Source organism: Leguminivora glycinivorella, chromosome 20 (assembly GCF_023078275.1).
Source record: "Leguminivora glycinivorella isolate SPB_JAAS2020 chromosome 20, LegGlyc_1.1, whole genome shotgun sequence".
Lineage (NCBI taxonomy): Eukaryota > Metazoa > Arthropoda > Insecta > Lepidoptera > Tortricidae > Leguminivora > Leguminivora glycinivorella.
Genome location: NC_062990.1, coordinates 13,657,629 through 13,801,807, shown reverse-complemented (window position 1 = coordinate 13,801,807; position 144,179 = coordinate 13,657,629). Strand labels below are relative to the sequence as shown.

General features: G+C 37.6%; 5 protein-coding genes and 2 long non-coding RNA genes across 7 annotated transcripts; 2 read left to right on the top strand and 5 right to left on the bottom strand.

The window, feature by feature from the left end:
* Nucleotides 1-76,114: 76,114 nt before the first annotated feature.
* On the bottom strand, nt 76,115-81,581 carry LOC125237014. The gene is made up of 7 exons (XR_007178271.1): nt 81,548-81,581; nt 80,747-80,773; nt 80,537-80,566; nt 79,988-79,993; nt 79,583-79,585; nt 78,989-79,015; nt 76,115-76,154 (listed from the first exon to the last, which is right to left on the bottom strand). It is a non-coding gene; the product is annotated as an uncharacterized LOC125237014 (long non-coding RNA).
* Nucleotides 81,582-89,399: 7,818 nt separating this feature from the next.
* Nucleotides 89,400-109,980, top strand: LOC125237122. The gene is made up of 20 exons (XM_048144093.1): nt 89,400-89,482; nt 90,224-90,253; nt 91,627-91,632; nt 92,122-92,151; nt 92,499-92,525; nt 93,109-93,138; nt 93,911-93,918; nt 95,049-95,076; nt 95,979-96,026; nt 96,474-96,500; nt 97,715-97,717; nt 98,657-98,668; nt 99,006-99,026; nt 99,866-99,916; nt 100,887-100,919; nt 103,423-103,425; nt 103,633-103,653; nt 104,711-104,758; nt 105,032-105,183; nt 109,751-109,980. The coding sequence occupies exons 1-20, from the start codon at nt 89,417-89,419 to the stop codon at nt 109,962-109,964; spliced, it is 858 nt and encodes a 285-aa protein (XP_048000050.1). The 5' UTR covers nt 89,400-89,416; the 3' UTR covers nt 109,965-109,980.
* Nucleotides 109,981-116,312: 6,332 nt separating this feature from the next.
* LOC125236949 lies at nt 116,313-117,383 on the bottom strand. The gene has a single exon (XM_048143868.1). It carries the CDS (start codon nt 117,381-117,383, stop codon nt 116,313-116,315), a length of 1,071 nt encoding a protein of 356 aa, XP_047999825.1.
* Nucleotides 117,384-120,685: 3,302 nt separating this feature from the next.
* On the top strand, nt 120,686-122,103 carry LOC125237210 (spherulin-2A-like). The gene is made up of 2 exons (XM_048144207.1): nt 120,686-120,758; nt 121,165-122,103. The coding sequence occupies exon 2, from the start codon at nt 121,169-121,171 to the stop codon at nt 122,063-122,065; it is 897 nt and encodes a 298-aa protein (XP_048000164.1). The 5' UTR covers nt 120,686-120,758; nt 121,165-121,168; the 3' UTR covers nt 122,066-122,103.
* A 1,174-nt stretch (nt 122,104-123,277) lies between these two features.
* LOC125237027 lies at nt 123,278-124,221 on the bottom strand. The gene is made up of 2 exons (XR_007178274.1): nt 124,094-124,221; nt 123,278-123,377 (listed from the first exon to the last, which is right to left on the bottom strand). It is a non-coding gene; the product is annotated as an uncharacterized LOC125237027 (long non-coding RNA).
* Nucleotides 124,222-129,305: 5,084 nt separating this feature from the next.
* Nucleotides 129,306-132,925, bottom strand: LOC125236983. Its single transcript, XM_048143896.1, has 5 exons — nt 132,745-132,925; nt 131,414-131,428; nt 131,250-131,324; nt 130,446-130,475; nt 129,306-129,451 (listed from the first exon to the last, which is right to left on the bottom strand). Exons 1-5 carry the CDS (start codon nt 132,820-132,822, stop codon nt 129,326-129,328), a joined length of 324 nt encoding a protein of 107 aa, XP_047999853.1. The 5' UTR covers nt 132,823-132,925; the 3' UTR covers nt 129,306-129,325.
* Nucleotides 132,926-135,090: 2,165 nt separating this feature from the next.
* Nucleotides 135,091-139,958, bottom strand: LOC125236948 (bromo and FHA domain-containing protein DDB_G0267958-like). Its single transcript, XM_048143867.1, has 5 exons — nt 139,951-139,958; nt 139,272-139,406; nt 137,291-137,590; nt 136,552-136,573; nt 135,091-135,285 (listed from the first exon to the last, which is right to left on the bottom strand). Exons 1-5 carry the CDS (start codon nt 139,956-139,958, stop codon nt 135,160-135,162), a joined length of 591 nt encoding a protein of 196 aa, XP_047999824.1. The 3' UTR covers nt 135,091-135,159.
* Between the last annotated feature and the right edge of the window lie 4,221 nt (nt 139,959-144,179).

Below are 144,179 nucleotides of genomic sequence, written 5' to 3'. Positions count from 1 at the left end.
TTTTCGGGTATTAAGTATCCGCGTGATAATATTGCTGCGTCATGCGTTATTGCGCTTAGACTGGCACCCGTGTCGATAAGCCATATGTGCGGTGTTCCGTTTATCGCAAACTTAACTGAATTGATGTGGTTATTGTGGTTATATGTTAGTATATAGTTATTCACGAAAAAATTGTGTGGGTGAATCGCAATCACCTTGCGTGTCTTCTACCGCGATATTAACCTGACGGCGCCTGTTGGGTGGATTTTGGCGGCGACCGCGGTTAGTATAAGTATGCGAGCGATATACGTTCGATGTTCGCATAGGTCGAGTATTGGTTGTCTGTCCGTGTATCCTTGTTGATGGATATCGTGGGTGTGTACCCCTAATCCTAGTATAATGTCCTCTATAAGATCTTCGTACATTGAAACCTTTGTTTCTGAAATGTAACACTTGTCCCGGACTTGGTGTGGGTGTTATGGACACCTCTTGGTCTTTTGCACCCTGTATGGCATCCTTTAAGGAGTCATAATTTCGGGACGCTATGATCGTACTAAGTTTTTCATTACGCAATCCTTCCGCAAATTTGGAAATTGCTGTTTTTTCGTTTAAGGGCTGTAACACTTTAAATGCTTCGGAGTTTCCGTGTGCTTGTGTTACCGTGAGGTTTACGAATAATTCCTCTAGTTCCTGGCCGAATCGTTCGATTGACCTATTACCCTGGCTTACTGTCATCATTTTGGTTTGTATTGCCGTAGCTGATTTTTTAGGTAGAAGCTGAAACTTCATTTCATCAACTAAGTCGCTCACCTTTGTGTGCTTATTTGATATTCTAAGTTTAGCACTTTGAGTTAACCTTGTCTTAATTACAAAGTTTATTAACAAGTGTGACTCTGATTCTTTTATCATCATAGAGTACAGTTCTATGGCATCTATGAGCTGTTTAGTGACGGTTTCCGATCCGTCCATGACTGGTAATAATGCTACTGCCGTTTTAAGGCTAAAGCTTTCATTAGACGCCATTTTGTTTTGATCGGAACTGTCTGTTTCGTAAGTTAATAAAATTTTATTGTAAATTTCTTTTATTCCTGTGAAATAAGAGTGGATTAACTCACTGTCTTTAACAGAGATTTCAGATTTTTTAAGTCTAGAACTGTACTTTTCTAAATAAACTTCGTACTGAGTATACAATGTTTTAGCTAGTTGGAGCTTGGTTTGTCCTAAAGGCTCTTTTCGTCGTTTAGGTCCTAATTTCCTAATATCTTCTTGTAAGGACTTTAACTGACTATACAATTCTTGCACATCGCTCATGACTCACGTAAGAGTCCATAGCTGACCAAAGTTATAAATTCATATTTAGCACGAGACTTAGTGAGTAGTACAAAAAAAAATTAATTAATTTAAGTCTACTTTTAACTGCTAAATATTGTACCTCTAGTCATCCTGTGTCGTGCTGTTGTACGCGTGGTGGCGGTTGGGGTGGCGGTTGTTGTGGTTGCAGTTGCTAGACGCTCTGCTCAGGTTTTCTGCGCATCACTGTTGCCGTTGCTTGTCGCTCAATTTTCTTCGTTAGACATTTGTGTATCTTCTTCCATAGGGCGTAGCCGAATATAATGCTTATTATTACGAGTACTGCCGAGGTGACGTAGATCGTAACTTTCCCGCTGTCTGCTTGGTTAGTGCTTGCGTTATTGGCGTGGTTGGGGTTGACTTTGCGGTGCTTGGCTTACTCATGGTCGGCTTGGGGCGGCGTTGTAGTCTTAGAGCGGGCGGCGTGGTGCTGGTTCGATGCGGGCCTTGATGTTGTGGTGCGGAGCCATGTTGCTGCGACGGGGCCCGTGATGATGGAGCGTTGGTGGAGTCTAAGCTGGGGCTGCCTGGTGCAGCCCGACTGGCAGGATCGCCATATAATGTAGGTAGTACCGGAGGTAAGTAATAAGACAAGACTGTGGTTAACTCTGTATGTTTGACTGAAGATACATCGTGTTTATATAGTAGGATATTATCTAATTATCTATTTATGTGGGAGTTATCATGGTATCTATTCCATGATACTATGTTCTCATATTTCAAAGGTTAATTGGTACTTGATACTTGATACTTTATTATCGTATTGTTAATCTAATGTTCTCTAAAGGTTATCTATTTAAGATGTGTGAGTGTATGACGCTGCTATGACTGTGACCTCACTACAGGGGTACCCTAATAAAACATTTTTTTCCACTTTTTATTTTTGCACTTTGTTGGCGTGATTGATATACATATTGGTACCAAATTTCAGCTTTCTAGTGCTAACGGTTACTGAGATTATCCGCGGACGGACGGACGGACGGACGGACAGACAGACATGGCGAAACTATAAGGGTTCCTAGTTGACTACGGAACCCTAAAAATGGCCCAAACCTGTCCAGCGAAATCATAAACCGAGTTGACTTGTCAACTCACTGACATAGTATTGGCATAGATTAATAATATTTTCCCCTCACTAGCTCGGAAACACGTGTTTTGTCCTTTAATACCAGCGGGTAAAAACGCATTTTATCCACTAGTGGGTAAAGTAATTTGACCTTAATTAAAGTCAAATTAACTGCTTTAAAATTGATAAAAGTAGGTGAATCTAGTAATAAAGATGATTTACCACCTGTGGAACTACTGGAAGCAGTGATAAACGCATTTTTTGCGTTGTAGTTTCCTCGCTATAGTGAGGGGAAAAGTTTTGTGTTACACTCGGGTGCAAATGTATTTTACTTCTCGTGTGTTAAAAAACTCGCAAGTTCAGGATTCTATTCTCGAACCACTCGCTTCGCTCGTGGTTCAACTGTAGAATCCTTTCACTTGCTCGTTTTTCAATTACACACTCGGCGTTAAAATACAACTTTGCCCCCTTGTATAACAAATAACTATTTCAATGGTCTTCTTCTTCTTAATTGTATACTCTTGTCAGAGTAGTCGTGGTCATTGGGGTCGTTGTGCTTTAAAATTGACAATTAAGTATGTTAACATCCTGCTAATAACCTCACGATCGTATCAGCTCGGGTGTAAAGGGTTGTGTGCGTGTGGATTAAGTGAGCACCTTCCGAAAATAAAAAAAAATATGCTGATCATTTAGTAAAAGTTCTAAAACAATTGTAAAACGAATCTCTGAATTTGTAAAAAGATAAATCAAAAGATACAGACATTAACATGTGCTCACTCAGTTCTCACAAACTACCAACGAAAACAGTGAATGTATTCATTTACCATATAATATTTGTATACTAACATTTAGTAAAAAATATGCCAACTTACCTCTATAAATTTTAGATCACCTAGTGACGTATTTAATTTTTTACAAATAGTTTCTTATGCTCACTCAATCCTCACACTTTTGAAAAGCCGAATTTTGATGAAAAACATAAGATTTAGACCGCTATAATATGTGTATAGTTTAGTAAAAGTGAAATGGGAATTTGTAAAATACAAAACGAACCACTAACGTGTCAGGTTTTTTTATAATATTTTTTTGTAAGTGCTCACTCAGTCCACACGTTTTGAGAAAGTTAAAAATGTAAATACTTATCTTAAGATTTGTAGCACCACAGACACTCGAAAGTACTTCAACATTTAGTAAAAATTTTTACTAAATATCCACCATCTAATATTTTATATTCGTTGCCTGGTTTTAAAGATATTCAGACATAACTTTTTTCATACAAATGTATCATGTAGGGTGACCACGCTATGTCGGCTCCTGATTTTCCCCGCCTTCCCATTGTCATATTGAGATTGGGGAGTTTCGTTCAATTTTGATAATAGTTTATATTAAACTAATACGTACCATATTAATTCTCCATCTGCAAACTGTTTTTAGGTTATGTTCTTGGCCTAGTGATGATGTGTATTGTGTAATTTTTATCGACGTCAGGATAATAACCATATTAACATTCATGCATTAAAAAGGACATGAATGATTTATTTAATCGTATGGCATGCATGTTCAGGCAATCAGAGTACAGCTTTGAGATCATTAAGCCAGGAAACTGCATCGGGTGTCAGGGCATTTAGATCCTCAGCTGGGCCAGGATAAGAGTGGAGGGGGCAGCGCCAGAATATGTGGTCAGTGGTTTGCTCTTCTTCGCCACACTCGCAGAGGGGAGAGTCCTTCCAGCCCCACTTATGTTGCCAGTAATTGCAGCGGCCATGCCCAGTTTTCAATCTATTCAGGCGACACCAGGTGTTACGCGGAAGATGAAACCCTCTTGGTTTTCTCGTCGGATCTGAAGGATAGAGGTTGTCTTTTTCTGCCGTAGCACTAGACCATTCAGCTTTCCACCTGTCGGAGATATTGAAGTTGCTTAGGCTTGGCGCTTTAGCATAGGGTGGGTTTCGAGAAGCCAAACGCTGTTGAGGGGGGTGGCAGAATTCTCTGTGGACGGGTAAGTTTGGGTTTTTATTTATTTTGTCCACTTCTCTCTTCAAAGCCTGCGTGCGTCGGAGGTGAGGCGGGGCTACGTGGCTTAAAACTGGCAGCCAGTGAACCGGAGTGGATTTGACAGTGCCGGAGATGCAGCGCATGGTCTCGTGCAGCTTGACATCAACTTTGTTGGTATGTGCACTACCAAGCCACACCGGAGCACAGTACTCCGCCGCAGAGTACACAAGCGCGATGCCTGATGTGCGCAAGCAATCCGCCGAAGCTCCCCAACTGGTCCCACAGAGTTTATGGAGAAGGTTGTTAGTGACCCTTAGAGACCTTTACATCTCTAAGTCACGTTGAGCATGTAATTAGTTATGTATAGCTATACTAGGCATTGTTGCCCTCTTTAATGTCACCTACAAGCTTAATGTCGTGTTTCACTGTGTCGATTTTTCTTTTGTCAATTTGCTGTTAGCTTGAACATGTCATGCTCGCTTAAAAGTCTTTGCTTACGGTGGCGTGTTGATCGGGTCGCCACCTTCCCGAATGGAGGTTGAGGGAGGCGATGGCTGAGATACGCGTCATACTCGTGAACGGGTGCTGTTTGTGGAGACTGGTCTGTTCAAGCTTACCTGGGCCACATGTTTTGTTAGATTATTTAACTTTACTTTTGAGCGGATTGCGAGACACTACATTCGGTTCTTGTAAGAATTAAACTTAAGTAAGTAATGTCTTAAGGATGACACTAGAGACCATCACGTTGTCGTTTAATTTAGTTAATTTTAGCTTTTGGACACTTAGAGACTTTATACATCTCTGAGATTTTGATTATATTTTATTTTAAAATAGATTCCTTACTTTAATGACCTTGTTGTCGTTTGATTAAGTTAATGTTAGTTTTTTGGACACTTAGAGACCTTATACATCTCTGAGATTTTGATTATATTTTTAAACTTAATTTGTAACCTTGATTGGCCCTTATTTGTAAACTTGATTTGTTCTTTAATGATTGACAACTAGAGACTTGTACATCTCTTGAAATGTGTAATTTAGCTGTTCATTTTCTGTATTTTTTTTTGTATTATTTGACAAAGGTTTTTACTTTTAAATATTTTAATTTTATAAAATTTGACTCTTGGAGACGCTATACATCTCCATGGATTATTTGATTAAGTATAATATTTTTACTTGTAATATTCAGTCTTTTACAACTATTGAAGTATTATAGATTTCTTTTATCTTTGTATCTGTTTGCACTTTCTTTATGTATTGATTATAGTTAGTAATAATATGACATTTAGAGACTTTATACATCTCTAATTCTATATCAGTGTATAGCTACTTTGCTTATGATTAATATTTTTAGTTAATATTTCTATTAATTTAATTTGTTTAACTTTAATGAATACCTACTCTGTAATGTTGACATGTAAAAGTGCCCCCGTGGCCTATTTGCTGAATAAATGATTTTGTATTTTTTGTATTTTGTTTCTAGTTGAAACCTTTTGTGAAAGCTTGGTCAAATGTTCCCTATAGGTCAGGGACCTGTCCAACGTAACACCTAGGTATTTCGGGCAAGGGTTGTACTTCAGTACTTCGTTGTCCAGGTATACAGTTGGACGATATTTGGCCATCTGGTTGTAAAGATGAAAACAGGAAACTTCAGTCTTACTTTGGCTAGGTATAAGTCGCCATGCTCTAAAATATGCCGACAGAGATTTTAAGTCCGATGTCAGAGTTTGGGCTCCAGATTCAAAATCTTTACTCTGTGAAACGAGCGCGATGTCATCGGCGTATATAAACTTGGAAGCTTCTGTGTGCGGAAGGTCCGAGATGTACAAGTTGAACAGCATCGGCGCCAACACAGAGCCCTGGGGGAGGCCATTGTTCAGCTTACGTTTCCTGCTTCTATTGTTTCCCAAGAAAACTTCGAAAGTCCTTTCAGCCAGATGAGGTCCACCACTTCTCTACTGGGGATTGTAGACATCAGCTTTTTAATAAGACCGTGCCTCCAAACTGTGTCGTAGGCTGCCGTAAGGTCTATAAAAACCGCAGTTGATTTAAGGCGTTTTTGAAATCCGACTTCTAGGTGATTAGTGAGGGCTAAAACCTGATCAACACAGTTCCGGCCCTTCCTAAAGCCGGCTTGCTCGGGTGGAGTGACAGCTTCTATAAAAGGTTCAATGCGGCCTAGAAGAAGGCGTTCTAATAGCTTGTGGGAACAACTTAGAAGAGCAATAGGCCGATAGCTCTCAGCAAGGTTTTCAGGCTTTCCTGGTTTGGGCACGGCTATTACTTTTGCCAACTTAAACTGTTTAGGTAGGTCATTGTTTTTTAAGATATTGGAGAAGAAGGTTGAGAACCAGCCGACAGCGATGGGCCCCATGTGCTTCAAGAACTCATTAAATATGTTGTCAGGGCCAGCGGCTTTGTTATTTTTGAGCTGTTTAATAGCATTCGTAACTTCCTCGACAGTGAAAGGTCCAGCAAGCTCATGGTTTCTTGGGGAGTTTTGCTTGAGAGCTGTGAGTTCTTTCTTAACTTTCTTCGTGAAGGTTTTATCACTTTTGGCTCTAGTTAACTCAACCATTCTGGTGGCTATGGCATCTGGGTTAACACATGCACTGTCTCTGTTGTTACTGTGCTTTCCCGTTAGGCTGTTTATGATCCTCCAAGCTTTTCTGCTAGACTGTTTGAAGTCCATTTGGCCAACCGCAGTTTCCCACTTTGCTTTTCGGCTCTCATCCAGGGAGGCGAGAAGTTCAGCGCCAGTGCGATGGTTCCCCGTTTTTCGGTACTCTTTATATAGGGTTTCGCTTTCCCCACTCCATCCAGGTATGTATTCTTTTCGGTAACCCCGTGGTATAGACGCCTTTGCAGACTTGATGATTAGTTTGCAGATGTTACCATAGTTGGAGGCTACAGGGTCCAAGTTAGCAGAAGATATGCTAAGGTCTAAGTGCTCCTTGTATTTCTGCCAGTCCGCTCGGGCAAAGTTCCACCGTGGTAGCGGCATGGAGTTTTGGAGAGGGATTTTGAGACCAATCTCCAAACATACGGGTCTGTGTTGACTGTTCGGAAAGTTAGACAGTACCGAGCGACTACAAGGGAGTGGGTGATCGAGGTAGTCTTTGGACACAAATACGAGGTCAGGATTATAGTCCTTTCTCCATCTGGCAGAATGGAAGGTTCCTTTGTCTTTTGCGTCGAATACTAAGTGTAAGTTATTCATATCCACCCATTGGGCCAGTAGTTCACCATTTGCGTCAATCTCCGAGTATCTCCAGTTCGTATGGTGGCTATTGAAAGAATGTACATGAATGATAATTGGTAATAAACAAAGAATATAGGTAATACTTCACTAGTAAGAAACCAGAAATCAGGAGCCGACATTGTGTGGTCACCCTACAATCTATCATGTCATGATAGTGTTGAGTTCCTCACTCGTGAGGCACCTCATTTGTACCACTCATATTGTTAATTTGTCGCAGTACTTCACACGGCAAAAATGTATTGCATCACACTTCAACTCACCGCACCTCATTTTACTCGCTTGTGACAGTCGCAACACAAACACCTCACGCCTCACAAAGCATTCACGTACTTCAAATGTCACAAAAACGTCAAAACTCATCATCCACACGCGCGCCTCGCGGCCCTCAAATACTCGCTCGCAACAGTAGCAACACAAACACCTCATTCCTCACAGATCATGCACATACTTCAAATGTCACAAAACGTCAAAAACTCATCATCCACTCGCGCGCCTCGCGGCAGACGCGGCCCTCAAACTCCGTCGCGAGAGTCGACACCTCAAATGAAGTGATCAACCACACGTTCAGTTATCGAACTACAGACCTTATGGCCGGGACAAAAGGTCCACCGATAAAATAAAATGTATCGTTTGACTCGTTTGTACCGGAAATCGCTTTGTACCGGAAAGACAGAAGAGGCACTGTGACAACAACACTTCAAAAATCCTTTCAAAGTGAAACAGATAGTTACGCTTACCATAAGAGGGAGTGAGACAGACACACGCGGGCTTCAAATTTGCCTCACCAAAAATACGTTACACATGACTCGAAAGAAAACAATCTTATGCGCCGCAAGTTTTCATACATTTTACGCCTTTTTGATCCCAGGATAGTTAACTTGCTCGCAAAAATCGCGCGAAAAATCAGACGATTTCGCGTGAACCACATCTTTTGTCTCTGTCGCATTTGTGAAGTCATGAATAAATGCAGCTGAGATGCAAAATGTTGTTTTTCGCGGCAGGTCTTCATTTTTGAATTTTTTGATAGCTATTATTGTGCTAACACATTGACCAGTATAACGTGATCTACCGCAGCAATAGAGTTTGTATGGCTATTGTTATGTGTAATCAGGGAGCTCTCTTAGACTGGACGTTGAAATGGTAACTCAAGTGTTTTGAATATTCGGAATACCAAGCATACCAACACAGAGGGCCAACCACTGAGAAGATGCGTTTACGAAGCTTGCTTAAAAACAATTACAAGATTACTGACCGAAATATAATATAAATTATGTGAAGCATGGTAGTTTAATTAAGTATTTAATCAGTAATAGAAAGAATAATTCATTTCTTAATTCAATAGAATGATAAATAAATCCGACACGAAACGTAATTCACAGGCGGTTGACGTTGACAGTAATGACAGTTTACAGAAGAAAAGTTAGTTTGTACGTACTTAGTTGCATTAGCAATATTTGCATAAAGTTTAGTTTTGTCCTACAGTGATAATACTAATAAATGAGCCAAAATGTAATAATGGTGACAACTTTTACACAATCAAATATACCTGTGATTCTGCCTTAGTGTCATTTGTGTGCAAAAAAATAGTGAAACTGAACTGAAAAGACTTACCGGCGTCGCGAATGTTGATGGTGTTTTTAATTACTATCATATTGCTTTTAAAACACATGGAGTGGTAGGTTTGTTATTTTTATGTAAAAGTGGTACTAATTATAAAACAATACGAACTTTAGTTTGTTTTAAAACATGCAGTTTTATGGTAACTATGCTAATCAAAGTATGTTATTATTAAGCTGTTAATAATATGAAACCACTGTAATTTGTAGCAGTAATTTAAATGGAACAAACTGTAAATAATATTATTCAATGGCAAAATTAGACCCAGTTCCATAAAAACATCAAATTAAGTTGTTATGCAGGCCTCTATGACAGTCCTTGAAATATTTTTTAATTTTATCTATTTTCTCTTGTTAAATGTTCAAGTACTCATTATGACTAATGAAATTTAGTATGTATAAAGGATATTTACCTAGTACACAACTACACATACTAGTTTTTATTGCCGATGGATTTTGTCAAACAGCCGATGCTAGAAATTATATATATATACAGATCAGTACCTCACCTCATTTGAAGTAAGACATTGTAACACCTCATTTTTGGAAATGAGGTACTCATACAAACTCATTTGAAATTGATGTCCTACCCATCACTACTACATGATACATTTGTATGAGAAAAGTTATGTCTGAATATCTTTTAAACCAGACAACGAATATAAAATATTAGATGGTGGATATTTAGTAAACATTTTTACTAAATGTTGAAGTACTTTCGAGTGTCTGTGGTGCTACAAATCTTAAGATATTTACATTTTTAACTTTCTCAAAACGTGTGGACTGAGTGAGCACTTACAAAAATTTATTATAAAAAAACCTGACACGTTAGTGGTTCGTTTTGTATTTTACAAATTCCCATTTCACTTTTACTAAACTATACACATATAATAGCGGTCTAAATCTTATGTTTTTCATCAAAATTCGGCTTTTCAAAAGTGTGAGGATTGAGTGAGCATAAGAAACTATTTGTAAAAAATTAAATACGTCACTAGGTGATCTAAAATTTATAGAGGTAAGTTGGCATATTTTTACTAAATGTTAGTATATATAAATATTATATGGTAAATGAATACATTCACTGTTTTCGTACTGAGGGAGCTCCAAAAGCTTTTTAACGCTGTCCTATTCGAAGGGAGAACTCCGGAGGCATGGAGTAGAAGTGTGGTCGTCCTGTTCTTCAAAAAGGGAGACAAAACCTTGATGAAGAACTATCGACCCATTTCTCTTCTAAGCCATGTCTATAAGCTGTTCTCAAGAGTGATCACGAACCCCTCTTGCGCGAAGACTCGACGAATTCCAACCTCCGGAGCAGGCTGGATTTCGGAGTGGATACGGCACCATAGACCACATCCACACAGTGCGGCAGATTATACAGAAGACCGAGGAGTATAATCAGCCCCTGTGTCTAGCATTTGTGGACTATGAGAAGGCTTTTGACTCGATTGAGATCTGGTCCGTTCTGGAGTCCTTGCAGCGATGTCAAGTAGATTGGCGGTACATCCAAGTGATGAGATGTCTTTACGAGGCCGCCACCATGTCCGTCCAAGTACAGAATCAGCAAACAAGTCCTATACCATTGCATAGAGGTGTGAGACAAGGGGACGTCATCTCCCCGAAATTGTTCTCAAATGCAATGGAGGACATGTTTAAGACTCTGAGCTGGAAAGGACGTGGCATCAACATTAATGGCGAGTACATCTCTCACTTGCGATTCGCTGATGATATCGTCATCGTGTCAGAAACGCTGCAGGACCTACAACAGATGCTGAACGACCTGGCTGACTCTTCTGTACGCATCGGCCTACGGATGAACTTGGATAAAACCAAGGTCATGTTCAATGAACATGTACTACCGGAACCGATCGCGGTACACGGCGCCGTTCTCGAAGTTGTTCAAAGATATGTTTATCTCGGGCAAACATTGCAGATGGGTAGAAACAACTTCGAGGATGAGGTGAATAGAAGAATTCAGCTAGGTTGGGCAGCATTTGGGAAGCTACGTCGAGTTTTTACATCGTCAATCCCACAGTGCCTGAAGACAAAAGTCTTCAATCAGTGCGTCCTACCCGTCATGACGTACGGGGCCGAAACGTGGACACTGACGGTACGGCTGGTCCACAAGTTCAAAGTCGCTCAGCGGGCTATGGAAAGGGCTATGCTCGGCGTCTCTCTGCGGGATCGAATCAGAAATTAGGTTATCCGGCAGAGAACCAAAGTGATCGACATAGCCCACCGTATTAGCAAGCTGAAGTGGCAGTGGGCTGGCCATATTAGCCGTAGAACCGACAACCGTTGGAGTAAACGAGTTCTTGAGTGGAGACCGCGTCTCGGCAAGCGTAGTGTAGGACGGCCTCAGGCAAGGTGGAGCGACGATTTGCGCGGGATAGCTGGCAGCAGCTGGATGCGAGCAGCCGAAGATCGGAAACGGTGGCGTGAAATTGGGGAGGCCTATGTCCAGCAGTGGACTGCGATAGGCTGATGATGATGATGACTGTTTTCGTTGGTAGTTTGTGAGAACTGAGTGAGCACATGTTAATGACTGTATCTTTTGATTTATCTTTTTACAAATTCAGAGATTCGTTTTACAATTGTTTTAGAACTTTTACTAAATAATCAGCATATTTTTTTTTTCGGAAGGTGCTCTCTTAATCCACACGCACACAAAGGGTTTATCGTTACACGCCATATTGCTCTATTTGTAGCGTTCCACGCGCACAGAGTTAAGGGTGACCCAGTGAGAGCCCTCACTTGGTCTGTCCATCGCATTGTCGGGCGCAGTCTGGGTCTATGGCGGAGTCTTCCATACGTGTAACGTGACCGAAATAGCTAAGGTTGTCACTTGGTCAAACCAAACAGATTTGGTCAATGTCCACTTAGCCATTTCCCTAAATGAATACTTACAGCAAAATGTCGATCGGCAAACATTCCCTGAAAAATAAAAAGTGAGGTCTGTGAGCTTCGTGAGTAGATAAAGCATTAAATAACATTAAATTTTCTATGGTATGATATGTCGGCGAATGTCCACGATTCGCATGGTCATCGGATGTTAACACGTCCTCACCACCATCCATTATGATAAGAGGTGAGACACGGTAGAAGTAAACAGAAGATTCACTTTAAAAACTCACTTTTATTCACAAATAATGACAGCTCCTACACAGTACAGGCTTGGCATAAGAATGAATCAAACAAAGGCGTGCAACCACTTAAATAACCTTTCCAGGCCTACCCCTTCAGTTAGCTACCTGATATCGCGCCACCTGGGTGATCGTCAGGTCAGGTCAGGTGATGTCAATCACGTCACGCCACAGCACCTGGCTATTGGTTTGTCAATACAATTCCCAATAAAGCGGTTTATCAATACAATTCTAAGACTATCTAAAAATAACAATACAAATACATATAAATTGTAATTAAACAGTCGACTATGATACTAAAGTTATTTTACTTAATTTAATTATTTATTAGAATTATTTAAAAACATGCAAATAAACAATCATCAAGGATTGCCGCCCACACGGCCATTCTGCTCCAGCGCGCTCCCTGCGCTGACCCTGGCATCACCCATCCTGGGATCTAGCCCAAACTGGCATCACCCATCCTGGGATCTAGCCCAAACCGGCATCACTCAACAGAGATCTAGCCACCAAGACCGGGAAAAGGAAACGCGTGGTGGCCAGCCAGCGTTGTAAGGAAGGTGTTGTGGATAAGGTGGAACAATTCAAACACATAAACACAATAAAATAGAGTCAAATCTCATACCAAAATAAAATCACAATCATTGAGTCTTGGACCGAGAGGTCTGAGAGCTCATCTTCCGCCCACACGGCAGACTCGTCATCATCATTATGAAATGGATCTGTCTGTCCCATAGGAGCGAGTCTTAGGAAATCATGGCTAGCGATCTTTTCATTACCTAGGTACTTACATGTAAATATTTTAATTTGTAAAAATGTAAACTATTGTTTGGTAATATTTCCAATATTTCCACGGGGCCCTCAAATTTTGCCCCAAATGACGACGCAACAAAAGTATTAAAAAAAAATCTCCCACTTTGTAAAGTTTAACCTTACTTTACCTATATCAAAGAGGATAGAGTATTAAAGAGAGTTACTGTCAAAGTAAAATGTGTAATCACAGTGCATAGACTGCCACCTCTCGACACAGGCTTAAACTTTTGAACCTCAGTTTTGACAATTTGGCCCATATTCTTAGCTTGATATGTTTTAAAATGACAAATATTAATATTAGCGCCCAGGGACCGGCCCGCTATCCCTTATACGGGGTTTTGTATGGGTATTTCGTTAGGCTTAACTTACCCTACCCTTTTGACGCGATACCCTTTCATTTTGCTTTTAAAGCCCTAACGAAAGCGCTTACCTAAAATAGCCCAATACCCTTTCAAAACCCTTATCATCGGCTCAGCCTAACGCCATAAGGGTAAGCCTTATATTGGGTTTTATTTGCTTTCCCTTATAGCATATCGTGCGAGTTTAAATCCTGTACCTCGCTCATAAAGCACACATTACTCCGAACGAAATAACATACGATCGTTACCTACGGCGGCACTGTGTGTGATATTTGCGCGTTTCTGTTTGATGGAAACGGCTGTAGATAAAATAAGGTTCAATTTTCAATACCAAATACTTATAGTTATAATAGGCTCCTGCTTTGCTCAGGTGTAACACAGGCAAACGCTGCTTTTTAGGGTTCCGTAGTCAACTAGGAACCCTTATAGTTTCGCCATGTCTGTCTGTCCGTCCGTCCGTCCGTCCGCGGATAATTTCAGTAACCGTTAGCACTAGAAAGCTGAAATTTGGTCCCAATATGTATATCAATCACGCCAACAGAGTGCAAAAATAAAACATGGAAAAAAATGTTTTATTAGGGTACCGCCCCTACATGTAAAGTGGGGGCTGATAATATTTTTCATTCCAACCCCAACGTGTGATATATTGTTGAATAGGTATTTAAGAATGAATAAAAGGTTTACTAAGACTGCTTTTTGATAATATTAATATTTTCGGAAATAATCGCTCCTAAAGGAAAAAAAAGTGCGTCCCCCCCCTCCCTCTAACTTTTGAACCACAAGTTTAAAAAATATGAAAAAAATCTAGGGCTGCATCTAGGGGAACTCGGGTTTAGTGTAACACAGGCAAACGCTGTTTTCGTCATCGGACTTGTCTTGATTAGTACTCGAGTGAGCAGTATCCAAAGTCCAGCTGATGCTGAACCCTGGCTGCACCTATGGGAACTCGGGTTTAGTGTAACACAGGCAAACGCTGTTTTCGTCATCGGACTTGTCTTGATGAGTATTCGAGTGAGCAGTACCCGAAGTCCAGTTGATGCTGAACCCTGGCTGCACCTAGGGGAACTCGGGTTTAGTGTAACACAGGCAAACGCTGTTATCGTCATCGGACTTGTCTTGATGAGTACTCGAGTGAGCAGTACCCGAAGTCCAGTTGATGCTGAACCCTGGCTGCACCTAGGGGAACTCGGGTTTAGTGTAACACAGGCAAACGCTGTTTTCGTCATCGGACTTGTCTTGATGAGTACTCGAGTGAGCAGTACCCGAAGTCCAGCTGATGCTGAACCCTGGCCGCATCTAGGGGAACTCGGGTTTAGTGTAACACAGGCAAACGCTGTTTTCGTCATCGGACTTGTCTTGATGACTACTCGAGTGAGCAATACCCAAAGTCCAGCTGATGCTGAACCCTGGCTGCACCTAGGGGAACTCGGGTTTAGTGTAACACAGGCAAACGCTGTTTTCGTCATCGGACTTGTCTTGATGAGTACTCGAGTGAGCAGTACCCGAAATCCAGCTGATGCTGAACCCTGGCTGCACCTAGGGGAACTCGGGTTTAGTGTAACCCAGGCAAATGCTGTTTTCGTCATCGGACTTGTCTTGATGAGTACTCGAGCAAGCAGTACCCAAAGTCCAGCTGTTGCTGAACTCTGGCTGCACCTAGGGGAACTCGGGTTTAGTGCAGTAACACAGGCAAACGCTGTTTTCGTCATCGGACTTGTCTTGATGAGTACTCGAGTGAGCAGTACCCGAAGTGTAGCTGATGCTGAACTCTGTTTGCACCTAGGGGAACTCGGGTTTAGTGTAACACAGGCAAACGCTGTTTTCGTCATTGGCTTTGTCTTAATGAGTATTTGGGTGAGCTGTACCCGAGATAGAGCTGATGCTGAAACCTGGCTGTACCTAGGGGAACTCGGGTTTGGTGTAACATAGGCAAACTCTGTTTGCGTCATCGGACTTGTCTTGACGAGGACTTGGGTGCGCAATAGCCAAGACAGCGCTGTAGCTGAGCCCTGGCGGTATCTAGGGCAACTCTGGTTTCGGTGCATTATAATATAGAAATATTTCATGCAATGTCAAGTTAGGCATAAAACATAATATTAACTGAACAAAAATCCTACCAGAAGTGAATATTAACATCAAGTAGTTAGAACAAATTTATTAATTTGCCATACATAAAACACTTTATTTATGTCTAAAAAAATACGTATGTATATCCATTTGAATATCAAAATTAAGTACAGTCGATTTCACTAATAGTAACACAGGGAATAAAGAGAATACTGGAGTTCCAAGCGTCCATAGACTGCGGTAACTATTTACTATCAGACGGGCTGTATGCTTGATTGCCACCAGAAAAGTATTTCTGTTTCAAGCGATCTTCATAGAATTCACAACAATCAACAGAAATAGTTTGACAGATTCTATGGACTCAACTCAGCCAAGTACCAGTCATAAAGACGAGTCTAAGATATTTCACACGAAACATACTATGAACAGAAAACAGCTTTAGAAGTTATTTGTCCGCACTTCTATATTATAAGAGGTGATATATTGGTGTGGAATAATAAGCACTTTATAATTAACTCCGTATATTAAAATAACCAGTTAACGTTACAATGGTCGGAGTGAGACTGGCGTCTCGTTCTCACATTGAAAGGATATTGCTTTTGGCTAGTCAGCTCATATCGCGGTGCGCACGTACTTGAATATGAGCTGACATAGCTATACTGTTCCTACATTACTTCCCCCTTAGGGAAGAAAAAAAAAAAATTACATAAAAAATTACATACAATTGAATAGTATCTGATATTTGTTACACCCTGTATGTTTCGTATGTTGTGGCTATTCAGCTATCGGACAGGTGCGCGTTTCGCTGACATAGCGTGACGCGCAGCTGTGCGATATGAGTACAATGTTACACAATGGAGGTTGTATTATATGATTACGTTACACAACTATAATTAGATATTAGAACTAAGTTTATTACAAAAATGTTTGATTTTTTTTTACAAACATGTTCATTTATATACTGAATACACTTGATCATTTTGATAGCACTGAATTATTTGTTTTATTTATAACACTTCACTTAGTAAATCACAGGTTGTTGTTTCGGTTGGGGTTGGGCTGGTTCCCTGTGCACTACGACTGCTGTTGGCTGAACTCTAGCTACTGCTTTTAGTAACCAACTTCTTATACATTGTCTGCATTTGGACTGTATGAAATACAAGAGAAACAGTGCCAATATTACTGAGATAATTATGAGGATTATTCCAAAATAATTCAATTTCGTGTCTACTTGTCCAGTAACACTATGGACTTCAGCAATTGCAATACTGTTATGTGAACCATCCTCTTTGCTCTGTGCATAGCCCATTTTAATTATATTCAAAATTTACTTTTATTACACGATAAATATATGACACACGTTGTGTGTTGTTAGTACCAATATTTTACGACAATTGCTTATAGTTGACACAAATACATATTTATAAGACAATATATTAGTAACACATACATTGCAAAATTCATTTAAATTAGTACAAAAATAATTCTGTGATCAAAGTTCATACTTTCACAATACAATCTCTTCAGCATTTTATGCTGTTATACATAACGTAAACACTTACGACATCATGACTAACGCTACCCAGCCAGTACTGTAACCGCTATGCTTTGCTATAAAACAACATCACATCATTGCCTTACTATGATAAATAAGACGGATAATGTCTGTTTTGACCGTTCGTATGTAATATAAGTCCCGTTACTGACGTAAAGTTCAACTTGAAACTTAAAGTATCTGATTTCCTAACTAGGGTGCGGAACATCATGTTGCAGAGTCCGACTTGAAACTGATTATACCGGTGTAATGAGTTTGAACGTAGTCTTCCCTCTCGAGAGATAAACTACCGATGCTACTTTTCGGAAAACAGGAAAAAACTTCCTGCTCCCGGGGTCCAGGCTCCATCCAGGAGATGCTAAATTAAACACAGTAGCGGACCCGAATGTCACGTTCTCTTATTCATCGATTAAAAACCTTACAGGTTTATTTATAACCCTACCACTTTTAGTGGTCCGCGGTTTCGAGTTAGCTTCGCTTTCGCTCTGCGTTGTAGTGGAGTCGCTTACCTTACGTAGGTTCACGCTATCGTTGACGTCATCATTCCAAACGTGAGCTGGCTTCAACCTATCAATTGAAATGCGAGCTTGCCTATTTTGAAATTGGATGAGAAATACTTTATCGTCTCTTTCTAAAACTTTAAATGGTCCCATATACGGTGGTTGTAAAGATTTCCTCACGGTATCGTCTCGTACGAAAACATATTCACAAGTTTGCAACTCTTTGTGAACAAATAGAGTACGGTTATTGCGAGAACCAATAGTTATCGGTTTGTATTGAGCTATTGTATCGCGAATGTTGTCAACTAAACTACAAGGATCGCTAGGTTCGTTTGACTGTGTGCTGAAAAAGTCGCCGGGCAACCGTAGTGCCCGTCCGAACATCATTTCTGCGGCGCTTACGCCGTTATCGCTACGTCCTGCGGCACGCAGGCCAAGCATCACAGTAGACAATTCGTTTTCCCAAGAGCCGTTGTCCATTCTAGCCATAAGGGCTGCTTTAAGGGTGCGATGGAATCTTTCCACCTTAGCATTGCTCTGGGGATGGAACGGTGTGGTCCTAATTCTATCTATGCCTAACAGTTTCATAAGCTCGCGGAACAAGTTACTTTCAAACTGGCGTCCTTGGTCTGTCGTAAGTCTGGTCGGACAACCGTAACGTGCGATCCAACCGTCGAATATAGTTTTGGCTACAACCTCTGCTGTCATATCCTGTATGGGAAATGCTTCCGGCCAACATGTACGCCTATCTATTATTGTAACTAGGTAACGGTTTCCATGTGGAGATGTCGGAAGGGGTCCGACTAGGTCTACATGGATATGTGTCATACGGTCGGCATCTTCAAACGTTCCTAATTTAGACATCGTGTGACGATTAATTTTTGATTTCTGACAAGCGATGCAACATCTTGCCCAATTAACTACGTCTTTGTTCATGCTAGGCCAAAAGAATTTCTTTGTAACTAGCTTACGAGTAACACGCGTTCCAGGATGACTTAAGTTGTGCACACTTTCGAATGCTGTACGTCTAAACTTTTGTGGTAAATACGGTCTTGCTTCTTCTAAAGAAATTTCACAATAGACAGATTTACTACATGTAGGTATCGCTATTAGTTTTAATTTTATATTGCTATTTCCGTCGTGCTGATCCGATTGCGTCATGTTTTTTAACCATTCATCTTTTGCTTGCTCGTCGGCGAGTTCTGCGTAGTCAAGTGATGTGGCGCAAACAATGGTCTCTATGCGAGAGAGTGTGTCAGCAACAACGTTCTCTTTCCCACTTATGTGCCGGATGTCAGTGCTGAATTCGCTAATGAACAATAGTTGCCTTGTTCGTCTTGGTGTTTCGTTATTATTCTTGCCTATATTTTCGAATGCTCTACATAAGGGTTTATGGTCCGTGTAAATTATCAGCGGCCTACCTTCGAATGATTTACGAAAATGTTTCAGTGACATGTAAATAGCTGATAGTTCGAGATCATATGCAGAATAACTTTTTTGAGCTTTAGTCAATTTTTTTGAAAAGAAACCTAAGGGTTCCCATTTCCCGTCAACCAATTGATTCAAAGCTGATCCTACTGACGTAGTTGACGCGTCAGACATTAAGGCTAAGACTGCGTCGGACCGAGGGTGGGACAACGTAACGGCTTTTTTAAGGCCCATTTTACATTGCTCGAACGCCTCTTCGGTCTCGCTCGTCCAAATTATAGGGGTCTTGTCTCGCTTTTTCGCGTTAACTAAATATCGGTCGAGTTTAGCCTGCATGTTCGCTGCTCCAGGGACGTGAGAGCGATAAAAGTTTAGCATTCCTAAAAATCTACGTAATTGTTCTACGTTCTGTGGTTTTGGGTAGTCGACTATGGCTTGCACTTTCTCCTCTAACGGCCTAATGCCCGTGGTAGTTACCTCATGTCCTAGGAACTCCAGCTTCGATTGTCCAAAGCTACACTTGGCTAAATTGATCGTTATGCCGTACTTGTCGAAACGCTCGAAAACCAGTCTAAGATGGTCCCTATGCTGCGCCTCATTATCGCTCGCGATAAGAACATCATCTAAGTAATTGAACAAGAAGTCGAGACCTTCCAGAACTGAACTGTTCATGAAACGCTGAAACGTTTGAGCAGCACACCGAAGCCCAAATGACATTACTGGAAATTCAAATAACCCAAAAGGGGTAATTATGGCGGTTTTTTCAACATCCTGTTTAGCTACTGGAATGCAATGATACGCCCTATTTATGTCTAACTTGGAAAATATCTTTTTACCTGCCAATATGAACGTAAAATCATGTAATCTCGGTATTGGGTATCTATCAGGCTTAGTTTGTGCATTTAAGGCACGATAATCACCGCAAGGGCGAATTTCGCCGTTCTTTTTTGTTACAACCGTTAAAGGACTGGCCCATTGACTTTTGCTAGGCCTACAAATGCCTAACTCCTGCATACGACGAAATTCCTCCTTAACTTTTTTATACCTGTCAGGTGGTAATGGTCTAGCCCGCGCGAATGTTGGTGCACCCGTCGTTTCGATATGGTGTACCACATTGTGTGTGGGTGTTTCCTTGTATGTCGGTGGCTTTGTTATGCTAGGAAACTGCAATAACAAATCATGATACGGGTGGTTACCATTGACAGTATTAATAGTTGGTTGGTTGCTACGTACGGTCGGTGCGGTTATATTAAGAAAAGTCACCAGATCATGCAATTTGCGATCAGTTAAATTTACTACTAACTTGTGATGACTCAAAAAATCGGCTCCCAGTATTGGCTGTTTAACGTCGGCTATAACAAATTCCCATTTGTACGGTCTACGTAACCTTAAATCTAACGTTAAAACTTTAACACCGTATGTTTTGATTTCTGAGCCATTTGCTGCAAACAGTTTTAGATCAGAGCACTCACCCGCACGTTGTTTGTTCTGCACTGGTAATAAGGAAATGTCAGCACCTGTGTCCACTAAAAAATGCAGTCCAGTGTTTAAGTCTGTTACGCGTAAACGACGGCTTGGTTTGATAGTACAGATCTCCGTCCTAGTCGCACTCTGTACTATCTCCGCTAGTTTTCCTGTTGGTTGAGTACCCATGCGCAGGGTTGGCGACATTTGGTGGCGGCAGGACCGAATCGGAAATGGTAGTAACAAAGCCAATCTGGTCTCCTCTCGGCTTGGTTCCGGTGGCGTGACGTACTCCTTGGTCTGGACGCTGAACGACCTCCGCGTCCTCTCCTTCCGTAACTGCGATCTCTTGGCCTTGCCCGTTCCAAGTCCATCATTCTGACGCTTAACTTGGCAATCTCAGCGAGTATCACTGCTGTATCTGCGGTTCCTGAGGTGTTCGCTGCGGCTCTGTGCGCCTGACTCTGTGGTACTGCCGCTGCTGCTACGTTAGGGATTCTAGTGGCTTCCGATACGTCATCGGCGATGTTGGCCAGTGTGTCAAGATCGCTCTCCCTGGATGCTACCAAAACTGCGCGCACTGCCGTAGGTAGGTGATTCTGCCACATTATTCTCAGTGTGGCATCGGGGAAGCTGTCCTTAGCCAGGTTGCGCATCTTGGCCAATAGCTGGGACGGTTTTTGATCGCCCAGGTCCATTTCCCCGAGGACCTTCTCTACTTGCCTGTTTTTGGAATCTTCCAACATCTTCAAGAGCTTCGCCTTAAGCTCCTGATATCGGTTGGTGGCGGGCGGGTTTGTTAGAAAATCCGCCAGCCGCAGTATTACGTCCTTTGGCAGCTTCGACACCACCATGTCGAATTTGGCGTCGTCCCCTATCCGCTGTGGTGTTAATACTGCTTCCGTCCGGATGAACCAAACTCTGGGCTGGTCCACCCAGAAATCTGGTATCCGGCTCGACACTGAAATGGCTACCACATCGGTCGTTTCTGCTGCTGGTACATTGTCCGCGCCCGGTTGAGTCTCACTGCCCGAAGTTAATTTATTGGGATCCGGACTCATTTTTAATCACTTTAACTGTTTTTATTATTCACTGATCGTCCACTGATTCACGTCGGGAGGTCACCACTTTAGAAGTTATTTGTCCGCACTTCTATATTATAAGAGGTGATATATTGGTGTGGAATAATAAGCACTTTATAATTAACTCCGTATATTAAAATAACCAGTTAACGTTACAATGGTCGGAGTGAGACTGGCGTCTCGTTCTCACATTGAAAGGATATTGCTTTTGGCTAGTCAGCTCATATCGCGGTGCGCACGTACTTGAATATGAGCTGACATAGCTATACTGTTCCTACACAGCGTTTATTTATATTGCACCGAACCTGAGTTCCCCTAGGTACCACCAGGTCTCAGATACAGCACTGGCTTGGGTACTGCGCACCCAAGTCCTCATAAAGGCAGGGCCTATAACGAAAACCGGGTTTGTCTATGTTGCACCAAACCTAAGTTCCCCTAGGTACAGCCAGAGTTCAATATCAGCTTTACCAGTACTCATCAAGACAAGTCCGATGACAAAAACAGCGTTTACCTATGTTGCACGAAACCCGAGTTCCCCTAGGAATAGCCAGGGTTCAGCATCAGCTCTACCTTGGTTACTGCTCACTAAAGTACTCATCAAAACAAGTCCGATGACGAAAACAGTGCTTGCCTATGTTACACCAAACCCGATTTCCCCTGGGAAAAGCCAGGGTTCAGCATCAGCTCTACCTTGGTTACTGCTCACTCAAGTACTCATCAAGACAAGTCCGATGACGAAAACAGCGTTTGCCTATGTTGCACGAAACCCGAGTTCCCTTAGGAATAGCCAGGGTTCAGCATCAGTTCTACCTTGGTTACTGCTCACTCAAGTACTCATCAAGACAAGTCCGATGACGAAAACAGCGCTTGCCTATGTTACTCCAAACCCACGTTCCCCTAGGAATAGCCAGGGTTCAGCATCAGCTCTACCTTGGTTACTGCTCACACAAGTACTCACCAAGACAAGTCCGGTGAAGAAAACAGCGCTTGCCTATGTTACTCCAAACCCGCGTTCCCCTGGGAAAAGCCAGGGTTCAGCATCAGCTCTACCTTGGTTACTGCTCACTCAAGTACTCATCAAGACAAGTCCGATGACGAAAACAGCGTTTGCGTATGTTGCACGAAACCCGAGTTCCCCTAGGAATAGCCAGGGTTCAGCATCAGCTCTACCTTGGTTACTGCTCACTCAAGTACTCATCAAGACAAGTCCGATGACGGAAACAGCGCTTGCCTATGATACTCCAAACCCGCGTTCCCCTAGGAATAGCCAGGGTTCAGCATCAGCTCTACCTTGGTTACTGCTCACACAAGTACTCACCAAGACAAGTCCGGTGAAGAAAACAGCGCTTGCCTATGTTACTCCAAACCCGCGTTCCCCTAGGAATAGCCAGGGTTCAGCATCAGCTCTACCTTGGTTACTGCTCACTCAAGTACTCATCAAGACAAGTCCGATGACGGAAACAGCGCTTGCCTATGATACTCCAAACCCGCGTTCCCCTAGGAATAGCCAGGGTTCAGCATCAGCTCTACCTTGGTTACTGCTCACACAAGTACTCACCAAGACAAGTCCGGTGAAGAAAACAGCGCTTGCCTATGTTACTCCAAACCCGCGTTCCCCTGGGAAAAGCCAGGGTTCAGCATGAGCTCTACCTTAGTTACTGCTCACTCAAGTACTCATCAAGACAAGTCCGATGACGAAAACAGCGTTTGCGTATGTTGCACGAAACCCGAGTTCCCCTAGGAATAGCCAGGGTTCAGCATCAGCTCTACCTTGGTTACTGCTCACTCAAGTACTCATCAAGACAAGTCCGATGACGGAAACAGCGCTTGCCTATGATACTCCAAACCCGCGTTCCCCTAGGAATAGCCAGGGTTCAGCATCAGCTCTACCTTGGTTACTGCTCACACAAGTACTCACCAAGACAAGTCCGGTGAAGAAAACAGCGCTTGCCTATGTTACTCCAAACCCGCGTTCCCCTGGGAAAAGCCAGGGTTCAGCATGAGCTCTACCTTAGTTACTGCTCACTCAAGTACTCATCAAGACAAGTCCGATGACGAAAACAGCGTTTGCCTATGTTGCACGAAACCCGAGTTTCCTAGGAATAGCCAGGGTTCAGCATCAGCTCTACCTTGGTTACTGCTCACACAAGTACTCATCAAGACAAGTCCGATGACGAAAACAGCGTTTTCCTATGTTGCACGAAACCCGAGTTCCCCTAGGAATAGCCAGGGTTCAGCATCAGCTCTACATTGGTTACTGCTCACTCAAGTACTCATCAAAACAAGTCCGATGACGAAAACAGCGATTGCCTATGTTAAACCAAACCCGCGTTCCCCTGGGAAAAGCCAGGGTTCAGCATCAGCTCTATCTTAGGAACTGCTCACCCAATTAACTCATCAAGGCGAGTTGGATGACGAAAACGGCTTGTTTTTATGTTGGCAATTAACGTTTTCAATGTGTAATGTTAATGGTTAATTGTATTGATTTTCGGCCAACACTGTATATTTACATGCATACATACATATTTACATAATTATATTCATACATACATACCTACATACATTCATACATACCTACATACATTCATACGTACGAACATACATACTGATCTATGGGCGACGATGATCATTTACCATCAGGCGATCCATCAGTCCCTTCATCCCTTGTCTCCCAGTTCATTAAAAATAATTTCAAGCCGTGTTCTACTTTTATCCAACGAAAACATGTTTCGTTGCAAAATTAAAAATGGGGCGCATAGTGCGGAGTGGCAACAGCGCATTTTCCTTCCTGTTCTTACAATAGCTTAGATTCATAATCCTGTCTCTTTTACGCAAGGCTCGACTACGCTTTAACAAAAGGGAAAGCCTTATAAATAGCGCTTAAAATAAGGGTAACCCTTATTAAAGGATTGCAAGCCGTATCGGATAGCGCTAAGCCAATGCACAGGGCTAGCTTTATTGTTTTGCTTAGTTTTTTGTAAGGGCTAGTCAAATGAATGGGCTTGCAGTTCGAAAGGGAGAGTCTCTCGATTGGGTCGTCCTTACGTTAGGGATTCCCAATGAAAGGCTTGTAGCGCGGAAGGGGTTGTCCGGTCCCTGTTAGCGCCATCTAGCTCACCGTAACCTTTTCTGTATGGTTTTGGGGTACGTTTTTTTTTCTTAGACTATCTGTCTATACTAAGTTATAGAGGTCTTTGCCTATATCAAACCTTACTTCGTCTTGAAAAGATCGCTCGTCCATCCTTTCCTCTCATTATTGTCAATCTGGAGAAGCTTGATAGCGAGTGGCGAATATTTATTGCCGGAAAAATAAAGTTCTAATGAACTTGTACCGGTATTTTTGAAAATCGTGCAATTAATTGCCAACTGTAAATCTTGCATAGCAGAATACCACGGTTTATCAAGCTTCACCACTGACACCACCACTTCACCACTGATATGTTATCTTTTATACGCTCTGCCTGACCATTTGCCATACTAGCGACTTCGGCCACAACGCGATGCATATAGAATTTATTAAAAAATTCTTTAAATTCTAGCGAGGTCATACTTTTATCTTGGTCTGTTATAAGACGTGTCGGGTGCCAAATATAGTTATTAATAGCGGAATCAGTTGTAGTACGGTCGTCAGCATAAACTAGATGAACATATTTGGTAAACGCGTCTATAAAAACAGATACATATTGAGCTTCCGCGTTTTGTTACAGATTTGAAACAATCATTTCTTTAACTTTCTCGTACTCAGGAAATATGGTCGACGCTGTACAATTTTATCAAGAATTTTAAGTCTTAGAGAGAATGAGAAAGAGATGAGATTATGACAGATTGCGAAGTTGAGATCGATAATGAAAGTTTGGAACAAGTGAAAGAGTTTGTGTATTTGGGAACGTTGTTTACAAGGGACGGTAAACATGGAAAAGATATTGAAAGGAGAGTGAATGCTGGGAATAGAGTGAATGGAGCACTAAACGCTTTTATGGGCAGCCAGAAAGTGTCGCAAAAAGCACGTCTGGCGGTGCATAGAGGAGTTTTGGTGCCTACACTTATGTATGGTAGTGAAAGTTGGGTGTGGGATAAAAGACTTCAAAGTCAAGTGAATGCCGTAGAAATGAGAGCGTTAAGAAGCATGGCTGGTGTAAAGTTGAGTGATAGGATCAGAAATAGCGTGATAAGAGAGAAGTGTGGAGTGGATGTAGATGTGGTGACAAAGATTGAGATGGGTATGTTAAGGTGGTTTGGGCATGTAGAGAGGATGGATGAGAGGAGATTAACGAAGAAAGTATATGAAAAAGGAGTGGAAGGGTCAGTTGGTAGTGGAAGACCTAGGCGAACTTTTCTTGATCAAATCGGGGAAATATTGCAAAGAGGCCAGGTCAGAAGTACTCGAAACCGACGAGCGTGTATGAGAAATGTTATGAAAGTGTGTGAAGCGAAAGTGGTTTGTCAGGATCGTAGTAAATGGAAATCCGTGATCTCTGCCTACCCCTCTGGGAAACAGGCGTGATTGTATGTATGTATGTATGTATGTTTAAGTCTTATCTTCAATTCACCGGTATAAATAAATAATAATAGGCTTGTGTGTGTATTTACTTTAGAAACTCTATTTCCAGTCGTAAAGTTCTCTTTATATTTACCAAAAATTGTATGTAATTATTTAAGCATGACAGTATCATGCATTTATGTCAGTATCAAAAATTGGTTCAGGATTTGATTCTTTTTGTGTACTCTCATTTACTGAGAAATCGCGTTTTAAAGAAGTATCATCTTTTGTTTGAGTGACGGTAAGACAGTATTAGCAAAAGGTCAAATACAATTATATTACATTATACCTATATCCTTATCTCCAACAACATAAAACTCTATCTCAACAAGATTACGTACCACCTACCACCTATTTCTACCTTATTACTTAGTTAAGTTTGTCATAATTCAAATGGAAACCCGCACCGAAAAAAGGGCATTTACAGTCTTTCTCCTTGCGGGAATCGGACTAAAAAAGCGTTTTCGCATCATAGAACAATCAGCATTAGTGTCAAGCAAGCAAGAATTAGTAGTGTCACCTATTTTAACTGCATTAATACTACGGGCTCTGTGAGAAAGATTTCTGCAAAAAAATATTTATTTGTCCGAATTCGTCTTTTCATTTAACATTTTACGAAAACAATTATTTTCAACATGACCTCTTTTCTTACAATATTTGCATTCAACTGATTTAGTATCGTTAAGTGCTTTAGAATTGGTATTAACAGTACTGGGACTATCAGTTGCCAAAGAATTGCAATCACGAAAGTGATGCCCGAGTTTATTACACCTATAGCAAATGATAGACAAACGCTCGGCTTTAGTAGCTACACCTACTTCATTGACGCTAGCTTTTTTAGAACCGTTATTATTGTTTAATTTTTCTATTGCATCAACTTTCCGTTTGCGGTATGTTTTTAAAATAGATACTAGTTTAGGCAAAGAGTCAGGCGTATTTCGTAACAATTCAGATCTAACATGTTCAGGATAAATACCTGTGATAACAGCATCCACAGCATCGGTATCGTTTGCTTCCGGTCGCACGCGCTTGAACAATGTCCAAGCTGTGGTGGCGTACTCGGCGTAGTTCGCTGCTTGGTCCGATGTGTAGTTGCGCCACTTCTGCACGTCATCAGCATACCGGAACTCCTTCGAGAAGGTCTTGATTAGATCTTCCTTCACTTGGTCCCAAGTAGTTGATTGTAGAGACCAGGTATCGGCCCACACCTTTGCTCTTCCTCGCAGTTGAAGTATAGCTTTCATCCGTGCTTCTTGAGGTGATATAGTGAAGACAGAAATGGTTTCGTCGACATTCGCGCACCAATCTCGAATGTCATGAGATCGTATGTCCGGGTCGAACGGAGGTAAGTAGAAATTTCCTCGTTCACGGGCAGGCTGTTGTGGATTAGCGGCAGTGGCAGACAGTGCCGCGTTGACAGCGCTCGCTGCGGCTTGCTTGGTAACCGAAGTTACCAGGCTCATCACTTGATCCATGGTAAAAGTAGGCTCGGGTTGAACAACTGATCGGCGACGCCCGTTTAGTATAGGCGATTGTGATCCCACCGCTGCTGTCGGCGAATGTCCACGATTCGCATGGTCATCGGATGTTAACACGTCCTCACCACCATCCATTATGATAAGAGGTGAGACACGGTAGAAGTAAACAGAAGATTCACTTTAAAAACTCACTTTTATTCACAAATAATGACAGCTCCTACACAGTACAGGCTTGGTATGACCACGGATAATGATGTAGTACCTATTCACCAATATTTCATTCAATATGAGTACCTGTTATACAAACAGGCTCATGATCAAATCGGGGAAATATCGCAAAAAGGCCAGGTATTAAGAAGTACTCGAAACCGACGAGCGTGTATGAGAAACGTTATGAAAGTGTGTGAAGCGAAAGTGGTTTGTTAGGATCGTAGTAAATGGAAATCCGTGATCTCTGTCTACCCCTCTGGGAAACAGGCGTGATTGTATGTATGTATATGTAAACAGGATCATAGAAAACACTTTTAAATTAGACATGTTGACCGGGACATAGACCCGTGATTACCTTTTTGATTTTTATTTGGGTCCCCATTCGCTTTCTTCCAAACGTATTTTTTCCAAAAACATTTCCTTTGCAATGGAACTAGACGGAGCCCCGCTATTTTTGAACAGTAAAAAATAAGCGTACCTACGTTTATCTAAAAATACTAGTCCCTACAGAAAGTTGCTTAACTTCATCATCCTCCTTGCGTTATCCCGGCATTTGCCACGGCTCATGGGAGCCTGGGGTCCGCTTTGACAACTAATCTCAAGATTTGGCGTAGGCACTAGTTTTTATTAAAGCGACTGCCATCTGACCTTCCAACCCGACGGGTAAACTAGACCTTATTGGAATTAGTCCGGTTTCCTCACGATGTTTTCCTTCACCGTAAAAGCGGCTGACAAAAATATCAAATGACATTTCGCGCATAAATTCCGAAAAACTCATTGGTACGAGCCGGGGTTCGAACCCGCGACCTTCGGAACGAAAGCCGCACGTACTTACCGCTAGGCTACCAGCGCTTGTGCTTATAATATAACTTACTGAATAAAATCCAGGCAAGAGCTCGCCGGTTTCTGTTTGACCCTGTAAAATACGAAAAAAAAAACAAGAGCGTGTCGAGCCACGCTCAGTGTAGGGTTCCGTAGTTTTCCGTATTATTCAAAAACTACTGAACGTATTAAGTTCAAAACAATTTTCCTAGAGAGTCTTTATAAAGTTCTATTTTTGTGATTTTTTTGGTCCAAAAGTTAGAGAGGGGACACACACTTTTTTACCTTTAGGAGCGATTATTTCCAAAAATATTAATATTACTAAAAAACGATTTTAGTAAACATTCAGTTTTAAATATATATCCAACAGTATATCACATGTTGGGGTTGGAATGAAAAAAAAAACTGTCCCCACTTTATATGTAGGGGGGTACCCTAACAAAACATTTTTTCCACTTTTTATTTTACCACTTAGTCGGCGTGATTCTTATACATATTGGTACCAAATTTCACCTTTCTAGTGCTAACGGTCACTGAGTCTATCCGCGGACGGTCGGACGGACGGACGGATGGACGGACAGACATGGCAAAACTATAAGGGTTCCTAGTTGACCACGGAACCCTGTAGATAACATTTTAATGATTCGTTGTAATTAATTATCAAATAGATCACGATCTATTTTATTTTTATTGTATGGGTTTAGGGTTTAGTTTTAATTTAGGTTAAAAAAAAATATGTCGACATTAGCATAATTATAAGATAAATACTACTGTGTAGTCAAAGTTACGATTTTTTTAACAACTTAATTTTAATTAACTTAGACAATCAAAAAAACACATGTTTATTCATTATCATTATCAAATTGTGAAATAAGGAAAATAAACAACGTAGCGAATTAAGCTTTAACTAGGAACTTTGAAATGGCATAGGAGGTGTTATACATACAATTATATTACAGCATTCAAAAAACTGAAAATTAATAAAACACATGATATTCCAACGAGATAAATAATAAGGTACAATCCGAAATAACTACCATAAAGAATAAAATGACCACGGTTTCCTGACCTGTATTGATCAGAGCTAGATTTCAAAAAATTTTAAAAACAAGTCCGTTAGGGTTATAATGGCCAAAATTTGAAAATAAACGACTTTCTTGCGGTTTTTTCGATTTTTGACAAAGTTGCGTTCGACGCTCGAGGTCACAAACTTGGATTATTCACTAGGCCAACACCATAAACAAGTCTGCAAAAATCAGAACTACCGTATTTGACGCATACTGGCTCATACTTTCAGGCGATAAAGTTACTGAGCTATCTATATATTATAAATAGTGTTGTGAATTTAAGCTTTGAGGCGTAAACTACAAAACTCGAGTCCCGTCCCGACTTCCGAGTCTTGAAGCCTCGAACCTTAAAGCCTCGATTATATAAGCTTTAACTTAATTAGTTCGCGTTGTTGCTTACGAGCACAAAAACCTCGAGTCTTTAGGCCTCCAGTCTCTTAGTCTCCTAAGCGTTGAAGGTTTAAGTCTATAAGGTTTGTAGCATTTAACTCTTAAAAGATTTTTTCTACTCCCGAACTGTTATTCGTCATTTACAGGGTCGTGCATAGATCTTTAAAACCCTACATAAATGTCTATTCCCCAAAGCCAGCGTCCGCCGGCTTTCCGCGCATGCGCGCAGTATCGAAAAAACTGAAAAAGCATTGTTTGGCTCTGTAACCATGGCAACGCCTTATAACGACACTGCGGGCGTGCGCGGGAAGGCTTTGGGCAGCCGAGCTGACAGTGCAAACCTTTGAGTCAAAATAGAAGAAACAGTGTGAATTTCACGAAAGTTATTCAAGAAAACCATAAAATACTATTAAGTGAAGTGAAGTAAAAACCGGCCAAGTGCGAGTCGGATTCGCCCACTGAGGATTTCGTACTTTTTAGTATTCTGAGATACATGAGATACGGCCTGGTGAAGTGACTGGATAAACGAACAGCGCGGCTGCCCTACGCAGAAATCAAGTATCTCAAAATTTTCCAAAAAACGGTTTTTTACATCATTCGATTCATTTTTTCAAAATACATCTTTTAGTATTTTTTTGAAATTTTTATAATGTATATTTTTCAAAATACAGAACTTTAAAAAATTCAAGTATCTTTTTTTAACGGGGTATTCTACGCTAAAGTCAAGTATCTACCCTATTTCTATCTTGAAATCGAGTATCTTGCGAAAGATACTTGCAATTCATATTAGATGGCTAAGTTACTTGACTTCAGAGTTGAAATATTGATATTAATTGCGAAGTTACTTGACTTCAGCGTAGAAATATTGATATTTATTGATAAGTTACTTGACTTCAGCGTAGAACTATTGATATTCATTGCGAAGTTACTTGACTTCGGCGTCTATCATTTTGTTGTGATGTCAAAAGCTTGTAATTACTAATACATGTATTAATTTGGGTTTCGGGTAGAAATTGTCTTAGTATTAAAAAACAACCAGATGTAAACAGTAAAAGCACAAGGAACTTGTCTTATTTAATATGTAACTTCTTTTATACAAAATACGAAAATACATATAACGAACATACGTTTACATAATTATTGCATGTTGGTTAGTTGATAAATAGGCTACTAGCCTCGTAGTCAAATCAGCTTCTTTTTAAGAACTGTCAAAACGAATTTGAAAGACTTGCTAATATGCAATTTATATGACATTGAATTGAGTGACGTCACGGTCAACTCAGTAACTTTATACATATATTTCTACCTGGCTTATTAAATAGAAATTGGATTTAAAAATAACTGATGTCCATGTTTATCTCATAATTCTGATGCTTTATTTCGTGCATGGTATAAAATATTTTATTTTAACTACAATCAAGTTCCCTATTATTATAATTAAGGAAGACTATAACTTTCATTATTTTTTTCTGTCTTCGAGTATTTAGGCACCTACCTACTGTACTTAATTAATATTGTGCGTTCCACGGGAAATCGCTTTCGAGGTTTTTTTATTATTTAAATAGTCTCCTACAACGTAAGTACTTGATTAAGTTTCAGGCGTATTTTTGAACTCTTCGTGACAGATAAACCTCTTAAACCTATAATCTTAAGACAACTTGCATTCAAACACAACCAGAGCTTCTTTTCCGTGTATTACTCCAATATTGCATTTATATTAAAACCTAATTTACACAAGCATGACATACACTACATTAAAGGCATCTATCTAAAATGTACACATTGTATACATATACCTACTAGCGGCCCGCCCCGGCTGCGCACGGGGCTATCATAAAAATGGTTATAGTAATTTATCCTTAAAAGATAGACATATGCTATTACTGACTTTTTTGTATGTCTATGAAAGATACACAATTTCGCGATACATTGTTTTGATACAGCTCAAACAGTTTGGGCAGCGTTTTCGATTAAAGCTCTCAGCCAGCAGAATTTTGTCCGACTTGATAAGCAAAAATTGACATATTTCAACCAATTCAAACAAGATCTAAATAAATTATATACCAAAACCTTTCCGCAGAATCATTTTATTTATTGGTGAAAACCGCATGAAAATCCGTTCTGTAGTTTTTGTTTTAGATACAGTTAAAAATAACAAGCCTACCAAAGCTAAATGAAAACAGTTCAAGATACTTGCTTTCTTGTAGAAAAGCTTTAAAATTTTCTTATCGCATTCTACGCAGAAAGCTGTTTTTGTATTTTAAAATGATTGTGCTAATCATTTTGAAGAAAAAATTATAGTACACTATTAATGATATCTAGTATAATAAAGTTCGTCTGTTTAAAAGGCTATCAATTAATTAATAAGCATATAATCAGGAAAAATAAAACAAAATCGTTTTTTCGCTCTACTGTAAAATTTGGCAAAAAGCAGATACTTGATTTCTGCATAGGGCAGCCGAGCGGAATTTGTGTACGGATTCCTAAAAACTACCACACCAGACACCGTCAAATTAAGGGTTAAAAATAAATACATAATAATACTTACAGCTCTCTTAAGAGCTCATAAAAAGCTCGAGTCTTTAAGGTTCTGAACCGTTTTTGAGCTCAAACCTTTAACGCTTGAGCCTTCAAATCTTGAACCTTCCAGGTTTGCAAGTCTTTAAGGTTCAGAAGTCCTCAAGGCTAGTCTATTAACAACATTAACTAGAGCTCTGTAGGCTTTAATAGACCTCACGAGAAGCTTAGAAGAATACAAAAAGGGGGGGGGGGGAATAATATACACGTATTAGGCTAAGAGCCCAGAGCCGCCAGATCTTCCTCGTTTTCTCAAGGATAAAACTTTGGGATAATGTAGAGTTCGTATCGACGTTTAATGGATTTGAATTTTTAATGACCGATGATATAATTATACCTATATTTCTCTGTTATATAATATTTTCTTGCTTCGTGATAATTTCATGATATTGTAACTTAATTTATTAATTTTATTTAGCTTGGCATGTGTATTTTCTTTCTTTGTAAATGACGATCCTCATTTGGGAGACACAATTATTTTTATTTGGAATTTATTATGTAATTTTTGACGATCATGATGAGAAGATAAACATAATTTTGACATGTAGCAAATTTATAGTGTAATTTTTATCATGAAATAAAGAAATCTAATCTAATCTAATCTAATCTAATGTCTGCATATTACCAGGGGCGGCTCACTCCACGATTCTATCGCCGCGCTACAAGTACATGCTGGCGGCCGCGAGTTCGCGGCCTAATCAGGGGTGGCGCGCGTTCTCACGGAACGCACGTTCGTACTTTCTATTGTTATTTTACGTCGCGAGTTTTTTTTTTAAAGTTTTATATGCGATGTCCGCGTGTAAATGGCTAATAATGCTTAGTTAAGTAGACATCATGAATAAAATAGGACAGTCTTACACAGATCTACTATTGCTTAAGTCCCACGTAAAAGTTCAATAAGGCTTGTGATGTTGGGACGTAAACAAAAGTATATATATATCACAGAACTTAATTTAGATAGAAGAAACAAATTCATATATTTGTATAGGGGCCGAGCGTGTCAAATTTTGTACTGAAGTTGATTCTTGCCTGTAATTTTAAATATGTCTCAGGCTCTTGATTATTCATAATTTTTGTGTTGTTGCAATTGAATATCACGTAACGAGGCATTTTTTATGTTTTGGTTGACTTCAACTTACAAAAATTGACGCCCGAAAGCTGCAAGCTGCGAGTAAAGACGGACAACTCAGTGGATTTCACCGAGTTCATTTGACACGCTAAGTAGATACGTTTGCTTGATCTATGGTATATGTCATCTGTGATATATATACTGTATATATACCTAGAAAGTACCCAAGACGGGAATATAATAGTATAACATTTTATCTGAGTATTAATTCGTTTTAATCCATAGGCAACCCTATTGTCCGACGCTGCGCACGTGCGGCTCGTTTCTTTGTTAGAATTTTGTAGGCATTTAAAAGGCGGCATTTTGTGAACATCAAAGCAGTGGGCCTTCTGTACTTGTACTATTTAATATTCTGTGATATTACCTAGTTCGGCCCATCGGCCATTTTTTGCTAAAAGCTTTTTTTAAACACTAACTTTCCTTAAATTCTCAAGGCTGATTTTTATATAATTATGTAATAAAAAAGACTGTAAGGATTTGATAATCATCATTTCCAGACCATTTCCGCCGGCCGTAACTTATACCACACGCTTGAAAGTCTCTCTAACTTACCCTAATTTCTCAAGCTTTTGGCGGGCGCAAATAAGATAAGATAACAATGATGATTATCAATTCCTAACTGTATTTTTTAACACATAGGTAGGTATATAAAAATAAGTCTTGAGAATGTAAGGAAAGTAAGTGTATTTAAAAAAAAAACGTTATAGCAAAAAAATAGACCGTCGGGCAGACCTAGGTAATATGCAGACATCATGAAATGTCGATACGAACTCTACATTATCCGAAAGTTTCATCATTGAGAAAATGAGGAAGGTCAGTAGGCCTAGCACATGATGACCGCGGGAGTATGTCGCCGCGAGATAGATGACACGTCTTTGTCTAATTGTATTAATGACATAAGGACAGGTAGTCTATCTCGCGGCGACCTACTCTCGCGGCCATCATGTGCTAGGCCTGCTGGCGGCCCTGGGCTCTTAGTCTATACACACTGAATTAAAAGTAAAGTAGATCATTAAAAGTACGCAACTGACTATGTTGTGTATTTTTTTGATAGACAGAGTGAATCACGAAGGAGGTTTATATGTACAGGATGTAACATTAATGCCGGTGATCCATTTAAGAGCATAACCGGTATAAAATGAAACATTCCACAACAGCTGAATCGCTGGTAAATTACGAAATGTATTTCTTTATGAAAAATTTATTGCACGACATAAATTTGTACAAATGGCAGAGGCTTAAGGCACCACCCTACCAGTCAACCATCAAGCCTGAACAGAAATATATGATTACGCGCTATGTTGCAGAATTTCATTACTTAAATATTAATATTTTCTTCATACTATATAACTGAACTGAACTGTCACCCAATTAGCAATGCACGGACGAGAAGTTTCCAAAGTTGCAGAACATTCCTCATGACAATTTTCCGTAACTTCTGAGAATGTTCTCGAGAACGAGAATTTATCACAATACTTAGTAAGTTCGTAGTTTATACCATGATTTCGTCGGACTCAGAAAGTCAAGAGTCTGTAGTCCAGTGGTAGCGGGCTGGCTTCGTATGCCGATTTTCTCAGGTTCGATCCTGACAGCGATCTTTTTGTTCTTTTTTTTATGTTTTTTTTTTATTATTTTGACGTGACCAAAAACAGGCATCAAGAAATAATAGTTCGGTACCTAACTTAAAAAAGTCAGGACTAAAACTGTGAAGTCTGAAAATCGAAATGTTCCCTGAGTATAGTGAGAATTTAAGCAACTTATTGGTAACTTATCACTTATCAACAAAATAGCTAACTGTAATAGACAATATTACATGTATAATAACATATAGTTTTACATTATGCCCATTTAAACTTTATTTCAAGTATATTCTCTCGTTTAAACAATAAATTTCATGTTGCAGGGATGTTCTGCGAACATTCTCAAGAATGTTTCCGCTTTTTGGGAATGTTCTGCAATTCCGCATTACTACACCCAATACATATATCGGAATTACATAATTAAGGTACAGCAGGGCCAATATCGACTTGGGGGCAATTGTAACTAATTCATTTTTCCATTACACACAACACAACATTATTACACTATGACGGTCCTGGGTTCGAATCCCATGAAAGGGCATCTATTTGTGTGATGAGCACATATTTGTTCCTGAGTCATGGATGTTTTCTATGTATATAAGTATGTATATCGTCACTTAGCACCAATAGTACAAGCTTTGCTTAGTTTGGGGCTAAGTTGATCTGTGTAAGGTGTCCCCAATATTTATTTATTTATTTATATAATATATAACCTATTTTAGACATTAGCTAGCTTTTAAGTTTAGTCTTCGTTTCTTATATAATTATGTAAATATGTTCACGTAAATATAGAGTTTTTTCCACATATAACCGGTGGACACTATTTAATAATGCAAACATTGTAAAACATGGAATAAATGGACCAGTTACATTTGACCCCCAGTCGAGATTTGTCCGCTATACCTTATGTAGGTATATTTTGTTCAAGCTTTAAAAACTTAAATATTGTCAAAATCTCTTACGACTGGCTTCTTGTCAACCTGAAATTTAAAAAAAAAATCTATGCATGGCCTGGCATAAATCATTTCGCTGACGTTTATAATACCGAATCGTATGTTGTCATAATGTTGATGAGCATAATAGTCTTTTAGTCGAATAGTACTTTCGCAGATAATATTTAGGCGGCATAAACTTGCAATTTGCTTTTTAATAGCGAGTTGGATGTGTTGGGGTTGCAAGATACCTAACACTCCTCGCTTCGCTCGTCGTCGTACCTAACGATGGCTCTGGGATAGTATTTCCTTTTTGATAGCATGTCATAATTTTGCTCTTGTAATACTATGCTGCACGATTATTGTGGTACATAAAATCATGCTAATCAAAGTCGACCAAAGTAATATTATTTTCTGTAAAACAATATTCTGCCAAATGTGTCGTTTGCGTGGTAGTAATAATGCCAATGAAGTTTTCTGCAAAATTACCATTCGACCGAAAATGTTTCTGCGAAACATGTTATTCGAAGTGTGCTTCTGACCAAAATTATTCTGCCAGATGAGGGTAACCCCATTTAGAGTTTGAGCAGCAGCATACGTAAAACCAAAGATTATGGATTTAGTAGATGTATCCGTCCCGTACCACAAAATGTGACCGTCAAAACCCATCTCTCCAACTCTATCGATTCCATCGAAAATCGACAGATGTCACTCATAGTCCCATTTGGGATAAATTTATATTTAATAAATTTGAAACATGTCCAATTTTTAAATTTATATGTTAAAATCTCATTTACTTGACATAAAATAATAAAAACTATTCCAAAAAACATGAAAAACATATATTGAATTTATGTTTACAAATAATATGATCAATGGCTTTAATAATTATAAATATACGGGCAAATCCAAGGCTTCAAAATTAAATGCGCATAAAAAGGTACATTTTTATCTAAATAGATTAATCAATTTAATCAAACTTAAAATTAAAATTATTAATTCTATTTTGATATTTACATTAAATCATACACCACGCCTCTAGTCTCCAGTAGGTATTCCAGTTGTCTTCAGAATGTACCGGCAGGATATCCAGGAATGAGCAAATACATACACAGTAGTTTTTTAATATAATTAAAAGCACGTACTTCCACAAAAATATCTGTACTAACGTTTTATAATTTTATATATAAACACGTGGAAGTTCAAAAATATCGCCTTCAAATCTGATCCTTATTATATGCGGCGACCGCCGTTTGCCAAAAACTATTCTCTACTCTGAGTTAGCGGCGGGTAAGCGAAGACACGGTGGTCAGCACCTGCGCTACAAGGACGTGCTCAAACGACATCTGAACGCTTGCGACATCGACCATGAGCGTTGGGAGGAGCTTGCTGGGAAAAAGTCATCTTGGCGAACTACCATCTATAACGGTGTTAAGGCATTTGAGGATAACCGCCTCAAAACCTTAGATGAAAAGCGCCAATTACGAAAAGAGAGACCTAAGCCCTCCTACCGTGTACACGTATAACTCCGCTGGCGAACTTTATTGCCACCCGTGCCAGCGAGTATTTAAAACCAAGTTCGGCCTGGCCAGCCACATTAGAGCACACGCAAGGAAACGTCCGTAAGGCTTATTTAGGGTCGCCGTCATCGAAAACGATGAGGAGGGCTATATATATGGCTTAACATATAAATATAAAAACAAACCTTATGCCATGCCATATAAAAACAAAGTTAGGTAATTAAAAAATGACATGTTTATTTATGCGATTTGACAACCACCCAAAAGAGTACACACTTGTCATCAGATACATCTATCTCACGTTTTTCACTTCAACCATTTGACAGATCTCCGTCATCTTGTAAATATAGAAAGAAATTCAGAATCGTTGAAGCAATGCTTGACACATAGACGCAAGAGCTATGCAAAGCCTAATTTTGAACTACGTCGTGCATGACAATTCTATTGTATTCTATTGTATCTCTATTCCTACAAATTGTATATAAACTGTTGTACACAATAAATTGATTACTACTACTACTGCTACTACAATTACGCCCACTACCATGTGAACTGGAAGTGGAAAATGTCAAAAAATGAAATGTAAACAAACATATATTTTAACGATTTTTCGTTAATTTTAAATAAATCAATAACAAGAGCTACAATTACATGTGTAATTTAGGTAGATAAGATCATATAGACATGGATATAATAGTAAAAATCAGTTTCCAAAGCATTACTCACGGTATAAACTTCCAACCCCAGACAACAGCAAGAGGCAATAAATAGGTGCTGGCAGGGCATATAAGGAATCTTGAAGAACATATAGGAGTAATGGTAGACGTTCTACAAGCGAGTGATATGGTATTCGCTAAACCTCCGTCCCGTTAATGCCATATGAAACAAATCTAAACGTAGGTATAGTCATGTCCGCGGCCGCAGAAATATCCGACATGAGCCTATTCCCAGGCTAGTCCTGAATCTTTAAGCATAATCTTTTACGGTTTGAAAAATACTAACAGCGTATTGAACAATATTAGGTAAACAAAGCTTAAATATAATTTATTATAATGTTTTGTTTTGACATGCCACTTACGTTTTCTTTTCACGGTAGCTATCCATTTAGTTCTTTGATTCAATTTCCAGTGTGCTCTAAGAAACGCATAGAACGTGCAACGACTATTTATGCCATTATTTTTACAATTGACAACGAAACAACATTGGGGCCCCATATTACACAGTGTATTATATTTTATGAGTTTTGATAGATGACAAACCACAATCAGTGTCGATTTTGACCACCGCAAGCACTGCGATCGCTTTGCTTACCCCCTCCATGCACTTCGCACGAAGCCAATAGCTCCGCCAATAACGGTTTTACTTACGACTCTTACGAGTCACGAGACTCACGAGTTCAAATCCGGTTCAAATTAAGTTTTTTTAAAGTTTTTTTTATTTCTCCCCTCGCTTTAGAGGTCTTGAGAAACCGAGTGTACTGCCGGAATAATTCCTATTGCTCGATAGTAGATCATTAAATTCATTAATAAAACGGGATTAATGAGAAATCTTACAATTAAAACATGAATCCAGAAAATAAAATAAATGTATCCGTTTTGTAGGTTGTTGTAGCTTTTGCTGTAATTTCTCGATATCATACTAAAAGTAAATTGTATTGTCAGAGTCCATTAAGGAATGGTAGGTACCAAGTATCACGACCTAATCTAATATTTAGAGATAAGAAGAGAACTCTTATGGAATGATCCTGGGACTGGTGGGTTCTAATTTCTTTTTGCATTTTTCCTTTTGCTCATTCATTTTGCATTTTTTTCATTTGTCATTTTATTTTATTATGAAAGGAGATTGTCGATTTTGTTCGCCGTTTTGGCACAGGTCAGATTCAAGCGTATTAAATTGAAACACCCTCCAGAATAATCCTCATACGTACTAGATTACGATATTTTTAACAGTATCACGAAATAAAATGGAATTATTGAGAAATCGTACAGTTACAACATGAATCCAGAAAGAAAAAGTTGTAAATAGCATTTTTTAGAAAAAAAATCAAAATCTGGCGTGTTACTAAAACTGGAACCAGATTTTTATAAAATATAAAGTCGTTAGGTATATGATATTGTTTAAGTGATATTTTATATATATTAAAACCAAAATTGGGCTGAATTAGCCTGGGGTACTGGTACAATAGAGCCCTTAATGCGTGATGCAAATGCTACACAGCCAGCCCTTATAGGTGATCTGTTATTGAACAGTGTCTGGGAACCTGCAAGGAAAGCGTTCTTCGACGTTCGCATAGTTAATGCTGACGCTTCCTCTTACAGCAACCTCACCTGGCAAAAAACATCACTGAGACACAGCCGAGAAAAACATTTAAAATACGACCGAGCTACAGAAGATCTAAGAGTTTCGTTTACACCATTAATCATCTCATGTGATGGGGCCATTGGGACCGAATATTAACAGTTTCCTGAAAAGAACAGCATCAAAATTAAATACGAAATGGGGAAAACCATACTCGCAAATTATGTTTTGGTTGAAGGTAAAAGTCCAAATTTCCCTTATTCGAGCAGTCTCAATAAGAGTGAGAGGCACCCGGAGACTTATAAGGGCCTTCGAATCTGAGGACGGAGCAGGATCCTGTACTAGAGACGGATTCCGAAGAAACAGCTTTAATGAGAATATAAACATCAAGTTAAAAGACATCTACAAGAAAAACAAGAAAACTATGATATTGTTTTAGTTCGTTATTTCCTAAAGAGAGAAAACTTCTTGTAAATTGACCATTTATGCATTTTATTACTTATTTAAAAACAATAAGGTTTACTATGAGGTCAGCGTTGCTTGCAAATATATGACAGACTGAAAATGATGAATGCGTTTTGTTATATAAAAAGGGTAGGTGTAGGTACACGAAAATATTTTTATCTTCTTGCTTTAAACTAAAAATCATCTTGAATAAATATCTTTTCTATTTATAATACGTATTTTAGGCATTTTGATATTCATATATAAATAATTAATAACCTAGATACAAAAAGAATATAATTAATGATACTTCGATATTTTAACAGTATCGAGACGTAGTATGTTGGCCATGACAATCAGTGACAGTTTGGTGACAGTTAATTTAGAAGGCCTTTTGCTGTCACCTGGGTTAACACATTGCGGATATCTTTCTCTTTTACTCCTATTCATGCATATAGAGTGACATATATAGCCACATATCGCAAACTATGGTGTTCGTGGAAAACCTCCTAGACTTGTCATTCATTACTTATTTATTATAAAGAAATAAACAGTTCAAATTTTAAATTTTAATTTTTTTTTTACTTCATGTTAGCTTTCGACATTGAGTTCATAATTTTCATTGATTTTATATGTATACTGGCCTTTATCAAATTATCGGTAGATATAAACGTGCCTGAATAAGATTGGCCCTTTTAAAAAAATAAAACATTAGGCGGGAACCGCATAAATCTTGACAGATGTCACCGTGAAAAAAAGATATAATCGGCATTATGGAAAAACTAGAAAAAGCAACCGTATAACCAAGCTGTGATAATTTTAGGAATTTGTGTATTGTATTGTTAATATCGACTGTGATTGTAACCCAAACTGTTCAGTATGAGATTGGCATTGTAATAAAACAAAGAGCAAGGAGAAGTTCTTTCATTTAAGACCGGAACATAGCCTTCAGTTCAGCAAGAGGGATCAAAGGCTTACTGTCGCCTAAACCACGTCCACAACTTTATGAACGGCAGGTAAACAAGTTAATCTGTATTTTTGAGTATTGGAGACCGAGTTATATGATAAAATGATATTAGTGGTCATATAACTGGTAATATCAACAAGTATGGGAAGTGATCGGGTCATACCGATTGTTTGGAATGGACTTGCTAAGTTATGGATTGAGATACAGACACTTATGAGTGGAAAATGTTGTTTTCGTGTTTATGCAGAATACTTATTCTAATTACTTGAGATAGCAAAGGATTGCATCAAATAGGTAGTATTACTCTCTGAATGACCTGTTTTAATTCAGGAATGAATGAGCATCAGTAATCAGTATATTTTATTGCTTTCATAGACTTCAGGTCAAAGAAACAAACATCCATACTTAATATTATAAATGGGAAAGTGTGTGTGTGTCTGTTTGTTTGTCTGTCTTTCATGGCAAAACGGAGCGACAAATTGACATGTTTTTTTTAAGTGAAGATGGTTGGAGGGATGGAGGGTGACATAGGCTACTTTTTGTCTCTTTCTAACGCGAGCGAAGCCACAGGAAATAGCTAGTGAAATATAAACTGAACAATGTTTTATAAACACATGGGATAATTTCTTTTTGGAATAAATACTAATGATGTCTAACTTATTCAGTAATGATAATTATTTCAGAACTAGTTTCACTGCCATATTTCAGTTTAGTGTAAATATTTCATTTTGTGCTTTGAAGTCAAGTGACATCATAATCATTTTATTGGCTTTCAATTCTTTTACCGTTTACTTTTGTCTAGTGTGCTCAAATGCCAGTTGCTTGAAAGTCACATGCCTTTTTGGAGCTCATCTATTCAGGATGAAGTTGATGGTTAAGTTCAACATTGTTGTTTTTGTGTATCAGACTAGGAATGTATTAATCTTTTGACATTGACAGTTTATTTAGTCATTGGTGTTGGATTTCTGTCTAAGCTACTACATTTAAACTATGACTACAAGGTATAGCAAGAAATCAATGATGGTAAATTATGAGGATGTTAAGCTAAGGATCAGGATGTTGTATATAAATAAAGAAAAACAAACCATAATATTGACAGCTCTGGACTAAGGAGGTGGCCGGTGACATGTGTTGTTTGTCTCAACACTAGTGATCCATGTTTTTTTGTTACATGTACAAAAACATATTCAAAAAGTTTTCCTGTATATTACACATCTAATATACTTGTAATTCTACATAAAATTGTTTTACATAGGTAATGTGGTTAAAGGAGGAAGTGAATATTTAGGTACTATAAATAAGAAGGAGGAAGAGGTAATAAAAGGGGAATTTAAAATAAAGCTTATCTAACATATAATTATAATTTGCAGATTGGATGGTGGTACTGATTGAGGAGGAGGATCAGTACAGCTAGCAATTAATGCTGATGAACTTAGCTGCTGCACTAGGATAAAACAGCAGAGAGGTCCAGGATATGGCCATGAATCAAGGATGAAGAACCCGGCACAAATTAATGCTGATGATGGTCTTAGCTGAGGCTTTAGGCTAAGACATCAGGGAGGTCAAGGATACGGTCATGATTTAAGGAGTGCATTGGGTTCAAGGATGGAGAACCCGGCACAGATTAATGCTGATTGTCTTAGCTGTGGTGTTAGGCTATGGCATCAGGGAGGTCAAGGATACGGTCGTGATTTAAGGAGTGTGTTGGGTTCAGGGATGGAGAACCCGGCACAGATTAATGCTGTAGGTCTTAGCTGTGGTGTTAGGCTGAGACATCAGGCAGGTTGAGGACACGGCCATGATTTAAGGACTGCTTTGGGTTCAAGGACGGAGAACACAAATGGTTTCAAGATTTTAGGACGAGTGGTTTCTTGGTTTTGTTTGGAGCAACTCTTATAAGGAAGGTTGGAGAAGTGAGCATTGGAGGTTGAGGGACTATTTTTCAACATCATCTGGGTCTGGTGGCAGTTCATCACCTCAACTTAGGAAATGATGTCGCGGATCAAGTATAGTGTTATATTAAATCAATTCCTTAGTATTCTTGACAAGGTCAAGAGTTCAGACAAACATAAGTTATCCTATAGGGTAGCTAAGACTTGTTATCAAGGATTATCCACCTTTTTATTTACATGGGATGGAGAGAGAAATTTATAGAATCCTTTCCTTGTCGAGAAGACTATGATAAACTTCTTTCATATATCGATACCTTTGGGTTCAATTGGCGTAAAGGACAAAATGCAGGTTTTCAGGAGAAGCAAAAAACAACTTTTTTTTTAGAAAAATGATTATATCTTTTTTGTTTTTTGACCTATATTTGTGACGTATATAGAAAAATATGTAGATTTTTAGTATCCTTAACCTAGTGTAGCAACCGTAGTGATAATCTAAACGGTTTAGAAGTTAGATGGTTGTAAAGGACACGTCAAAATGCTATGAACGTCCTTTACACCCACGATTTTTTTGAACAATTAGAGTTGATAGGGTCGTAAGTGACGGTCTTAGATGATTTTTATACAAATTCGGGGCGTAAATGTAACCGGAATGGTACAAATGGCAACTGTTTTTAGCTTAGTTTACAATTGAGAAACTTGAAAAATGTATCAAAACGTAGTTAATATGGCATAGAATAGCCACAATAGTGTTACAGTGTATATTTATCTAAATATTTAGAAAAGACAAAGAACAAGACTATTTTATATCCAGTTTTGCAATAAAGAAACAACATTTTCTTCAAAACTATCTACTATTTTGGAAAGTTATTATTTTAGTACTCGCCGCTGTCTCAATAAGTTACGCATTCAGTATTTAATTCTAGCAGGGAAACGCTTTCGTAGTTTAAGTAAATATAAAACACTAATGGTAATCACGTAAACTTTAATCAGCAACTGTGAACAGTAGACTATATTAATACGACAGTAATTTTAAGTCTAAAGTAGAAAGAAGTTCTAAGAATAACTAAAGAGTTAAGTACCTATTTATAAACGCAAGTTAGGACGCGTATACAAACTGTGACCAACTAATAAATAATAGTAACTGTAGTCAAGACTACCTACTATGTTGATTCATATTTTTGATAATTTTAAAACAGAAGATTGTTATTTAGTCTAAACCCTGTTAAATAAGAATAATCTTAATTATGAGTTCAATCCTAGAAATATTATAGTCAATGCTTTAAGTACCTGGGTACATAGCCAAGTCACCAAACGCTAACGCTCATTCGCTAGCGAAACGCACCTGTTATTGTCGCACTAAATGTTAGTATAGTCTACTGTTAAAGTTTACTGCCGGCGTAGCTGAATGGCAATCGTCGACGCCAGACGCCGACAAAAATTCAGTCTGGTGCAATACGCAAGAGCGATAAAGATATATTTAATAGCTACGAAATAGATATTATCGTGAACGTTTGTGCATTTGGGTACGTACCCTGATTACCATAGTGTTTTTTTTTATTACCTACATCTCGCCGCGATATAATAATACTACGAAAGCGTTTCCCTGCTAGAATTAAAGGCTGAATGCGTAACCTACTGACTATTCAGACAGCGGCGAATACTAAAAAAATAACTTTGAATTTGTTGCCAAAGTAAACAAATGAGGTTTTCCAAACAATAAACGTCATTTTTAAGCAAATATTGTTTCTTTATTACAAAACTGGATATAAAATAGTCTTGTTCTTTTTAGGGTTCCGTAGTCAACTAGGAACCCTTATAGTTTCGCCATGTCTGTCTGTCCGTCCGTCCGTCCGTCCGCTGATAATCTCAGTAACCGTAAGCACTAGAAAGCTGAAATTTGGTACCGATATGTATATCAATCACGCCAACAAAGTGCAAAAATAAAAAATGGAAAAAAATGTTTTATTAGGGTACCCCCCCTACATGTAAAGTGGGGGCGGATATTTTTTTTCATTCCAACCCCAACGTGTGATATATTGTTCGATAGGTATTAAAAAATGAAGAAGGGTTTACTAAGATCGTTTTTTGATAATATTAATATTTTCGGAAATAATCGCTTCTAAATAAAAAAAAAGTGCGTCCCCCCCCCTCTAACTTTTGAACCCTATGTTCAAAAAATATGAAAAAAATCACAATAGTAGATCTTTATAAAAACTTTCTAGGAAAATTGTTTTGAACTTGATAGGTTCAGTAGTTTTTGAGAAAAATACGGAAAGCTACGGAACCCTACACTGAGCGTGGCCCGACACGCTCTTGGCCGGTTTTTTTGTTGCTAAGATAGCTTAGATAAATAATACACTGCATTAAACTAATGTAGCTATTCTATGCCATATTAAGTACGTACTCGTATTGATACATTTTTCCAGTTTTAAATTGTAAACTTAGCACAACATTTGTAGTACCATTTCGGTTACAATTACGCCCCGACTTTGTATAAAAATCATCTAAGACTGTCATTTACGACCCTATCAAATCATGGGTGTAAAGGACGTTATAGCATTTTGACGTGTCCTTTACAACCATCTATCTTCTAAATCGTTTAGTTTATCACTACGGTTGCTACACTAGGTTAAAGATACTCGTAATCTGCATATTTTTCTTATACACGTCACAAATATGTATAGGTCAATAAAACAAAAAAGTGGGTTTATCTTTCTCTTGGAAACCTGCATTATATGTCCTTTACGACAATTGAACCCAAAGATATCGATTACAGTTGCGGATTAAATATTTTTAGTGCTGGTCGTAAAGGACGAAGAACAAAAAAACTTGTCCTTTACGCCCAACTTTACCACACTACTATAGAAAGTGATCCTTAAAAAGTAAGGGCTTAAAGGGCAACAATATATTTCAAGGTGACTTACGACTATATTTTTATTTGTAGATTTCCTTTACGACACAAATAATAATTTATAATTAATGACTTGATATTTACGCCCCTTCAGAAAAGCTATTTTTGCAAGTCCATAGTAGAAAATCTTGGTCGTAAAGGCAACTTTTTAAGAGATATCGAAATTTTAACTACACAGATCGATAGCGCTTGAAATTCTGAACAAAACTGTATATATAACTCATTTTCGCCAAAATGTCCTTTACGCCAATTGAACCCAGAGGTATCGAATTATGTAATTTTAGTAAGGAAAGTAAAACATCATGTGAAAAGATAGGATATCTTGAAATTTATTGCCATAGAAATAAAAACACTGATTAAAGGAATGAAACTCAAACAACTACTAGTGATAGGACGTATTTGTGAAATTTGTAAGGTGTCAGAATCGGTGCTCGCGGTGATTTCAGTCAAAGGAAATAGTAAGTCCAATGTACTTAGGATATGTTTAGGAAAGTGAACGATAGAGGGCGTGAAGGCCAATTGAACGCAAAACTGACGCGTACAAATATATACCGTGGTGCAAGTTGTTACTAGACGTCACTATTACCATTTACCACTGCAAACTGGTTGGCTGGGTGTAAGTATTTCGCTAGATGTCGCTGTACCATCTGCAAACTAGCGAAAGGCGTTCTACGTATGGTTAGTTGTATTTAATTGGCTGTGATTTCTTGGAGAGATGGGTGTTGATAAATAATAATAAATAAATAAATAAATATTATAGGACATTCTTACACAGATCACACAGAGGTTGAAAAATTGCATTTGATCTTTTAATGTGCTAATGTTCTGGATGGTGTTCGCGCCTGGAGGCTTTTACACATGATGATTGTAATTTGGTTGTATTAGGCTCGGATTCTGAGTGAAAAATAAACCTAATTAAAAGTCCCGTCATAAATATGTGACATTCCATGTCAAAAGGGTGCACATGCTTTGTGTGTTATAAGGAACCTTAATAATAGATGGCGATGCATTCGAATATCTTGATAAGTTGATAACTCTATCATACTATTCAATTTTCATATTTAGATTGTCGCGCTGACAATGTTGTGTTACATTTCAAACAATTCATTAATATCATGGCATGATCAATTAGTCATTTGTAGGGTTCCGTATTTCAATTTATTGTGTGATGCATTTTCATTGGATAAAGCAGTTATTTGTTCGGGGATCCAATTGTAAATTTTTGGGCCAACAGTATAATATGTCCTTTTGGTAGATTTGGTCAGTCTGAAGTTGGATGTTTTTGCCACGCCCCTATTCCTGTTCCTTAAGCGTCTCAAGTTGACGACTCTATGTGGAAATATGTCAATGTGGGTTCTTACGAGCTTTAAAATGTTAAAAATATATTGCGATGGTAATGTCATGGTTCATAATGATATATAAATAGTTGTCGAGCTGGCAAACCGGAGGGCAAGTTGGCTATTATTCTTATAGCTCGCTTCTGCAACACGAGGACACCATGCCGGTCAGCGACGACGCCTCTGAAATTCTAGACTAGTTTGGCACAGAATGGAAAAGGACAAAATAACTACTTCGTACTGCTGCTGCAGAATTATGCTGGACTCCTAGACACCCCTAGAGTATGTAGAGGACCATAGAGGACTACATCTACCTGAGGACACTTTAATTTCATTTAAACAAGACTTAGAAAAAGAAATTGAAAGAAGAGTAAATCGAACATGGAACAAGTATTGGTCATTAAAGGAAATTTCAAAGTAAAAATGTCTACAAAACAAAAATGAAGACTAAAGCAATGGAAATTTGCCTATTTATTACCCTGCCTTATATATGCATGCCAAACCTGGCCCACTAGGAGAGAAACATTTAGGAGAATAAAAGCATGTCAGGGAGGAGTTCAAGGAGGCTACCTAGGACTGAGACTGGAAGATGGAGTAAAAAAATAAACGTTCGAAAGAGGACCGGGGCAAATGAGCAGTTAAGCAGGTATTACGCTTTAAATGGAGATAGGCCGGACACGCAAGGAACCGAGAACGGACACTGGCCAAATGTGGTAAGCGAGTGGCTAACCCAGGGAAAGAGAAGAAGTGGAAAACCACTCATAAGATGGAGCGACGGCATAAAAAAAAATAGTAGGCTACAGCTGGCCAGAAGTAGCAAAAGGAAGAGAATGCTGGAAAGCATTGGAGGAGGCTTTACCGTTCAGGGTGGTCCTTATGAAGATGATGAAGAAGATAAAAAAAAACATAACTGTAAATATTTATCAAGAAAATAAAAGCTTATATTATATTATTATATGTTTGTGCTTGAGGAAGAACAAGGACAGTATTTTGGGTGCGAAACAGATTCCTGCTAACTTAGTGCGTGCATACTAATTCAATTTGGGTGTCCCATTTTAGCAATTGGTCGAGGGTAACGCTCAAAATTTGGCAGAGGTGACGTGCGGAAGGATTGTGTTGTTCATGGTAACTACTGGCGGTCTCCTTCCTAGGTTAAAGTGGAGAACCTGAGTTATTGATACATTTAAGGACGAGCCCATTAACGAAACCAATGTACTAGGAGTTTATGTACGTCACGGGTGATTGACGTCTTGAAGCTATCGTTGTTCGGAGCAGTTAGTATGTCGTCAGCAAAAACATACATTTGTATTAGAAAGCATAGATTGGGCCATGGACGAGCCCTAGGGGATCCCAATATCTACAGAACCACAGTCAGATTTTACCGAACCACTATTTATTACAACGGATTGCTGTCTTTCCTGTAAGAAATCGGCCATGAACTTTAAAACAGAGGCACCTGGACCGTGGTGCTCAAACTTTTTGATTAGGACGTTGTGATCGCAAAGGTCAAAAGCATTCGTCATGTCGCAAACGACAATGGTTACATGTAAATGGTTCTCTTTAATAATTGAGACACATGAGCGATTTCGTCGATAGGCAAATTGTTTTGTGTGTATTAATTGAAACTTTTCTAAAAAGTTATGCGGCCGATTACTCACTCCCGCTTTTAAAAAAACTTTGGCCATAGTGGGAATTATACTTACTAGGTATAGTTCCTCAACTCATCTTTCTGACTTTTGCCTTTATAAACGGGAACGACTGTTACATTTTTAAGTATGGTGGGTAAATACCTACTTTGATAATAAAAAAATGTTAGTTAACTGAACTATGCCTAGGTAGTCCAACTTTGAGCATTAGCAACATAGTTGAGGTATCATATACATATATACCACAGGTGTTTTTCTTGTAACAATATTTGTCGCTATATGATTTTATACAACTCATCAAAGGTAAACCGAGACCGATAACTTAACGGAAACGGGACTTGAGGTGCACGAATGTGTAAGAGGTACTTCATTAGTCAGTTCCGGGCGAGCGATAGGTGCATTTGCAGTATTTGCAGCAGATAAAAAAAAAATATTGATATCTTAGCTAACCGGTTCCGCGATGTGTATTGTTCGTCCCGGCTATCTTTTAACGAGTCCAGATTGCATTGTCGCTTGCTGGAGACGCGTGTCGTGACGGTGTTTACGATTTGCCAGAGAGTGTTTAGTTGATAACCACTATTTTGTAACGTTTTAGCGTAGTATTCGCGTTGTGCGATGTGCGTGTGATAGAGATTGTTTAAATTATTAATATTTTGATTGTGATATTATTAGTTTCAATATCTCATTACTATGCGGGTGTTTTTGAGCGATTTCAATTAACTGGACGAGAAGTTTTTTTTTTATTATTAAGTCGTTTGTGACCCACGGATAGTTATATTTCTTGTGTGTTTGTACAAGACTGTATGGAAAACAGATACTGGCAACGTTATTTGAAATATAATGGATGTTAAATGTGTGATTTGAGCATTTTGTTCGATTTTTGGCCAATCAACTGAATAAAGATGTTTTTTTTTTATATACTCTATGACAGTAGTTACGCTATACATGTTAAGTTTATTGGATTAAATTTCTTGTTGTGTTTCGGATTAAATTATTATTCCATACGACTATCGGTTTTGTTATATCTTATGATCTATTTTTGTTTGTTAATGTAAAATTGAATGACAATGTTGGTATGCCTATAGGTGCAAAATTTAATAAGTAGGTATAAATTCATTGTTTTTTTTTTATCGCTGATCTCTAAGCATATTATCTAATTGATAGTTGATACTCGTAGTTCCAGTCGTGACACTGAGAAATGCTCAAGGCGAAGGGACTCGCTTAACAACGAGGATGGCCGATGTACTTATTGCACTCTTCCTGTTACTGTTGTATAGTCGTATTATTATTGTCTGAAAAATGGAGCCTTTGATTTTTTTTATTGTTATTATTGATGTTATTGATAAGTTTGCTATTGTCAAAACTCGTAAATTTTATTGTAGTTGTGTTATCATTAACAAGCATGTCAACACCTGGAGGATTAGGTATGTTACCATTACCGTTGTATCAGACGAATGATTATTGTCTAAAACATGCAGCTTTTGATTTATTTGTTGTTAATTTATGTTTTTGAATAGTTTTCTATTGTTGAAACTCGTAACTTTTATTGAAGTTATGTTATCATTACAAGCAATGTTCAATGATATGTTATCATTACCACTGTTGATCTCTAAACTAGTAGGCATAGGAAGTAGGTTTGTGTTATGTCAACAACCTAGGGATCGGTTGCACCAATCCGTCTGTTAACGAATTAAACGTTTGTAATATTTTTGTATGGTAATGTCCATAGACTTCTGCTGCGAGACGTTGATGTGCCTGCTAGCTGTTGTCTGCGGGTGATGCAACTGGTCCTAAGCGAAGGGCCTCGCTTACACAGGAAGGCCGAGCTGTTAGCTTTCGACATTGAGTTCATAATTTTCATTGATTTTATATGTATACTGGCCTTTATCAAATTATCGGTAGATATAAACGTGCCTGAATAAGATTGGCCCTTTTAAAAAAATAAAACATTAGGCGGGAACCGCATAAATCTTGACAGATGTCACCGTGAAAAAAAGATATAATCGGCATTATGGAAAAACTAGAAAAAGCAACCGTATAACCAAGCTGTGATAATTTTAGGAATTTGTGTATTGTATTGTTAATATCGACTGTGATTGTAACCCAAACTGTTCAGTATGAGATTGGCATTGTAATAAAACAAAGAGCAAGGAGAAGTTCTTTCATTTAAGACCGGAACATAGCCTTCATTCATTAGTGTAAAAAGATTATGACTCAAAAGATTACTTTTTAAGTGAGTTTCAGTCTTATGTCAAAGCTGCTTAAGACGTCGATGGCGGCAAAGCTTTTGTAAATTAATATATTGAATCACGGAATTAAGCAACACGAGGCCTTTTTGTTATGTATTTATATTCTCCGTTTTGTTTAAGCCGTTTAATATCTTATATATTATCGTTTTTCATAACAAAATGCGTAAATAATCTACACCTTAGTCTGTAACTTATACGCAAAGGTTCCTGAGCGAAACCAAAATCGACAATTTCCTTTTTATAACAATCTACACACAGAAAACTCTTTATTTATTAATTATATTATAAAGCAACATCTGTTGACGGTTTGTAATTGTCGATAATAATATATCTAGACTAACTTTCAGTGTGGCATGTATGCATGGCGTTACGAGTCCTAAAATTCATTATATTATATTCTTTTGAAAATGTATGTCTCGAAAGTGACACTTAACGCCATCTAACAGTCGTCTCAAGGCAACAAGACATTTGTAGAAACGCCATCTACTTTTGGTGGGGTTTTAGGCGGTCGCATTTTTTTGTATGGGATGGATATAAATCTACTAAATCCATAATCTTTGGTAAAACTTCGAAAATGTTTCTGCGGAATATGTTATTCGAAGTGTGTTTCTGACCAAAATTATTCTACCAGATGAAGGTAACCTATGAAACTATTTAGAGTTTGAGCAGCAGCATACGTAGAACGTCAGGACTTTAGGCGTTGAGGTGGTGGGTAGAAAAACTCATAGTCTCATTCAGTTTTGTATCCACCTTGTCCACGAGAATTTCTGGGTGAGTTTCACAAGATTTGTTCACCACCAAAATTTATGCAATTTTGGTGGAAAAAGTTTATACTTTACTTTTAGTTTAGTTTTACTTTTTTTTGGTCCGCCCACACAAAAATATCTAATTTTGGTGGGTCGTTATAGACCCACCAAAATTAGATATTTTTGTGTGGGCGGACCAATCCAGCAAGGTATGACACTTGTGTCATGTCTAAATGCAGGAACGAACCTGAATGGTCATGTTACGACACGTTTGTTCGTCTTGCTGCGTCTCGTTTAACCATAAAAATGATTTCAATACTTACCACCAAAATTGATTCTTTCCCCCGGACAACTTTTGGTGCTCAGTTATAAGTGTCAAATTGTATAATAATATTGACTTATGTCATCTTAAAATATACTTAATGTAATAAAGAATGAAGTTATGGCAAGTTTTCTTTATAGCTGCGGATTTACTGGATTTACTATAGCAATAATCCGCTAAAAACAGGCTCTGGACGCTACACTAAAATTAGAATTTCGATGGAAAATTATCCATATCCATACTTACTATATCCATACTCCATACTAATATTATAAATGCGAAAGTAACTCTGTCTGTCTGTCTGTCTGTCTGTCTGTCTGTCTGTCTGTTACGCTTTCCCGCTTAAACCACGCAACCGATTTTGATGAAATTTGGAACAGACAATCTTTAGACCCTGAGACAGAACATAGGCTACTTTTTATTTCGAAAAAAAGGGATGAAGGGGTTGAAAAAGAGGTTGAAAGTTTGTATGGGATTTCTTAATTTTAAATGATAAAACCATGAAACTTTATATTTTAGCACTTGATAAGAAATCATTAAACATATATTTAAAGTCACATACAGGTCGAACGCGATTAATTAACATTATTTTTACCTTTAAAATAAACATGGTGGGAAATAAACATTAACTAAAAGCGGGTAGATTATATTTATTTGTCTACCCCGAACATTTATATAAATTAATATCGGGTAGTTTGGTGTTGCTTACATCTCCGGTGACATTTTGCTGGGACGTCAGTCTTCCGCGACCACGGCCAGTGCAACCTGGCCGAAACGTTGGGAAAAAAGGTAAAAATAATGTTAATTAATCGCGTTCGACCTGTGTGTGACTTTAAATATGTGTACAAAGCGCGAGAACTTAAAGTGTTATATCATTAAACATCTTGATAAGGGATAGGGATAGGGATAGGGATAGGGATAGCGATAGGGATAGCGATAGGGAAAGCGATAGGGATAGCGATAGGGAAAGCGATAGGGATAGCGATAGGGATAGCGATAGGGATAGCGATAGCGATAGCGATAGCGATAGCGATAGCGATAGCGTTAGCGATAGCGATAGCGATAGCGCCCAAGTAACATTTTAGTGCTATAATTTTGGTTTTCGACGCCAAAAGCTACTATAGATGTCGTATAAAGGTTTTCGGCGTGACCGCTTGTCGTATAAAAGCCTCCAGTAACACCTTTTAGCTCTATAAGCTTATACCGCTAAAAGCTGTTATTAGGAAGTGATGTAAACGTTTATATCACCATTTTATAGAGCCGCTATAGGCCTGGTCTATAACAGGATCAAATATGACTACTATAGATCTATATTATTGTATAATAGTGTTAGGAATCACTGCTATGCAATCAATTTGCGCTATTAAGGTTCCCGACAAGCCGCTATAGTTGTTGCGTTATACAGCTAAAAGGTGTTATTAGGAAGTGATGTAAACGTTTATATCACCATTTTATGGAGCCGCTATAGGCCTGGTCTATAACAGGATCAAATATGACTACTATATAACAATATTATTATATAATGGTGTTAGAAATCACTGTTATGCAATCAATTTGCGCTATTAAGGTTCCCGACAAGCCGCTATAGTTGTTGCGTTATACAGCTAAAAGGTGTTATTAGGAAGTGATGTAAACGTTTATATCACCATTTTATAGAGCCGCTATAGGCCTGGTGTATAACAGGATCAAATATGACTACTATAGAACAATATTATTATATAATGGTGTTAGAAATCACTGTTATGCAATCAATTTACGCTATTAAGGTTCCCGACAAGCCGCTATAGTTGTTGTGTTATACAGCTAGAAGGTGTTATTAGGAAGTGATGTAAACGTTTATATCACCATTTTATACAGCCGCTATAGGCCTGGTCTATAACAGGATCAAATAACCTACTAAAGAACAATATTATTGTATAATAGTGTTAGGAATCACTGTTAATGCTATCAATTTGCGCTATTAAGGTTCCCAACAAGCCGCTTATAGTATTTTTAGTAGTCGTATTTTAACAGAAATTAAAACCTAACTATACCACTATTTTGGGATATAGTGGCTTTGGAAAACACTGCTACAGTATTTAACACTGTAGTAGTGATATGAATACCATTATAGAGCTATTTTGCTGTATAATGAAGTTTTCAGGATACGTTTATATAGCTTTGAAAAGCGTTAATAGTCGTTTTCTAATGCCTTTTATATCTCATCGCCGTATACGTCACAATTACTCTTTTATATCACAGAACTGTGGAATAATGGTTTCGGTATATCTTTTAAAACACAATAGCGTTATAGCTGAGTTTACTATATGTTTTATAAAAAAAAAACTGTTTAGAAGATCTTTCTATAGTAAAACATTGAAAACAAGTATTGTTTTCTATATAAAGAACTTATAAGTTAAACTGGATCATAGTTAAAGTCTCATGCAACCCTAATTGAATCCACAATGGCGGGCTTATGGCAGTGAATGCGTATGATAAGTGACATAGTCGAACTATAAAAGCGTATGTTTTACTTCTTGGATCCATAGTAGAAACTATGGTGCCAATAATTTTATTGTATTAAATTATATTTATTTATTTTATTCAAAACAGGTATAAATCGAGGGCGCACTTAAAATACTCCATTAAACTAATATTCTTTTAACGGTAAAATTTCCATCGCATACCTTTTTGCAGTAATGATGGAATTATACGAAATCCAAATTATTTTGATTGACACTAAACTTCACAACTTCACACGCCACTTTTCATAAAGTTCCTCGTTTAGAACAGTTTTTGTTAAATATTACACACATTAAATTATTTTAGAAATTTCATTCATTCGCATTAAAAGAGACGGCAACTGCTATTACAGAACAAAAAACCTGTATAACGGAATCTCAAATGCTACTATAGCATAAATTGATACTATAATAGCGTTACTGTGTCCTCTATGTCAACAAATTAGCACAATAGTCATCATCACATCACCATTATAGACCTTAAACGTCACGGATGATACTGCTATAGCTCTATTATATCACTAAATGGCTGCATAATTGCGCCAAATCGGCTCTACAGTACCAATATAGACTATTTATAGGACTATTTAATGTGATTTAATTTGGTGCTCTCGACCACTATAGGACCAGAAATTGTTACTTGGGCGTTAGCGATAGCGATAGCGATAGCGATAGCGATACGGATACGGATACGGATACGGATAATATGGGTATCGTTAGAGGGATACGGATAATCGGTCGGCGGTCTCTTACAATCAATGTGCTCTAAGACGATCGTTGTTTGCTTGCTTGAAGATTACGTTTGCGATAAGTATAAGCAAAATGTAAAAAATTGTAAGGGATAATAGAAAAAAGTACTTTTTACCCACCGATCATAGTGTCAAAATACGGGCTATGTGGGATGTTTATAAAGGTTTCCCCAGCGTATATAGAATTACCTACGCTGTGGTCGATGTGTAATATTTCTACAATCATTGCAAGCAAAAGTATTATGTGCAATCGAAATAATCGCAGATAAATATACCTACAGAGAAACCTACGGTCCCTACGGATCCAAATGAAAATCTTAATGAATACTTTTATTACGCGGGCGAAGCCGCGGGTAAAAGCTAGTAATATTATAAATGCGAAAGTAACTCTGTCTGTCTGTCTGTCTGTCTGTCTGTCTGTCTGTCTGTTACGCTTTCCCGCTTAAACCACGCAACCGATTTTGATGAAATTTGGAACAGACAATCTTTAGACCCTGAGACAGAACATAGGCTACTTTTTATTTCGAAAAAAAAGGGATGAAGGGGTTGAAAAAGAGGTTGAAAGTTTGTATGGGATTTCTTAATTTTAAATGATAAACCATGAAACTTTATATTTTAGCACTTGATAAGAAATCATTAAACATATATTTAAAGTCACATACAGGTCGAACGCGATTAATTAACATTATTTTACCTTTAAAATAAACATGGTGGGAAATAAACATTAACTAAAAGCGGGTAGATTATATTTATTTGTCTACCCCGAACATTTATATAAATTAATATCGGGTAGTTTTGTGTTGTTTACATCTCCGGTGACATTTTGCTGGGACGTCAGTCTTCCGCGACCACGGCCAGTGCAACCTGGCCGAAACGTTGGGAAAAAAGGTAAAAATAATGTTAATTAATCGCGTTCGACCTGTATGTGACTTTAAATATGTGTACAAAGCGCGAGAACTTAAAGTGTTATATCGTTAAACATCTTGATAAGGGATAGGGATAGGGATAGCGATAGGGAAAGCGATAGGGATAGCGATAGGGATAGCGATAGGGATAGCGATAGGGATAGCGATAGCGATAGCGATAACGATAGCGATAGCGATAGCGATACGGATACGGATACGGATACGGATACGGATAATATGGGTATCGTTAGCGGGATACGGATAATCGGTCGGCGGTCTCTTACAATCAATGTGCTCTAAGACGATCGTTGTTTGCTTGCTTGAAGATTACGTTTGCGATAAGTATAAGCAAAATGTAAAAAATTGTAAGGGATAATAGAAAAAAGTACTTTTTACCCACCGATCATAGTGTCGAAATACGGGCTATGTGGGATGTTTATAAAGGTTTCCCCAGCGTATATAGAATTACCTACGCTGTGGTCGATGTGTAATCTTTCTACAATCATTGCAAGCAAAAGTATTATGTGCAATCGAAATAATCGCAGATAAATATACCTACAGAGAAACCTACGGTCCCTACGGATCCAAATGAAAATCTTAATGAATACTTTTATTACGCGGGCGAAGCCGCGGGTAAAAGCTAGTTTTTAAATAAATATACATAACATAACACTTGTAACAATTTGCAATGTTACCGAAGGTAGTATTTTAGGATTGGATTTCATAAAAAAAATAAAAACCCGGAAACAATTAGCCGACACAATGATTATCAGCTCCGCCACAAAAAAATCACGCTGAGAAATTCACCACCCTAAATTCGCCATTATTTAGTCTCCTTCTTTTGCTTTTAGCGTCTCCCAAGAACACTTTGAACTCTCGCTCACTCAACATACCAGTTATGAGATCCGCTATCTCCTTGCTTGGAATCACCGATAGTATTTATTTTGTACAATAGGCCTTGATCCCTTACCAATCCACGAGCAGCATGCCAGCTATCTACAGTCTGTAATATGAGCAAAAAAATTAAACTGTGACTCCTCAAACTGATCAATATTAGTGTATAGCGACTTTTACAAAAAACAGTGCGTGGAGTCCCTCAGCGCGGAAGAAGTAAAACTTCCTAACATTAGCTCAAAAACATTTTGTCAAGTGACCATCATTTTTTTGTGTTTAGTTATTTTACATTGTTATTTGTTCAAATTATTGAAAAAACAAACATAAACTCATTTTACACTCAATCTAAATATAATACACACACATTCCAAGCAACCATTCCACGATTCAAAACCATCTGGGCACAACATTCTGTTCTTCTGTCACTGACTGAGTGAATAAGTGAATGAATGGAATGAGTGACTCGCGTTGTTACGCGCTGAGTGAGCGGCATTCCACGTAAAATAATAATGACTGAGTGTTACGCGCTGTCAAGAGGTCGCATTAGAAGTTCCACTTCAATAACTTGTATTTTACTTTTTAGTATACTATGTCTATCCTAATATAACACGCAATTTACTGCGAATTTCGTTATGTTAAAAGCTTGACATGTAACGTCAACTAAACTGATGACGGCGTAGCTGGTACATTGATGGCAATATTTACTTTGTAGAAAAATACGGAAATCTAAAGATTTCATAATTTTTTAAAGTTATTGAACCACATCTGGTAGCTTTGATTTGCTTCAATGAAAAAAAAATTAAGGTAGGCTGCGTCAGGGACACAGCCGCGATGGATAACGTGAAACGTTGTGTGGACCACCGCTATTGAGGAGGGGACGTAACTAACTAGCGAAGGCCGCAGGCCGAGCTGCGGACGGATAGAGCTCCCAGGCATAACAATAATAAGTGTCTAAAAAGCGAAGCGGCGAGCCGGAGGCCCAACGCTGAGCTTCAAAACCCAGCGAAGGCTGAACGCCGAGCCCGCGTAGGGCCGAACACGCGAGGCCGTAGCGGCCCAGCTGCGGACAGATAGTGCTCCCACACAGAGCAATAATAAAAGTGTCTAAAAAGCGAAGCGGCGGGCCGGAGGCCCAACGCTGAGCTTCAAAGCTAGCGAAGGCCGAAGGCCGAGCTCCGCGTAGGGCCCAAGGCCCGAAGCGTCCCCGAGGCGTTCCCAAGCACGCGAGGCCGCAGGCCGAGCTGCGGACATATAGTGCTCCCACACAGAGCAATAATAAAAGTGTCTAAAAAGCGAAGCGGCGGGCCGGAAGCCCAACGCTGAGCTTCAAACCCAGCGAAGGCCGAAGGCCGAGCTCCGTGTAGGGTCGAAGGGCCGGAGCGGCCCCGAGGCCGCAGGCCGAGTTGCGGACAGATAGTAAGCACGCGAGGCCGCAGGCCGAGCTGCGGACATATAACGCTCCCACACAGAGCAATAACAAAAGTGTCTAAAAAGCGAAACGGCGTGCCGGAGGCCCAACGCTGAGCTTCAAACCTAGAGAAGGCCGAAGGCTGAGCTCCGCGTAGGGCAGAAAGCCCTGAGCGTCCCCGATGCGCTCCCAAGCACGTGAGGCCGCAGGCCGAGCTGCAGACAGATAGTGCTCGGGAACACAGAGCAATAATAAAAGTGTCTAAAAAGCGAAGCGGCGGGCCGGAGGTCCAACTCCCGCGCAGAACAATAATAAGTGTATAAAAAGTGTACCGCGTGGGAGCACTATCTATCTGCAGCTCGGCCTGCGGCTTCGTGTGAAAACACTGGAGGTGAACAAAAGACAAAATACAAAAGACAAGACCGTCGGGCCTTCGGGCCCTGCGCACCACCAAAAAGTACTGTACATGTAAATAAATAAATAAATAAAATATTGGACGACACCTTACACAGATCAAGTACCTAGCCACAAACTCAGCAAAGCTTGTACCATGGGTGCTAGGAGGCGACGATATACATACATACTTATTATACATAGAAAACATCCATGACTCAGGAAAAAATATATGTGTTCGTCACACAATTCAATGGCCTTACCGGGATTCGAACCCAGGACCGCAGGCAGGGTACTGTAAACTACGCCAGACCGGTCGTCTACGTGTAAGTATATAGCTAAAAATTTACCAACATTTAGAGTATAGGTACGTATAATGTCGCTGGCACTCATAGTACGAGCTAGTCTTACAATTAGTTTGGGGACTTTCAGGCTAATAGGTTCATTGTATGGGAGGTGTCTTTCAATATATATATATATTTAGGTTTTTTTTTTTTAAATTATGGACTGATCGGCGATTGACCCTAGTCACACCTGATGGAAAGTGAAGACAGAGTCTAAGATGGAGCTCACCGATTCAGTAATAGCCTATTCACTCTACGTTTAAAGAGACCGAGGTCGTATTTTTCTGGGAACACCGATGCTGGGAGCGCATTCCATTCCTTTGTAGTCCGCATTACAAAGGATGAGGCAAATCGTTTTGTGCGGATAAATGGAACACTAACCACATACGGGTGCATTCGTTCCCCTCGCCTGGACGTCCGAAGATGGAAAGGAGAAGGAGGAATTAGGTCGTGCAGTTCTTGAGCGCACTCCCCAGAATGTATCCGGTAGAATATCGACAGACAAGCGACTCGACGGCGATGTTCTAGGGTCTGCAATTTAGCCTTAATAGTAGGGTCATCGCCGAAGAGCCTATGCGTCCGACGCTCTATCGCATCCAGGGCCGCCAGCTGATACTTGGCGGAACCGTCCCAAAGGTGACAGCAGTATTCCATGCACGATCGGACCTGTGCTTGGTACAGGGAGATAAGCTGATTCGGCGTGAAATACCGCTTCACCTTAAATAGGACACCAAGTTTTTTGGCAGCATTTTTAGCCCTGGACTCTATGGTCGACCCAAAGTTCAGGTTGGACTTCAGGCTTACACCGAGAAGTTCTAGGTGGTCGGTCAGCGGAAGGGACACACTCTGGAAGGAGGGAGCCAAGGTAAATTGGTGAATAAACACGCCTGGGTTTTGGTGGCGTTAAATCCAACCAAATTGGCCTCGCCCCAGCTGGAGACGGCGTCCAGGGACAAATTCAGGCGTTCCACCATCGCTTCCCTGAGGGTTCTGGTGTCATTCACACTGGCTCTCGCATCGGAAAGACATCTTTCCGTGACCGTGCTGTCATCCGCATACCCAACGATACCGGGCTTAAGCAGGTCATTGATGTGCAGCAAAAAGAGGGTCGCGGAGAGAACTGAGCCCTGAGGGACCCCGGCATTTATAGCCAACAGATCAGATGAGCACCCGTCTAGGACAACTCGAATAGATCGGTCCCTCAGGAAGTCAGTGATCCACAGGAGCGCAGGCCAGGCGAGATTCCGTAGGCGGTCAGCTTGCACATTAGGCTGTCGTGCCACACTCTGTCGAAGGCCTTGGAAATGTCAAGGGACACGGCTACAGCCTCTCCGTGTCTCTCGATGGCCTCGCCCCATAGGTGGGTGACATAGGTCAGAAGGTCCCCAGTTGATCGGTTCCGACGAAATCCATATTGCCGATCATTGAGGAGATCGTTACCTTCAAGATATGCCAGGAGCTTAGAGTTCAATACACGCTCCATAACCTTGCATAGTTTGGAGGTGATCGCGATGGGGCGGTAATTTGACGGGTCAGCACGACTACCCTTTTTGGGTACAGGCTGTACGTTCGCGTTTGTACATTTATAACTAGAAGTTTTCGACACCCATAGTAACTACATAAATTTTGAATGAATGAATGAACATTAAAAACACCAAATTCTCAAGCAACCGCTGTCGGTTCCATTTACTGCTGCTGCGCCGCTACATTTCTGATTTGAGAATATTAATATGTTAATTTACTGAATTTGATATTAATATGTTAATTTTTGCATACGATTGCCTCAAACGAATCGAAAGAGTCACGATTGCCAACAAGTTTCAGTACATTGCCAGCCGTTGCCGCCGCCATTGTTTTTAATTCATTATTTGATAAGATTAATAGGTTTTACTTTGGTTTATGTATATTTATTTGAATACTTATTAGTTAATCTTAGTGTTTTAAGTAATTTTTGACAGTTTTATGCTTTAATTTTTGCATACGATGTCCTCAAATATGAACAATCACTAAATTTTTGTAAAAAATGCCACATTATTGAATTTTTCCAGCTGATCATAAATAAATATGTTAGTTTTTCATAATATTTAGATAATTCAGCACTAGATCTGTCTAACAATACCATTTTATGGTACAGCACAATACAATTTTTGTGAGTAATTGCTAAGCTAACACTACAAAAAACGTCATTTTTGGCGCGAATGGAACGCTTTTACCGCAAAAGTGGCGCCACCTGTAGCAGCTAATTATATATGTCCGAGTAATGGCTACTTTCTTCTATACGGTTACGGTCATATCAAAATTGTCTATGTAGGTATTATAGTTACAGAGATAGAAGCCGCCGCGCCATAACACTTTTCGTTACACCTGGTTTTCGGTCCGGTCACTCTACTACAGGTTTTTAAAGACGTTCACCTAACGTTTCACGTCAAAATTAAATCACATCTTCATAAAATAAAACGGTGGTGAAAAATACTGAATTCATTCCACGTTACGCACCCATCGTCGTTTATAAGTTTCCCAAGTAACCGTTATTGTATCTAATGTAAGTACTAGACGTACTCCACGTCCGGGCTGAAATCAGAAAAAAACTGATGTGATACCATCTAAATCTAAAGGTGGGTCTACGCTAGACGAACCGAGCACGAGCAAAGCACGAGCGAAGCCATTCGCGGCGTCAAGTGTGGACGTACAACGAACCTACAACAATCACTGTCCTCAAACGTGGTTTTCCGCAGTGTGCTCGCGGCACTTGGCGAATATGGACGATATTAATAATATTGCAGCAGCCGCTGTTTGCAGCGATTGTTATAGTAGTAGTCAGCAGAAAAGAATTTAAAGGCTGCGAATTTTGATATAAATAGCTCAATTAATTGCAAGGAAGCATTTTCAGTCCAGTTCTCCATGATGCTCGGCTCGAGCGAATGATGTCTGTCACTAAACACGTACACGAGCGCACTGTGAGCAGGAAGCAAATCCCTTTGTGTTCGTCAATAAACCGACAGGCGGCGGAACGCAGCCGAGTACGAACGAAACGCTCGGATCGCGCTTGTTCGAGGCTTGTAAGTCGGTCCACACTAGACGAATTGTGTTCAGCTCATGCTCTGCTCGTGCTTGGCTCTGAAATTAATTGAAGTTTATTAATTCAGTAACAAATTTTTGACAACGGCGTTCCAGGGGTTAAGGGCTATTGCGCACTGTCGACTAGTCACCGGCGACTCGGTCTCTCTGCAACTAAAACGAAGACAACTAGGGCCAGAGACTAGTTTAGTAGACGAGCCTGTACTGAAAAACGTCGTACGATACACCTGCGATAAAGAAATTCGTAACTCGTGTCGATTCAAAACACTCCCTTCGGTCATGTTTTAATTTATTTTATCGCCACTCGTTTCGAAGTTCCTTTTTTACGCACTTGTATCGTAATGTAGTATTGTGATCTAAGAAGATATACCTCATTTCCATAGTCTACATGGTATTCCTGAAAAGAGTAGGAAGTAATAAAGTAAACACATTTAAGTATGTCATATAGGTAAATGCCATTTATTAGGTACGGGGGGGGGGGGGGGGGGGGGGGTCATTTAGAATAGGTAATTTCTACTTAGTCCGTTCTCTATTGGGAAAAGGTATGAATTTTTGAGTACAATATTGGCGTTTGGAATGGGCATTATACACGTCCTCCTGAGTCAAATAAGACCGGTAGCCACTTTGAACTCCGTGTCCGAAAGGGGGTAGGGGGGGTCAAAGTATGGAGCTCCCGGTGCTCAGAAAAAAAATTCTGGCCGATTAGTTTGAACTTTTAAGTTAATTTTGGTGCCATGTTTATGTAACTAGATAATGCTCATTTTATTCCCAATACTAGTTTTTTAGGGTTCCATAGTAAATATAGCGCAATATTTAATATAATGAATTTTTCGTAGCCACGAAATGTAAACAAATCCTCATATTTCCATATTCTTGTACTAAACTTGTTTTAAAAAAAATACTGTTTAAAAAAACATTTTATAAGTAATCTAAAAACATTAACATTAAATATAAAATTTATTATATTTGATGTTAAAATAATATTGAAAGTACTGCAACGATCGCCAGCGCAGCACAGGGGACGGCATAAAGATTTTTAATAATCATTATACTGCGCCCCGAGTGTTGTCCACGATGAATAAGAAGCGATGTGTTAACTTAGGGTATATCGTACCTCCTCCACACTTAATTTTATCAAAATTTGTTAAGCTACTTGAGCGTATAAAAGTAACAAAGTAGCACAGTACCTATGCTCCCAACTTTTGCCTTTAAAATATTACAGTGACTTTTAATCCTCTTCAATTTAAAAACGAAGCGAGGTAACAGTTAAAAAGAAAAACATACAGTTAAAGAAAGAATTATCTTATTTACATCCACCTCCACAGTGACATAACTTTGCATTTGAGCTGGCGTTTGATACATTGCACCTGAAACTGCAAGATTTAAGGCACCGACATCTTATCAATTCTAGGCATGTTTGAGCTGCCATAGGTCTTTGGGTCCACAGTGGCATTTGGATGCCACTTCGTTTTCCTTCTGCCAACCCCATTCAGATGGACAAGGGAGATTTTGAGACTTCTGCAGGCATTGTCACCAAATAGAAACCGCCAGTAACACTGCCAAGGTATGTTGTTTGAGAGCAGCATCTGTAGGAGAAAATTTTTCAATTTGTCTGTCCTTTTTTGTAAACAAAAATTTTCGGCACTCATTTACCGCCTCGTAGGGGCATGATCTGAAAAACAATTATACTCACTGAAATCATGTACTAAGTAGTTTGAATATGCCTACATGTCCCTGTGTATAAAATATATTTTTGTAAAATAACACGTTTTAGTTATGAGATATCTGACATGTAAACTTTATTGAATGTTTATAATTAAAATATCTGAATCTGACTAATAAAAACATGTATGTTTTGGATGAGTCTATCTCTTAAATATCGTTACCTTACCTGTCATACATTGCAATCACATTTTTTTGAATTTCAGAGCCTGCATCTTCCTCTCTAACCAGTGCTTCAAACCTCTGTGTGATATTTGGATATGGATACGCCTTCCATGCCTCGATTGCGGTTTTTTTGCCTCGTCCGTTAAAAGATGAGTTTGTGTCACATCCGGTAAAGGAATGGAATAATGGCATAACGTGTTCTTTCAGGTCCTGAAACGAGAAAAGTATTCAGATGCTGTGCTGAAAAGGCATTCCAAAATAATGTTAAGAACAGTCGACACAGATGTCATTATACTAGCTACATCTTGTGTTCCAAAGCTGGAAGGCCTAAAAGAACTTTGAGTACACATAGGAAAAGGGTGAAATCACCAATACCTGGCATGTCACTCTATGGATGCATGTTTAGGCAACGGACTTATTAGTACCCAGAACAATTGTTTGACTTTTGATTTTACATACAGAGTTGAATACTTTTCTTATTCCAGGACCTGAAAGAACACATGTTTTGCCATTCCTTTACCGGATGTAGGTCAACCTCATTTTTTAACGGAAGAGGCAAATAACCGCATTCGAGGCATGGAAGGGTTATCCAAATATCACACAGGGGCTGAAGTACTGTATAGAGGGGCAGATGCAGACTCTGGAATTCAAAAATTATGTATGTGTATGTAATGTATGACAGGCAAGGTAACGATATTTAAGAGATATACTGATCCAGAACATACATGTTTTTATTAGTATAATTGTTTTTGAGATCATGCCCCTACGAGGCGGTAAATGAGTGCCGAAAGTTTTTGTTTACAAGAAAGGACAGACAAATTGAAAAAAATTCTCCTACAGATGCTGCTCTCAAACAACATACCTTGGCAGTGTTACTGGCGGTTTCTATTTGGTGACAATGCCTGCAGAAGTCTCAAAATCTCCCTTGTCCATCTGAATGGGGTTGGCAGAAGGAAAACGAAGCTTGGATGCCACTGTGGACCCAAAGACCTATGGCAGCTCAAACATGCCTAGAATTGATAAGATGTCGGTGCCTTAAATCTTGCAGTTTCAGGTGCAATGTATCAAACGCCAGCTCAAATGCAAAGTTATGTCACTGTGGAGGTGGATGTAAATAAGATAATTCCTTCTTTAACTGTATGTTTTTCTTTTTAACTGTTACCTCGCTTCGTTTTTAAATTAAAGAGGTAGGATTAAAAGTCACTGTAATATTTTAAAGGCAAAAGTTGGGAGCATAGGTACTGTGCTACTTTGTTACTTTTATACGCTCAAGTAGCTTAACAAATTTTGATAAAATTAAGTGTGGAGGAGGTACGATATACCCTAAGTTAACACATCGCTTCTTATTCATCGTGGACAACACTCGGGGCGCAGTATAATGATTATTAAAAATCTTTATGCCGTCCCCTGTGCTGCGCTAGCGATCGTTGCAGTACTTTCAATATTTTTTTAACATCAAATATAATAAATTTTGTATTTAATGTTAATGTTTTTAGATAACTTATAAAATGCTTTTTTAAACAGTATTTTTTTTAAAACAAGTTTAGTACAAGAATATGGAAATATGAGGATTTGTTTACATTTCGTGGCTACAAAAAATTCATTATACGTGGGCCATACTGAAAGTTTCTGGATTCTGATAAATAAGACTACACATGATGTTTATTATATATTTATTGTTTTTCAAAGTATATACCTTTACTATTTACACACTTTTTCATTCGTTAGAACCATTGTGTAAAGCAGTGGGTCCAGTCTTCTTTAGGGACCTCTTTGATGGCTTCGCGGAAGGCATTCACTACCATTTCAGGGCTTGTAAATCGCGAACCTCTAAGTTTATCTTTAATTTTTGGAAATAAAAAAAAATCGCATGGTGCTAGGTCGGGGCTGTATGGCGGATGAGTCGTTAATTCTACGTTTGAGAACTTCAAAAACGCATTAGTTGCCTTAGCGGAATGTGCCGACGCGTTGTCGTGGTGAAGGACTATTTTGCTAAGGGGACGCTTTTCATGAATTTTGTCGAACACGCTGGGCAAACACGTGTGTACATACCAGTCTGAAGTTACTGTTCTTTGGTTTTCAAGCGGTATAGTGGTGTAATGCCCTAATTTCCCGAAAAAAGAAGCAACCATTTTTTTACCAGTACTTCGGCTTTTTTTAACTTTCATCGGCAACTCTTGAAAAGGAAAGATCCATTTCGCCGACTGACTTTTCCTTTGCGGTTCAAAACAGTACACCCATGTTTCGTCATCAGTCACGATATTATACACAGCCGTTGATTGCCCTCCGTCAATTTTTTTTATCATTTTACGGCACCACTCTACACGCAGTCCTTTCTGGTCTTCTGATAAATCATGAGGTATCCATCGAGTGCATAATTTCCTAACCTTCAGATGTAAATGTAATATCTTTTGGACCTAACTCATTCCTATGCCTAAGATATTGCGAATCTGCTGACACATATTTTTTTTGTCAGTGATAATTAGTTCTCGTACAGCCTCAATATTAATATCAGTAACCGCGGTCACCGGCCGGCCTTCACGTTCATCGTCATGGAGATGATCACGTCCAGGTCTAAATTCACTAAACCACGAATAGACAGAGCTACGACATGGGGCTTCATCACCAAACGCTCATTGAAGTCTTTGACAACTCTCTTGCTGACTTAAGCCACATCGAAAATCGTAAAAAATCCTTCTTCGATAATTTTCACGGATAATTAAATAATATAATTTAATTTTAACTTAAGTTCATTGCGACGGCGACAAACAAATTGCAAACCGACGTCACGATGAAAAAACAAATGACAATCTCACAAATAAAACGGCTACATACTACCAGAGAGTTCTTTTTTTAAATTGTATAATTGTTTTTTTACTTTCTCTTTTATAAGTGGCCAGTTCCAGAGACTTTCAGTATGCCCTAAGTATTAAATATTGCGCTATATTTTGTTATGGAACCCTAAAATACTAGTATTGGGAATAAATTGAGCATTATCTAGTTACATAAAAATGACACCAATATTAACTTAAAAGTTCAAACTAATCGGCCAGATTTTTTTTTTCTGCGCACCGGGATCTCCATACTTTGACCCCCCCTCCCCCTTTTGGACACGGAGTTTAAAGTGGCTACCGGTCTTATTTGACTCAGGAGGACGTGTACAATACCTATACCAAACGCCAATGATGTACTCAAAAATATATACCTCTTCATACAAGCATGCCCAATAGAGAACGGACTAACTAATCGAAACGCTTCCATGTTATACACTATTACCTGCTAGAGTGTCATATGTGTCATTGGACGTATTCAGGTCTAGAATATTAAGACCAGCACGGGAAGCATGGTCGCGCGATAGACGATAAAATAGCAGGCCGTCCCTATCGCACTATTTGTAAGTGCTATAGGGACGGCCTGATATTTTATCGTCTATCGCGCGACCATGCTTCCCGTGCTAGACGTAATTAAATTTTGGTAATTTACTAAATGCTAGTAAGTCATCCTGACGTGTGATCACTCGTTGTGACGTCATGGCATGTTTTGCAATACGTCAGTTGTAGGTGTCTTATCAGTTATAAAGGTTATTTTATAATATAATTATAATAATCAACATTATTGTGATATGTCAGAATGCATTTTATTCATAAAATGTCAGTCTAGATTAACTAAAAGGTGAGTTTATACCACAAAACTAGGTTCGAAATATTTTCTCTTAACAACCTAGGCATCAGGGCCCCATTTAATAAACAATACAAATTGTAAATTGTACCGACAAGTTACAATTTCACAAGTTTCTGTTCAATAAAAATGACAAGTTACAAATTTGTCATAGTTTACATAATTGTACGAGTTAAGCTACAATTTTACAAATTTCTGTTCAATAAACATTTTAACTTGACAGGTGATTTTTAACAATTTTGTAAGGAAATGTGCTTTATTGAACACATAATTGTAATTACAAGTTTAAATATTATTGATATTATTATGTAAATTGTAGTACAATTCTGACAGGAGATTAATGCTGTGTCAAAACTTGATTTGAAGTGTGCTTTACGATCTGCATAATCAAAAAATATGGTTCTAACAACTAGCAGTGACAGTAATGGGACGATTATGAATATCGATGATATTTTCGTGAAAGGATACATTTTACTTTGGATGTAACGGATTTTACGTTCAACGAAAAATTAGGGTGAGCAAAACTACCGTGGAATATTTACTTTTAAAAATACGGCAATAGGGCAAATAGGGGGTTCTCTTCAACGTGAGACTAATAGAAATGTAGCTCTTTCACCCACTGAACAGATTTTGTGTGCGTTGCATTGCACTGGATGAGCTGTGGCTGTGGCTCTCAATATCTTGCGGCAGCAGATGCACAAGGAGTATTTTAGCCTTTTTTAGGGTTCCGTAGTCAACTAGGAACCCTTATAGTTTCGCCATGTCTGTCTGTCCGTCCGTCCGTCCGTCCGTCCGTCCGTCCGTCCGTCCGTCCGTCCGTCCGTCCGTCCGTCCGTCCGTCCGCGGATAATCTCAGTAACCGTTAGCACTAGAAAGCTGAAATTTGGTACCAATATGTATATCAATTACGCCAACAAAGTGCAAAAATAAAAAATGGAAAAAAATGTTTTATTAGGGTACCCCCCCTACATGTAAAGTGGGGGCTGATATTTTTTTTCATTTCAACCCCAACGTGTGATATATGGTTGGATAGGTATTTAAAAATGAATAAGGGTTTGCAAAAATCGTTTTTTGATAATATTAATATTTTCGGAAATAATCGCTCCTAAAGGAAAAAAAAGTGCGTCCCCCCCCTCTAACTTTTGAACCATATGTTCAAAAAATATGAAAAAAATCACAAAAGTAGAACTTTATAAAGACTTTCTAGGAAAACTGTTCTCAACTTCATAGGTTCAGTAGTTTTTGAGAAAAATACGAAAAACTACGGAACCCTACACTGAGCGTGGCCCGACACGCTCTTGGCCGGTTTTTTATACATATTTAAAGATTTCAGTTGCTCGGCAATCTCTTTTCATTTCTTTATTTTAATATCGTGTGTTTAATTTTTCACTAAACAGTCCAAATAAAAGTGAGTACAATATCGTCATTGTAAACTACAGGCGTTTTTTACATATTTAAATGTTTATTAAACGGGTTTTACAATTTTACGATTTCTAATTGTAGGTTTCTTACTTATTTGTAGGTTTTATTAAACAGCACTTGTAGCAAAACTTTACAAATATGTCACTTTTTTACAAAATTGTTGAATTGTAATGTTTATTAAATGGGCCCCAGGTAGCTTAACCATGTTCTGACCAAAATAACAGGATTTAGGTAATCAACGATATTAATGATTTTTTTTTTTTTGAATTTGTTTATTTAAATACGTAAGTTTACAGTACTTAACCAAAACACTTACTAACTAGTTTATTAATAACTAGTTTAACAACACGCAATCTGACATAGTGTTTTAGCAATAGGAAGACGAGTTTGAAAAACATGTTTTGTATAACGTTCATTGAACCACCCTGTATGTCACACATTGGGCACTCTAGTTAATATTAGTTGAAGCGATTTTTCTCATACTTTCTGGTGCGAACTGCAGAAGTATGGGGCCGTACATTGAATCCTGAACTAAACAAGGATTGCGATACGTCGAGCAAATGTCGCCAGTATCCTTTGGTACAATGCCTTTTAAGTTTAGTCTTAGTTTATTATTTATGATTATGTAAATTATGTTCTTGTAAATAAACATATTTCCTAACAAGGACTGAACATTACACATTTACCAACAACTGTTTACACTGGCCTATAAAAAAATTAAAAAAAATTCACATCAGAACATACTTATTACTTACATCAAAATAAGTTACCTGAAATTTAAAACCATTATTTTACTCAAATATTTTGATATGTTTATGCTTTCTGAGAATATGTACGCAACACTTAAACAACGACAAAAAATTGTGACTTTTTAAGCAAAAAGTACCTCAATTGTCCCTCAAGCTTAAGGATGTTCTAACAGCGCAAGCGATGATTTTTAACCCTCGACGCAAAAACGACGGGGTGTTATAAGTTTGACGTGTCTGTATGTGTGTATGTCTGTCTGTCTGTCTGTCTGTCTGTCTGTCTGTCTGTCTGTTTGTCTGTCTGTCTGTTTGTCTGTCTGTCTGTAAGCTCCCGAACGGATGAACCGATTTAGATTTAGTTTTTTTTTGTCTGAAAGCTGAGTTAGTCGGGAGTGTTCTTAGACATGTTTCATGAAAATCGGTCTACTATGTGTGTTTTTTCAAACTTTTAATTTTGTGGTTAGGTTATTAGATTTTCTTGAAACGGGTGCTGGGGAGCACGGTGTTTTCAGTCAAAGGAAACAGTAAATCCCACGTAGTTTCGATATGTTTAGGGAAATTAATTTCAATTTAAATTTCAATTTCAATGCTTTATTGCAATTCATGTGTACACATAATGATCTTAGGCTAAGTATAATATAGTCTCAACATGAACCCTGAGAGGGCATAGCAACATAATTATATATATACACTAACTTTAACGATAGAATGCGTGAAAGTCAATTATATGCCGTAGTGCAAGTTGTTCGCTAGATGTCACTGTTACGTCCGCAAACTGGGTAATGACTTGTTTTCGTAAAATGTATAAGCATTTTTTGATGTCCAAAATTTTCGCTAGATGTCGCTGTACTACCCGTAAACTAGCGAACGGCATTCTATGGCTAATTACATGTATTAAATTGTAAATATTATTAATGTTCTCTTTCTAGACAAAATGGTTAGCGTTCAAAAATTTATTAATGTGACTGATTGATGAATGACCTAATTAGAATTCCCGTCATAAAAATGTGGCGTTCCATGTTTAAAGGGTCCACACGCTTCATGTTCTAAAAGTAACCTTTAGGCTGGAAAGTCACATGAAAAGTTGTCGTAACTTAATAATAGATGGCGCTGCATTCGAAAATCTTGACTAATAACTCTATACCATACTACAGTAGAACCCGGTTAAAACGATCACGTATAATACGATTTCCCGCATTATACGCCATTTTTCGCCGGTCCCTACAATTTGTGACTTGTTTTCAGACATTTTTTCACGGTTAATACGACTCGCGTCCCCGCTTAATACACCATCTAAAACCACCTATCTTGCATTACTTTACAACTTTATTTATGCGGGTAACAAAAATCGGAACTAATTGTACTGTACTAATTATGCGATTCTGGCGACACCGCCACCCGTAAAGACAATTTTTTAATTTGTCGTCCTGTCAGCGGTTAGTGCGATAATTACTATCTACCTACATACACTTCGCTCATTATCACTCCTGCGGTGTTGAGTGTCGGTGTTGAATTTCTGAATTCTTTGTCCCATCTTTTTGGTTCAGTGATGTCAAAAAATAAGAAGAAAAGCATTATCGCTCCAAGAAAACGTAACCATATTAAAAGTTTACGATGAAAAATCACAATTATTTCACGTTTAATACGATTTCCCGCATAATACGCTTTTTTGGCTGGGTCCCCTCAGAATTGTTTTAAGCGGGTTCTACTGTATTCAATATACTCTATGCTGGGGAGCCTGCGTCCACCCTATGCACTGTCGACTCAGGACACTTGTACGAGCTTCAATTGTTTGATATGCACGCCGCACGCCCGCCCCGGTGCTTTACACTTATGCAGTCAAAGAGGTACCAACGCCCGCTAGCATTCATGTTGGTCATATCCATATAACCTAACCAAAAAAAAAAAAAGCCCTTGACATGACGGACCGATTTTCATGAAACATGACTAAGAACACTCCCGACTAACTCAGCTTTGAAACAAAAGAAACTAAATCTAAATCGGTTCATCCGTTCGGGAGCCACGATGCCACAGAGGCACACAGACAGATAGACACGTTATAGTTATTTCTTCTTTCAAGGGGGCAAAGTTGTATTTTAACGCCGAGCGTGGAATTGAAAAACGAGCAAGTGAAAGGATTCTATAGTTGAACCACGAGCGAAGCGAGTGGTTCGAGAATAGAATCCTGCACGGGAAGCATGGTCGCGCGATAGACGATAAAATATCAGGCCGTCCCTATCCTATAATACTTACAAATAGTGCGATAGGGACGGCCTGCTATTTTATCGTCTATCGCGCGACCATGCTTCCCGTGCTGAACTTGCGAGTTTTTTAACACACGAGAAGTAAAATACATTTGCACCCTAGTGTAACACAAAACTGGTTCCCTCACTATAGCGAGGAAACTACAACGCAAAAAATTCGTTTATCACTGCTTCCAGTAGTTCCACAGGTGGTAAATCATCTTTATTACTAGATTCACCTACTTTTATCAATTTTAAAGCAGTTAATTTGACTTTATTCAAGGTTAAATTACTTTACCCACTAGTGGATAAAATGCGTTTTTACCCGCTGGTATAAAAGGGCAAAACACGAGTTTCCGAGCTAGTGAGGGGAAAAATTTATAACACCCGTTTTTGCGTCGGGGGTTAAAATTAGCGTGTACCTGCTTATTTGTGACAGTCAGCGCCACTGTCTCTGTCACGCACGTTGTCAACAGTCAACACTAACTTATTTAGTTGTATCAAGAACGATATAATACGTGACTGACAAAGCCCATACAAAAAAGCATACCCCTGAAATCAACCTGAATATATGAGCTTTTTAGGCTTGAAGCTAGATGGCGCTGTTTCGCAGTCTGGAAGTGGCCAAAAGCATATTTTCCCCAAATATTTTTGCGCATTCAATTTAAACATCTACTTCTACTACAGTACTAGCTTAGCCTAGTGGACTCTTACGCCGTGTCTTGCGTGGGCGACTGTCGCGCGACCGTCGCCGTCGTGTCGCATACTTCTATATCGATAAGGTTTGATGTCGTATGCGTCGCATCGCCGTCGCGCGATCATCGCGCGACCGTCGCCCACGCAAGTCACGGCGTTAGGGTATCAGTAATACAACTGTGTTATGCACGCAATGGACTAGTTTCCTACTAGTCAGATCTGGGTGGCTAGCCGAATGGCACAATCGCTCACGAAACGCTCACGAAACGAAGCGCTAGTAGATATCTATCTCTATCGCGCTTGCGTATTGGCGCGACAGAGCCAGCGGCATATCGCTTTCGTTTGGCGTCGGCCAGGCCCCGTAGCCGAATGGCATTTCTCCGACGCCAAACGAAAGCGATACGCCGCTGGCTCTGTCGCGCCAATACGCAAGCGCGATAGAGATAGATATCTACTAGCGCTTCGTTTCGTGAGCGATTGTGCCATTCGGCTAGCCACCCAGTTTCTTTTTAAGAACTGTAAAAACGATTTCCTAATATATAATTAATTACTATGCAATACTGAGGAGTGACGTCACGGTCAATTCATTTACTTTTTATCTTTGACTTATTAAATAGAAACTGTGTTTAAACATAAACACTGTCCATATTTTTCTTCTAATTAATAATTATGTGGTGTGGTTATGTCGTGCGCTGCATAAAATATTTTATTTTAAGTATAGGAAACAAGCCGATTGTAAAATATGTACCTAATGCATTTAATTTGTGTTTTTGTGCAGTAAACATTTTTGATATTTTTGTCTTATCTTGTCCCTTTGTAAGTATGTCGTCGTGTAATCATAATAAATTACAAGTTTATAAAGTGACGCGATTTATAATAATTAAAATAAAATAAATATATTTACTTCATTGCAATCGTCATTCCCCTGAAAATAAATAATATTTGATTAATACGAACATAATTAGTTAAACTGAATATTGGTTGCCACATCCTTATGAGACTTTCGATGAAAATTATTTTGAAAAAAAATACCACTTATACATTTATAAATAACTATTGTCCCAGAGCTGTAAGAACCTCTTTTTGACACATGACAGCTTCCACAATACGTAAACTCGCGCAACCTAATGAAATTTTAAATAAAATCCTGTAATAATATTTAAAAAAAGCAAGTACTTAAAAACATTATTTCGCTTACTTTAAACATAATTTAACACATGTTACATTTTTGCGGATGTTCGTTAGTGAGTATTTTACGATATTAATTTATCACGCAGGATTTACTTATTATGTCATTTATCATTCATTTTTATTTTTAAACTAGTGCTGTGGCAGTCTGTCATTTCGATTCAAATGACATTTCAGTAAGTTGTTAGAAATCGTATATTATTTGTTTAAGTGCCTCTTTGTACATAGGGCCTAATCGATTCAACCAATTCGAAATGAATCGTTAGATTTGGCAAACGATACGTCTTAGCCACATCGCAACATACTTCAAAACAAATGTGTCAAAAATGTGAACTTACAGATCCGGGACAATAGACTAGATTTTGCCAGCGCCTTCGCTCCGCTCCGCAGATATCGGATTTAGGACCGATGTACCATACATTTAAGCCGTCTTTCTTTCTTTTTACTATTTAAATCCTTCCGATATTCGATATCGGATCGGATAATGTGAAAACGCACTTAGAAATAGACAAAAATGTGGGATATGGGTTAAATTGGGTTAAATTGTGGCGTAGGCGAGAGGCTGGCAACCTGTCACTGCAATGTCACAGTTTCATTTTCTTTCAACCCCTTACTTGCCAAGAGTGGCACTGAAGCTTTAGTAGTTTCATGTGTTCTGTCTACCCCTTTATGGGATACAGGCGTGATTGTATGTATGTATGTAAATAGACAAAAAGAAACTATGTAACTCTCCATCCCTTCAAGTAATCTCCACTTAAAAATCACGTCAATTCGTCGCTTCGAGCTCCATTTTGCCGTGAAAGACGGAGGAAAAGACATGCATACACACTTATAATATTAATACACAATTATGTATGGATTTTCCACACTGTACGTTTTTGATTCTTTTTTTTTCGATTTAATTTTTTTTTATTTTTGGAAATTTTCATACTTTTTTGACAGAATCAGCTCTTTCGATTCTAATAGGAGATAAAAAATGACCCAAAATTTTCATAAATTTTTTTGCTTTCCTCTGAGTTACGATCAAACAAGTTTTATGGGAAATTGTAACTCAGTGGAAATAAAAATGTGACATGTATTTTTCTCCTGTGTGATCGAAAGAGTTCATGATTCTGAGTAGAAAAAGTACCTACAAAAATTCACACATTTGGAAAAAAAGCAAACCGGACAAAAAAATAAAAATCCGCCCTTTGTTAATGCTAACAACTTGTTTCGAACTTGATAAATAATTTCGTAAAAATTCTATGTCTTACCTTAGTTTTGGAATTGCTTAATCTTGTTGGCAAGTGTTTCTAAAAACAAAATGAATAAGGAAAGGTAAAGAAACGGAACGGTTTTAAATGCGGACGCGTAGACAAGATGCTAATAAGTACCTAGTCCGTAGCATGTTTTTTTTTTAAAGTTTGAAGAGGTAGACGTTTGACCACGTCACACCTGATGGTAAGGGATATTTTTTCTCTATGGCTTTTCCGTCTTATTGTAAGGGCCTGAGTGCACACTTATATTGGGCGAGCAGCGAGGCTGGCGTGCGGCGTGCATATCAAACAATTGAAACTCAAACAAGTGTCCTGAGTCGACGTTGCATACAGTCAAAGAAGATCAAGTATTATAGAGCGTTACTGTCAAAGTGAATGTAAATCACAGTGCCTAGACCGCGTTCTCTCGATACAAACTTAAAACTTTTTAAACCTCAGTTTTGACAATTTGGCCCATATTCTTAGCTGAGTGTCAAAATGTCAAATATTAATATTAGCGCCATCTAGCCGAGCGTCCCCCAAAGGTGTAACGCCATCTAGGCCACAGTGCCTATTTCTGTATGATTCTGAGATACGGTTTTTAGGGTTCCGTAGTCAACTAGGAACCCTTATAGTTTTGCCATGTCTGTCTGTCTGTCCGTCCGTCCGCGGATAATCTCAGTAACCGTTAGCGCTAGAAAGCTGAAATTTGGTACCAATATGTATATCAATCACGCCAATAAAGTGCAAAAATAAAAAATGGAAAAAAATGTTTTATTAGGGTACCCCTCCCTACATGTAAAGTGGAGGCTGATATTTTTTTTCATTCCAACCCCAACATGTGATATATTGTTGGATAGGTATTTAAAAATGAATAAGGGTTTGCTAAGATCGTTTTTTGATAATATTAGTATTTTTGGAAATAATCGCTCTTAAAGGAAAAAAAGTGCGTCCCCCCCTCTAACTTTTGAACTATACGTTTAAAAAATATGAAAAAAATCACAAAAGTAGAACTTTATAAGGACTTTCTAGGAAAATTGTTTTGAACTTGGTAGGTTCAGTAGTTTTTGAGAAAAATACGGAAAACTACGGAACCCTACACTGAGCTTGGCCCGACACGCTCTTGGCCGGTTTTTTTTTCTTACTCTGTAGCTGTCTATACGGAGTTACATATATGGATTACATATGGACGCACGCACGGTCGACCGCCCCGCTCTACATCCCGCCAAACGCTCCACTCCAAGCGTCCACTCAGGCATGTATACATTTTCCTTCAGTGTAAGTGAGAGAGAGAGACATTATACGTTACGAGCGCGAACGATTAGCATTTTTTCTACGCATCTAGGCTATTTTTAATTTATATACATAAGTATACACATACATTATAATCACGCCTGTATCCTATAAAGGGGTAGGCAGAGGGGGTTGATTTATATATCCTTTAATATGGTACAAACAACTTTACGATACAAAACTATAAAAGTATCAATATGGAATCACAAGTTTTGAATCATACAAGGTGCTCGCGAGGAACCCATATAACTTTAACGGCATATTCTTGGTCACATTTTAAGACTAAAATGTCATGTAAACTTTTCTAGATTTCGTCTAGTTTCAGAGTTATTGCTAATTTAAAAAAAACATTTCCGTATTGTTACTCAGTAGAAAAGGTTTCTTAACGGCGCTGATGCGCAATTGTGGAGCATAGTCTCACAGTAGTCATTGATAGGGATGTATATCTAGATTCCTAAAGTTTTTTCTTCGATTTTTAGATCGCCTAATATTTTTTGGCATAATGATCATTTGGCCTAATTTAAATGTCTTAATATTGTTTCGCCTAACGCCGTTAAAACCCACTTTTTTAGAAGCGATTCGGATTTGTGTGAGGTCACAGTTCTAACCTAACCTAAACCTACCTTTCTAACAGCGAATCGGTTCTGGGTAATGTCATTTTTGGGGCAAAATTTAAATTATGCCAAATAATCGTTAGGCCAAAAGAGCGTTAGGCATTTCATAATTCGGCCAAATGAGTTAGGCCAAGTGATTTTCGAACAAACGTCATTAGGAATGTAGAGGTAGTCCCCATTGATAGATGTCAAAATGTGACAAGAAAAACTTCCAAATAATTTGGTTTTTAGAAAAATAAATGAAGGAACTCATTTTAATTGCCAACTTTATGGATAAAAAAAATTATGTGAAAATACGTCCAAAAAAGTAAAAAAAAAAAAAATTTTTTTTGGCGAAAAATTCATATAACATTTTTTCTTTCTTTTTGCCTCAGAAACGCGTGGTTCAAGTTATGCGGGTTCCTCGCGAGCACCTTGTATATTAACTAAGGTACAGCGGGGCACTTTCAACTGGAGGTAGCTGCATCAGATCCATTTTTCTGTTTTACAATCTTTGCAACAAGGATTATTTTTATAGAATTTACAATCTTCATGCTAAGAATCTTCCCTCCATTTTTAGCGCCATCTATTAAATAGTATCATAAGTACATGATGATGCCTACATGTAAAATTATTTTTCTCGAAATGTGTATTGACGTGATATCAATATATTAAAATAAAGAAGCACGTCATTTGTTCTTATAAAAAATAAAAACACGCAAAAATATTTGGGAAAGATATATAATTTTGGCCACTTCCAGGCTGCGAAACAGCGCCATCCACATTTCAGGGGTACGCTTTTTTGTATGGGATTTGACTGTCCCGTTATGATACGGTCCTTGGTTTGCAAAATAAATGAACTTAAACAATTTTGTGTGACTGTTTGTTTCCTAAAAAAAAAAGAATTAAATAGATTGTCCACTGAGTGGTTAAATTAATTAGTTACCCCCCAGTCAAAATTGCCCCGCTGTACCTTAAATGTTATTTTATGTAATGTTTACTTACGATGTCTTCTTTCAACATGTCTATGTACTGTCATAAAACAATGATTAATAGGTAATATCAAGTAATATAGTGTCGAAGTAATAACCTGAAATGTACGTAACTTACTAAAAGTATGAGTAACATAACGCAAACTCGGACTATTAAATTAAATTAATTTTAATTTGATTATAGATACTTTTTTATAGTTGTTGGGAATTAATTCAAACCATGCCTTAAATCGACCTGGGGCCCGTTTCTCGAAAGGTACAAGCCTTGTATTACAAGTGCGCGAACTGTCAAATAGTATGGGTTGATTGGGTTGTCATGGAAACACACTTGTAATACAAGGCTTGTACCTTTCGAGAAACGGGCCCCTGGCGTCGTTCGGTTCAGCAGGAGCTCAGGGTGGCATGGGGTGGGAGGAAGTTACCCAAACTGCCCAAGACCGGAGTAAATGGAGAAATATGATTCGAGCCCTACACCCCAGAAGAGGGTAACATGATGTAAAGAAGAGAAGAATTCCCATATCATGGGTAAACTTTTTATTTCAGATTTAGTAATTGTTTTGAGTAAATTATATTTATACTATATTTTTTAATTTTATTAAAAACTTACACTCTGGAAATGAAAATTTAAACATAAGTACCTAATATATTAATTTTGTGTGGATAGACTAGATCGTTTGTATGGAGAAATTTAATAGGTATGGAATACTTTTTTATTTTTTGAGACATACATGGTTGGTTTGTGCTAAAGAATTACATGTCAATATTTCAAGTACAAGATATCGTAAGTAAATTATAAAAGGAATAGTAGTTTATGCGACTGTGCATAATGAAGGGCATTTCGAGTGTGCGTTTATGACACGAGCCGAAGGCGAGTTTCATAATATCATCACACGAGTGTTGTAATTTATAATTATGTATAGTTGCATACACTACTTTATATTCCCAAATATCATAAGGGCTCTAGGGTGGGATCAGGAACCATATTGAAATGGGCAATCCAAATATTACTTACATTTAGCTGCAATTAAGGTAATTTTATTTAATAACATGTTAAGGTAGTTATTTAATATTTTAAGTAGGTATTTTTAGTCCTTACGTTTCACAAAAATATTAATTTGTTATTTTTTAATGACCGATGCGATAAAATAGTACAAGAAGACGTTTTTCAGTACAGATGGCCCTCCGAAGTTTCGACATGGGATATAATGAACCACTTCTCGCACTAGTGTGTAAAAAAAAACACCATGTGTACTGAAAAACATGTTAAAACCTAACATACTTGCGGCTTTCACATTTTAACATGATTGCTTCCGTGTAACACGAAACAACAACAGTTGTTGAACATGACTTTAATTATTAGGCAAAAAAGGTGCTGGAAGAATTCGCTCTTTAGCGATAAGTCCGCCTGTTGTTTACCTTTGTATGTGTTGCTTCTTTATTTTGTATTGTTGTATTTTATCGAGGTGTGCAATATAAACCTAATTAAAGTTAGGTATTTTCCTATAATGATTTATGCATTATCATAGAGGCATAGGACACAGTTTTAACGTGTTTTTTTTACCTTCAGTCCATTTAAAATTGTCTTGGCTAACTGTAAACAGAAGAACATATTTTAGCGTTGATAATACACTTAAGTTACTATTTATTTATCTTTTTTATTACATTTTTTATACCCAAAAAAAAAACAATCAGTCGAATTGAGAACCTCCTCCTTTTTTGAAGTCGGTTAAAAAGATGTGTATTTGTTTACTTAGTATAATGTTATACTTACCTGTGCAACTTTTTTAACTTTTCCCGGCTACAAACATAGGTAGAGCCAATTAAAGTCAAACATTTATTCAGCATATAAGATAAGCCAAAAGTTATTCACGTTAAGACGAAAAAACGCAAAAAGGTAGAACATGAAAAACATAATTATGTAGATACATAACATTAAGTTGTAAATAACCTAACCACAAAATTAAAAAAAAAACCCTACATGGTGGACCGATTTCCATGAAACATGGCTAAGAACACTCCCGACTAACTCAGCTTTCAAACAAAAAAAAAAGACTAAATCTTAATCGGGTTATCTGTTCGGGAGCTACGATGGCACAGACAGACACACATACAGACAGACACGTCAAACTTATAACACACCGTCGTTTTTGCGTCGGGGGTTAAAAATATATTTATCTAAATATATTTTCTTTGTATGATTGGGATAACATTAAATGGTGAAAGTAACTAAATAAAATATTTTTTTGTAGGTCATAATTTACAACTGTGTTAAGCACTTACTTCTTAGACTTATATTGACCGGGATATAGACCGTGATTACCTTTTTGATTTTTGTCGAGCTCCCGATATTTCGACGCAGTTGCATGCATCATGATCACGAAAAACTGTTTTCCGTGATATTTCGACGCAGTTGCATGCATCATGATCACGGAAAACTGTTTTCCGTGATCATGATGCATGCAACTGCGTCGAAATATCGGGAACTCGACAAAAATCAAAAAGGTAATCACGGTCTATATCCCGGTCAATATAAGTTTAATGAAAATAACCGTGAATCATTCAAAACACTTACTTCTTGTCCCATTATAGGTAAGGGTCGATCCTTAAAAATATTTAAAAAATATGTTTTTTTTATAACTTTTTTTTGTTTTTTTTTTATATTGTTAAATATAATTTATTTAATATTTATTATATACAAAGGAAAAAAATATTGCAAAAACGGACCTTAAACAGAAAAGCATTCTCTTCTAGTGAGCATTAAGTCAAAGCAGAAAAATTGTACCTACATAACATGAGAGTTCACGAAGCGGTCATATAAAATACTTACTATTAGCTACAAAAATGTAAAAAAATCATGGTCAGCTACTATTCAAAACAAAAAATATTTTAGTGATTTTTTTATTTTTCGGAAATGTGATTATTTTTCTCTTAGTTGAAAAACAATAATTTTACAGATGCGAGTACAAATTTGGATCAATTTGGATATAAAAATACACCGTCGCTCTATTCCATGATGTTTAATTAAGAAATGATTTAAATTATGAACCTTTTGCAATCGCAAGTTCACACTGTTAGCCTGTAAAAAAAAAAATATAAGCCATTAATCATTAATTTTTTATGAATAAATAAATATTGGGGACACCTTACAAAGATCAGTCTAGCCCAAACTATGTAAAGCTTGCACTATAGGTGCTAGGTGACGATATAAATACTTGTATAGATAAATACATACTTATATACATAGAAAACACCCATGACTCAGGAACAAATATCTGTGCTCATCGCACAAATAAATGCCCTTAGCGGGGTTGGAACCCAGGACCGCGGCTTAGCAGGAAGGGTCACAAAGTTTTTGGGTATAAAAGCCCCAAGAGTATTAAGATATATGTCCAGTATAATTTGTATTTTTTTTTAAATACTACGTCGGTGGCAAACAAGCACACGGTCCGCCTGATGGAAAGCGGTCACCGTAACCTATGGACGCCTGCAACTCAAGAAGTGTCACATGTCGTTGCCACCCATTCAGAAATTACTGTATACTTTTTTGCTGTGTTTTGTGTATTATGTAAAAAATTACTTTTTTGTTTGAAGAGACAATGACGTAAAAATGTATGATGTGCGCTTTATATAACTGTAAATTTTCCTGCTCTCTGTAACAGTTACGGTAACTGTAGGTACTGTCAGTACAACTAGGGAACAAATTAAATTATTTAATATAAAATATTTTTGATTTGTCATTTTTCAAGTACTTACACTACTATATATAAATTATAAACAGATAGATATCATACACGAAAAAAAACAGGCCCACTTCTGGTTGAGCCGGGAATTGAACCCGGGTCTTCAGCACAAGTGGCTAACATCCTAACCACTAGATTACCCGCCCGCCGTGATGACGTGATAGACGTTAGCCGCGTAAGCTGAAGACCGAGGTTCGATACCTGGCTCGGCCACCAGTGGGCCTTGTTTTCTTTCGTGTATGATATCTATTTCTGTTTATAATACTGTCAGTACTTACAAGGGAAGGTTGTTTTTTTCCCCATCCTGTGGTAGCCAATAAACAAACTACAAACAGTGCGTTCATGATTGTCTTCGACGCACGCTTTCGGCTACTGTCTATGGACAGACAATATTCAATCTTTACCATGAAATAATTCAAATAATCAATTTTAAGGTTATGATAACTCTGTTCAAAGCTAAATTAAGTTCTGATTGAGTTTTTAATAAGATGACACCTCTTATTGTGTGTTTTACGCGCGACGGCGATGCGACGCATGCGAAATCAAACCTTATCGATATGGTAGTAGACGACGCGACGGACGAATGAACAAAAATATATAAATACATTATAATGATTAAAATGCAATATTTATTAGTTATAACGTAACTTAAATATTTAAACATTTATTGGTGTAAAGATATTACTTTTTGACTAGACTAATGTAAATGTTAGAAAATTACAATAGCTAATAACTAAACACTAATAACAATAATACATTATATATAGCTACCTAGAAAGTACCTAAGACTTGAATATAATAGTATAACATTTTATGTCAGTATTAATTCGTTTGAATCCATTGGTAACCCTATCGTCGGGCGCCGCGCACGTGCGGCTCGTTTCTTTGTAAGAATTTTGTAAGTATTTAAAAAGGCGGCATTTCGTGAACATCAAAGCAGTGGGCCTTCTGTACTTGTACTATGCCAGAATGACTTTCTACTACGACCATATATTATTGAAAGCTAGTTAATCATCTGAAGTTATTATAATTTTCACAAAGAGAGAGAAAATGCGGTACCACGATACTGATTGCCAGCTACAATTGTCTCTGTCAGTATACGGTATGCTTTATGACTTTTATGAGGTTGTACATACCGTAGACGCGGTCCTAAATCTACTTAAAGAGTCCTTACAGAGTTACGTCCTAAACCAACTTAAAGAGGCCTTCGGCGCCCTCTAACTTAAAGTGTCGGGCGAAGCCCGACGCACGCGGTCCTAAGCCGGGCGCCTTCGGCGCCCGCTAACTTAAAGTGTCTGGCGCACTGAGAAAAAATACAACCAGTTTTCATGTTCTTTCAACAAGTTTTTTGGTTAAAATAGCGCCTACGTGCTCTTTGGTTCAAAAAACAAGCTTACTTGTCATTTGAATCGGCAATATATTTGAATCAACAAGTCGAATTAAAAAAACAACCTGACACATATGTTTTAAACATACGTTTGGCTGATTCAAACGGATAAACCGCAACAAGTCGAACTTGTTAAATTCACAATGCAAATTTCTCTCAGTGCGAAGCCCGACGCACGCGCTCCTAAGCCGGGCGCCTTCGGCCCCCTCTAACTTAAAGTGTCGGATGAAGCCCGACGCACGCGCACCTAAGCCGGGCGCCTTCGGCGCCCTCTAACTTAAAGTGTCAGGCGAAGCCCGACGCACGCGGTCCAAAGCCGGGCGCCTTGAAGGCGCCCTCTAACTTACAGTGTCGGGCGAAGCCCGACGCACGCGGTCCTAAACCGGGCGCCTTCGGCGCCCTCAAACTTAAAATGTCGGCCTATCGAGCTTCGCCCGACGCACGCGGTCTTAAACCGGCCGCCTTCAGCGCCCTTATATTTAATAAATAAAATGTAACCCCAAAGTAAGTCAAATAAAAAATAAGTTCAAAAACTAAAACCCGAGTACTATAAGTAAAATGTGCTCTAAAAAGTATGAAACAAGATAGAATTAGTTTATGAAATTATCATGCATGATATTAACAGATGTGTATTCTTTTCAATACGTTAATTCAATAATAAGTTTGTAAATTTTAAATATACTTGCAGAGATGCCGAAGATAACCGTGGTCGTATACCACTTATGTACTTACCTTTATAATTATGGCATACGACCACGGTTATCTTCGGAATCTCTGCAAGTATATTTAAAATTTACAAACTTATTATAACATTGAATTAACGTATTGAAAAGAATACACATCTGTGAATATCATGCATGATAATTTCATAAACTAATTCTATCTTGTTTCATACTTTTTAGAGCACATTTTACTTATAGTAGTCGGGTTTTAGTTTTTGAACTTATTTTTTTACTGTGTATTTAACACAGCAAAAGGGAATGTACAAGTTTCTAATAGGGTGGCAACGCGCGTCCATAGGTTACTGTGACCGCTTTCCATCAGGCGGGCCGTACGCTTGTTTGCCACCGACGTAGTATAAAAAAGCACCCAAAAATTTTCCGTGTTAAGAACTTCACGACGAGAGGTCGCTGGTGTCGTAGAAGTCGACTGTAGGACATTAGTTGCATTGTGTCCTGTCACTGCAATATCACCATTTCGTTTATTATCAACCCTTTGATTGCCAAGAGTGGCTCTGAAACTTGAGTAGTTTAATTTTAAGTGTCCTAAAGGTGCAACTAGGGAACAAATCAAATTATTTTTATTTAATATTTTTTGATTTGTTCTTTTTTCAAGTAGTCACACTACTATAAATTATATATATATATATATATATATATATATTTTATAAGGCATATTTTATTTATTTATTTGGCAAGTACAATATAGTTAATACGTATACGAAAGAAAAACGACAAGGCCCACTGGTGGCGGAGCCGGGAATCGGACCCGGGTCTTCAGCTTACGCGGCTAACCTAAAGGTGATTAAACTCGTATACCTTACAATGAACCAAAAAAAAAACTTTTTTATTATTCTTTTAGACATCTATTATGTTTATAAAATATTGACTGTTACAAAAATACACCCTGTGTTCTACTATAAGTCATTCTTTACCAATGAAGACTAGAAAAATATGCTACTTATTTATAAAATATTATCAAACTCATTTGTTCCAAAATAGAAAGTAATTAAAAAGCTCGTTAATTATAATTATTCACGTTGCATTGCGTTATGAAAGATTATTTCCAATTATTAATGCGGTAATGATTCAATTTTGCCTCGAGTATATTCACAAAAAGAAATATAATTCATGAATGTAAAATGTGACACCTAAATGAATAGTTTTACCAGAGCCACACCTCGCACAATGGCGATCAAATAATATGAAAGAAGCGCGTTTCTACGCACACATTCTAAACTCGTGTAGGTGAACGCGTACTATGCTTGTATGAGTGAGTTAAGAGGATACGGTAGCGAAAATGCTAAAATGGAAAGGAGCCCCCCTTTCAACTTGGGAATTTTAGTTAAATATACAAGTGTTATTAACTAGATTAATCGAAAAGAAATTGTCCATTAAGAACAACTCAGTCAAAAGATATTTCAAAAAAATCTTTAAAATCGAGGTTCCGCTCTCGACACTTTCCTCCTTCAAAACTTAATCAATCGGAACGAAATTTGAGAATCTGAATAACAATGAAATAATAATCTATGTCAGACCGTTTAGCGTTTTTGGTTAATTGTTACCAATCTTGAGATTGGTAACAATTATCACACCTTTTTTTGCGCCACAATGAAAAAGGCCGTTTTTGGAAATTTTGGATTGGCTCTAGAGTCTTTAAAAAGCAGAATATCAAAAAAATCAAAACGTTTCGACACAGATAAAAATAATAACAATCTGTGTTGAAAAAATCATTGCTCTATCTTCAAAAACCAGGGAGGAAATAGTCGAGAGCGTTTGTATGGAGAATTGACCCCTACCGTATCGTCTTAAGACGTGTCGAAGTTGTTCACCCCACTGTTTTTGTAGCATGGGTATTTTTTACGCGATTACTCAGAATCGCGAGCTCTTTCGATCCTGATAGGAGAAAAAAAACCGGCCAAGAGCGTGTCGGGCCACGCTCAGTGTAGGGTTCCGTAGTTTTCCGTATTTTTCTCAAAAACTACTAAACCCATGAAGTTCAAAACAATTTTCCTAGAAAGTCTTTATAAAGTTCTACTTTTGTGATTTTTTTCATATTTTTTAAACATATGGTTCAAAAGTTAGAGGGGGAGGGGACGCACTTTTTTTTCCTTTAGGAGCGATTATTTCCGAAAATATTAATATTATCAAAAAACGATCTTAGCAAACCCTTATTCATTTTTAAATACCTATCCAATGATATATCACACGTTGGGATTGGAATGAAAAAAAAAATCAGCCCCCACTTTACATGTAGGGGGGGTACCCTAATAAAACATTTTTTTCCATTTTTTATTTTTGCACTTTGTTGGCGTGATTGATATACATATTGGTACCAAATTTCAGCTTTCTAGTGCTAACGATTACTGAGATTATCCGCGGACGGACGGACGGACGGACGGACGGACGGACGGACAGACAGACATGGCGAAACTATAAGGGTTCCTAGTTGACTACGGAACCCTAAAAACTAAATCAAAATCGATTGATTCGTTCGGGAGCTATGATGCCAGACAGACATGTCAAGCGTCAAACCTATTATTATTATAACACTCCGTCGTTTTTGCGTTGGTGGTTAAAAACAAGAAACCTCCTTCAAAACTATAATAAAACACAACTTTCTATGAAAATCGGTAAAGTGCGAGTCGGATTTCGACATTTCCATACAAAAAGGTCATGAGCGCCTGACGACATGTGATAGCAACGTACACTAGATTTGTACTTTAAAGATTTTGCGTATATTTTGGAAACTATAAGAGATAGAGCAAATAGACTTCAGATTTTGGTTGTCGGTGGCACAATTTTTTTGTTTTCGTATATATACACCATTTTTTGGACCTATTAGGGCAATATTATGGTCAGTGCAGTTCTAAACAGTCTTAAGCGCCTCTTTTTTAGTAGGAACTTAAGTCATTTTGGCAAATGATTAAAATTTTTAACAATTTCTAAACAGAAATGAATTTCTTTCTACCTGTCCATGGCGCTCACAAAATTTCAAAACATTTAGTAAGTACTTGCAGCGGCAGTGAGTGAAAATCTAAAATTTGAGTTTTTTTCTCTTAAGTTCGACTTACGCTTGACTGTAGATTTCTAATAGGTTTTCCTGTAATCTACAGGTAGAGGGCTATCTCGTGTATTTTTTTGAAAATTTTACACCAAGTAGTTTCGGAGATAAGGGGGGGGGGAATGGTCATTTTTTGCTTATTTTCTTAAATTACTTCTAAATTACCAAAATAAAAACTATAAAAAAAATATATTTGAGATGCTTATAAAATGCTCTTTCATTTGATATGTAGCACAATATAGTTCTAATAACTTTGATTTTTATTAATTATCAATTTTACCCCCCAAAAGTGCCCCCTATGATTAAATTTCGTTTAATTTCATTTAATTATATTACATGTCCGTCTTTGGGCCACAGGTTTACATACGTGTGCCAAATTTCAAGTAAATCGGTCTAGTAGTTTCGGAGAAATCGGCTGTGACAGAGGGACAGACAGACACGCGAGTGATCCTATAAGGGTTCCGTTTTTCCTCTTTGAGGTACGGAACCCTAAAAAATGTCACAAGATTTCCATACATTTTCGAACCTTCCATTCCGTTACCGCCATACAAATTGTATAACAAAATGGTAACGGAATGGAAAAAACCTTGGGACACTTTTTTCTCCTATTAGAATTAAAAGAGCTCGCGATTCTGTGTGGAAAGTTGGAAACCACATAAAAATTTCCAAATCCAAAAAAAAGTGGGGTGGACTTTGAAAAAAAAATGGCCCAGAAATGCCATTCGGCTATCGGGCCTGGGTCCACCCGCCATACGGCCACCTGCCGGTCGACCCAAGATGTAAATAAAATAATATTATAAAATGTATGTCACCTTTAATTTTATGTCAAACAAAACGTAACTTACTTTAATTAATAAACGGCGTTTGCAGTGGAAACTTTAGGGCCTTGGTGTCAGGATGCGCGAAATTTCTTCAAGGAATTAAAGAAAAGGCTCCTTGACACCACCAGGGATCCTAGGGCTGGTTCATTCCTGGGACAGAGGATTGGCATTGCCATCCAGCGGGGAAATGTGGCCAGCATTATGGGCACTCTTCCGCAGGGATCGGATTTGGGGGATTTTATTTTGTAGTTTAGTTTATAAGGGAAATTTTAGATATTAGGACTGATTTGTGTGTGTTTGTGTTTAATTTAAGGTGTATTTGTTTTATAATCTGTGTTTTATGAATAAATATAAATAAATAATCATAGATAAAATTAATAAACTAAGTAAGTACTTTTAACTATAAAACTCCCGTGAGACTGACACATATATTTTAAGCGGTTTTTTACTCTTGAGAAAGATCCTCGAAAATTGGATTGAAACATGTCGAACGCTATATCGATCTACGAGAGTAACCCGCTTAAAATATTTTTAATATAAGTAAGTACTTAACTAAGAAAAATTAACAAATACGCTTAAATTCCTAACATTGCCGGTTTAATCACTTTTCAATACTAATAACATGCCTTAAATTGATTAAATGGTAATTATCAAATTTTTCAAGATTATATATATAAGGGCGAAATACTTTGCCGTGTTATTTGACCAAAATGTTTAAAAAGCTACTCGTTTGTTTTTTGTTCGGCTTTGTTAATGTTCAGGGACAGGAGAAAGTTGTAAGTAATTTTCTTTCTAAAGTACAGACGTCTAAAATCAAAATAGTTACGATACAAGTGCGGAAAAGAGATCGACATTAAAACACGTGAAATATGGTATTTGATACTTTTTATTGTTTATTACATAACAACCAAACGAAAAAATATTGCTGGTTATAACAATTAAGTATAAGGTACAGCGGGGAAAATTTAGACTAGGGGACAATTGTAACTGATCCATTTTTTTCCATTATTACACTATGATGTTGTTCTACATGACTATATCCACTGAACACATCTACCATATAGTAAATATAGCCGGTGGACACTCTATTCAATAATGCAAACATTGTAAAACATGGAAAAAATTAACCGGTTACATTTGCTCCCCAGTCGAGATTTGCCCTGCTGTACCTTATAAGTATTTGTACATTATGTACTCATATCGTTATCTGAGTACCCATAACACAAGCCATCTTGAGCTTACCGCGGGGCTCTGTAAATCCGTGTAACTAAAAATCCATACTAATATTATAAACGGGAAAGTGTGTGTTTGCTTGTTTGTCCGTCTTTCACGGCAAACCGGAGCGTCGAATTGATGTAATTTTTTAAGTGGAGATAGTTGAAAGGATGGAGAGTGACATAGGCTACTTTTTGTCTCTTTATAACGCGAGCGAAGCCGCTGGTAAAAGCTAGTGTGCTATAATTTTTACTGTTCAAATACGCCAGATTAAATAACATCAACGGTCTGTTTTTTTTCAGGGTCGTGATGTGTGCAAAAACATAGAACAGGTATATTTTTTATAACAAGAACAAAAAATAATGTAATAAAATTTTCACAGCTCGGAAAGAGGACTTTTTTCCCTGTTAGGAGGAATCAATGTGTATTCTATTTTATTATAATATGTTCAATAAAGTATAGGGGTGCTTTTCCATCAGAGATGTGCTATGCTACGTTCCTGATATCCACCAATCAGCTTAGTCGAACCCGATCCCAGTAGCGCTATGCTTTGTATGCTTTTTCAATGACCTACCGGATGCTGTAGACGGAAATATGTTTATCTTTGCTGACGATGCTTGTAACATCCTTATCGCTCCTGATATCGATAGTTTGGAAAAATCAATCACTAGCGACGTACAAAAATTACTCCATTGGTTCTCTGTCAATGGACTAGTATTAAACGTCGCTAAAACCCAGGTGTTACATTTTAACTTAGGTGGGAGACCACCCAGGCCCCTCGCTGTCACGGTTAATGGCACGGTCCTCCCACAAGTAAAAAACGCCAAGTTCCTAGGTGTGATAATCGACTCTGCGCTAAAATGGGACATTCAAATCGGTAACATCTGTGGAGGGTTGAGTGGTATCTGCTTCGCCTTAAAACGCTTATCGTGCATACTTCCGCAAGCACAAGTGCGCAGTAGCTACTTCTCACTATTCCATGCGGTACTGAACTATAGTCTCGAGTTGTGGGGCCTCGCCGCCGACTGGCGCCGCGCTTTCGTGCTCCAGAAGAGGGCGGTGAGAATAATAGCTCGCGCCCCGCCAGGCTCACCGGCCCGACATTTGTTTATCTCCTTAAACATAATGACGATGCCGTCTCAGTATATATTTAATGTCGCTAAATTCGTAAGAACGAACATTCATAACTTTCCTTTAAGACCTGACAATCTGCGATGTTTGAGGGACAGACAAAGAGGAAAACTAGCCACGACCAAATGCAGACTCACCAAGTCTACCAAAACTACTTATGTAATAGGTCCAAAAATTTATAATTGCATTCCAAATGACATTCAAAATTTAGAAAATGATAATTGTTTTTATAAAGAATTGAAGAAATGGTTAATCAAAAATGCATTCTACGATGTAAAAGAATTTTGTGACATTTAAACATTTATGTAATGTATCCAATTATTATTCTAATTACTTTTAATATTGTATTATGATCTCTTAATTCAATTCAAAAATTTAAAGTTTAATTATTATTCTAAATTTTAATATATGAACTATAACTGTTGACGTGTAATGTATCTGTGCATTTACGAAATAAATGAATATGAATATGAATATGAATATTAATACACGATAATTAAAAATAAATATTGGATCATAATAGTTTCCTTATATGTTGTATGTTGTAATATTTAATGTTTTTATTTATTTGTAGATGGCCGTAAGTATTGACCTAAACATACAATTAGTTTTCCAATAGATACTAGCTACGTTTGTCAGTATGGAGAGAGATCGTCTTTACTAAAAGTGAAGCTAAATTGCATGAATTTCGACTTATTATTATTAGGTAAAACAGTGATATATATTATAATATTATTTAATTTATATTTCTTATTTAATAAATGAGTGGCGGAAGAAAGGGGAGGCCTTTGCCCAGCAGTGGGACACAATTATAGGCTAGAAAAAAAAATAAAAAAACCTAATTTGTGGGCTTAATACATGTTGCCTCTATAAGGGGCTATCTAAGCGCCTCATAGATGCTTCGGATGACCAGAGGGTTGGCCAATATTTCAGCGGATAAGCATTGCTATCCAGCGGGGAAATGCGGCCAGCCTTCTAGGCACCTTACCTGACATCTTGATATAAGTACACTTTTAATGTGTTTTTTAATGATATCTATTTTATTTCATTTTAATTACATATGTTTTAGGAGAAACCAGCACCACTTCCCGGCAAAACAGTAAGTTAAAAAAATTTAACCTAAATGAGATTTTATATCCCGGGTAATAATTATAAGTTAGCCAGTAAGCTAATATAGTCATAGTTTTTAAGAATATTGTACGCTCGAAATGGGAAACTGTTGAGACTGTATTTCCTGTATATCATACCATCTTATGTACACAGTTAACAATGAATAAACTTTACATTACTAAAGAAAATGGAGTACAAAGACGTACTGTTAAAGAAAATATAGTCTGGTTAGCGAATCCAGATATTAGACAGGTTTGGTTACGTGTTTCTAAAACAAAAGCAATGTATGACTAACGAAAATGTGGATAAACGATACATTATGACCTATCATTACAGGAAAAAGAGGTCAAAGAAACGGCAGAGGTATGTATTACACACACACATACACACAATCAACCATAAAGGGGTAGCCAGAGCAATATGAAACTACTCAAGTTTCATTGCCACTCTTGGCAATTAAGGGGTTGAGAGAAAACGAAATTGTGACATTGCAGTGACAGGTTGCCAGCCTCTCGCCTACACCACAATTTAATCCATATCCCACAGTCGACTTCTACGACACCCACGAGAAGAAAGGGGGTGGTGAAATTCTTAACCCGTCACCACACGGGTCAAGCTAAGCTATATATTATGTTATATTGACGACCGGTCTGGCCTTGCGCGTAGTAACCCACGGGTTCGGATCCCGGTAAGGGCATTTGTGTGATGAGCACAGATATTTGTTCCTGAGTCATAGTTCATAGATATTTTCTTTGTATATAACATATAAATATTTGTAATATTAGTATATTATTGTATGATATATCGTTGTTTGAGTACCCAAAACTCAAGCTTTCTAGAGCTAACCGTGGGACTCAGTAAATGAATGCTATACTGTCCTTATTTATTTATTGTATATTACATTACAGGTCAATAGTATTTCAATAAAAAACTGTTTATTTTTCAGAACGCCAAAGACCTCATGCACGAAAAAAATGTAGGTACATTTATTACTATTATGACATACTTCATATAAATAACTACTTAGTACAAATATATTTTAACAATAGGGAACTTGCATGTAATTAAAATAAAATATTGTATTACATGCACGAAATAAAATATCTGATATTTATAAGAAAAACATGGACGGAAATTTTCGCGAGAAGAATCTCCAAAAATATTTTTTGTAAGTTAGGTAAATTTTATGTTTTTCCTACTCAGAATCACGAGCCCTTTCGATCTAGGACAAAAGACAAGAGACAAAAAAATGGTCCTATTTCCTATTATTTTGAATATTTTGCATACTTTCCACTTTGTAACCGCTGTACAAAGTGTTTGAAAAATAGTATCTAACGAAGTGGAAAATTTAAAATTGGGACGCCTTTTCCGCCAAGTAGGATCAAAAGGGCTCGTGATTCTGAGTAGGAAAAACATAAAATTTACCTATTAATGATCATTTAAAAATATAATTTAATATTTTTTGCGAAAATGCCCGGACAGGGGTTATTAAAGAAATATAAGTAAACGAATTGACCGTGACGTCACTCATCACGATTTCATAATGATTCCATATAAAATCGTTCAAATTCATTTTGACAGTTCTTAAAGAGAAGCTGGTTTATTTGAGAAATGTATGTAATGTACGGGCCTTTTAGACCCATACATTTCAGGGGTACTTTTTTTATATGGGTTTTGTCTGTCCCGTATTATATGGTCCTTGATTTTTAGTAATGTATTTTTGTTTCATTTTTAAAAACTTATTTCAGCTGGATGTAAGTAGTTATTGAAGGCAACATAAACTATAGATAAAAACAGTCAAAAGTCACCATTTTAAACTGCTACGCTCTTATTTTAAAAACATACACATAAATATCGTCACTACTTTAAAAAATCTCGTATCTCACGCTGCTCCTCAAAGTTAAAACGCAGTAAGTCTATATGCATTCCATACATACTTACTACAATTTTATTTTCATTGACAGACGAAGATACAAGTTTTTTTTTAAAGTAGTGACGATATATAAAATCACGTTTCTATTTCAAATGGGACAAGCAGAGCACATGAAACTGTTTAAGTTTTATCAGGGGCGGCTCACTCCGCGATTCTATCACCGCGCTACAAGTACATGTCGGTGGCCGCTAGTTCGCGGCCCATTCAGTGGCGACGACCTTTGTGCGGCGCAATAGAATTCAATGTCCCCTGCTCGCGCGCGGTCCGTTTGTTAATGTAGGTATGAATTTAGAATGGGGGCATTTTGTGAACATCAAAGGAGTGAGCCTTCTGTACTTGTACTATTATAAATATTCTGTGATGTTATTGCCGCTCTTAGCAATAAGGTCATAACTTAGGACCACAATTTTATTGTAGTCGAAATTGAACCTAAAGCGTCGTGATTCCTATTGTAAAATTTGAATTTATGTGATTGTCAAATTATTAATAAAAGTTTTTTCTTATTTAGGTGGTAAGTTAGAATCAATTTATATTAAACTTTTGTTGGTATTTTTTTTCTACATACAGTTGTAAAAGATACAGTATACGTTTGGTAAATACTTTAGTTTATATGATATGTGAGGTAAGGTGGGGAAATATTGAAGGGTTTTTCTTGAGGGATAAGATGAAATACCTATGTTTTATAACGAAGCATCACCTTTCTATAAAACAGGCAGAAATTTTGAAAAATTTAAGTCTTAGCAGCCAAAATTTAAAAAAAAACTGGCCCACTTTTTCCTTCTGCAGAAGTCAATTCATTCATAGATTATGATAATTATTAGGTCAAGATATCATTATAATTCATGGTGGCGCGGAAATTCGACAAATACGAACCAAGACACGCGTCTTCCTCAATGGCATAATCTGTCTACTATTTATTGTACTAACATGATTGTACAATTTTTGTTACATTAGGTAATAGACAATATCGTAGCAGAAGCGGTAAGTACGAATTACTCTATGATTTTTTGCAATTACATAAATCGATTCCATGCACATGAAATGTTCATAATTCTAACAGCTACTTATAAAAAAAAACACTTAGTCTAAGGCTTGAGTGGACGCTCGGAGCGGAGCGTTCAGCGGGGCGTGTAGCGGGGCGGGAGAGCGTGCGTCCCTATGCAGCGTCGACTGAGGACACTTGTATGAGCTTCAATTGTTTGATATGCACGCCGCACGCCACGCTCGCTGCACGCCCAATATGAGCGTGCACTCACACAATATTACATTTATGCGACGTAACGCAGCACTACTGTCTCTCTTCGTGCGAAAAATGGAAATAAGTACGCATTTTTTGCATGTTTCCTGCACTACCTGTTTTTCCTTCATTTTATTTTAAATATCAATAAAAATAAATATTCTCTTAGTAAAAATTCACATAGTTCTTATTTTTAAACAGTTAATCTTCTAAAAAGTTTTGATATCGGAAAAAAATAAGTGTCCTAGTTAATTTTTTTACTTCTGACTTCCAACTGACAGCGTTAAACATTTAACGCGAATTTTGAAAAACACATTACGAAGTTCTTCCGAGCGGAGGAACTCACTATTTCTGAAGCGAAGCTTTTAATGAGACTTCCAACTGATAGCGTTAAGCGTTTAACGCACACTGACAGTCTTAAACTTTTAACGCTCAGTGCTCCCTATTTTCACATTACGAAGTTACACTTCTTTCGCGCGGAGGGACTCACTATTTTTGAAGCGAAGCTTTTAATGCGACTTCCAACTGACAGCGTTAAGCGTTTAACGCACACTGACAGCGTTTACTTTTAACGCTCAGTGCTCCCTATCTTCACATTTACGAAGTTACACTTCTTTCACTCCACGCACTATTTTTTTTTTTTCAGGGAGGCTCTATTCAAATAATCACAACATTATCGGGTGCTAATAAAGGAGTAAGTTCTATACAGCACATTACAACCTCTTTAATTTTAACCCCTCCGTAATCCGAACGCATTTCTTCCCTCGAATCCTGAATTTTCTCAAATACTTTTACGAGAAAAACGAGACAAAGCTTTTTATTTGTCATACAATAATACTTTATAAAGTAAAATATTGGATAAAATAAAACCATGGAAAAATGACACTGGATCTCTAACAATTAGACATTAATCCATACTTAATAATATTATTATCGGGAAGTTTGTGTATCCTTTCAATGAATTTTAATTTTCGGAGTGTGACATAGGCTACTACCTATGTCACACTCCGAATCCCTTCCCACATCCCTTCAACTATTCTCGTTTTGCCGTGAAAGTCGGACAAACAAACAGACACACACACTTTCCCATTTATAATATTAGTATGGATAAAGCCTATAGACTAGACATCTATTTTTACAGCCAACGACACTTCAAGGCGTAAAAAAGGTATTGTTGTAGCTTATTCGTTTTATTTTTTTTTTAGGGATTTTATGAATTATACATAATATCCACACTCCTTTTTGCTGTGTACTTAACACAGCAAAAGGGAATGTACAAGTTTCTAATGGGGTGGCAACGCGCATGTGACACTGTTTGAGTTGCAGGCGTCCATAGGTTACGGTGACCGTTTTACATCAGGCGGGCCGTATGCTTGTTTGCCACCGACGTAGTATAAAAAAAAATAAACCTTCCTCTTGAATCATCCTGTATATTAAAAAAAAAACTGCGATCATAATCCGTTGAGTAAGTTAAGTACTTAGTTTTAAAAATGTAAACATCGGAAAGCGACTTTGATTTTATACCATCAAAGATGATATATATAGGATTGGCAATCTTCATACTAAGAACCTTACCTCAATTTTTTAGCGCCACCTACAAATACACTGATGATGCCTACAATTTTTTTTTTTCGGCAGTCGGTAGTGACCCTGCCTGCTGAGCCGCGGTCCTGGGTTCGAATCCCGGTAAGGGAATTTATTTGTGTGATGAGCACAGATATTTGTTCCTGAGTCATGGATGTTTTCTATGTATATAAGTATGTATTTATCTATTTAAGTATGTATATCGTCGCTTAGCACTCATAGTACAAGCTTTGCTTAGTTTGAGGCTAAGTTGATTTGTGTAAGGTGTCCCCCAATATTTATTTTATTTTTTATTTTATTTTTTAATGTAACTATAAATGAAAACAATAAATATTTGGGGAAGATATCATTTCTGATCTATTATAATTTTATCCCTAAAAGGCTCATACATTTTTGAGGGGTACACTTTTTTGTATGGACTTTATCAGTCCCGGTATGTATCGTCATTGCTACCATGTAGTAGAAAATTTTAAAATCAAGTTTGACACCCAAGTCACAGTATAATAAAGTGTACTATCGTACAGTATGGCCACTCCCGCTCCCCGCTGAAAATGCCACCCACCCCCTCTCGGTTACCTCAAAGTTACCGCCTGTCAAAAATGCCAACAGTCGACCTGTCATATCTCACTCATACATGCATAGTACGCGTTCACCTACACGAGCTTAGACTGTGTGCTAGGAACGCGCCTCTTTCATATATTTGATCGCCAGTGTCCGAGGTGTGCTCAAGTATACTGGGTACAGTCAGCATCAATAATCCCTATCATTTTGTGTTAATGCCTTATTTACAATTTTCAGCTGGTTCGTAATCATTTTTCTTAATATATTTTTTATTATACATAAATGGGCTTGCTCTTGGCCACAGACTAGCCAAAGGTAAAGGTGTGACCCTGGCCTACGATGGAGTGAGCTCGCCCAGAAGTTGCCTGTTCAACCTTGATTTGAAATAAATAATATTTTTGTTTTTAAGCATTCAAATGACACTGCTTGAGTTGCAGGCGTCCATAGGTTACGGTGACCGCTTTACATCAGGCTTGTTTGCCACCGAAGTAGTATAAAAATAAAATGTCCCAAATGTTATTAATACAGCGAAAAAGCATACTCGGTGTAACCTGAGGAAACCGAAAGATTTTAACTACGCATTTCTGCGGGCAAAATAAAGATAAAATTTTACATGACGTCAAGCAAATTTCGACAACAAAAAAAATTTTTTTTTTTTTTTTTTGTTTTTTCTTTTGAATGTATTCACATTAGAATTAAAATTTATTGGTAAAACTAGCACTTAAAATAAAAATTTACAATTATTTTCTAAAAAAATACTTTTTTGCAATGAGTCACTACTAACTTTTTGATATCTATCAACGAAGATAGATTATGGCCGTTAACGGCATCATCGTCATCAAAACAGCGTTTTGTTCTAAGCGATAATAAGTAATTGTTTTTTTTTAATGCTTATAACTCTGAAAGTAGGCGAAATCCAGAAAAGTTTATACGACATTTTAATGTTCTAATATGATGAGGAATACTCAAAGTCGATCTTTGATCTATAATTCTTATTCTTAAGAATGTCAACCGAAGTAAATAATATTGCGATGACAAACATAATATTTTATTATACCTAATTTCAATTACTGACTCAATGTGCAACAGTATTTTTGCTGAATACCTATTTTGCTTATGTGACTAAAATACGTTTACTTTCGTCATTTATTAATTTAATATTTTTGTGTCATATTTCAGAGCGCTAAAAAGGTTGATAATCATTTTCTAATATTAAAAACATAATTAAGTAATTTATATTTATCTACCTATTGAAATTTCGGCGAATGAAGTAATTAAAAATTTCTTTGAAATTAGGTACCGAAAAACTTGGATGTAATTTAAGGCTCAACAAAAAACTTAAAATGTTTTTGATGTTTGTTCATTATTTATTCTTTACAGGACATGAAATAAAACGTTCAAATGTTTAAAATATATGTATATCACGAATATCGAAATAATCTGCGGCCAAAAAGTCTATTTCCTATTAAATCAGTATGTACTTGGCTCCAAGTCATTACTAATTTTATTTTAATCCCTCTCTTTTCAGCTTAGTCAAGTAGCCACCAAGGTATATATTTTAAATTTCTAAATCAATGTCATCCTTTGTAATCTGATACAGCAAGCCATATCCTGATATACTTAATCTCCTCGATCTTCAATGTGTAGGTACCGTGGTACCGCTTTTCTCTACAGTAACTCAATAATCATTTTTATGAATCCATATACTTTATGACGACCGGTCTGGCGCAGTCGGTAGAAACCCTGCCTGCTGCGCCGCGGTCCCGGGTTCGAATCCCGGTAAGGGCATTTATTTGTGTGATGAGCACAGATATTTGTTCCTGTGTCATGGATGTTTTCTATGTATATAAGTATTTATATATTATATATATCGTTGTCTCAGTACCCACAACACAAGCCTTCTTGAGCTTACCGTGGGATTCAGTCAATCTGTGTATGAATGTCCTATATACTAATATTATAAATGGGAAAGTGTGTGTCTGTTGGTTTGTCCGTCTTTCACGGCAAAACGGAGCTACGAATTGACGTGATTTTTTAAAGGGAGATAGTTGAAGGGATTGAAAGTTTACTCTACTCGATCTTCAGTCAGTAAATAGGTACCGTGGTACCGCTAATCTGTATAATACTGCCGTTAAACGTTTACCGCTCAGTGTTGCCGTTCGTTTAGCGTTTAACGCTAAGTGGCGCTATAATATTAATATTTGGCATTTTAATACAAATCAAGCTAAGAATATGGGCTAAATTGTCAAAACTGAAGTTCGTAGCCATGTTTCATGAAAATCGGTCCACTATGTCGCGGTCGGGGGTTTTTCAAAATTTTAATTTTGTGGGGTTAGTTATGTTATCCTTAGCTTGTCTGAATTTAATGTGATAATTTTTCATTTTCAGGGTGCTTCGAAGTTAAGCACGTTTATTCACAAAAAGTTGTCCGCTAAACTTGTAAGTTGAAAGAAAACCAAATTAATATATAGGTACTAACGCTTTTAATTCACGCCTGTTTTCCCAAACGGGTTGGACAGAGCACATGTAACTGGTAGTTTTAGTGCCACTCTTGCAAATTAAGGGGTTGGAATAAGGCTAAAATGACAGATAGAAATGGTAGACCATCGCCATTTTTTTTTAATACTACATCGGTGGCAAACAATCATACGGTCCGCCTGACGGAAAGCGGTCACCGTCACCTATGCAACTCAAGGAGTGTCACATTCGCGTTGCTAACCCATTAGAAACTTGTACACTCCTTTTTGCTATGATAACCCGGCGACCTTAAAATCAAGGGTGAACAGGCATCTTCTAGGCGAGCTCACTCCATCGTAGGCCACGTTGCCTTTGGCTAGTCTGTGGTCTAGAGTAAGCCCATTCATAATAATAAAAAAAAGTACACGGCAAAAAGGAGTATACAAGTTCGACGGAAAAAAATAGTTCCGTACGTAGGTCCTTTCGTCACCAGCACACCGCAACCTCGTTGAGCTCTGGCAGCTTGACGCACCGGCAGGAACACAACACTTTGAGTAGGGTCTAGTGCTATTTGGCTGTGGTCTTCTGTAAGGCGGAGGTACTTCCCCAGTTGGGCTCTGCTCTAGATTCGAGCGAGATGATATCCGCTGTGCTGTGCTAGGGCACACGCTTCGCTTTGTGTGGTAGGCCACACAAAGCGAAATATCATGCACTTTCTCCTACAGTATGCCCTAACTTCCAACACCATACGATAATAGTACCCATACCACACAGTCAACTGTAGTACTACTACCCATGGGGGGAAAGGGTTGTGCTGAAATTCTTAATCCATCATCACATAGAATAGAGTCACCACATAAAAAAAAAAACACTTTAATAATCGTCAATTACAAAACTCAGGCTATACTAATTTTAAAATATGTGAAGCATAACCATTTTTTTTAATTTACAGAAAGGACAAGATGTAGATCCTGACGCATTAGAGGTAAGTTTCAACAATAACAATTAGTATTTTCGTTTTGATCACGTTCAATTTGGATCACGTCTCCGATTTGGATAAAAATTGGTAGGCTGATCTAGAGTCCATGATGCTGAGCAACATCCACTAGGTTTCCCAAAATGTCCTACGTTGATTGTATGAAACTTTCCTTTTTTGTTACCGAAAATGTATACAAATCTGGTACGTACGTACTTATGTATGTTATGTCGGTTCTGTAAAATATTTGTTTGAGGGCGCTATTGAATATTTAAATTGATGCTATCAAGTCAGATCAAGTAAAATATCTTCTTCTTTATATCCTAGAATTTGCCCGCGGCTTCGCTCGCTTTAGAAAAAGAGAAAAAGTAACCTATATCACTCTCCATCCCTTCAACTATATCCACCGTTTTGCCGTGAAAGACGGACAAACGCGAGAAGAAGTAAGAACGCGCTTCTTTCATAATTATACATATTTGATCGCCAGTGGTTGGGGTGTAGGGCTCAAATCATTTCTCCATTTACTCTAGTCCTGGGCAGCTTGGGTAACCTCCTCCCGCCCCAAAGAAAGTAAGATGTAAGTAAGGTTATATCAAAACCACATCTAATTTCAAGATTTAAATCGGCCTCGAGCGCCATGTTTTGATATCGTGTTTAATGTAATTTAATAAATAGATATCCACGCAATTTATTTGTTATAGTAGTTATATGCTATAAATGCATGCTATTTTAAATACTAGCTTTTTCCCCGCGGCTTCGCTGGCATGTTAATCTAATCTTGTTTTCCCATAAAAATTTTTGACCCTCCTTTCACCTCCTTAGGAGGTGAATTTTGAAAAATCCTTTCTTAGTGCTCCTCTACACCTTATAAGGAACCCACGTGACAGCGGTTTCGGCTGTGTGTGTGTGTGTGTGTGTTGATATGTCAGTGACGACATATCAACACACACAGGAGTGAGTGAGAGAGTCAGTGAGTCAATCAGTTTCACTAACTGACTGACATATCTATATTTAAATAGTAATATCTGGGAGACCGAGCTTCGCTCGGTTCTATTTTAATATATCACGTTTTTAGGGTTCCGTAGTCAACTAGGAACCCTTATAGTTTCGCCATGTCTGTCTGTCCGTCCGTCCGTCCGTCCGCGGATAATCTCAGTAACCGTTAGCACTAGAAAGCTGAAATTTGGTACCAATATGTATATCAATCACGCCAACAAAGTGCAAAAATAAAAAATTGAAAAATAGTTATTTGTTATACAAGGGGGCAAAGTTGTATTTTAACGCGGAGTGTGGAATTGAAAAACGAGCAAGTGAAAGGATTCTATAGTTGAATCACGAGCGAAGCGAGTGGTTCGAGAATAGAATCCTGAACTTGCGAGTTTTTTAACACACGAGAAGTAAAATACATTTGCACCCGAGTGTAACACAAAACTTTTCCCCTCACTATAGCGAGGAAACTACAACGCAAAAAAAGCGTTTATCACTGCTTCCAGTAGTTCCACAGGTGGTATCATCTTTTTTACTAGATTCACCTACTTTTATCAATTTTAAAGCAGTAAATTTGACTTTATTCAAGGTCAAATTACTTTACCCACTAGTGGATAAAATGCGTTTTTACCCGCTTGTATTAAAGGACAAAACACGTGTTTCCGAGCTAGTAAGGGGAAAAATGTTTTATTAGGGTCCCCCCCTACATGTAAAGTGCGGGCTGATATTTTTTTCATTCCAACCCCAACGTGTGATATATTGTTGGATAGGTATTTAAAAATAAATAAGGGTTTACTAAAATCGTTTTTTGATAATATTGATATTTTCGGAAATAATCGCTCCTAAAGGAAAAAAAAGTGCGTCCCCCCTCTAACTTTTGAACCATATGTTTAAAAAATATGAAAAAAATTACAAAAGTAGAACTTTATAAAGACTTTCTAAGAAAATTGTTTTGAACTTGATAGGTTCAGTAGTTTTTGAGAAAAATACGGAAAACTACGGAACCCTACACTGAGCGTGGCCCGACACGCTCTTGGCCGGTTTTTAGATACACAATCTTATAAATACAAAAACAAAAAAAAAGACAAAAAACAAAAACTTAATTTCTGGCCGATCTATTTGCGTACATTAGACCGACCTCGTACGACTGAGCTAAGCGAAATCGTTTACTAACGCGAAAGAAAAACTCATGAAAACTCGAAAATTCGCGTTTTCCGGGATTTAAGGCTATGCTAGCGATCGAAGCTATCGATTTTTCACCCCCGTAAACCCTCACATAACAAATTTCAGCGAAATCGTTAGAGCGGTTTCCGAGATCGTCGGTATATATAAATAAATAAATAAATAAATATACAAGAATTGCTCGTTTAAAAGTATAAGATATATTTAGATTATAACACGTTGACCTGTCGATACATTTTTATTGCAATATATTAATACTTACATAGGAAACTGTTGATAAGGCTATTTTGAAAGCTATTTAAGTACTTTTGTATTTTATTCATATGATACTTTATGTTTTCAGATGGTTTGTGAAAATTATTTATTTAATAAGTATTTTATAAAAAATAAAAGTTGTATTTTTGTGAACACAAACTTATAATTTTTGTACTTAATGTAAATAAAAAATAACAATAAGAAAGAGAACCTATAGTATAAAATAAATCGGTATGTATTTTTTATTATTTATTTTGTGATAACCAGTAATTTATTAAAATTATTTATTGTATTTTAGGTAGCTCAAGTAGCTGCAAATGTAAGTATTGTTATTTATTATAAAATTTGACTCTTGGATTTGAATCTCCATGGATTATTTGATTAAGTATAATATTTTTACTTGTAATATTCAGTCTTTTACAACTATTGAAGTATTATAGATTTCTTTTATCTTTGTATCTGTTTGCACTTTCTTTATGTATTGATTATAGTTAGTAATAATATGACATTTAGAGACTTTATACATCTCTAATTCTATATCAGTGTATAGCTACTTTGCTTATGATTAATATTTTTAGTTAATATTTCTATTAATTTCATTTGTTTAACTTTAATGAATACTCTGTAATGTTGACATGTAAAAGTGCCCCCGTGGCCTATTTGCTGAATAAATGATTTTGTATTTTTGTATTTTGTATTTTGTATTAATTTATCAGTCTCGTCACATAATATTATCGAGAAACTCGGATATATTTAAAAATATTTAAAGCGGGTTACTTACGTATGGGTTACGGGCATTAGACGGGCTCAATATCTTTCTATTTAAAAAAAAATGTTTAAAGAACATTATCTATCTCTCCCTTAGTGATCGTATTGCTATATTTACTCTGTGGTTGGTATGATTGCTGTATATTTTTGGTTTGATACTATATATCTGGCTTGTTGTATATTACTATTTAAGTACATATCATTCATGTAAGTCTATTTGTATTCTCTTATATGTGTATGTTTATTCAATATGTGTGTTGGACATTAGAATAATTATGATTTTTATTTCGAAGCACCTACTCTTTTTGATTATGTTTGTTATTTCCGCTACCCAAAGGTTGTCTGGTAGAGATCGCTCTTTAGCGATAAGACCGCCCGTTGTCTGCCTCTATTTATAATCATTTGTTTTGTCTCCACTGTATCTTTTGCTGAGGTGTGCCAATAAAGAGTATTCTATCTATCTATCTATCTACGTATTAAGTCGATATAACGCTTGACATGTTTCGCTCCATTTCCGAGGAGCTATTTCAAGAGTAACGACCCCGCTTGTAATTTTTCATTGTGTATGTAACTACATAATTATATTTTTTATTCACTTATATTTTCAGCAAATATCCAAAGTCGGAATTGCAAAACTAGAAGCACGATCAAATAATGTAAGATTTTTTATTTTATTTTTTATTTAGTTTTGGTATAATAAAACTTTTTATTTAATTTGAGGTTTGTGTATTTTTTTCCTATGTGTATTCGTATTATTTTAACGTGTCATTTTTTAAATAAAAATAACTTTAATTGAACTATCACGGGCCGTAGGAATATATGTAAATTCGAGTCTTTAAATCGCTCCAACAACCCTCTGCGATTTAACCATACTCTCGCAATATCAAACTTACGCCCCATGTACACAATATGCTATTTTACGCCCACAGCAACCGAAGTCACTTCCACCTCCAAATCAGCCTTCATCAGACCTCAGCGATTCTGGAAAACCCTACCAAAGACCCCCCTCGAAAAAAACCATGTGCATGTTCACCCCACCTAAGGAATACTGCGTTATACAGATGAAGAATATGCCTGGCAGGTTAGATATTTGATCATCACCATCATCACCATCATCATCAACATCATAATCATCATCATCACCATCGTCATCATCATCCTCATCGTCATCATCACCATCATCATCATCATCATCATCGTCATCATCCTCTTCATCCTCTTCATATCAGCCATAGGACGGTGTAACATGTGAAAACCGAATAATTTTAACAGCGTATTCCTCATCATATTACAAGAGTAAAATGTCATATAAACTTTTCTGGATTTCACCTACTTTCAGAGTTATAAGCAAAAAAACCGGCCAAGAGCGAGTCGGACTCGCCCACCGAGGGTTCCGTACAAACTTTCAATGGTAAAAATAATCATTACTCATACTCATATTCATTTATTTGTAACGCCATTTTACACGTCAAGATTTGATTTAAAAAAATAATATTCATACAACAATAATACTTAGAGAATAATTAGACAGAAGATTGAAATTACAAAAAGTTAGGCAATATTCACATAAAAAATGCACAAAAATATTTTTCTAATTAGGTAATAAAAAAATTGTCATAAGTGTAGAACACCCTGCTCGACCAGCCAAATTTTTAAGCGATACTTAAAGTTCGACACACTAGGCGCTTCAACCACATATTGCGGCAATTTATTTTTCCCCTCACTAGCTCGGAAACACGTGTTTTGTCCTTCAATACCAGCGGGTAAAAACGCATTCTATCCACTAGTGGATAAAGTAATTAGACCTTGAATATAGTCATTTTTTATGCTTTAAAATTAATAAAAGTGAGTGAATCTAGTGATGACGATGATTTACCACCTGTGGAACTACTGGAAGCAGTGATAAACGCGCTTTTTGTGTTGTACTTTCCTCGCTATAGTGAGGGGAAAAATTTTGTGTTACACTCGGGTGCAAATGTATTTTACTTCTCGTGTGTTAAAAAACTCGCAAGTTCAGGAGTCTATTCTCGAACCACTCGCTTCGCTCGTGGTTCAACTATAGAATCATTTCACTTGCTCGTTTTTCAATTCCACACTCGCCGTTAAAATACAACTTTGCACCCTTATATAACAAATAACTAATCGACGGCAGGGTCCATCACATGTGTTAATTTGTTGGATTTCGCTAATTTACGGTCGATACCTACTATAACTTTCCGGCATTTTGAGTGTTGTACTTGGAACACATGTTGTTCGTTTTGTCACAGAATATATAATAGTACAAGTACAGAAGGCTCACTCCTTTGATATTCACAAAATGCCGCCATTCTAAATTATTACCTACATTAACAAACGGACCGCACGCCGCGCGAAGGTCGTCGCCAATGAATGAACCGCGCCGCGAACTCGCGGCCGCTGACATGTACACTGACATAACTCTAATACTAAATTTAATATACTCTAAGGCCGTTTTCACATTATCCGATCCGATATCGGATGTCGAACCGACATCCTACATCCGATAAACGCTTCCGATAATGTCGGATGTAGGTCCGATAAAACGCATTGTTCCAAATCAATGAAGTATGATTTTGTATCAAAAAATATTTAAAAAATAATTTATATTTAATAATTATAAGCACTATATTCCAAATATTATATTGTAAAATTAAAATAATGAACATAAAAATATTCAGTGTCAGGCAAAATAAATAATTTTACATTCAACTATATAAATATATATATTATTATATATATATTCAATAATATATATTGTAAATAATATTGCTATACTTTTTATATTAAAGGAAAAAATGGAAAAATTTACGCTTCCGGCGGGACTTGAACCCGCACCATTTTTGCAATCCGTGCAATGCCCTTACCAATTGAACTACGGAAGCCACGCCGGACTTCGCAAATCTTTCCATGCCTTTCCTTTTTGTACACACGTCTTGGGGTGACGTCTAGCGTAATGGTGCGGGTTCAAGTCCCGCCGGAAGCGTAATTTTTTCCATTTTTTCCTTTAATATAAAAATTTTTAGAATCGTTAGCAGACGTTTCTGCTTAATAAAAATTAATTTAATATTGCTATACTTGTCAATAGTTGTCATGCTTTCTAAATTTATTTTTCTCACTGCACCCACATTCGCGAATTTCTGTTTGGCCCTATGGTTGACTGGTAGAGAATGCCTTAAGGCATTAAGTCCGCCATTTGTACTTTTTTCCAATTGTGCAATAAAGTTTAAATAAATAAATATATCTACTAAAAGATGAAAAAACTAGTATCCGCAATTCGGACCGATGCATTACAACCTTTTTTTTTTTCAATGGAAATTGTCAACTAATTTGAATTTCGATCAATTAACAGCTGTTTAATAGACGCCATTTTTGTCACGCACACTACTACATACTTATACCTACATTATATACGCACACAAACAAATATTATCGGCCGACAACTGGCGGGGGGTCCGGCATGCCAAAAATAGTCGGAAGCGTCCTGCCGATATCGGCAGTTCGATGGTGCCTCGGACAAAAACTGTTGTAGGAGAGTGCCATCGGCATTAAATCCGCAATTTTTGCGTTTTATATCGTTTTTTAGTAATAATGATCTATTAAATACATAAATGAAGACCTGGAAGCGCATAAATCTTACATTTTACGTCCTTCCTACATCCGATATCGGATCGGATAATGTGAAAACGGCCTAAGGTAGAGCAGAGTCTAACTGGGGAAGTATACCTCCGCTTTACAAAAGACCGCAGTCAAGTAGCACTAGACCTTACTCATTGTTGTGTTCCTGCCAGTGAGTAAGGCAGCCAGAGCTCAACGAGGGTGCGGTATGCTGACAACGGAAGTAATTAGGACAATAGATTGTCCTTTGAGTCGTCGGCACCCAGGCCCCTTCTAAGTACAGATTTGTACAAGTTTCTAATGAGTCGAGTCGGCAACGCACATGTGCCACTCCTTGAGTGGCAGGCGTCCATAGGTTACAGTGACCGCTTTCCATCAGGCGGACCGTATGCCTGTTTGCCACCTACGTGGTACAAAAAAACTCTCGACGAATTCACCTGAAACATTAAAAACTAAATCAAAATCGATTGATTCGTTCGAGAGCTTCATAGCCACAGACATACAGACATGTCAAGCGTCAAACCTATTATTATTATAACACTCCGTCGTTTTTGCGTTGGTGGTTAAAAACAAGAAACCTCCTTCAAAACTATAATAAAAAACAACTTTCTAAGAAAATTGGTCAAGTGCGAGTCGGATTTCGACATTTCCATACAAAAAGGTCATGAGCGCCTGACGACATGTAATGGCAACGTACACTAAATTTCGTACTATAAAGATTTTGCGTATATTTCGGAAACTATAAGAGATAGAGCAAATAGACTTCAGATTTTGGTTGTCGGTGGCACAATTTTTTTGTTTTCGTATATATACACCATTTTTTGGACCTATGTGGGCAATATTATGGTCAGTGAAGTTCTAAACGGTCTTAAGCGCCTCCTTTTTAGTAGGAACTTAAGTCATTTTGGAAAATGATATTTTTTTAACAATTTCTAAAGCAAAACGAAACAGAAATTGATTTCTTTATACCTGTCCAACGCGCTTACACAATTTTAAGTCGTTTAGTAACTACTTGCAGCGGCAGTGAGTGAAATTCGTAATCTGAGTTTTTTTCTCTTAAGTCCGACTTACGCTTGACTGTAGATTTCTAATAGGTTTTTCTGTAATCTACAGGTAGAGGGCTATCTCGTGTATTTTTTTGAAAATTTTACGCTAAGTAGTTTCGGAGATAAGGGGGGAAAGGTCATTTTTTGCTTATTTTCCTAAATTACTTCTAAATTACCAAAACAAAAAATATAAAAAAAATATATTTCAGATGCTGATAAAATGCTCTTTCATTTGATATGTAACACAATATAGTTTTAATAACTTTGATTTTTAATTTTCAATTTTACCTCCCAAAAGTGACCCCTGTGATTAAATTTCATTTAATTAAATTACATGTCCATCTTTGGGCCACAGGTTTACATACGTGTGCCAAATTTCAAGTAAATCGGTCCAGTAGTTTCGGAGAAATCGGCTGTGACATAGGGACAGACAGACACGCGAGTGATCCTATAAGGGTTCCGTTTTTCCTCTTTGAGGTACGGAACCCTAAAAGTAACAATTACTTATTATTTTTCTGAACAAAACGCTGTTTTGATGGCGATGATGCCGTTATTGGACATATTCTAACAATCTTCGTTGATAGATGTCATAGAAAAATAAATGTAATTACTTAACGCGTGTGTGGCATCCCTTACCTCTTCTTAATGTTATTTGCTTTGACGTTTGCCGTCAGACACTTGACACTGACTTTAATGTTAAGGTTAAGGTCCTCTCACACGAATTCATTCATTTATTATGTATGGAAAGGAAAAAAAAATCCAATTTTTACAAAAGTGATGTGCAGGGTGGTTCCTGATGATGAACCTAACTGCGGAATTGCTGCTGCCTAATTTGACGGAAAACAAAAAAAAACACGGTGTATTCCTGGTGTACACACCATGTTTACAATACACCGTGTTTTTTTTTTGTTACCTATAGTACCTATAGTGTTTGTTACCTATAGTAAATATAACGGTTTCTAATTCCAGATCAGAGCCAGAGGAACTAAACCCACCCGACGTCGGCGTTGCCGACGAAGATGACGATAAAGGCGTTGCCGATGGCCCTGGCGACGACGAGGGGGTTGCTGACGACGACGAGGGCGTTGCTGACGGCCCTGGTGACGAGGGCGTTGTCGATAACGAGGACGAGGGTGTAGCTGATGATGATAATGAGGGTGTTTCTGATGAGGCGAAGAAATAAACATTGGTCCCTATCACCATTTCGTTTTCTTTCAAACCTTTAATTGATTAGGCACTGGTCCCACCGCCAGGTAGTCAGCTATGAGCTATCGGATATAAAAACGAACAAAACGACGGTGAAGTACCATGAACTCCCAACTACTTAGGTTTTCATACTTAGTTAGGAGTTCATGGCGTGTGTGTGTGTGGATTGAGTGAGCACCTTCCGAAAATAAAAAAAAATATGCTGATCATTTAGTAAAAGTTCTAAAACAATTGTAAAACGAATCTCTGAATTTGTAAAAAAATAAATCAAAAGATACAGCCATTAACATGTGCTCACTCAGTTCTCACAAACTACCAACGAAAACAGTGAATATATTCATTTAACATATATGTAATATTTATTTTTAACTTCTGATTAGCAGAAACGTCTGCAATCGATGCCACTAGGCTTAGAATAAATTTAAAAGTGGAAAACGTCTGCCTTGGGTATCCAGAGGCCGTGAGTTCAAGTCTCACCCAAGGCAGACGTTTTCCACTTTTAAATTTATTCTAAGCCTAGTGGCATCGATTGCAGACGTTTCTGCTAATCAGAAGTTAAAAATTTAGCATGGTTAGCGCATCGTAACTGGTGAATTTCCAATATGACTTGGAACTCCGGTTGCCGTTTAAGAAGTTTAACACTCTTACGGTAGATGTCGCTACGGGTCCCATTGACCTTAGTAGTGGAAAATTTCGCTGGTTTGGTTGAAGTCTTGGTGGCTCAGTTGGCAGAGCGCTGGAATATTTATCCAGAGGCCGTGAGTTCAAGTCTCACCCAAGGCAGACGTTTTCCACTTTTAAATTTATATAATATTTATATACTAACATTTAATAAAAAATAGGCCAACCTACCTCTATAAATATTAGATCAGGTGATCAGGTACCAGAACCTGGTAATCTAATCGTGCTAACAGATGAGCGTCCGGTACGCTTGACAAAACAGTTTTGACAAAACAGTTTTGTCTCCCGTCTGTGCCGCCTTAGTCGGCGTCGGAGTAATGCCATTCGGCTACGCACGCTGTAAAGCTGCTAACACATGACCTTACTAGCACCGTACCGCACCAAGGTCATCCATATGGATGCTTGCTAGCTTGTAAATGGGAGCGAGAAATAGTTATTATTTTCTCGCTCCCACTTACAAATCCGGTACGCTCATCTGTTAGCACGATTAGATTACCAGGTTCTGGTTTCTTACTAGTGAAGTATTATATTCTTTGTTTCTTACCAATTATCATTCATGTCCTTTTTAATGCATGAATGTCGATATGGTTATTATCCTGACGTCGATAAATATTACACAATACACATTATCACTAGGCCAAGAACATAACCTAAAAACAGTTTGCAGATGGAGAATTAATATGGTATTAGTTTAATATAAACTATTATCAAAATTGAACGAAACTCCCCAATCCCAATATGACAATGGGAAGGTGGGGAAAATCAGGAGCCGACATAGTGTGGTCACCCTACTTGATACATTTGTATGAGAAAAGTTATGTCTGAATATCTTTAAAACCAGACAACGAATATAAAATATTAGATGGTGGATATTTAGTAAAAATTTTTACTAAATGTTGAAGTACTTTCGAGTGTCTTAGGTGCTACAAATCGTAAGATATTTACATTTTTAACTTTCTCAAAACGTGTGGACTGAGTGAGCACTTACAAAAATTTATTATAAAAAAACCTGACACGTTAGTGGTTCGTTTTGTATTTTACAAATTCCCATTTCACTTTTACTAAACTATACACATATAATAGCGGTCCAAATCTTATGTTTTTCATCAAAATTCGGCTTTTCAAAAGTGTGAGGATTGAGTGAGCATAAGAAACTATTTGTAAAAAATTAAATACGTCACTAGGTGATCTAATATTTATAGAGGTAGGTTGGCCTATTTTTTACTAAATGTTAGTATATAAATATTATATGTTAAATGAATATATTCACTGTTTTCGTTGGTAGTTTGTGAGAACTGAGTGAGCACATGTTAATGGCTGTATCTTTTGATTTATTTTTTTACAAATTCAGAGATTCGTTTTACAATTGTTTTAGAACTTTTACTAAATGATCAGCATATTTTTTTTTATTTTCGGAAGGTGCTCACTCAATCCACACACACACGTTCATGGCACTTCGCCATCGATTAAAGACAATCACTCAAATAAAAGAGACACGGCGATATTGATAGCTCACCGCTGGGTGAGTAAATATAAACATCGCCGTGTCTCTTTTATTTACACGGGAGTGATTATCTTTTGTTCATTTTTATAGCCGATAGCTCATAGTAGTCATAGTTTACTAGCTCGCGGTGCGACGACGACGAAGGCGTTGCCGACGGCCCTGGTGATGAAGGCGTTGCCGATAACGAGGACGAGGGTGTAACTGATGATGATAATGAGGGTGTTTCTGATGAGGCGAAGAAATAAACATTGGTCTCTATCACTGTTTCATTTTCTTTTTTCAACACTTCGAACCCCGGCTCGTACCAATGAGTCTTTCGGAAGTTATGTGCGAAATGTCATTTGAATTTTGCCAGTCGCTTTTCGGTGAAGGAAAACATCGTGAGGAAACAGGACTAATTCCAACACGGCCTATATTCCTATTTTGAATTAGCCGGAATTATTGTAAACAAAGGTGTGGCCGGTGCTATAAAAAAATTGCACCATTCGAGGTATTAAAATTGCCGATATTTTACTAGTTTATTAAAAATCTTTACAATTCCTTTACACAAACAATGAATCTGTTTAAGCGAAAATAACTTTCAACACAAAACGCTTTGGTATATTTATTGAAATTAAAAAACCGTTTTTGTCGGATTATTTGTTTATTGCACTGGTATCACTATGGAAATGTACCTGGGCGACCAAGTAGCGGGCCGCTAAACATTATTTTTCAGCAACTTTCGAGATTAGGTGGTAGTGAATTTTAATGGCTAATTAAAACCGTATTTAAATACGATGGTGTATAATAAGGTGGTTATAAATTTAATTATTGGTTTTGCAAGTATCTAATATGACAGAACTTCGTCAATTTTGGACCGATTTTTATTTTGACTTGCATGTGATCATTACATAATAATAACACTCATCGTGTTCGTTCGATTCACGATTTTATTTATTTTTATTTTATTTATTTTATTTATTAAGGTCTGCCAACAGCGGTTACAATAATACATGGTTAGGTATACATGCATTAGCATTTTAAGCTTATTGCACAACTAATTATAGGCAAACACCACTTGTGTAATCTTAAATTAAATTAACATTGAGTAGTTTAAAAAAGGAAACTGAAACATGCTGTAGTTTTACAATTTGGAAACATAAACTGCGCTGAAGTACTTATTACATGCATTGAGACAAGAAAAGAAGATACAATTAGCATAACTACCTATATATCTATAGTGATTTAGTGATTTAGTCCTGGGTGCCAGTCCGAAATCTACTTAAGGAGTCGAAGTATACATCAGAACGGTCACAGTTTTCATTTAACAGTCTACTTAAACGGGGTATTGGGGAATTTTTACCGAGAATAGTTTTGCGAAAAGGGGGGGTTAGGGGTTTGATTGAGGTGCGTGGATATCTGTTTGGGGCTCTGAATCGAATTTTTTCTAATAGTTGGGGGCAATCCATTTTATTTCTCAATAGCTTGTATATAAACGATAAGTCTAAACTATCCTGGCGTTGTGATAATGATGGTAATTTAAAGTGTTTTATGCGCTTATGGTAGGACTTTAATTCCTTTGCCACCCCAGTTGTTCTTGCTAAATGCCATACAAAGCGTTTCTGTATCCTTTCCATCCTCAAGTTATGAGTCGCAAAGTGCGGTCGCCAAACTACGCTACAGTATTCCAGAATGCTTCGTACGAGAGTGTAGTATAGAAGTTTCTTTGTTGTAACCTTGCGGAAGGTCTTGCTATTGCGAATCACGAAACCCAACATTTTAGAAGCTTTCTTTGTTATGGCATCTACGTGAGGAATGAACGAGAGTTTTTGATCGAATATGACTCCAAGATCTTTAATCTGAGTGACTTCCTTTATTAATTCGTCGTTAATGTAGTAAGATGATTGCAAAATGCTATTGTTACGCGTAAATTTAACATGATAACACTTACTAGTATTCAAATTCATACCATTGTCATTGCACCACTTGACCAATCTATTGATATCATCCTGGAGTAATACAGTGTCCTGTTCCGAATTTATAACTTTAATAAATTTGAGATCATCTGCGAATAAAAATGGTGTCGCATTGAGTATGAATTGTGGTATATCGTTTATAAATATGTTAAAAAGAAATGGTGCCAGATGCGAGCCTTGGGGAACTCCCGATGTTATAGATTTTAGGTCAGATCTGAAACCATTAATAACCACATAAAATGACCTGTTTGTAAGATAAGAACGCAACCAAGACAAAAATAATCCCGAGAAACCATAAGCTGATAGTTTATGTAGCAACACGGAATGTGACACACGATCAAATGCCTTGCTGAAGTCAGTGTAAATAGCGTCTACTTGATTACCTATATCTATATGTTCTGATAATGTTTCGACAAAAGTTACAAGGTTAGTGTTAGTGGATCGAGCGGGAACGAAACCATGTTGATGAATTGTTAAATTTTGTTTGATATGATATTGTATTATGGGACAAGTCAGGGATTCAAATATTTTAGCGAACGTACTCAGTATAGAAATGGGTCTGTAGTTGTCAACTAACGTATTTTGATTCGATTTAGGTATAGGTACTACTTTAGCAAGTTTCCACTCTTGGGGAAATATTCCTGATCGTAATGACGCATTAAAAATTAAGTATAACGGTTCTACTAAGTTCTTTGAGCATTCATAGATGAACAGGGGTGGTATGCCGTCGGGGCCAGCACCTTTGTTGACATCAAGACCTAATAGTTTTTTTGAAATTACACTGTGATCTAATGACATACTTGACAGTACCTCTGAGCTTACATCTACAGAGTGGTAGCCAAAGTTACTTGATATTTCGTCCGTGCTGTAAACAGAGGAGAAGAATTTTGCAAACATATTACAGATATCGGATCCTTCACTCGATGTCGTCACTCCGTCCGACATTATTTCGGGATATGCACTAACACCACCTCGTTTTGCTTTTAAAAAACTCCAAAAATATTTAGGATTATTTGATATGTTTCGTTCGACTCTCTCTATATACGAATTGTAACATTCTGTTGCATATTTATTACACCTTGTTTTGAGAATGTTGAAACTAATTTTGTCAAGAGGGTTCTTGTATTTGTTAAATCTAACTCTATATTTATTTTTTTCTTTAAGCAGACGAATTATGTTCTTATCGAACCATGGTGGGTACTTAGAGCTGTTTTTTTTTCTAGCGATAGGTACATGTTTTTCAATAACATTTCCTAGAGTTTCATATAGAGTGCGTAACATCACATTGATATCTGTATTCTGAAGAAGTAAATTCCAGTTGATTTTTGCTAATTCTTGATTAATTAATTTATAGTTAGCTTTCCTAAAATTTCGTATTAAATTCTGATTGTTATTCTTCAAAGTACCCATTTCATTGAATGACAAAATTATATCGAGTGGCGGATGATATTGGTCTATTTTACTTAGTACATCTGATGCTTTACTAACCGTACAGGATGTGAGATTAGTTAGAACTAGATCTAATGTTCTATTACAATTATTCATAATACAATTTTTTTGGGACAGATTATTTAAGTAGCAAAAATCAATGAGCAATTGTGCGGTAGGTGTCAAGCGAGTTGATGGATTTGTGTTCATGGAGTTCCAGTCTATACACCCAAGATTAAAGTCACCAATAATACAAACAGGCGAGTTTTCATTTTCAAGTGTATTGTTACAATTTTTTAAAAATTCGTCTAAGTCTCTCTTGTGGATCGGTGGGGGTAAGTACACGGCACATAGAATTAATTTGAAAGATGGATTAATTGTACTTAAATTTATGTATACCCATAGATCTTCAAACTTAGATTCTAAATGAGTTATTTTGTTCGAAACAAATTTGTTTGATACAGCAATTAACACCCCACCACCTTCTTTATTACATAGTTTTGTTGACTCTCTATCTCTTCGATACACTATAAATTGGTCATGAAACAGTTCACTACTAAGCACATTATGATTGAGCCAAGTTTCAGTTAGAATGACTATATCATAACTAGAATGGCATAGGTTCTTGTAAAAATCAGTAGTTTTGGATTTTAATCCTCTACAATTTTGATAGTATACATTTAAACCACTGAATTTTCTTAAAGAAGAAATGTAGTTTTATCCTTAGTTAGACAACTAATTAGCTTACAACTAAATCTTATACTATTTTACGCAGAGCCTCCTGGTCTCTTATAAAAATGTATTCTGAGGTATCTGTCTTGCGGACATAAACACGGCCATCGCGGGTCCAGATATGCTTGTAGGATTTTTCCTTAGCCAGTTTTCGAGCTGCAGCATGTAGTGCCTTGGTTGCTGTAGATAGGTGCTCAACTATATATATGGGCGTCTTGGTTCCATCGAGCCCAATATGACTGCTATTCAGCTTATCTTCTGGGTTTGATTTATTGTAGTTACTCACAGCAGCTAAGTATTGGTCGCGGGTCTTCTGGTTATTAAATTGGACAACGATTGATCGCGGTCGATTGTTAGTTTTGTTTAGCTTAGCGATGCGGCTGCAACTGTGGATATGCTCAGATTTCAAAGGATATTGGATAACTGTGCCGATTCTGGTGACTATTTGCATGATATTTTCACTTTTCTTCTCTGGTACACATTGGAGTTCAATGTTGGTTGCCCGAGCACGCTGCTCCAAATGGTTGATTCTGGTGGAAAGATCCTGAATGGTGGCCTTGGAATCTATATTTTCAGCTTGTAGTTCACTTATTGATTTATTAATATTGGTTTGACTTACACGCATGTCCTCGTATTGTTTAGATATGAACTTTATTGAAGCGTCCATTTCTGCCATATCTTTTTTAATGGGGTCTAACTCTGTCTTAAAGTGCCACTTTAATTTATCCTCTGTGTTGGACAGACATTCATTGATAATGTCACGAATATCGTCGCGCGACATTAGTTGTACGGGAGACGTGGCCGTCGCCGGCGGCGAGTTCATTGCTTGACGTTTCTGAGGTCTTACGGTGACGTTACTGACGTTAGAATGCACTGGTGTGTTATCTCGTTTAGCGGCATACGGTTTTTGGCTTGTGCATACTGGGCAGCACCAGTTTGTGGGTACAGCCACGTCGCCGCCCTGGCCCTCGTCGCAATTCCGTCCCACTGGAATACAGTCCAAGTGATACGCCGTTCCACATTTCTCGCAGCAAATGTATTTGTTATCTGCTATTCCAAGCGAACAGCAGCCCCAAACGAGATTATCTAGAGACATTGCACCGAATGTCTTTGCAAGTCGGTAGATTCGAGTAATAAATCACTTTTTATGTGTGTAATATAGTGATTGTTAATAACTGGTTAAAATTTATTTGTTTTTGTGTCGGCCCTTACTTTGAGAACCCCTGACTTGAGCTGCACGTGTTACTTTGACAGTGACAGCAGTTTATTCCGTTCAATTCGTAATGGGACTATAGTGCCTACGCCAAATCTTGGGATTAGTTGTCAAAGCGGATCCCAGGCTCCCATAAACCGAGGGAAATAACGTAAGGAGGACGATGAGTTGCTGAGAGTGAAAAATTGACAGTTTCAGTAACAATATTCCAATCTTTGGCTTTCTCAGACAATAGTATTTGCTCACACGTGTGGTTAAACAACAACCTGGGTACGTAACCGAATGGCACAAACGCTCACGAAACGAAACGCTTGTAGATATCTAACTCTATCGCTTGTGCTATTGGCACGACAGATCTAGACTACCATTTGCGGCGTTTCGTTTTCCTTTCGCGTCGCAGAAATGCCATTCGGCTAACGTCACCTTGCCCCATTGTAAAACAAATAACTAGTTTTAAAAACCCCCAACACAAAAACGAAGGGGTGTTATAAGTTTAACGTGTCGGTCTATCTGTTGTATCGTAGCTTTCAAACGGATGAACCGACTTAGATTTCGTTATTTTTTTGTTTGAAAGGTGAATTAATCTGGAATGTTCTTAGCCATGTTTTTTTTAGTATGAGTAGGTTAGACCTTTGACCACGATCACACCTGATGGTAAGTGATGATGCGGTCTACGGTGGAGCACGCTTACCTATGAGATACCTACGAGTATATACTCTTGTTTAAAGAGACCTGGATAATAGTTATTTGTTATACAAGGGGGCAAAGTTGTATTTTAACGCCGAGTGTGGAATTGAAAAACGAGCAAGTGAAAGGATTCTATAGTTGAACCACGAGCGAAGCGAGTGGTTCGAGAATAGAATCCTGAACTTGCGAGTTTTTTGAGAAGTAAAATAACATTTGCACCCGAGTGTAACACAAAACTTTTCCCCTCACTATAGCGTGCTATAGCGAGGAAACTACAACGCAAAAAATGGGTTTATCACTGCTTCCAGTAGTTCCACAGGTGGTAAATCATCTTTATTACTAGATTCACCTGCTTTTATCAATTTTAAAGCAGTTAATTTGACTTATTCAAGGTCAAATTACTTTACCCACTAGTGGATAAAATGCGTTTTTACCCTCTGGTATTAAAGGACAAAACGCGTGTTTCCGAGCTAGTGAGGGGAAAAGATTATTATTTATAAAGATTGGCCCGCTAGGTCGGTTTTTTTTAATTTAAATTATTCGGGAACTTCGGGATGAATATTATTGTATAATTTAATCATCATCATCCTCCTTGCGTTATCCCGGCATTTGCCACGGCTCAAGGGAGCCTGGAGTCCGCTTTGACAACTAATCCCAAGATTTGGCGTAGGCACTAGTTTTACGAAAGCGACTGCCATCTGACCTTCCAACCCGGAGGGTAAACTGGGCCTTATTGGGATTAGTCCGGTTTCCTCATGATGTTTTCCTTCACCGAAAAGCGACTGGCAAATATCAAATGACATTTCGCACATAAGTTCCGAAGCACCTCTAGGCCACCAGCGCTTTTTATTTTATATTGTATAAATTAATCAATTGTATCAATTTTCCTCGATTTAATCCGTTCCCATAGATTTATTTTTATTGTGGCTATAAAAGAAAGGAGTTCATGGCACGTGTTAGTATTAATATTTTGCTTACCTATTTGTAATCACTTATTTACTTGTTTTGCAGAAAATAATTACCTGTAGTCAAAACATGTCTTACACGTTTTTAATAATTTCTACAAGTGTGTTATTTTAAACTAGCTTTTGCACGCGGCTTCACTCGCGTTAGAAAGTAACATGTTCTCTGTAGCCATATAGTATTTGTATGACATGTGGCGAACCGCGAAGAATAGTGATACTTTTCTATATTACAATTAAGACCTACTGTTATACCTGTTTGACAAATAAATGATTTTGAATTTGGAATTTGGAATTTGGAAAAAGTAGCCTATGTCACTCTCCATCCCCTCAATTATCTCCACTTAAAAAATCACGTCAATTCGTCGCTCCGTTTTGCCGTGAAAGACGGACAAACAAACAGACACACACACTTTCCCATTTATAATATTAGTATGATACTTAAAGTAGTGTATATAGATATTTTTTCCACTCCGTCCGCATTTATATTTAATGATTTGACTGTACCAAATAGTACGTGAACTTCGTTCATTTTGAATCAGCGATATTGCGAACATGTGTAGAGATTTAGAACATTACGTACATACGTTTAGATCATACGTCATAAAATAACAATATGCAGTAACGATTATAAATCAAGGTTGTTGGTCCAGTCAAAGCGATAATATGTTGATATAGTAAAGTAAATCGGTGTTTTGTGTAACAATAACAACTACCATATAAATACTTACCTTCTTCGGATTTATGTACCTACTATCCCGTATAATTAGTTTGGTAATAGCCATTTTATTGAACAAAATAGGGATTAGGCCAACCGATTCGCAAAATTTTCAAAATAACCAAATCTTCCAGTAGATCTAATTATATATTTTAACTAAATATCTACACACTATTCATTATTTATATATTTACCATAGTTACATACATATATAAATAATGGGTAATTATATTATTTTTCATGATGCCAGTTTTCATTTGCTAAGTTAATTGTTTGTGTGTAATGGTAATATAAATTATGAAGAATATACCTACTAGAATAGAAATAAGTACATTTAGTTGCAATTTTGTATAGGTATATTAGATATGTAGTACATATCTACTTCTTAAATATTAGGTATTAAAATAATGTTGGGATGGCGTTTTATTATGCTATAAATCTAAGTTTTAAATGTTTTTTATATGTCACAAAATATATCTCTAATGCTAAATTTTTGGTCAAATACCTTTGCACACTCAGATGTACCTACATAATTTATTTACTATAGGTAAATCATAATTATTTAATTATGTAATGCACAATTATGTAATTAGTTTTAAATAGGTAGTTTATATTTTTATAGCATTTAATCGCTATCTTTCTACTGGATTGATGACTTTAGCCGTTTCTGCAATCTTAGCAAAAAGTGTCAGCGTTACCGTTTTAGCTAAAAACATTTACCAGCAATTTTATTAAGATGTTAAATTTGCTCTTTTCTTATGTCAATAATCGTATAAATATTCGTGAGATTCTTCAAAATATTATAGTTTAAGAAGTCATTTAGACATCATCAGGTGTGTCTTGACTTCTTATTTATCTTTAATTTAATTTTAATTGTTCAGCATATAAAATGTAAGTATTTTGGTTGTTCTCATTTAACTCTTTTTTCGCAGTTCAAAACCTTTATTTTTCAAAATAAAGTACCTATTTCCAAAAAAATAGAGGTCCCATAAGATATTTGCTAATCTAATTTATCTTCTCTTAAAATAAAAGTAAATTATTTCGTTATTTATTAATTTTATTAACTTTGCTCTTTACTTATAGATTATCCTTCTATAAGGTCGCCCTCTTAATATTTTTAACATCTATTTGTTTTCAAGCTTACTGAAAATTCAAAATGCTTAGGTATAACCCAAAAATACAGTAATGAAAATGCATAATGACTGTTTCCTTAATTTCACTTAAATAAAATTACAATTTTAACTTTTACCCTCAACGTGTCCTTTTTTTCTTGATAAACATTTTTTTTCTTTTTCAGAATCATGGCGTTCAGATTCCTCTTCCTCGTCCTCCCAGTGCTAGTGCATGCGCGCATCAACGTGGAAATCGACGGCAAGTTCCAAAATGAGAACTCCGACATGAAGGTCCACTTCTCTGGTAGCCAGATGGACACCATCTCCGACCAAGAGCGAGCCAGCTTCAGCCTTGAAGACAACAATCTTAAGAACGCCGTCAACGCATACTTCGGTAAACGCCCTGATGACGCCTACCTCAGAAGCCCGACCCCTTGGGGAGATCTGTACAGGACCTACAACTGGCAACAGGTTGCAAGAACCCTAATCCCGAAAAGCAGCAAAGTCTTAAAGATCAAATCCCAGCCTTTGATCGTCATGCAGCAAGTTTTTGAGAACAACAGCACGATGCCAGCTACTTTCAACGTCGGAATCTCCCACTCTGTTGAGAACCGCGTGTCTTCTCACTGGACGAAGAGCGGCGAGCTTTCTTTGACGCAGGAGATCAGCTATGGCATCGATATTGAAGTCGCCAACTTCGGTGGTTCTACGTCATTCAGCTACACTTCTGGTTGGGGTATCGGTGCTGAAAAGTCAGAAACTGTGACCATTGGTGCTACGTCATCCATGAATGTTTTGCTCCAGCCTGGACAATCTGTGACCACTGAGCTCTTAGCTACCAAAGGCACCATTCAAATTGAAGTGGAGTACATGGCCAGCTTATCTGGAGCTGTGGCTGTGAACTACGACAAGGTCTACAAGGGTCACCACTACTGGGCGCTTCCAATAGAAGCCGTCATGTCTCAGGGTGGTCTGAAGAACGAGATAATGTCTAAGGAGATCATTGAAATCGACTTCTACTCTCAATCGAAGGTGATCGTCCATGACAGGAATACTCGCGCCAAGATGTTGGATGTTGCTTTCTGAACTGATTGATATTTTAATAAATTTTGTATGTATTTTTATATCATTTTTCATTTTATTACCTTTTCAATTGATGATACCTTCGCTTACCCTGAGAGGTTATGAAAGATCCCCCCCTGACTAGAAATGTTAGGGGGTTAATTAACTTCTATATTTTACAAATTATGTGGACTGTATGCGATAAAATTTATAGGATAACGACACGGGTGACGCGACACAAAATTAGGGAATTTAAGATAGGCTGGGTCAATTGTGGGAAGCACTGTCCCCGTCACAATTATTATCAGTACAAGTACTACCCCATGAGTGCACTCATTCTTAATGCTATTAGGAAGTGACCTACAGTCACTAGATATACCATGCTACAGATGTAGTACGAAAAGATTTGCCTTCGAACTGTTACGGAAACGTACGAACGTGTCATGCTATTTCAGTCAGTATCAATACAAGATCTACTGACATTGATTGAACTAGCATGACAAATACGAACGATTCCGAAGGAAACCCTTTTCGCACTACAGCTGTACTCTGACATAGGTATATGTCAGAGTAGCATGGTTGTTCAATAATATCTAAAAAACATATTTTGCCTTCTCCAGTGTTATGATAATTGTGGCCACTCCGATAGATCTCGAGGGTTACCATGAAGTACTAAAACCAGTTCAGCGGGCCGATTTTTGAGTCTCACGCGTTCGAATTCAGAAAATTGTCACTGAAAATAATAGGCAAGTCACCGTTTTCAACCGGTATTTTAGTGACAAAATCCCGTATGCGAGATTCAAAAATCGCCCTCCAGTTCAGTTTAGGCTGTGAGAAAGGGAGACATTGCAGCTATACCAGTTATAACTATAGCTGTGTCCCTTTCTCTCAACCTAAACTGAACAGCTTTAGCACTTCATGGTAACCCTTTGGCTTTCGACACGTTATAAAGGAAATTCAAACTAATGTTTTGTTGGGATCTTCTTCTTCCTCGTTCCCTCAATGCTGAGGATCGCGACCACAAGTAGCGTGTCTCCATTGAACGCGGTCATAAGCCATGTGGACTGCACGGTATAGGCTGCCGCCAGTCGACTTCTCCACACAGTCAGACCATCTCTTACGAGCCCCACCCCAAGCGCGTTTACCATTAATTCGCCCCAAGATGATACACTTCTCCATATTATGCATTGGGTTTTGGGTTTGTTGGGATAGATTTTGTTTAAAAATGACACAATATTTTCTATTGATACAGTTCATTTTATTCATGAAAGTATGGAAGAAAATAAAAGAAGTGGGAACCTATCTCATATCTTACCAAGACGTTCTTCAATTGTTACTGTAAAATCGAATAAATATTTAGTTTTGAAAGGAAGATCTTACCGAGACCACAGCGCCCATTTCTCGAAGCTATACGATACAATTTACAAGCGGTAGTCAATGTCTAATATGACAAGTTAAGCTAGGAACACACTACGCGGACGTCCGTCGTAAATCGACCGCGGACGGGAATCTGGACAATGAAATTACACATAACCGTGCAAACTATCGGTCGACGGACGTGGACGTGGCCTTGAGCGCATGGACGTCCGATCGAAATCTGGCTCGCTGGATGTTTTGTTCCGTGCACACTGATCGGTCGCGGTCGATTTACGACGGACGTCCGCGTAGTATGTTCCTAGCTTTAGAAAGAGACTTCCGCATGTAACTTGTAACTTTTAGTTTTGAGAAATGGACCCAAATGGGTTACCAAAAGTGTGGCCTGAGTGCGAGTTCATATTCCCCCCGATACACCCGAGATACAGGCTGCGTCTAGTTTGGGGCCGACGGATATAACCTTAATATCAAAAATGTAATTATGTTAAGTTCTGCTTGAAAAATGTACCTATGTAGATATTTTTTGGCAAATAAACGATTTGATTTTGATTTGATTTGATATTGGGCGAGCGGCGTGAATGTCAAACAAAGAAGCTTAATACAAGTGTCCTGCGTGCGTAGTCGAATACACAAACGCTCACGAAACGCTCACAAAACGAAACGCTCGTAGATATCTACCTCTATCGCTCTTGCGTATTGGCGTGACAGAGCCAGACTAGCTTTCGCGGCGTTTCGTTTTCGTTTGGCGTCGGAGAAATGCTATGCCTGAGTCGACGCTGCGTCTGCTGCTGAGTCATTCGGACATCCTGCATAGTTTTTTTTAATCTCATTATATTAAATATCTAACACCACAGAATAACTAACACTAAGATTTTAACTGTAAAATGTTCTTAAAATTGAGAAAGAAAGAGAAAGAAGAAAGAAAAGACATTTATTCAGTACAGCACACATACATAGGACAAAATGGTGAAATAAAAAAAAAACTAATAATAAAAACAAATACACAAAAATATCCTAAGAACACACAAACAGAAAATTACTCTTGTGTATCCAGCAATGTGTGCAGTAGGGAAAAGGCTTTGACTCAGCATGTTGTTGCAAGACGCAAGCGAGGCGAAATGTTATTCTGCCAAGGCCTGAGGGAGTGACTTTTTTGTTTAAATAAAGTAAAACCAAGAAATAATAAATAGTAAAAGTGTAAAAAAGAAACATAAATACTAGATATTATTAAGTCATACATGCAATCAAGAGAATATATAAATACTACATTATAAGTGAGCAATGATATATTTATAATATATAAGCGCAACTATTCTATTTCACTTTTTAGAGTTTGAGGTAAGGCAGCTCCAGACAAATAAAAAAGAAGATTTTAAAAACAATAAAAAAAAAGAAAAAAAAATGAGACAATTACTACTGTGTAGCGAGTCTAGGTTATAATTGAGTGCCTAAAAGTATTTGACGCAGTTTCTGTTTGAAGCCAATTTAGAACCGCAGTTTCGCAAATTGGAGGTTACTTACCCCCATTCCATCTTCGTGTATTTTCTTTCCGCCCTAAAATAATAAAAGTAGTATAATAGAAACAGTAGATGTAAATAATAAAATACCTATGATGCAAATGCTACCTATGCAAATTTTATAATAATATGATTATATTGTTATGTTTTCTTTGCAGTCGAATGAAGACTTAAAATCTTCCTGCGAAAGTGCATGGAAACTTGTCTTTAGGAATTAAATTCATCCAAAAATATCCATGCTTTTTTGCAGTTTAGTGCATACCATTATGACAAGTATAATATTTTTTATAATCTGGAAACAAAACAAAATGAAATTAAAAAAAATACGAAAAAGTTTATGTGGCTAGCCGAAGGGATTGGAATCCGGATTGATTTTCAATCTGGCCGGATACGACCGAATTTCGACTATAAACTTTAGATCCGGATTTTTTATCTCGTGGCAAAAAACATTTTTTAAGCTAAGTACTATAGAGTATACAATTACAATGTCACTTTCATTTTAAAAACGTTGCACTACATCTGTAAGGTCATAAATTAAATATAACAAGATCATACCATCCCATACATTAAAATGCGACCGCCTACGAACGCGCTTACACTTCACCACACATAGATGGCGCCACAAAAAATGCCTTGTTGCCACCGATTATTTGTAGATTGGCATTAAGTGTTAATTCCAAGCCGTAAATCTATGTCAAAAGTGACACTTAACGCCATTTACAAGTATAATCGAAAGCTACAAGATATTTTTTTTGTGGCGCCATCTATGTGTGGTGGAGTGTAAGCGCGTTCGTAGGCGGTCGCATTTTAATGTATGGGATGGTATGATCTTGTTATATTTAATTTATGGTAAGGTACAGTCAACCAATTGGAACCCTAGGCCACTGTAGAACTATGTCATAGTAACGTTATAAATCAGGTTGTAAGAAATCTCTTACTGCTTGTCATTTTGACATGGTTGTAGAGTGGCCTAGGGTTCCAATTGGTTGACTGTACAGCGGGGAAATCTCGACAGGGGGGCAAATAACTGGTCCATTTTTTCCATGTTTTACAATATTTGCATTATTAAATAGACTATCCACCATACAGTTTAGGCGTGTTCAGTGGATACATGTAGAACTCAACATCAACAGGAAAAAATGAATGTTCCAATTCCCCGTCGAGATTTGCCCCGCTGTATCTTAAGTGATTGTGACGTTGGTTAAGGCTCGGTCCGGCAGATCCGGTATTCAAGGTATATTACCGGATCTTCCGGACCGGATTTCAATTACTAATTAGACGATACATACCGAAGCCAAGCTGAAAAACGCGCTGGACATAGATATTTTTTTACTCCGTAGTTTCTTGGTGGGTCATCACGAAAGCATACTATTATGTAATTTAACACGTTCACAAGTGACGTCATCTGTCATAGACCAAAGGAAACAAATGACTACGCGTATGCTATAGCATACGTGTCCACGAATGTGTTAAAATGCTACATTAGAAGGAAATATTTTCAACCAATTAACGACAATGGCCAAGAAATAAAACCATGGAAACGGATTGAAAATTTAAAATGAATTTAAAATTATCCCGACGTTTTGAGCTATTGCACAATGTAATTTTTCCTCAGTCACCCGTTGACTACTAACGCTGTAAAGGAAACGTCGGGATGAATTTTAAATTCATTATACGCGATTTAATCCAGTTTTATTTCATGAGTAACTATCGCGGTAACCGAAGACAATATTATAGACAATGGCCAAGTTATGCGCCTGAAGGGAAGGAAAAGGAAGAAAGAAAGAAATTTAGAACAATTAATTTCATCAAGTGCCTTAGACTATCATTGAAATGTGTGAGTGTGCACGATAAAACGTCCCACTTTGTCGATTACTATTTATTTATATACAGGTACAAGTAAATCTCGCTTAATGGTAACCGACAAAGTGGGATGTTTTACTAAACACACTCACATATGATCATAGGCAACATGCCATCCTTTTTCTTCACATTGAAGAAAAAGGGGCATACAACATACCTAATGGTCAAAGATATATGGTAAGAAGGCTCTAGCTTTGATTTCACAAAATGCCGCCATTCAAAATTCTTTCTTACCTACATTAGCAAACGGACCGGCTTCGACATTGAATTCTATTCGAGTTAGAGCCGCCCCTGGTAAAAGAAACGAGTTAGAAAGAAACAAAAAGTAGCCTACGTCACTCTCAAATCTCTCCATCCCTTCAACTATCTCCACTTAACAAAACACGTCAATTCGTTGCTCCGTTTTGCCGTGAAAGACGTACAAACAAACAGACACACTTTCCCATTTATAATATTAGTAAGTATAAGTATGGATGATACAAACCGTAGGAATATCCTAGCTGAGACAGAAATTGTTATAAGAAAGGTCTGTAAGTCAGTGCACTTACCAAATAATCAGTAGAACCAATGTAATATGCTTGACTGCTAACGATAAGGAGGCACAAAAGTAACCATACTTTCATGATGGCCACAAACTGTATGCTATAAATCAAGGAGATAATCGAAGTCGTAAAATCAAATATTTTTTTAATCTAATTTGTCAGTCATAAATGACGTGTTCTGTCTTCTGGCCGGAAAGCGCCAACTTTCAGGCCGCTGCTCCAAATAGAAATAAGAAACATTTTTATATTAATTGAGAAAATGGAAAAAAATACGCTTCCGGCGGGACTTGAACTCACATCCTCTGCAATCCGTGCATTTCTCTTAACCGATTGAGCTACGGAAGCCGCGTCGGACCTCGCAAATTGGATAATTGATTAAGAGCAATGCACGGATTGCAGAGGCGGGTTCAAGTCCCACCGGAAGCGTAAAAATTTCCATTTATTTATTTAAACTTTGTTGTACAAAAATACACAAAAATGTACAAATGGCGGACTTAATACCAAAAGGTATTCTCTACCAGTCAACCATAGGGCCACACCTCGGACACTGGCGATCAAAAATATGAAAGAGACGCGTTCTTAGCACACAGAGTAAGCTCGTGTAGGTGAACGCGTACTATGTAATGTTTGTATGAGTGAAATATGACAGGTTTAGATTGTTCGTATTTTTGACAGGCGGTAACTGTGAGGTAACCGAGAGGGGATGGGTGGCACTCTCAGCGGGGAGCGGGAGTGGCCATACTGTACGATAGTACTCTTTGTTATACATTGATAGGGCTAAACAGAGATTCAATACAAATGGTGCAGAGAGAAAACAAAAAGTGATGTACTAAGAAGAAAAGCAAGCAGATTTATTCCTTTAATACAAAATTGTTTAGAATCGTTAGCAGACGTTTCTGATTTTTAAAAAATATTTAGAAATAAGAAAGGCCGGCAATTAATTACATATGATCTGAGAATATTACTATTTTTTTTATTTGTTTATTTACTGTACAGCTCCTGTATGTAGTCTATTGTTTTAAGTGAAGATTGCTCTCTCCAACATAATGTGCTCTAGAGCTACACGAGCTTATTCCACCGTCCACATTGTACCATCGGACTCTTAGACGCACGGCCGGTTTCCATCCTTACTTGGTAGATATTCTCGAATTCGCACGAAGCACTTTGCTTCTTCTTTTCTTGTGCGCAATGCCAAGGAGTGAAATTCAAAGAATCCTAGAATTCCTTGCCGGCGGCTATATTTCCGAGCTCATATAACCCGATAACTGCCCGGAAAAATTTGCTTGTTAAAGATTAATTTATAAAATATAAATGTCATTCATTTATCACCATCACTCAGTGAAACGGTACTACAGACTAACATAATACGTCCCCTCTATAGATGGTATACAAGCTGAATTTAAATTTCTTAAATTTAAATTTAAGAAATAAAATGTTTCAATTTCCGTACGAAAATGAGGAAAGGTTCAGAAATGTTCCTAGGTGTATTGAACAACAAGGCTCGGTAACAACATCGGACAATCTCACGCCTGTATCATACATACAAACGGTATCCCATAGCGGGCAGAACTGAACACATGAAACTACTAAAGCTTCAGTGCCACTCTTGGCAAATAAGGGGTTGAAAGAAAACGAAACTGTGACATTGCAGTGACAGGTTGCCAGCCTCTCGCCTACGCCACAATTTAACCCATATCCCATAGTCACCTTGTACGACACCCACGGGAAGAAAGGGGGTGGTGAAATTCTTAACCCGTCACCACACAGACAGCATTTTGTGTGATGTTCCTGAGTCTCTGATGTTTTCTATGTATATAAGTATGTATTTATCTTTTGAAGTATGTATATCGTCGCTTAGCACCCATCGTACAAGCTTTGCTTAGTTTCAGGCCAAGTTGATCTGTGTAAGGTGTCCCCAATATTTATTAATTTATTTATTCTACTTCAGTAATAAAGTAACAGTTATATTTAATCTCGTATGTATTTCTTTAATACTCTTCATCCGTGTTCTCATCAACCATTTCAACTTCTTCATCGTTTACTTCTTCCGCTTTCGCGCTATCTTCTTCCTGTTTGCTCTTATCACCGAACCGGTCCATCAAACTAGCTGTCACCTGAATAAACACAAAAGCCTTTTAGTAAGAGTTTTGGGACTTCCAGTTCGAACGCCATCTTAGCGGTCTCGTGTCGTGAATAATTTCTTTTTCTTTTGCTTATTGATGTTGTTTAAAGTGTAATATCGATAGCTTATTATGCAGTAAATTAATGTTGTAGTGAGAAGCTGATGAAGAACTAGTCTCGTAACGCGTTTAGACTCTTTTTTGTCGACAACGACCGGTAGTCCACGTTCTATTGTAAAATCTAGGTATCAATTTACAAGTGCCAACTCATCGTACACTGTCGTACTTACCGTAGGTTCCAAAATGAATAACAATTAGCTTATATCACCTTGACACTGGTAAAATAGTCCCAATGGACTGAGGCCATTTAATTTTAAAAAAACTTAACTTAAGAGTTTTGAATGTTTTACGGTCATTTTTATTAGATCTATATTGATCGACGCAGTTTCATGCATCATCATCACGGAAAACTGAAGAAGGCAGGTTGAAGTCAAAGTTGCGTAGACAGCACGCGATCTACCTCCTTTGAAATTTTGCGAATGCCAGCAGGGTTAGCACATGATTGCCGCGGGAGTATGTCGCCGCGAGATAGACTGCCCGTCCTTATGTCATTTATACAGTTAGAAGAAGACGTGTGATCTATCTCGTGGCGACATACTCTCGCGGCCATCATGTGCTAGGCCTGTGGTAACGCTGAAAGTGAACGCAACCGACGCGCGCAAAGCAGAGTAGATCGCGCGCTGTCTATGCAACTTTGACATCTACCACCTTCTTCAGTTTTCCGTGATCATGATGCATCAAACTGCGTTGAAATACCGGGAGCTCGAACCAAGACCAAATCCACCGGTGGCAGGGGAAGGAATTGAACCCATGTATTAACATCCTTGCCAGTCCTCCTTTGGTCGGATGGTATAGTGGGTACCTAGTTTGCTATAAAGGAATGATGATGATGATGATTAAATAATTGTATTTTATAAAAAAAACATACTTCAACGACGGATAAAACAGTAGCAACATGCTGTAACAGAAAAAATAAAATGGATTGTCAAAGGCGACCTTCTATAGGGGTATTTTCAGAATTTGGGACACCCCATTTAGCGTAAGTTGTTAACAAAAATTAACTCGCTGTTTGTTTTGTGACGATATTTAAGCATTAAATTTCAATAAAAATCTTGTTTTTGTGATAATTTTTAGACATATTTTGTGCGTACTTGTCGTCACAAAACTGACAGCGAGTTAAATTTACGCTAATTGGGGGGACCCAAATTCTGAAAATGCCCATAGGATAAACACAGATCTTAGCAGCGGTAATAGTTTACAGAGAAAAAAGAAACTGCGCTCTAGATTTACGCCCTCTGTCCTTAAGAGGGTGAAACGCCGGAGTGGGTTTAGTGAGTAGGGCCAAGTTTCCCCCCTCTCGCTATTGGAGGGGAAAGAAACGGCGAGTCCAACACATCGTGCGTAACTGCATATGGGTATGCATATGTGATTAGGTTATTGACGGAGTGGGCTCCGTCAATAACCTAATCACAAAATTAAAATTTTGAAAAAAAAAACCCCGACATAGTGGACCGATTTTCATGAAACATGGCTAAACACTCCCTATTAATTCGGCTTTCAAACACAAAAACACTCAATCTAAATGGGTTCATCCGTTCGGGAGCTACGATGCCACAGAGACACACATATAGACAGACAGACAAACAGACAGACAGACATGTCAAACTTACAAACTTATACCAGCCCGTCGTTTTTGCGTCGCGGGTTAAAAAAAATGACCCTCTGTTCTTACCGCAAGTACTTTCATAGTGCCCATAAATGTAGAGCCGAGAAATAATTTCTTCTTCGGATGTGTCTTCAAAGTGTGCTGAAATAAAGAACATAACCAATATAAATTAATAAAACAGTTTATTTTGACGACCGGTTTGACTCAGTCGAGTCAGTACGAGTACTTACATTTCTGGTCGACTTCTGAAACCAGAATTTAATAAATATTAACAATAATAGATTTTAAGCACTTGTAGGAACTAGAAGCGTAAGCAGAAGACGATTTCTGAGTCAGATTATACCTATTTAGTTCTTTAGTGTTACGAGTATTAATCTAGTAAATGTACACTTTGTTTACCTATATTTAGTTCTTTAGTGTTATAAATCTATTAAATGTACACTTTTTGCGGGACTCGAACCTGAATCAACTGCAGACCGCTTTTATCCAATTGAGTTACGGAAGTCGCGCCGGACTCTCGCAATATTTCGATGCATTTCCTTATTCATACACACTTTTTGGGTGGCATATAGCGACATCTACGGACACCAACTTACATTAATTCATAATTAAATAATTTCTTACGGTATTTTTTGCCAATTTATACTTTAATATTTAAAAAAACCGGCCAAGAGCGTGTCGGGCCACGCTCAGTGTAGGGTTCCGTAGTTTTCCGTATTTTTCTCAAAACTACTGAACCTATCAAGTTCAAAACAATTTTCCTAGAAAGTCTTTATAAAGTTCTACTTTTGTGATTTTTTCATATTTTTTTAAAAATATGGTTCAAAAGTTAGAGGGGGGGGGCGCACATTTTTTTCTCTAGGAGCGATTATTTCCGAAAATATTAATATTATCAAAAAACGATCTTAGTAAACCCTTATTCATTTTTAAATACCTATCCAACAATATATCACACGTTGGGGTTGGAATGAAAAAAAATATCAGCCCCCACTTTACATGTAGGGGGGTACCCTAATAAAACATTTTTTCCATTTTTTATTTTTGCACTTTGTTGGCGTGATTAATATACATATTGGTACCAAATTTCAGCTTTCTAGTGCTAACGGTTACTGAGATTATCCGCGGACGGACGGACGGACGGACGGACGGACGGACGGACAGACATGGCGAAACTATAAGGGTTCTTAGTTGACTACGGAACCCTAAAAAAATTTAAGTATCGTTAGTGGAGATTCCGTTTGTTTATCATTTTTTGAATAGTTTACGTACATCGTGATTTTACGATAAGTTCCTCAAACTGTTTCTTAAATAAGTAAAACTATATACCTAAGGGCCACTTGCACCACCCGCTTAACTCAAGGTTAGTGGGCTGTCAACTGTCAAATTCCATAACAGAGGTTAACCTCGGGTTAACATCTGGTTAACCTCGGGATAACATCGGGTTAACTTCGGGTTAACCTCGGGTTAACATCGGGTTAACCTCAGGTTAACACACCATCTTCGGTGGTGCAAGTAACTGAAGTAACCCTAAGTATCTAACATGGAATAAATAATTCCTTACCATCGTGCGACCAGTTCTCTGTACTTCATAATGCGCGTAGACACCAACAAACAAACAAAAAAGGAGCAAAACTTTCATGGCTGCCGAAAATCAAACTTTATCCACTGACTATTACGTCCCGTGTATCAATGATGTCTAGTATAATCTGTGAAATCTATTTACGGTGTTCCATGTCTAAAGTGTTCTTAACTTCATTAGCAATAAAGTTAGTATCGGAATTTCAATTAAAAATTTTAGTGAAAAAATACTTTTCTCAAACATGCAATGAAATATTGTCTTTACGTTCCTTAAAATGGGCTGGGAAGTATCGCTTTTTGGGCGCAATAACTCGAGAGGACTGTAAAGGGATTTCATATTCTTTTTCAGGCCTAGGCCTGCAAAGTAACTTTTTTTTATAAAATATTGTCCTTTAGAGCATTTTTTTTTTATTTCATTGTATGTTTGAGAAAAGCACTATACATGCCTCGGCGTGAAAACGGATTCCCGGCCTCGTATCCCTATCCGACCTCGCTCGCACGCTCGCTCGGCCGTATATACCCACTTGGCCGGAAATCCTCATTTTCCCGGCCTCTGATGTAATGTACTATTATTGCACTTGCATCGTAAGGATGGATCCATCATACGAGTATATTACGAGATAAATTGTATTCACATTCACTGAGTTGTGTTGTGACGAATGAAGCAATCATTGTTTAATTACAAAATTCGTTGCAGATTATTATGATTGTCTCTTGGAGCCGTTGTTGTATGGAGAAAAATTAAAATTAAAAAATCATACGTAATAGGTATCAAAGTAGTGAAAAATTCTCAGATTATATTAAATTTGTGCCATAAAATTCAAAATTATGTACCACTTGTAGCCCTCTACCAGCCGCCAAAGAAAGAAAAATGAGGTAAAATTAAAATAGTACATTACGATACAAGTGCGTAAAAAAGGAAGTTGTGGCGATAAATTAAAACTCGACTCGAGTTACGAATTTCCTTTTGCGCACGAGTATCGTACGACATTTTTCAGTACAGATGGCCATCCGAAGTTTCGACCTGGCATATAATGAAACACTTCTCGCACTAGTGCGTAAAATAAACAACATCTGTACTGAAAAATAAATTGAGAGTAGTGGTAATAAAACACTAAAATTAGGTATTGAAGCGCTTAAAGGGTTAGCATGATCGCTAATGAGTTTCCAAATTTCAATTTATTGGGTTAGTAGTTTCGGAGAAAATCGGTTGTGATAGACGGGCGGACAGTAAGTCGCACGAGTGATCCTATAATAGGTAGGTATACCTATATAGAAACATACGGCCCATATAATAAAATTATTATTTACTAGTTTTTTCCCGCGGCTTCGCTCGCGTTAGAAAGAGACAAAATGTATCCTATGTCACTCTCCATCCCTTCAACTATCTCCACTTAAAAAATCACGTCACTTTGTCGCTCCGTTTTGCCGTGAAAGACGGACAAACAAACAGACACACACACTTTCCCATTTATAATATTAGTATGGAGGGCAAGTACGATCTTACATGCAAATTACAATTTAAATTTAGCATTCCGTAGATGATAGCGTCGCTCGTGAGGTTTTCGAAGTCCTAGGGTAACCCATCTTACTTAAGTGGCATTCGAAAACGATAAAATAAATAGGCACAAAAATGTGTGCTTGGCGCGTTACTATTGAATTTCTAATGAATAAAAAATCAAAATGAGTAAGTGCCTATATTTAGTAAAGTTAAATTCCGAAAGATTGTTTCAAACCTCTTACATAAGTCTGTTTGTAAATTACGCTTCCTAAGTATAACTGACTGGTATGTGAATATAATAAAATAAAATGCAATAAAACTAATTTATTTTCAAACAGTAGCCTTTGTCTCACTCTCCATCCCTTCAACTATCTCCACTTAGAAAATCACGTCAATTCGTCGCTCCGTTTAGCCGTGAAAGACGGGCTAACAAACAGACAAACATTTTTCCATTTATAATATTAAACTAGCTTTTGCCCGCGGCTTCGCTCGCGTTAAATTCAAAAATTGCGAATTGCTTCGTATAAACTTTCACCATTTTCTAGAGAAGTAGGGGGTTTGAAAGAGACAAAAAGTAGCCTATGTCACTCTCCATCCCTTCAACTATCTCCACTTAAAAAATCACGTCAATACGTCGCTCCGTTTAGCCGTGAAAGTCGGACAAACGGACGGATTTGTGCTGCAAAAGCGAGCTGTACGTTCCATATATGGACTGGGCGCTCGAGCTTCCCTAAGAGAGAAATTCAAAGAGGTGTCAATTCTCATCGGTGTGAGAATATAATAAAATAAAGTACAATAGAACTAATTTATTTTCAAACGCACAAAAAACAAACAAAAACAAATGGAAACAAGAACATTCCACGAAATTATCTCATCTTTGTATATTGCTGGCAAATTTCAACAATCATCTTCTTCTTCTTCGTTTTCTTCTTCCTCTTCCTTTTCTTCTCCTTCTTCTTTTTCTTTTCCTTCTTCTTTTTCTTCTTCTTCCTCTTTTGTCTCTTCTACTTCTTTTTCTTGTGACTGAAAAATAATGAACGTTAACATAAGTTAACTATAAAGTCAAATAACATAGTGCGTGGAGTACCTCTGCGCGGCAGAAGTGAAACTTCGTAACCTAACCTTAAAAACATTCTGTCAATTGACTGTCACGTTTGCGTTTAGTTACTTCCATCTTTTTGTTTTAAATATTTTGCATTGCTAATTGCTCAAATTATTGAATTGGCATATTTTTGGCATATCCCTGCCTTCAATAGCATTTCTTTAAAATTCGATTTGGCAACACTGATTTGAGTGCAGTTGTAAGTTGTAAGTCACATTAGAAGTTTCACTTCAAAAATGTTATAATCTGAACGATGTAATTATCAGTAAAGACTTATAGCAGAATAAGCAGAATGGTATACCCCTTACTATGGTAAAACCTAGGTCACACCTATGCCGATTAGTAACAGTCCGAAGTGAGAAATATTTGTTGTTTACTTCGAGCGTTTAAAATCTAGGTTTTGGGGAAGTTCTATGAAAAACTTCAGGAATCAAGTTCAGTTGAGTACTCATTAAAAATATTTTGTTTGAAGGCTTCTGGGCGAGCTCACTCCATCGTAGCGTAGGCTACGTCTTTGCCTTTGGCTAGTCTCTGGCCAAGAGTAAGCCCATTTATAATTTTATAAACGTTCCCTATTATTAACATGTTGACTTTTATACATGCTTGTGAATTCGATAATAGGTGTTTACTACATAGACAAGTAGGTATTATTAGTAATGTTTGGTAATACCTTGTTTTCAAAATGTGGTTGTATTAGCAATGCACGGTCGAGAAGTTTCCAAAGTTGCAGAACATTTCTCATGAGAATTTTCGGTAACTTCTGAGAATGTTCTCGAGAACGAGAATTTATCAGAATACTTAGTAACTTCGTAGTTTATACCATAATTTCGTCGAACTCAGCAAGTCAAGACGTAGTCCCGTGGTAGTGCGCTGGCTTCGTATGCCGATGTTCTTAGGTTCGATCCTGACAGCGATCTTTTTGTTTTTTTTTTTTTTGGTTTTTTTTTTGTATATACATATATTGGCATGACCAAAAACAGGCATCAAGTCATCACTTATCAACAAAATAGCTAACTGTAATAGACAATATTATACATATAATAACATTATTTCAAGTATATTCTCTTGTTTAAATAATAAATTGCATGTTGCGGGAATGTTTTGCGAACATTCTCAAGAATGTTTCCGCTTCTTGGGAATGTTCTGCAATTTCTACATTACTAGGTAGTATAAATACGAATACTTACATGACATTCAGTGGAATAGACCCTGGTAAAATGAATACAATATTTATTATTTTAATTATTCATAGTTTTCTGTGCATAGAGGAAACTGATAAAAATGATATATGCTCGCCGCTGAGAAACGAGTGCACTCTCCTAGATGGCACTACACAATAGGGAATACGCACGAACCCTTATAGTTTCGCCATGTCCGTCTGTCCGTCCGTCCGTCCGCGGATAAGCTCAGTAACCATTAGCACTAGAAAGCTGAAATTTGGTACCAATATGTATATTAGTCACGCCAACAAACTGCAAAAATAAAAATGGAAAAAATGTTTTTAGCCCCCCCCCCCCCCCAATATGTAAATTGGGGACTGTTTTTTTTTTATTTCAACCCTAACGTGTGATATATTGTTGGATAGGTATTTAAAAATTAATAAGGGTTTACTAAAGTCATTTCATATATAATAAAAATCACAAAAGTAGAACTTTATAAAGACTTTCTAGAAAAATTGTTTTGAACCTGATAGGTTCAGTAGTTTTTGAGAAACATACGGAAAACTACGGAACCCTACACTGAGCGTGGCCCGACTCGCTCTTGGCCGGTTTTTTTATACGATTCTGCTAGTTAAGTATTGCATTACAAAAAATAAAAATATAACACATCCCAAATGTAAACTAAGAAACAAGAAAAATAGTTAAAACCACTAATATTTACGGGCAAATCGAGAATAATTAAAAAAGTATTAGCAAGCTTTCTTACGGCGCAGAATCAGGCATTTCAGGTTCATATATATCTTGACTCCGAGTTGTAGTCTTAGGACGCTTGGTAGGTTTTTTAGTTTTTTTAGTTTTGGTGCGTCGTGATTTTGTGGTAGTTTTGGTAGCTTTCGTGCGTTTTGTTTTCGTAGTTTTGGAAGGTTTGGTGCGTCTTGTTGTTGTGGTAGTCGTGGTAGTTTTCGTTGGTTTAGTAGCTTTGGGGGGTCGATTGCCTTGTCCTCTGCCTTTGCCTCTGCCTCCTTTGACTATCTCGGGACCCTTTGGATTTCTCCCTTTTTTAATTCTGTGAATAACAATAGTACTTTATGAATCGTGGAGCGGAAGTTCAGTATTATTACTAGAGTTTTTTTTAATACTACGTCGTTGGCAAACAAGCATACGGTCTGCCTGATGAAAAGCTGTCACCGTCGCCTATGGATGCCTGCAACTCAAGTAGTGTCACGTGCGCGTTGCCAACCCATAGAAATTTGTACACTCCCTTTTGCTGTGTTAAGTAATACGCAGCAAAAAAGAGTGTATAAGTTCTAAGGAGGGTTCGGGTTGCCGACGACTCAAAGGACAATTATAGACGGAACAAATAGGTCCTTCCGTCACCAGCACACCGCACCCTCGTTGAGCTCTGGCAACCTTACTCACCGGGAGGGACACAACACTATGACTAAAGTCTAGTGCTATTTGGCTGATGGTCTTGTGTAAGGCGGAGGTACAAGGGTAAGTTAACTAGAGATTTAAAGACTCGGTGGAGTTTGCAATGTAAAGCGGTTTATGGACGCCAGCAACTCAAACAGTGATGCGCGTTGTTAGAAACTTGCATTCCCTGTTTACACTCAGTTTTGAAATGTGTTTCTCATTTGAAATGTAAAAAATATGTAAAAAGTATACTATAAATCACAGAAATCCCAAAAAAACGATCTACAAGTCTAAAACTCTCGCTCCGCCTGCGTGCAAACAAACGTTTAGTGAGCGAGTGTGATGAGATGAACAAACATAAGTTTTGATTAATATTACAGATTTCTAGAGGTGCAGATGATTGCCAAGGCGATTTAAACACTGCAGGTACAATATTCTTGCATTCCCACTCCGTACACAAAGGATGTTTCATAATACTTGCAACATTTTTTTTAACGAAAAATAGTTATTTGTTTTACAAGGATACCCGAGCAAGCTAAAGATTCTAATATTGAACCGCGAGCGTAGCGAGTGGTTCAAAAAGTTGAATCTTGAGCACTGCGAGGCACGAAGTTTAAACAAAATTTGCCACCGAGTGAAACACAAACATTTTCACCACCCTAACAAAATACTAAATTAATTATTTATGATTCAAAATTATCATTTATAGGTCAATTCTACCAGCCAGCATAAAACATCAAGTTAAAAGTATAAAAGTACTTTGCACTCTTGTGAATAAAATGCAATTTTGCTATCTGTTTTCGAATAGCAAAGTAAGCCTTTACTAGTTGGTGTGGTGAAAAGTAAATGATGGTCCTCAAAAAGTAATAAATGCACAATTCCCTCAGGAGAACGGTTTTTCTATAACTGTCGCTCCTGGGTGCAATTACTCATTTACTGCATGTGTGATGAAAAACTGTGTTAAGCGTCTGCATTTCAAATCGACCATCAAGCCTGGGAAACCTTAGCTGAAGACCGAGGTCAATGGCGAAAGCGTGTTGTGGAGGGGAGAGGGCTACGCGACGAGGCCTGGTTTAATGTTTTAGATAGTAAAAGGTGTCGCAGAAAGGAAACCGAGACTAGAACCTCAGGTGGTATGAGTTTCCTCTGCCAAAAATGTGGCAGGTCGGGCCGCTCGCGAATCGGCCTCCACAGTCACCAAACCCGTTGTCGAAGCAGCAATGTGTAAATCGTCTGCAATAGACGCAAAGGCCTGTGATGATGATGATGATGATGATGATGATGATGATGAAAAACCTATACTTAAATGAAATGAAATGTTTAGTATTACTTACGGACTTGCCAGCTGCATGGCATCGTCAAATGCGGGACGTACATTGAGAACGTGACCGATGACATTGCCGTAGTACCAGAACCTTCTGATGTCGTCGACATGATTTTCGGACTCCGATAGTGCCGAATCTTGACGGCTGTAAATTAAAAAAAAACTTAACGTTTTTTACCAAATATATTGATTTAAACCAATTTATTGTATTTTTTTTATTGTTTTTTACCAATTCGATTAGTGGAGTTAATTACGATTTCCCGATTTCGATCACGGTATTTATTTGTGTGATGAGCACAAATATTTGTTCCTGAGTCATGGATGTTTTCTATGTATATAAGTAATATAAGTATGTATTTATCTACCTAAGTATGTATATCGTCGCTACCCGATAATACTCGATCCTCTTTGCTAATACTTACATAGGAGCACACTGAAATGACAATTTGGAATCAGAAACAAATAAGTACTTAAAAACCATTTACTGAATTTATTACATACTTCAAATCTAGGGTGAACAGGCATCTTCTGGGCTTAGCTTTGGCTAGTCTGTGGCCAAAAGTAAGCCCATTTATAATGGGCTGTGTCGCGCAGCTGCGTTCGTGGTCTCACAAATGGTCTTGTCGGAAGATCAGCGCTGACCTCCGGGTCAGCATTATGCTGAGGCTCCCATTTCGTGATAAACTTACTAATCCATTGTACATTTGTAGTTTTAGTAATACTTTTTTTGCATATTGTGTAGTTTTAAGTTCATTACGAGTAAGTATTTTTAATGATTGATTGATTTATCGATACTAAAAAATACATTTAAATAAGGGGGTTGAAAGAAATCGAAACTGTGACACTGCAGTGACAGGTTGCCAGCCTCTCGCCTACGCCACACACCCACACCAATTTAACCCACAGTTTTATGTCACAGTTTCGTTTTCTTTCAACCCCTTATTTGCCAAGAGTGGCACTGAAGATTTAGTAGTTTCATGTGTTCTGCCTACCCCTTTATGGGATATAGGCGTGATTGTATGTACGTATGTATGTATGTATGTACATTAAAATAATCAACGCATAAGTCTTACATCAATAATATTCAAACATTATTTACCTGCCTTCCTGTAAGACCCGCTAAAATCACAATTAAAATCAACGCACTGTGCATTTTTACAAATTTTAATCTAGTGATAACCTAACGGATGCAAATGTGAACTCGTATTGCCATTATTTATAGCGTTAAATTCTATTCAGATCTGATCAGTAACGAATTAACCGCGAGATTTAAATTGAAGAATCACTTTTCTAATTAACAGTTGCTATGTGGCAACAGTGGCTTTAAAGTCTTCTTAATACGTTACTCGATATCGTAAACTCATGGAAACATACATTGACTGTATGGAGAAATTGAATAAACGGTTACCTACTTTGCTTTTTTCTACTCGCGTACAGTAGGCCTAGCACATGATGGCCGCGGGAGTATGTCGCCGCGAGATAGACTACCCGTCCTTATGTCATTAATACAGTTAGAAGAAGACGTGGCATCTATCTCGCGGCGACATACTCCCGCGGCTATCATGTGCTAGGCCTACAGGTTCATGCATAGATCTTTAAAACCCTAGTCGCCGGCTAAATGCGGGTTACTTGTAGTAATCATAGTACAGTCGAGGTCAAAAATACCTTTACAGTTGAGTGTTACAAAAATACCTTTACCTACATTTTTTTTTTATACTACGTCGGTGGCAAACAAGTATACGGCCCGCCTGATGTAAAGCGGTCACCGTAACCTATGGACGCCTGTAACTCAAACAGTGTCACATGCGCGTTGCCACCCCATTAGAAACTTGTACATTCCCTTTTGCTGTGTTAAGTACACAGCAAAAAGGAGTGTACAAGTTCCAAGGAGGGTTCGGGTTGCCGACGACTCAAAGGACAATAAATGGAACAAGTTAGTTCCGTAAGTCCTCCCGTCATCAGCACACCGCACCCTCGTTGAGCTCTGGCAGCCTTACTCACCGACAGGAACACAACACTATGAGTAGGGTCTAGTGCTATTTGGCTGCGGTCTTCTGTAAGGCGGAGGTACTACCCCAGTTGGGCTCTGCTCTAGATTCGAGCGAGACGATATCCGCTGTGCTGTGCCCTACCACACAAAGCGGAATATCATTCGCTATGCCCTACCTCCTACTATTTAAATAATTTTAAATAATTTTACACACTGCATGACAAAAATATGCTTCCAACACACATGACAGATTCAACTTTTCACTTATCGCACCAAAGTTTAGTTTACAATCTGTCTTCCATAGAAACATTGTCACAAATTGCGACATAATAGGTTTACATTGCATGTTACAGAATAAGATTTCCTGTGACTGTGCCGTAAATATGTTTACAAATACAGTAACATTATAAACTTTACGTTCTTGCTTACTTTTCGTTTACTTACACCTATTGCTACATAAACATCTTTACAGATTTGATTGGTCTGTTCATAATTTGAATAATGACATCATATCGTCATAAATATCAATATCGGCTTTATAATCGACTCCAAAAAAGGTCTTATTCTTGTAGGTTTAACGTGTCTGTGGTATTGCCCCTTCGGCCGCTTTCTAATCAAGAAAAAATATTCTATTTTGTAAACTGGTTTCCAATGCAGAATAGTGTTTTTTTAAACTCATTCATGTGGATATAAAAGACATGAATTAAAAACTATTTGTTATAGTTTTCACATTCAAGGTCACAAGAAATAAGAACCTCACATACGTCAGATAGCTGACAATTGTGCGTGGCATTATTAAATCCTGGATCTTAGAAATTTCTCCGACCTTACAGTGCGATTAAAATAAGTTAACTATTCGGCTTTTTTTTTATCAGAGATAGGTATTAATCGATTAACTTTTTATTCGACTAATTAGTCGATTAAAAAAATCAATCGTCAAAATTAGTCGACGATAAATTTATTCGCGATTAACGTTAATCGAAGATCTTCGATTACAACTAATTAATCGTCCTTTCCAATCGATTAAAACTAATTAATCGTCTTATTTTAATCGTTAATCGTTTACTTTTTGCCCAACTCTGCTATTTCCAATGCTACCAAGGTTATGACGCTGACTATACAGGCTTTTATTGCAAACTGTACTTTTTTGCACAATCATCAATAACTCATCGAGAGGATAATAACTAGGCCAAACACGACGAATGAAAGAGATAGGTTATTTGACAGTATGGTACTGTTTTCGGTGATTGTCATTATTCAAATTAAGAATCAAATCCCAATGAAATCTATAAAGATATTTAGCAATAGGTGTAAGTAAACGTAAGTAAGCAAAGTAAGCAAGAACGCAAAGTTTATAATGTTACTGCAAATGTAAACATATTTACGGCACATTCACAGGAAATCTTATTCTGTAACATGCAATGTAAACCTATTATGTCGCAATTTGTGACAATTTTTCTATGGAAGACAGATTGTAAACTGAACTTTGGTGCGATAAGTGAAAAGATGAATCTGTCATGTGTGTTGGAAGCATATTTTTGCCATGCAGTGTGTAAAATTATTTAAATGTAAAGGTATTTTTGTAACACTCAACTGTAAAGGTATTTTTGACCTCGGCTGTACATATATCATAAGTAACATCACGCGTATTAAAAAAAACTTGTATAAAACGGTGTTCAACTGAATCAAAAAATACTCTTGGTGTCTTTATTAACAATTTTCAGCTTCGCCTCAAATTGTTACCCACGCCACTCGCCTCTTTTGACCTCTGTTAAGGAATGTAAGGATGAAATCGGCCGTTCGTCTAATAATCCGATGGTAGAATGCAAAGAGGATCGAGTATTATAGAGAGTTACTCTCGAAGTAAAATGTGTAATCACAGTGCATAGACTGCCATTACTTGACACAGGTAAAACTTTTGAACCTCAGTCACAGTATAATAAAGCTATCGTACAGTATGGCCACTCCCGCTCCCCGTTGAGAGTGCCACCCATCCCCTCTCGGTTACCTCACAGTTACCGCCTGACAAAAATACGAACATATGTGTGAAAATGTCAAATATCAATATTAGCGCCATCTAGCTGAGCGTACCCCAAAGGTGTAATGCCATCTAGCCCACCGTATCTTTTTCTGTATGTTAATGAGGTACGTTTTTTTCTTAGACTTTATCTGTCTATACGGAGTTATATATCGTCACTACTTTGAAAAAATCTCGTATCTCACGCTTCTCCTAAAGTTAAAACGCAGTAAGTCTATATGCATTCCATACATACTTACTACAATTTTCTTTTCATTGACAGACGAAGATACAAGTTTTTTTTTAAAGTAGTGACGATATGTCTTATGTAGAATGTAAATAAAAACTTTTGACAGTAGTTAGTAATTATTTAATAACGAAAACATTTAACAGATATATTGTAGGTTTGAAAATGTCGTTTACTTCTGGAAGTTCTGGACTCGCAACAGTTGTACCACTAAAAATAAAAAAAAAACAGATAAACTTGAGATAAATGTCATATTACAACCGGTCACGTTTTCTTCCTAGACGGCCGCGGTTAGCCCGGACTCAGGCGGCTGAGTAAGGGCATTTTCATAAATTGGGACCTAAAATTAGTGACAGTTGTTAACAAAGATTAACTCGATGTCAATTTTGTGACGACAATTAAGAATAAAATTTGTCTAAAAACGGAATTTTTACATGTTCTAAATGTAGATTATTGCTTATAGTTTATGTAATTAACACAAAAGCAATATTTTTATTGAAATTTCATGCTTAATTGTCGCCACAAAACTGACATCGAGTTAATACTTGTTATCAACTTTCACTAAATTTGTGTCCCAATTTTGAAAATGCCCAACGCCAACACCCCGGTCACTCATTCTCTTCGCCATATCATCATCCTCCATCCTCATTTGATATTTGCCACG

Excerpts from the sequence above, each read along its gene's own strand:
- LOC125237210 (XM_048144207.1), top strand. The coding sequence starts at position 121,169 with ATGGCGTTCAGATTCCTCTTCCTCGTCCTCCCAGTGCTAGTGCATGCG.
- LOC125237122 (XM_048144093.1), top strand. The coding sequence starts at position 89,417 with ATGTTTAAAAAGCTACTCGTTTGTTTTTTGTTCGGCTTTGTTAATGTT. Across the intron at positions 95,077-95,978 it reads ACAATATCGTAGCAGAAGCG|GGAGGCTCTATTCAAATAAT; the intron begins GTAAGTACGAAT and ends TTTTTTTTTCAG. Across the intron at positions 103,654-104,710 it reads TAGCTCAAGTAGCTGCAAAT|CAAATATCCAAAGTCGGAAT; the intron begins GTAAGTATTGTT and ends TTATATTTTCAG.
- LOC125236948 (XM_048143867.1), bottom strand. Across the intron at positions 136,574-137,290 it reads GAAATGCCTGATTCTGCGCC|GGTCTATTCCACTGAATGTC; the intron begins GTAAGAAAGCTT and ends TCATTTTACCAG. Across the intron at positions 135,286-136,551 it reads TCTATTCCACTGAATGTCAT|TCACAAGAAAAAGAAGTAGA; the intron begins GTAAGTATTCGT and ends ATTATTTTTCAG.
- LOC125236949 (XM_048143868.1), bottom strand. The coding sequence starts at position 117,383 with ATGTCTCTAGATAATCTCGTTTGGGGCTGCTGTTCGCTTGGAATAGCA.
- LOC125236983 (XM_048143896.1), bottom strand. The coding sequence starts at position 132,822 with ATGAAAGTTTTGCTCCTTTTTTGTTTGTTTGTTGGTGTCTACGCGCAT. Across the intron at positions 130,476-131,249 it reads GCACTATGAAAGTACTTGCG|CATGTTGCTACTGTTTTATC; the intron begins GTAAGAACAGAG and ends TTTCTGTTACAG. Across the intron at positions 129,452-130,445 it reads CTGTTTTATCCGTCGTTGAA|GTGACAGCTAGTTTGATGGA; the intron begins GTATGTTTTTTT and ends GTGTTTATTCAG.